Below are 144,179 nucleotides of genomic sequence, written 5' to 3'. Positions count from 1 at the left end.
CTCAGAGTTGTCAAATCAGCACAGAGAGAGCAGCATCACATGCTCACTGTATTTTGACCAAAAAAATAAAAGTCACATCAATGACAAATGGCAGTGACTTAAAACAACCAGATAAGGGAAATTTCAGGATCCATTGCAGCAGCATTATTTGGTTACAGTGTTAGGCAGCGTCATTTCCATCAGGAAACATTATTTTAGTGATGTGCAGTTGAAAACACATCCAGGAGCCAAGGCCAAAATTAAATTACATCACTGTTTTTTTTAGATGTAAATAGCGGAGCATGGTTTCATATCCCCCTTTTTTTGTATATATATTTCCAGCTTAATTAAAAGCCATGAACACTCGTGGCTTATCTACTCAAGTATTTACTCTGTTGTGCCTGATTACACCTCTTCTCAGGACTGTGTGGGTGTTTACTGACTGAGCTTGATTGCTATTTCATTTCTCATACTCTGTTCGCTCTGGTTTTAGAACAATGAGGTAGTTGGCTTGACTTAATTTCCTTCATAACTCCTTTTAGCGTCAACCTGAGCAGAAGTCACAGTGCATAGGTAATTATAGCATGACTGGAACTAATGCATTTTTCCATTATTTATTAGCCCATATAATACATTAATTTTGATTGGTTTATTTTTTTTTTTGTTTTGTCCATAAAATGTTAAATTAACTTTCTGCTGTTCAACTCACTGATTGATGGACAAACTGTCTAAATTACTTTCAATTCGTCATCGTGGCCTCAAGCCAGAGTTTTCAGCAAAGATTAGTCAAACAGCAGGAAATTGTGCATTTGTCGGAGGCTATTTTGTAGTGAAGTTTAAGTGGAAATAAATTATGGTGTGTGTAATATGGACAACAATGCAGCTCTATGGCACAGAGCAGGAAGACATATGAGATTTTAGATACACAGATAACAATAGGAGAATCAGATGACAGTCTATACAATATACAATTTGTAATGGATGCTTTTTAACCTTATTATGGTCAGTGTCTGGGCCCTTTCTGTCATGGTTTAGAATTGATAAATGTAAACACTGTTAAACTCTGGCAAGCTGTGCACCTGCTTTTGGGTAAATCTGAATAATTCATACACAGTCCACATGGACTGTTGCTTGTATCTGGTCCTTGTCAGAGCAGAATGATAGAGATGGCACATAAAGTCAGTGGTGTGTGAAGAAATAAACCAACAGCCTGCCAGAAGGCAAAAAAACCCCATGAGTGTCCAGGGTAACGCTTTCATCAAGTCCTGCTCATAAAAGACGATTTACGGCCATCTGGGGCTTTGACCAAGGCTGAGGTGTGTTTGTGTGCATATGGTTGTCTGCGTGTAGTTGTGTTCATAGGCGTGTGATCATAACTCACCCGGACGAGAGAAAAAGTGAGAAGAGAACCTGGTAAAAACACATTAGCGTGTTTCAGCACCTGAATGGATTTTAACATAGTGACCAATGTGTCTTGTAAAATCAAAATTGATTTGTTAGGTTGTCAACAGCCTACGTACACACACACACACACACACACACACACACACACACACACACACACACACACAAACACACAAATACATAGCCCCAGTACCTTGTTAATATCTTTCTGTTCTTACAAGTAACATGTACAAACCTCCTGAATGTTAAGAAAAATAAAACCTGTTTCCACACTTTGACAATGGACCAGAAATCAGCTCCTTGCAATCACAGTGTATTAAATATTAAAAATGATGGCAGTATTTCCTCCAGGCCACAAATTCAGCATCTCAATGAGACATTCATCCTGCAAAATGGGGTTTCATGTTGTTCTGTAGCAGGTACGCAGACATGATTATAGAAAAACAAGCATTGCAGTTCTTTGTTTCTTGTATCACTTTGTGTTTCTTGTGCATTAGCTTCACTTAAATGCTGCTTTCACTTGGAGAGTAGATCTGGTATCTTATTAGAAGCATATGAGCACACAAAGTACATCACAGGTTAACAAGACTGGGTTTGTTTTCGTCATAATGTTAAGACCAATAGTAACTGAATTAACTGTCAGGCCTCCTAATTGCTTTCTTGCATTTATCACTCCCTTCAATGGATTTTGTAATTCATTGGTATTATTGCTCGTTAGCAAAAACATCAAATACATACATAGCTCACAACTTTAATGCCTCTGTATCCTGTTATTACCACTTGTGGTTGCAGAGGCTATTTAGCACTGCTCACTAAAAGTTAGTCTAGACAATATGTCAGCAATATCCAGTTTCTTTCACTCTGGATGGCAAAAGACGATACTGGAACGTATCCTTTGTCTAAAACATCTTTCAGATACATCTGGTGAGTGGGCAGTGTTGGAATATAGGAAATTCCCCATCATACACTGGTTATTTTCCACACCTCCCTCACAAGTTTCTTCAGCAACTTCAAAAAGCTATCCAGCTTACACAGGTGTATGGTGTTTGGCTGATTAGGTTCTAAGAAAAGCTGTGCTGGTGAAGCTCAGCTTGACTGTGTGGTGTGGTATTGTTAGTTTTTTTTTTTTTTTTTTTTTTTTCCACTCTAGTTAGAAGCATCCAGACTCTACCAGGTGATTTCAGTGATATAGCAGCTTTTGGTGTAGAAGAGATGAACACACGTGTGAATTCACCGGATGTTTCATCTGGATGTTTAGCTGTAAACTTTATATTTTTTTCATTTTCAGCTAGTTTCCAAACTAGTCTTTCTACACTCCCTCACAGCATGTGGTGTTACAGTAGGATTGGGAGACATATCCTGTGCAGTCAACTGGTAATAATTTATATTTTTTCAAATTAGTTGAGTTACTCAGTATAGCAGTAGCCTCTAGGGTACACATATGCCTGACTGGGGATCACTGGCCTATGGTAACAATGATAGCAAAGGGAAGTCCCAGAAAAGTGCTGTAAGTTGTGCTAAATATCACAAACAGTGCGAAACCATCACAAATCAACTCTGAGTGAAGGTGAAAGCATATTGAACCAGGCATTTGGGATTAGATGAGGCTCCTGTGGGAAACCACGTTGATGCATCATTTTGTAATGAAACAAAGGCAACAAAAACATAATAGCCATCGATAGAAAGTGGAAGAGTAGAACATATGCAACCTACAGAACGCAGTTTACACATAATGTAGAAGTTCTTCTTCTTTCTCCAAATGCAAATAGGAGTGACTGCATTTGCATCACACCTGTCTAAACAAGCAGGAATTAGCAGAGACAATCAGAACACATGAGGAGTGAGAGATGAGATGTGAACAGCACCTCTCCCCAGGCTGATAAATAATACAACACAGTGCAATAGACTACAAAGCCATTCAGATACATATACACAGAGAGCAAAAGAGACTTGATCACAGGGTGAAAACCAGCTGAGATCCTGACAGATATTTATTCATTATGTTAAAACAGCAATGACACAGGAAGCAAACCACAAAACAAAACATTCTCTCACAGCAGGTTTTCTGATGGGAAACCACGTCGCATTATGATATATTTCATATAACTTGACAAGATCCAAATTCCCTGCAGAAGTCATCACGGTTTCATAATGTAAAGTTAAAAGTCTGTGTAGTAAACTGTTTTACTAACATGCTTACATTTCTAATCCGAAGTCTTCAAAATGTTGCTGTCCATGGTGCTGAAGATTAGCGCGACGTGCTCAGTGGTTTGTAGGCTGTGTTGGGTTAGGCTGTAGCTGCATACAAATGTAACTGCACATTACTGCAACAAATGTGTTTGGTTAACTCAGTCCAGAAAATTCACCATCCTTCTGCCTCAGTCAGTTCAATGATCATATAAACCGTTTCCTCCAACATCTTCTCGCTTTTCTGCATTGGAGCTTTTCTCCAACATAAGCTGCTCAGTTCCACTTGCCACTGTTTTTAGTACACCTACACCAAAAAGCTCAAGACTGTGGCGCAGAAACCCCCTATACTGCCAGTATAGTCTGAATATGACTAGTTATTTAACAGTGAAATGTAGACGTTGGCCATCAGTCTGAAAGCTTTTACAGGGTAGACTGGATATCTAAAATTAATAACAAAGATGGCACCCCTCCAGCTGATGACACCCTTCGATGGCCTTACAGCTCATTTATGCTTAGAAATGAAGTCAAAACAATGAACCAGTAGCATAAACTGTTTTTATCAACATTTTCCATGCTAATTCTGCTGTTAGCCAGGGAAGTGGGTGACCATGTGCTTTTCCCAACAGTCACCAGCTGCTTTTGTTCACCTGCCAGCTGGGACCGTCAGTGTAAGGGAATCTGTTAGAAAGTTGAGGACTGAATTGAATCTGAACCTGAATTAGCCAGTATTTGTGATACTACCTTGTGAGCTACAGTTTAGCTACCCAGGTATACTATACTGTAACCTGCTTAGCAAGAGACCGATCCTGACTCTAATTTAAAATGGTGATCAAATACTCCTGTACACAGCCATTGGTTTATTGCTGAATGTCACTTTACAACCATGCTGACCTAGATAAAGCCTTGGAGAGAAAGTGCACTGCACCTTCAGACTAAAGCCATGTTTCAGTTTTAATTAGAGAAGAGAACTTTATCTCCCTCTCAGCCCTTCTCTCCCTCACTCACTTCCCCTCAGCCACCTGGCCGAAGCAGCAGCAGAATGTAAATTGGGTTCTGGGCTTTAATTGGATACTGTACATGCTGGGAAGGACCTACACACATCAACCATACACACACATAAACCCTCTGTCTCACACTGAAAGGTTGAGCTGGAGAGAGGAGCTGGACAAAGAAGGCTTTGTAAATTTAAGCAAGTTGGCACAGAAACTTCAATATACTGGTCTTTGAATTGCAGTATCACCATAATGAGGACAATACACTGCTTGGAAAACTGACCAAATTAGATATGTTGGACATGAAGTCAGCACTTTGAGGATAACTGTGAATCGAAAATACAAAATAACTGGCTCTTCAAAAAAAAAAAAAAAAAAAAAAAATATACAGTGGGTACGGAAAGTATTCAGACCCCTTTAAATTTTTCACTCTTTGTGTCATTTCAGCCATTTGCCAAAATCAAAAAAGTTCATTTTATTTCTCATTAATGTACACTCAGCACCCCATCTTGACAGAAAAAACCAGAAATGTAGAAATTTTTGCAAATTTATTAAAAAATCAAAACTGAAATATCACATGGTCATAAGTATTCAGACCCTGTGCTCAGTATTGAGTAGAAGCACCCTTTTGAGCTAGTACAGCCATGAGTCTTCTTGGGAATGATGCAACAAGTTTTTCACACCTGGATTTGGGGATCCTCTGCCATTCTTCCTTGCAGATCCTCTCCAGTTCTGTCAGGTTGGATGGCGAACGTTGGTGGACAGCCATTTTCAGGTCTCTCCAGAGATGCTCAATTGGGTTTAGGTCAGGGCTCTGGCTGGGCCAGTCAAGAACGGTCACAGAGTTGTTCCGAAGCCACTCCTTTGTTATTTTAGCTGTGTGCTTAGGGTCATTGTCCTGTTGAAAGGTGAACCTTCGGCCCAGTCTGAGGTCCTGAGCACTCTGGAAGAGGTTTTCTTCCAGGATATCTCTGTACTTGGCCGCATTCATCTTTCCTTCAATTGCAACCAGTTGTCCTGTCCCTGCAGCTGAAAAACACCCCCACAACATGATGCTCCCATCACCATGTATCACTGTAGGGATTGTATTGGGCAGGTGATGAGCAGTGCCTGGTTTTCTCCACACATACCGCTTAGAATTAACGCCAAAAAGTTCAATCTTGGTCTCATCAGACCAGAGAATCTTATTTCTCATAGTCTGGGAGTCCTTCATGTGTTTTTTGGCAAACTCTATGCAGGCTTTCATGTGTCTTGCACTGAGGAGAGGCTTCCATCGGGCCACTCTGCCATAAAGCCCCGACTGGTGGAGGGCTGTAGTGATAGTTGACTTTGTGGAACTTTCTCCCATCTCCCTACTGCATCTCTGGAGCTCAGCCACAGTGATCTTTGGGTTCTTCTTTACCTCTCACCAAGGCTCCTCTCCCACGATTGCTCAGTTTGGCTGGACGGCCAGGTCTAGGAAGAGTTCTGGTCATCTCAAACTTTTTCCATTTGAGGATTATGGAGGCCACTGTGCTCTTAGGAACCTTGAGTGCTGCAGAAATTCTTTTGTAACCTTGGCCAGATCTGTGCCTTGCCACAATTCTGTCTCTGAGCTCCTTGGGCAGTTCCTTCGACCTCATGATTCTCATTTGCTCTGACATGCACCGTGAGCTGTAAGGTCTTATATAGACAGGTGTGTGCCTTTTCTAATCAAGTCCAATCAGTTTAATTAAACACAGCTGGACTCCAATGAAGGAGCAGAACCATCTCAAGGAGGATCAGAAGAAATGGACAGCATGTGAGTTAAATATGAGTGTCACTGCAAAGGGTCTGAATACTTATGACCATGTGATATTTCAGTTTTTCTTTTTTAATAAATTTGCAAAAATTTCTACATTTCTGTTTTTTTCTGTCAAGATGGGGTGCTGAGTGTACATTAATGAGAAATAAAATGAACTTTTTTGATTTTGGCAAATGGCTGAAATGACACAAAGAGTGAAAAATATAAAGGGGTCTGAATACTTTCCGTACCCACTGTATATATATATATATATCTGAAAAAAGTGCTTCATTGGCACAGTATACACTGACATCTAGTATAAGGCACATGCACAGCATAAAGACTAAAGCTGCAATTTCCCAACAATCTTTATTTAATTCTCCTGAGTAATGTTTGGTTCGTCAAACAACAAAAAACTGAGATAATCAGTCATCTGTAATTGAAGGTGAATTTCACAAATTGCCCTTCTTCCAATTAAAAGTACACACCCCAGAGGTATTCAGGTTGTAACGACACAGAAAGACAGAAAAAAATCCTCCTTTGTTAATTAACACAGTTGCCAGGCAAATAATAGAGACTCCAGGAAGTCACTGCTCCCGCCAACAAATAGTACATAACTCCCCGTAAAACTGTGAATAGTTGTTCTGATGGTTCAGGCTTCGGTCTGACTAAAGAAATGATGTATAACATGTTAGTAAGGATGTAATGATCATTCTTTGACGTGAGACTGGTTCACCCAAGGATAACTTATCCACAGGTGTGAATAAAATAAAACATTCATTGGAAAACTCTTATTAGGGCCTATTACCTTCCAGAGTGCAAAGAAAACCAAATTACAGATAATAAATTCTTATAATAAATGCCAATGGAGGAATAATAATTACACATAAGAATTAGGTAGCGATTAATGACTTTATTTAAACCCATACAGACGAGATTATGGATTTGGAAAAGCACCAGGGGACAAATGTGAGCTGGCTTCGGTGAAGTGGCTGTGATGCGACTGCTACATTGGCCCAAGTTTCAGAAATTAAAGCTAATTTTGAAAGTCAGTGCTAGTTATCAACTCTCAGGCCCATATCTTTGGCTGATTCTGGCGCGTCATTAATCACAAGTCTGTCTCGTGATTTAGACCAGTGTTTTGGACATGTCATTTCAGCTAATTGGATGAAATGACGTGACTCAAAGAAGTGGTTTGTCTGAGATACAGAAACCAGTTAAGAACCTCTCAAAATGCCAGTGTTCAGTATCAGTGTTTGCGTGTGCATGTGTGTGATCTTTTTTGGAAACTTTTACCTGTGAGGGGCCAGCTGCCTTTGTGAATTTAGCCATTGACAGTGACAAACTGTTGTTTATTCTGCGTTTGTGGATGCTGTGTGTGTGTTGTTGTTCTACCGTGGCTTATCCACGCACGCACACCAGGAGGCACACACACCCACTGGGAGATGCTTCAAAGCGTGGCATCGCTGTCGGCTGTATTGTTTCATGTGTCCTCTATTTTTCCACACAACACCCCCCCTCCTCCACCATTCTTTATTAATGGCCCAGATGTGTTGGTGGCACACAGGGAGCTCATTACACCGAAGACAACACAAAGCAGCATTTTGGGAGGAGGTGCTTTCATGTAATATGTAACCAAACCTATGTTCAGCTCCTAAAACTAACAGTGGTGCTTGTTCTGCAGTTTCCGCTCTGTGTTTTATTAGGTGAAAAGGAGGAAGAGGAGGAGGAAAAGTTCATGCATTATGTAACTGTATGTAGCTTTGGCTTCTGCAAGAGTTTCAGCTTTTGTTTATCAGGAAGGAAAGGAGGAAGAAGGCATAAGGAAAGGTCATAGAGTAAGGGTGGAGGAAGTAAGGAGGAAGAGATAAAAGTGAGGAGAGGATGCAAGGAAAAGGCTAGTGGTTGAGAAGTTAAAGGTAAACTGGCTGAGAAAAAGAGAGAAGTGTGGAAAATAAGAAGAGGGAGAACAATGTGTAGGAAAGAGAGAGTAAGAGGTGTGGGAAATGCAGTAATAGAATAAAACAGAAAAGAAGAGCGAAATGGAGGGAGGGTGACAAAATTGGTGAAGGAGGTTGAAAAGATAAGTAATGATGGGGACTAGTATGTTGAAGGAGAGGGAGGAGATGGAGGAGGAGTGGCAGTAAAGTGAGCAAGGGGAGGAGAGAGACTAGAGGTAATTCGAGAGGAGGAGGTGATGTGGAGGGTGTGAGACAAAAGATGAGGAACTGAAAAAGAGGAGCCGGGTGGTGGAGGAGATGAGGAGGAAGGGGTCAGGGAGGGTGACATGAGGGGGAAGAGATAGGTGAGAGACTGGAAGAAAGTATGGAGCAGGGTGCAGTAAGGACAGTGAGAGAAAGGAAAAAAAGAAAAGAGGATAGAGTGGGATGTGGTGAGGAAAAGGAGAAAAGGTTAGAAGAATGGTAGAGAGGCAGTGGAGAAGATGAGGAGGGGTGGACATGAAGAGTAGGAGTTAGGAAGAGAAGATGGATGTAGGACTACGATGATGATGAGGGAGAAGGAGAAGAGGATATGGAGGAGTGGCAGAAAAAGGAACAAGAAGGAGGTGAGGAACGAAGCAGAGGGGACCTAAAAGGAGGGGTAGTAGGAAGATGAGGAAGCAAGCAGCGAAGGAGGTGAGGAGGGTGAGGTGCGGGGGAGAAATAGGGGTAGGTCCCTGCAACGAAGAGGTAGAAGGGTGGTGAAGGAGAAAAAAAGTGAAGAATAACGTGTGGGACAGAGTGAGGAAGAGGAGGAGGAGGAAGTGAGGAAAAGGAGGTGAGGAGGAGGTGGGCGTCAGGAGTCAGAGTCACTTTCGTCACAGAAATTTGGTGTGTTGATCGGAGGTGTGAAGGCAGCAAATCTGACAAATCTCTCTCACAAACCCATCCAAAAAACGAGGTGACTGTGTGTGTTCCACTCTAGGGGACAGTCAACCTTTCCAGTGAACAGTCTTTATCAGCCTCCTGTTTGGGCTCATATCTCCTCCACATGATCTGCTGCTATTCACCTCCTCAGAAACATGATGCTGCCACTACAGAGACAGTAGCTCATCGAAAAGAAGCACTGAAAAATGTGCACATCCATATGGGTTTTTAACCATTTTTATTAAACAGTGATGATGTTGCAAACTTTAATTGCAACACGCACCTTTCAGCATTCAGCAATAAATGAAATTAGAGTGATATGGCTGCATGTTCTTATTGTTTCTTATTTTTAATTCAATTAATAAGCACAGTGAAACACAGACCACACACATATTGGTTTCTGTGTAAATTTGATTTTAGCCCTGCTTTTTGTCTCCACTCATCCACACGTTCGTTCTTGTTCCACAAAGTTGTAAATAAACAGTTTCTAATGCCATCGTATAGATGGATTACCAGCTGCAGCGTTTTCTGTGAACCCCTTATGCCACTTATTGCCTGGAATTCCTTATTTTGAATCCTGGGCAGTAATGGAGAAGTCCAGCACTAAAATCTACAAAATGTAATTATACTGTTCGACTATCGCAGAAAACGTTGACTATAAATGGTTTCAGAAACGGGGTTTAAGTTTACGTTAAAATGTTTATAGGTTTAAACCTTAACAACAACAGCAACTAGTGACTTGTAATTTTGAGCTGTGCTTTTTGAGGGTGTGTAAATTGCAGCAGAGCTTTGCACTTGCGTCATTATAAGTGCTATGTTCCCAAGGCACATCTAATCTTTTTCTTTGCCTGCATGTTTATTTTAGCCTGATGTGTTGTAGTGAGAGGTGAAGCGCAGCAGGGGGAATGTCTGCGGCAATAACTCACCGTGTTTGTGCCGTCTGCTGCCCAGCGTTTTGGATCAGATCAACAGTGAGTAGAGCTCCGCAGGCAGTCAGGTTACATGGTGCCACTCCAATTTGAACCTCCTCAAAAAAAAATCACTCGTATCACTGTCTGCTTGTAAGTTTTCAAGTTTCTTAATATTCTTTAATCCGCAGTCATCTGAATGAGAAAAATGTTCAGTTTTACCTTCTTCTAGCTTTTTTATGTAAAAGTTCACATTATCCTCCTCCTTTGGTTTTGCCTCGATTCAGTGATTTCACCTTCTAGGACTTTGTGAATCTGGCCGTGTGTGTTCTTGTGTGAACCTGTGTTCAAAAATGTGTGTGTGTATACTGAGTTACTGAGGTATTATGAGCTGCTCAGCGGATGCTGCTGTATTATCAGCAGATATGAGCCAAGCAGACCTGCTTGTTTGTCCAATCTGTGGCTCCACTGCTTCAAATCAAATAGTCTGTAATTAGCTTCGTCATGGGTTCACGTTCAGGGTTTTCTCAGTGGGCTGCATGTGTGTGTAATCAGAGAATAACCATCCTCTCAGTCCAGCTCAGAGTGCCAGAGGACTATTGGTGATTTGGGAGGCTGTGTGCAGAGATTATAGCTGTGCTTATACCACATCCACATCATGATGGATGGAAGGTAGAAATAGGAAAGGATCCCATTTACATCTTGATAGATGTGTGTTTGCACAGTTGGTTGTGAAGGGGTTAAATACTGTGCATGCTCAGTGTAGATGTGCTGTAGTATTTTCTGCAGCATAGTATAGATGATGCTGATGAAAAGCATGAGGAACATTGTCTTCTCATTATCCCGAGGCTTATCTGTGAAGACTGCTGCTGCTGTTCTGGGTTCCTGCACTAGTGCAGCTTTCTGGAGAACTGTGGCCCCTTCAGTTTGATCACAACAGGATAAAAAAAACACACACTACTCCATTTTCTTCTGTGAGACCACCTCCAGCGTATCTCCTTCCATCTTTTCAGGAGTAGCACAGCTGTGATATAAACCAGAATTTTCTGACTCTTGGCCTAAATTTGTAACACCTAGAGAGAATCTGCATTTTTCCACATCCACATGCATCTTTCCTTTGAAATATTGTTGCTGTTTTTGCCTAAAAGGTGCAAACCTCTGAACACACCTTTACACTGCAGGCACACAAAGAGATAGATAGACTTTTGACTCTGCAAAGTGATGTTGACAAATGATGCTGCTGTCCTCCACAGTCCTGTGAGATGTTTGATTTATTATTATTAATTTTTTTTTTGGATAATTATTGTGGTATTATTTTTTTAAGTTTTCTTCTCGACTCCATCTTCCAGACATTCTGATGTTTTCCACGTTTTTCTAAAAGCTTTTATGAATGTCTGGAGGACTGCATTGCTATGCTTGCTGTATCAAATCACCTTTTTATTTGGTGTATGACAGGCTATTTATTGATGTAGAAAATGAGCCTTCACAAAAAAGTGTTGGAAACAACAGAAAGTTGGCTTTTAATCTTTCTGCTACACAGAAAACGACGCCATATATGAGAGTTTGAGAAAAACCCATTCCTCATTCGCACTGCAATGAGACTGACGCTTCAGATGCTTCCACTCTGAGAAGCATTTCCAGCTGCCATTAGCGTGGATGAAAGGCCAGAATGGAGAGAGAAAAGATGCAATTTCTAATTTATCCACATTAGCGTAGACAAAACCTCAAAGACAGAAGGACAAGAGGAAGGAAATCAGACAATGAAGTGCAGAAATCTCCCTGGAGACAGATACAGAGAAATGCCAAACATTTCCACTTATTTCTCCTCATCTGACCCTTCCTTCACCCCTCTGTCTCGCTATCCCTGTGTGTATCCGTCTCCCCTGTCTCTGTCTTTCATTGCTGCATACACACATATGTAGCGTCCACACGCTGGCATGCAGGCACACATAGCCTACAGCATTCTGGGTAAATAAATGACAGACACACAATAGAAACTGAGCATGAGGATGCACATGCGCACACACATTCAGTTTTATTAGTGATTGTTTGTGCATGTTTGGATGCTGTTGTTGGGTTGCCAGCTGGTGTTGCTGGTCGCCAGGTTTCATGCCAGCCAGGCTTGTTTACAGCTGCAACCCACACCAGTGCTGCCGGCTATTCTGGCCTTCATGGAGTAGGTCACAGGAGCTTGCACCTGCAGTACCTCCCAAATCCCAACAAAATTTAACATCTGCAACATGGACTGGTCCAACTCCTATTGGGAACTCCTATGTAAGAGAAAAATCTATTGTCTTGAAATATTTGTGTTCATATTTGCCTACCTGCAGCTCGCTCCTGCCTTAAACTTCTGTATGGTCTGTTCATACCAAATCAGTGTAAAGAAGTGTGTACATGGACCAATGCCGGCTTAAGTCAAGCACACATCTTAACAAATAAAACATGCTTCACCTTAAGTGAAGATTTGTGCTTTTCACAAAGCTGTTTGACTCCACTTCATACAAATCCATAAAAATTTCGACATTTCATCAGGGAACAACAGCGTGATGGGGGCACGAACACTGAAAACGTTTGGTGAATAATGTATGGTAAAGTGGAGAGAGCTGCGCGACATGTTTTCATTTGATGCACTCACTGTCTGCACCCCGCCACACTTGACTGCACTTCATAAAGCAACGACACACGTGGCTCTTTGTGTTAACTAAACACTGCACAAAAACAACAGTACAATAAGCAAGAAGGCAAATGTAAGAATCATCTTCTGTCTGATTATAGTGATACCGTTCACTCATCCATCTCTTAGTCGGTCGCTCAGAGTGAACCGTAGTGTTTTAGTGATCCGCCATATTTCCATCTGTACACATGACATTTCAAAAACACAGACAGACCTGAAATTCACTAAACTGTGTGTTCCCCAAGAGGTGAACAATTTGTTTTGACTTTGACTGAACTCTTTCTGTTATTTCCCTCCAGTAACTTTCTTCATCTCTCTCATCTTCTTATTTTTTGAATCAAATTGTTAAAGCCCTGGAATGTGTGCAAACATTTTTACTCAAGCTGAAACTCTTTCATCAGTGTGTGCTAACCTTGGTTATTTTGCATCAAGTCACTTCTTTCCTTTGAAAGTAGTAGCATCCCAGAATTTGTGTTCTTTCCTTTGGCAATGCAGCACTTTAGAATTATGGGATGTAATGAACATTAAAGCTTGTAAGAAAGTGCTTGTTTTAACCCAAAACTTTATCTTTTCCTATACCTACCAAGTAGTTTTTGTGTCTAAACCTGGTTCTATATCCATAACTGGGTGTAATGGTTGTTTTAGATGACAATGGTGTAGTACGCCTGTTGCTGGATTGGTCCTTTGGGTCATATTCAAACGTAGGGGGACAAATGATGTGTATTGTGGTTTAGGTTGGAGGACCTGGGTTGTTGAAACCACAATGATTCACTGTGAGTCAGTGTGGCTTCTCTGCTGGACCAGAGTCCTGTATTGTGGTCTTCATGAGTCACAGAGGAATCCGAGCAGTTTAGGTCAAATGCTTTGCTCAAGACTCAATCCATTTTCTACACTTGCACTTTCCCAGATGTTTGGGAGTTTATATTTTTCTATCTTTCTCCATCCTTTCCTCTCTTTCCCTGTTTCTCCTACCATCCATTCACTACCCCTCCACTCTCCTTGACCGTGATATCAAATAAAGATGAAGGTGTCGCTCTAATCGACATTGTTGCCAATGAATCATTTAGCAGTGTTAGTCTAACATCCCAGATTCCAGGTCAGTGCATTTCACTACACATCTCACTGCCAGCAGGGCTTAGCCTGGTTTGGCCTGTCTGCTGCAGACTGGCAGCGCTGTGTCTCTTCTGCTGCTGTTGCCAACCAGTAAACGCCAAATGCTTTTTCCGCCCAGGCCATCCCTCAGGCGCCCAGCCCCGATGTGTGCAGGCATTTCCCTGCTGGAGAAGAGAAATGCTGAGGGGTTGGTGTCTTAGAGAGAAGGACACAGTTACCCCTCAGCTTGGCTTGGGTTGGATTAAGGCTTTTGTTTAAATCTGATATTCAGAATTTGGTTTCAGACACTAGAAAAATTAGATTCTGTTGCTGTGTTTCTGTTTTCATGTGCAGGGAATAAGCTGCAGTACACTATTCTGCACCACTTTTTTGTGAAGCTCTTTATCTTTTGTTTCACTGGCATTTAGTTTGTAGGCGTCTGCATGAATAAGAGATATTTGAGAAGTATGACCAGAATGTCACATTGGCCTTAAAGTGAATGGAGAGTTGATGCTTCTAAATCTACCACAGTATTGCCTTGTTGGGACTATTTGTCAGTTTTTGTTTGTTTTTTCTATTTGTGTAATTATTGAGCATCCAGATAAATTTGCCCAAATGATTTTGAGCATATCAGGTGTACACTCTGCTGTGCATGTTACACCTGTATTTTCAAGACAAGACATTTCTTCATAGCAGAACCCAAGTTCTGCATGGTGCTAGTTCTCCTCCAGCAGAACAGCAGGTGGTAGAAGGTTAAATGAAAACAAAAACAACATTTATAATTCCTGCATACTCATGAATGCATTTTGCTTGCTTGCAACTTCATATCTACATAAGCTGATTTGCATGAATAATTTTACATACAGAATACATCACTTGCAGTGTTAATATACATGCACAGCACATTCACAAGACTGCCAGTAGGACACAAAAACTGTGCACAACCTAAAGCTAGAACATTATGAAATAATGTTTTTAACAGAGCTTCATACCTGTCTGGGTTTTCGTCAGTCTGAAAGTTTTTTGTGTGTTTCTGTGTGAGAGAAAAAAATAGTCTTGAATGACCATACTTGCATCTGTGTAATATTTCTATTGTTGTGGATAAAGTTATTTTGTGTGTTTGAGTCTTGGTGTTTGTGTGTATGACTGTATGGATCTCAGTGTGTGTTGGTAAGTGTGTGGCAGTGTATCAGCCAGTAAAAATAGGTCAGGAGAGAAGGGCTCCCTAGAAGACGATGTGAACTTGTCACCTTGAATTGTGTTAGAAGCTGCTGAGGGAAGGGAGAGGGAGAGACAGATGAGAGGAGGAGGAGGAGGAGGAGGAGGTTCAGAATGGACAGGGAGGAGTGATGGGGACAAACAGGAAAAATGAATGGGAAGTGAAGAAGTAAAAAAGCTTCCTGACTGTGCAAGTGTGCATGTGTCCTCAATAGCTTGATTTAGTTTGGGTTATATCATAGAGTGCACCCCTAATAAAGAAACATCACAAACCCCCAAATCTACATGATGTTATGTTTTTACAACCAGAAAATGTTTACAATGAAGTCAAAACAGAAAGTCATGTGTTGATGGAAAAGGCTAAGCTATTGTACGCTCTGTGCATTTTCATCAATGCATACTGTTTATTTCTGCGAGTTGGACTATAACAAATGTGCTAAATGCAATTTATTCCACATGAAATGTTTGAAAACTTTGGTTTCTTTGTTTCTCTTTGTTAGAGTTGCATTCTTTACATGTAGATCTGTGTGTGCTAGCTAGTAGTCTTCTTTCCCATCGTTTGCTGGTGCAGTGCTGTGTTCTTGGCTCATTATCTTATGAAACTCATGTAGGCTCAGGTTTGTATCAGCACAACTTTACAAAAACACAAAACTGCTTTCTGCACATTACAAAGTTGTAGGGTGCTTGTGAATTGAAAGACTATGTATTGTGAAAATATCCCTCATAGTGTCAGACCCACTGAGAATGAAACAGGTTCTGCACCTTTTAGCCTGTTTTAGCTCATTGTTTTTGGCTTTAAGGGATACAGGGATAACAGGGCAACTAGTACAGTGATATTCTGGACTGGTGATCCTCATGGGTGCATGTGAAAAAATCAGTAAAAGACAAGAAAAATGAACAAGTGATGGCATTAGACACTGTTAGTTTGCCACTATTTGAAGCCTAAGTGTATGTGTTTGTGGTAAAATAATGAATGTGAAAGGCAGAAAAGATGTGATATAGAGAGCTGAGGAATCAAAATGTCCCTGACCACTATAGTTCAAACAGAAACACAGACTTCACTTAGTTTTCTGATCTATAAAGGTGAGACATACCAGCTGTCTCTTTTCATTACTGTTCTGCACTCATTGCCTTTCCCTCTACCTCGGTCCCTGTCACTTCAAAAACACCCTCAGTCAAGGAGTCAAAGCACAACAAATAATGGAAGATGGGAAAATAAGAACGTGAGATCGTAGATGACATCTGTGCAGCACTTGATAGTCCATAATAGTGCTGACGACAGATGTACAAGGAGAAAACAGAAACAGATCGGGCGATAAAGATGATGTGCAATGATGGGAAGATGCTCATCTGGTCTCAAACACAAACGCGCTGATGGTAGGTTGAACTTTTCTGTGAGGGAATGTTTCTTGTAAATAGTGAGCAACAGGAGTCACTCAGTCCCTCTGCATAGCTGACTGTTATTTTCATCTGGCTATGAACATGGTAAATCCATTACCAATGAAGGTCACTGGGTAATGGACATGATGTATGTGTAGCAGAAACTATGCACCTGTTCTCAGTAGACATCTAAGAGAAAAAAAAAATATATTCTGTGAGATTCAGCTGGTGAGCAACAGAGCCGTGGCATCATCATATAGGAAACGTGTTACACTATTAATAAAAATAATGTACATAATGTACAGTATTGCGATGAGGGGTAAAACTTTTTGTATAAAACACACAAAATTATTTCAAATCAGAAAAGTTTGAGCTGCCATAAACAAGGCTTACACCAAATGCACTTTGTTTAACTTGGGGGCTCCGTAAACACTTGGACTACTGGTTTCTGAGACGTGTCAAAGCAGTCACAACAGGGAGGGGGTCAAGGTGGATGGACTGATCCCTTATCACTTGTTTGGGTCATCCATTTTGGTTTGTGTTTCAATTCCCACCACTTCCTGTTCATGTGCCAAAGGTCTTTAAGCAGGACCCTGTAAAAATCCAAAGCCTGGACAACATTTTGTCCTGCTGCTGTTGGCAGCTACGCCGCCATCACTGGGTAAGTGAGTGTGGGTGAATGGGAGACACATTGTGAAGCATTTTGAGATGAAAGCACACTATAAATGAGGTGCAGTTACAGCTCACACAATCATACGTGCAACACAAAAAAGTAAAATGGATGCACAAGGACTGGACACGACTATTCCCTCCGTTTCCATGGTGATTAGTTACATTTGTGCTGCTCACGTTCATGTCGAAATCATCACAATCACAAGACCTCGCTGAATTAACCGACTCTGCACACAAACACTGAAGAGGACGCAGGAGTGCTTCTCTGCTGGATTTAGAAATTTGCAGTCTGGGATGAGAGTCTGGACTAAATCCTGGATTAGTGAGGCTAATGAAGAGAGAGCTAAACCCATTCAACCGGCTCAGCTGAAAACATGATCAAGTCAAATTTAGTGACGTTAGAGAAAAAGAAAGGCAGGAATGAAAAAGGAATGAAAAGATAAAGCGGGAGAAGGAGGGATAATTCAGATAGAAGGAAAAAAAGTGAGCAGTGAATTATTCTTGTGTAGCTTTTTTCAGTGTTTGTCTCAATCCTGCCTGTCAGTCACAGCGTAACTCAGCTCCAAACCTGAGATTCAGATCAGACCTGCATGTCTTAGAAAATTAAAGCGACGCTCTGTGTGGTGAATCACATGAATATCATTATTAGACATGAAGCTAGGACATAACGAGTCATAGTGTTTCTTCCAGTACTTAAAAATGTAAGTAAAACATAAAGGAAATGTCACAAATCTATCCACAAAGTTGATGCTTGACATTTCAGGAATTGTGATAATCAAAATATATTTATTCCTACTAATGAAAATAAATACAATAGTGATTAATGTCTTGACTGAACAACAAAATCCATCGAAAAAAAAGAAAATAGATAAAAATAATATACCAGACTGAGCTCAGGGTTAATTTGAACAATATTCACCTCCAGTTGTTGGTTCTAGAAAGTAAAGGTCAGTACAGGCTGAAGACGCCACCATTCATTGATCTTCACTTATGAGCTATGATGACACTGTGTGATAAAACATATTTCCTCTTCATAAAAGAGTAAACCTATAACACACATAATAAGACCTTACAGCTACATCACAGGAAAAATAATGTCAGCTGTCATATTTCAGTTTTGTTGTTTTTTAAGCAACAGGCAATTGCAAACATGGAAATAACAATAAAACAAAAAACAAACAATACACAATAGAATTTGTGTGTCCATGACATGCATGAACACACAGAATCCATCCTCTATCAGCAGGAATGAGCTGCTGTTTTGTCGTACAGCCCTACATGCAATCACTGTGTTGTGGCATGATGGAACAGAAAATGACAGCAATTCAGGTAATGAGAAAGTTTGGAAGACAGAGGCTTAGATGTTCCTAAAACTCTGTCCACAGTAAAAACTTCTAAAAAGGGAAAGAAAAAGTGAAAGATGGGAGCAGTGAAGGAAGAAAAGAAGAAAGTAGGACAGAAAGAAAAGATGTGTCCAGTATTGAGAAGTTGTCAAACAAGATCTGAGTTGATTTTTGTTTTCCTGACCGGGATGTTTCAGGTCTGGCTGCTCTGAGGAAACATGAAAGATGGTGAAGCTGCTGTCTGAACATTTTCATCAAATAATATGACAAGACCATCTCAGTCAGTCAGTGACACAGGAAAACAGATGAGGAAGCAGCAGATGGTCTGGGTGCTAAGTGGTTATTAAAACTTCTGAGTAAAATGTCCACTTGTACACAAATCACTGTCATAATACACCTAAAATCACTGAGGTCATGTTTTAAAACATGTATTTGATTTGTACATTCAATTTTTAGTTTGACTTGTGTCCCGATGCTAACAGGGGTTATGACCTAGACTGCAAACAGCCGCCAGGGAGCAGCTCGTGGTGACTTCCATTCTGGAGAGCATGGATAAATAAGGAGAACCGGGTACAGGATGGGCAGCAAGGTCTGGGTTTGAATCCCATTTGACACTCGGGTCTTTCTGTGGGGAGTTTGCATGTCCTTAGCCTGTCTACTTGGGCTTTCTCTGGGTACTCCGGCTTCCTGCCACAGTCCAAAGGTGACTTCCAATGGCCTGTAGGTGTAAATGTGGCTGCCATTCTAGTTGACTCCTTTCCCACATGAATAGGATAAAATAGAAATATCCAACTTTATGAGACTTTCCAAATGGTACTGGACCCAATGGATCAAATTCAGATCACTGGTTTTGTGAAGCTTAGAAACTGTATTCACTGTTATTCAGCTGCTCCTTTTCCAATGATTCTCTAGGAAAAGAAAAACAATTTGAGCCAGTGAGTCACATAATGAACACAAAACTTGTAATAAAGTCATACAGCTACCAAAGTTTGTTTAAATATGAAACCTTAGAAGAATTAAACATTAAAGATAATGTGACAGCCAGTCTGATCAAAGTCTGAGGGGATGCTGTACATACTGTACTGTATGTTGTTGCAGTCAGGACCAATCACCTCTGCTTACTCCTTCCAGTCAGTTCCTTGACCACCAGAGAGCACTGGTCTTGAATACAGAGATGTTTGACTTCAAGGAATGAAAACTAGAGCTATGTTCCTGCTGAGAATATTGTGGTAAAGCTCCTCACTGTCTAAAAGTCGCTTCAGAAAAGTTCCTGCGGTTGAAAAGGCCTTGAAGGAGCCTGTTTATATGATGTTTATGTGCAGAAAACATCCACATATCCTTGTTCCATGTGTCTGAGCACTGAATTTCCTTGGTGGAGACAGTTCAGGCATTCAGCAGAATTTCTTTTCTCTGGTCCAGGAAGCATTGAGAGTTATCTGAATCAATAGGACAGAGCCTGTTACTCCCCATTAATGATGCTGTGTATGTGTGAGCAGTAATTAGCCTCCATTACCTTGGATAAGAGCTGCAGAGAGAGGAGCGCATCAAAATTTAATGAGCCTCTTGTAGCCGCTCTGAATATTTGCTGTGTTGCAAAGTGCTGCATCTAACTCTCTCTTACTGTCTCCTCACACAAGCACAGTGGTGTTGATACAAGTGATATTAGGTCAAGGGAAAACATCATGTCCACTTAAAAAGGGCAGCTTGTTTCTGGCTGTGAGCCACTTGTAAGATACATTTACTTATAGAAACCCAGCAGATGTTGCTGTGATGGGGTGTAAATGAGGGATGGTGGGTTGGTGTTCACGAGTAGAAAGACCCTCAGCTGATCTTTTTTTAGCTCTATTTTCACACTTGTAGGTGAGAGATTGTGGTGAAAGAAGGAGTCAGAGAAAAATAAATTCCACAGTCACTTTAGATGCTATTATTGTTCTTTGTTTTTCATTCCTGTTGAGAATTAATAAGCAACAATTCAGTTTTTTTTGTGTCATTTGTGCAATGCAGGTTTTGGTACAGAACCAATGAATGAGATCCAAAACGTAAGTTATGTAGCTTGTATAGGATGATTTTGCTACTGCACCTTTGGACGGAGCCAGGCGAGCTCTTTCTAATCTCTATGCTAATCACCATGCTAAACTATGTTAGTCAGCTAAAGGCTGTAAAGCTTTATATTTGTGTGTACAGAGAAGAGATTGGTATCAATTTTCTCATCCAACTTTTGGTGAGACAGCAAAGGGAAAACAAGTTATTGATTTGTTTTTCTAAAAAGAGCCTAAGGTGACATTTTCAAATGTCTCGTTTTGTCAGACCAGCAGTCAGATGCTTCTTTACAGGGATGCACAACAGAAAGAAGCAGACTGCAGCTAGTGTTTTAGGTTTTGCCTGATAAACTGATTAAGTAAAAATGAACATGTGTTTGATTAATTGGTTAATCACTTCGGTGTGAGATACTGATATTTTCTTTTTAGTTATTTGATTAAAAAAAAAATCAGAAAATAGCTCATGATTGATTTCCTCAGATATCATTCTCACTAGATGCCATTGCCCTCCCTACAATGATGGCGTCTTAACAGGGTTTCACAGATTTTCAGGGTATGAGTAATTTATTCTAACCCAGTTATGACACTTACAAATATTGACCTAAACTCAGGTTACTTTAAATCGCCTCTCAAAAAGTCTATCATAATTGTGACATTTTCAATATGAGGCCTGTGCTGTGGGGGATTCTGCAGTGTTTGATGAGTATCTGATAAACCTTCATACAGACCCACACACACTTCAGACAGACAGAGCGTCTGCCTCCTGAGCCACTAATGGACACAGAGAGCAGCAGAGATCAATACTACCAGACACACAGCTGCCTCAGAGAGAGGGCGAGAGGAAGTGGTCTAACAGGAACACATTAATGGACCTTGATGGTGGCTTTAGTTTGTATTGCAAGTTGTGTCCTCAGCTCAAAAGTTAAATTAGGCGTGGGTGTGTATTGTCTGTGTGTATGCCTGAGTGCATGCATGTTAACTTGTAAATTATTACACCATTGATATTTTTAGTACCATTTAATGTAATGTGCTTTCCTTCTGTAACAGCAGCTGGAGATAGGAGTATAGTTATTAATTAACTCATATGTAGGAAACATGAAAAGCAACCTCGTGGTTTCAGCACGAAAGAGAGAGTTTATTAGGCTACTGCTGCTTCATATTTCTAGAAAATATTAAAAAGAGAGAAAAAGCTGATGTCTCTTAGTGGGAACTTTAGGCCTGATTAAACCAATCAGTCATCGTGTGGAATGATCGACTTTAGCACCAGACAGTTGCAGCTTCTTACATCCAGACTCTGAAGCTTAGCCAAATCGATGAGAGTGTGGTGAACTGAATGTGCATTTAATGTAAAGTCATCTGGGCTTGTGCTTATTGCTCATGTTGGCAGGATGTGGCAGCAGAGTGGAGTGAGCAGGGGATGTCCATACCTGTCAGATAAAATCTTTACTGCCTGGTAGCTAACACTGCATGGACTGTAACTGAGTCGAAGTCCTGTAGCTGTTCAAAGGTACAGGAGTGTATCCATAACAATGTGAGGAGGGACATCAAATCCCGAGACATGCCCCAGCATCAAACTAAAGAAAGACTAAGGAATTTTGGAAAAGTCTTTTTCATCTTACTGAGAGCTCAATGGGAATATTGATATCGGCTTCATTACAGAGATAGTGCTCAGCTCTGCTTCAGCCTCAGCACTAGTTTTTGCAGCACAGAATAAGAGCAGAGTGGAGCGGCACAGTGTGTGAAAATTTTGGACTCAAACGTTGGTTTCACCCCAGGCATTTTATCATTCCCAGCAGGCGGCAGGCATCTGTGAAGATAAAGCCACAGCTAAAATTCATGCTAAACTAGCATTAAAATGTAATCAGTTTTACTTTTCTCTTTGTGATTCATAAATGTCATTATCATTAGCATGAGCCTTGACTTCTGTCTGACAGAAGATCCATCTCTTCATACATCGTCATGATCAATATAGTGTCTTTGCAGTGACACAACTACTGGCAACTGAAAATGTCTGACAGTGCAATGTTTAATTTCAAACATTAGATTATTTACAAAATGTCCATTGGCTTATGAAAGACTGTCATGATTTCTTTTTCTGATTACTCTTGAAAACACTGATGTGATGTTCTGCTTTACATGTTAGGCTTTTTGTACATTAATGACTGACTGCAGTGGATTTAAAATTTCAAAACTTTAAAAAAGTATCGTAGCTGAAAGCAAATCTTCTAGTTTTGAGAATAGTGTTAATAAACATATACATAAATACAAGACTTCCTCCTCTAGGTAACACACAAGGAGATGAAGTTGTGCCCTTTGTAATTTAAAAAAAAAATGATTATGGCAGGATTTACTGGCATGGCTCACTTACACATGTTGTGAATGTTACTAGACTGTACTATATTCAATTTCCCCTGTTTGTATTTTTGGCAATGATGTAAACTTTACATTACTGCTGAACTTTAAGAAACCTAAAACTTGTGCATGTAATCCATCAGTGGAAAAAAGAGAAACTCTTAGATTACCTTTTTAATAGCTTGCTAACTCCCTAATTTAATTTGTTTTGGGAGGACACAGTGGTTTGTAGGAGAGCTGAGATGACACATACAGTTCAGCAGGACTTTTTGACCAGTACACTATTTTCTAGGGGGACATTAATTACCTTCATATGCCAGTGTCCCCTCCTGTTTGCCTTATCTATTACTATCAGTGAAATGGATGAAAGTCATTACACTGAATGATGAGCTTGTGTTCGGCTGGTTTACACAGGAGTTCAATTACAGCGTATAGATCTACTTTCAGCTAATGTTTTCTGAAGACAAACAAACCTCCAACTTAATGAGCAGCTCGCTAGAACAAATTTGGACTAAATTGAATTAGACCTCGTGCTGATGCTGCCCATGCTGAGTATTCTGCACTCGGTCATTTGTCAGTGCCAGAGAAGTGATGATGTTAACGTGACTTAAAAACAAATCTCACTGTGTAACGAGCTCAGGACCTGGTTATGAAATGCACGATGTAATTACAAGTCATTTTAAGTCTCATAGCAATTATTGTTAGCTATTATCAGCCACACAAAGCAGCAGCCACATCACTGCTGAACTGGAGACTGCTTCCATTTGTCTCTGTCTCACACACACACAAAAGAAAATACATACTACTGCGTGCATACAAATACAGAGATATACACAACTCCAAGATTAGATACAAGGCTTCATGCACAAACACACACAATTTAAATTATTTTTTAAAGAACAATAGATAATAACACAACAACTTCATAGTAGTCATGGTTTGGGGCCAGGTGTCAAGTGCCGGTCCTTGAGGGCCACTGTCCTGCTTGTTTTCCATCTATCCCTGCTCTACCCACTGTTGATTACCTGGATCAGGTGTGTTCAGCCTATCAGAAGTTGGAAGGGCAGGGATAGTTGAAAAAACAAGCAGGACAGTGGCCCTCAAGGACCAGAGTTTGACACCTCTGTAGCTTGTTCCATCTCTTTGGCTCATACTGACAAATCTAAACAAGCTTGGTTCCACATGTTGATCAACATTTGAATTTGTCCAGTAATTTGTTTAAAAGCTAAATACCTGCCCATTAGTCCTACCTTGTCTTTTGTTCTGCCTTCCAAACATGTGCATGTAAACATGCTAAACCAAGATGGTTAATATAACCAACAAAATCTAATCTGAAATAAAATAAATTATTCTTGCTAAACACCTTGTTATGCTAGCACTAGCATATGAACACTTTAGCAGGTTAGCATTTTTACAGCCTCTATTATCTCTACACCCTTAGTCTTGTTGGACTTTCATGTGTAGTTAAATATAGTCTAGTTATTTTGGTTTTTATTTAACAATGCTTTAATAAAACAAAGCGCTGTTGCTATGGTTACCTGTAGTTTAATATACCTTGCTCAATTAGCTGTTGAAATGGTTCTGGTGTGGGGCTCATTATGTAACCTGTGAATAGGAAGCATCCTCCCATGGAGGATACGTAGCTAGTTACTTAGCTATGTAGGCTACGTCCTTAAATAAAGTGGGAAAATGGCAGTTCAGTCTAATTAGTGCTTTGTTTGAGTTTTATGTTGTTTTTTAATTATAGTTGCAGCTGTTATAATTGCAATATATTTTGATATCCTTTCAGTTACAGACAACTGCAGTGAGGCTACAGTTTGTTCTTAATAAGACAAAGAAATCTGAAAAAACTATTCATGTGTAAAAATGACTGAAACGCACCACCAGAAGAAAAATGTCTGAAACTCTTCCTCCTCATGTTTCAGTCAGTTAAAAGGGACAGACTCTGGTTACCTTGCTGAGAAACCTCATCTCTGTTCTGTGCCTGTTATAACCTACAGTGTCTTTTTAAATGCAGCCATTTGTACATTTTTCTGTGACTGTTGTCAGACAGCTGGATGGAAAGGAAGCTGTGTGCACTAACTCCTGCTTTGCTGCAGTGGCACATAAATCAGATCACTATTTTATGATCACACGTTGCCTGACAAACTACACCTATGGTGCAAGAGACTTGAGTTTGACCTCCTGGTGGTCTGGATCAAACCCTTTCTCTGGGTGTTTCCTCACTGCCTCTGGTCTTGTGTTTCATCTCAGCCCTGAGCTGCCTCTTCCTAATCAAAAGGAAACATTTAGTACAAATTATGAGCAAAGATAATTTGTTTCCTGATGATGTCAATATGAGCTTTTTTTTGTGGAGGGTTCACAAATTGACACACACACAAAAAGCCTCATAGTCATTTGTAACTGCATCCATGGATACCGTTGGCTAGGTAACAAGGAAAATGCTTTATTACGTTACTGTATTGTACATTACAGACAAGGGACACGCAAACACACTGGAAATGAATTGGGTAATAGCTTTTAGGCTGAGCTACACTGAAAAAAGCATCTATTTGAGGTTGTCTTGTCTTATATTCAGTATTCAAGACTCATTTTGTGAAACCAAAAATAAGCTCTGCCAGTTTGTCACATTATTGCAGTGGTTATTGGTTTCAGCTTCAGTTCAGTTTCAGGATTTGCCATGAATTGTGCGTGCCAGTGTCATGGAATAAGAAAGGATGTTTTTTAAGTAAAAAAAAAAAAAGACAAACAAAATTTTTTTTTACCTTTTTTACTGACCATTTCCTTGACCTGGTTTTCATTGTTGCATCTCTACTGCATCTCATTAAAGCTAAAAAAGAAACATCCCAAACATCTCTAAACACACACACACACACACACACACACACATACAGTGGACTGTTGGACTGTCAACCAAATGTGGATTATGATTTCTAATCATTTTGAACAGCCAAAAAAATGTGTTATATATTGTGTATTCAGTGTGTACTAGCAGCTGTGAACGTAGCAGGCTACAACAGTATGGCTATGGCTGTTCTAGTTTGTGTTTTATTATACTGCATTTACAAAAGTCTTCCAACATCTTTGACAACTTTGACTTTCAGTAAAATCTTAGCATGTATGGTTTTCTATCCCCAAATCTAATCCTGCTGTGTGTGTGAGATGGTGGTGGAGGTTGTTAAAAAGCCTTTGAGTGTTTACGTTAGGTGCTGGACTTCATAATTCAGTGCAGGGCCTGAGGATTGAAGCAAAGACTAAAACTTTACAGAGTGAGAGTGACCCTCTCACACCTCAAGCTATTTGACCAGACATTCTTGTGCTGCATTTCTTGGAGCCTTTGACCCCTAATTTTGGACACTGTACTTCAAAATTTAGGAACCATTACAATGATCGAATCCTTAACCTCAAGCAACCTCAACCTTCTCAGCAGTCCTCTGACATGTGGCGTCATTTGGTCAGGACCAATTGAGCAGTATCAACAGTATTTAGCCCTGAACCATGTGGCCAGACACTCTTTTTTTTTTTTTTTTTTTTTTTTGGAGCCTTTGAGAATTTAAAATCCACTGAGCCTCATAAAGATCACATCTTCCAAGCAAAGGAAAAGGTTTTGGAGAACCCAGACCACAGAAGTTTTGGGTGTGAGGTTGTGGGTTTCATCCCCAGGACTTGCAGTGAATTTTGAATACTAAAAAACAAGCAGTAATTGTCTGATGAAATAGTTCGTATGTTGCTTCTGTTTGAAGTTATGAGGTTGATACTTGGTGACATGGTGGGTTTGCTCCTGACTGTAAAATAGTGGTGTCTGGGTTAAGTCCCGCGTGTTGTCAGTGTTTGAAGATTAAAATCAGTCCTGCTACACTAGTATTTTTTTTTTTTTTTTACCAAAATATATTTTAGATCCTTAATGCAAATATAAAGCGTATGATTCTTTCATTAAGTGATGCAAAATTACAAATGCTGTGCAGACTGTGTGTTCCCAAGTCTATAAAGCATAGTTCTGTTTTGCTTATTGACAGACCCCCAGTCCACATCCCCTTGAAAGAAAAATATGCATGGTTCCTAAATTAGTCCCAGCAACTACAACAACCGTTGCATTTCAAGAGAGCTGTCGTTAAGTAGAGTACTATTGATATATAACATGGTTCATGGTTTGTGTGCTGCAGGGAAGGTTGTATGTATTAGTCAGATAGCTGCTGAAGTCTCTTTAAATCAGCCTATTTGGATTAGGATCATGTGCTGTTAACAATAGTTCAGTTCATCAATTTCCACCTTGCATGACTGGAGCCTCTTTCTCTCACTTTTTGCACTTATGAGCTGCAATCGTTTAGTCATATGTTTATAAAATACAAAACTACTCATAATCATAATGCAAACGTGGTTGCCATAAAGACTTCGGCTTCTGAAACACTTCCAGTGTCGGTCTGAACTGTGATGCAGATGAAGAAGCAACCAAAGCGCAACGCAACACTAAGCCTGTAAAATTTTATTTTCAGTTGGCAATTTAGATGTTTTTCTGCATGGCAAAAAACAAAGTGATCTGAGTACCTCTGGGCCTAACTATACTTGCACTGTTTTGGTGTCTTGTCATCTTTGTCCCTTGACATGCTTTTTCTTCTCTGACAGTAAAGCTCTCCCTGTCTCTGGGTTGTTATTTTGGTTTGGTTTCTCCCCTTAGGCCAAGCTTATCAGACAGACCCTGAAGTATTGACGCCAAAATCCCAGTCTAGTTTTTATGCACTGCTCAGCAGGTGGCTGCGCACACACGCGCACACACACACGGACACACGCACACATGCACACACACACACACACACAGACACACACACACAAACGCACACGCACACAGATTTCAATGGTAAAGTCCTGAGGGAAAACAGTGAAGGAAAAAATAAAAAAATAATACTACTCCTGCCTTGGCTCATATGGAATTAAAGAGCTTTCAGTCTCCTGTTTCAGATTCTTCTTTAACCTCCAGCCATCCTTCCAACAAGACAGATTTTGTAGCCTGTGGTTCATCACAGCAGGCACACACACACACATACACACACACAGATATCTAATAAATGAATCCTTGGCTACCAAACACTGCAGATGTCACCGCTGGGCTGATCAATGTTCAGTCTGCCAGCTTATACAGTTACTCACGTATAATTACATTCACTGTGGTGATGCAACCAGATGTTGTTAAGGGTGTTGTAAGATTTCTGAAGTCAAAGCTGCTTTAAAATAGCAAGACGGCAATGACTGTGTTGCTGTTCAGGCTCCATCGCTGACTAAAGTAGTCAGGGCTTGAAGGCAAGTCTAGGATGTATAAACTTATATAGGATTACAAACTATAGGCATCTACACATATGTATATATAGAGATGCATCATTTCAAAGACAACTGATGGTGCATTAAGGCTCTTGACTTAAAGACGCAGTGTGTAAAATGTGAAAGATTCAGCAGCATCTATTGGTAAGATTTCAGAATTCCTCTTTTTGAGGACCCCTCACTTCCCCGCCTGTTTCCACAAGGCAGTGGCTGTTACCTTTAAAACTATTCCATAGAGCCAGTGTTTGGTTTGTCCTATATAAAAGGAGACCCACTCCCTATAAATCTGCTGATTGCCCACTACTAACAACATATTTATGAATACTATATTCCACTTGTGCTAATAGTTTGCTCTAAATATTATGTATTTAATCTTTAAGGTGATTTATATAAAGTCACAAAAAGTAAAGCTCACCAATAGAGAGGAATGGGTTTTAAAATCTGGTAAAACATAATGGTAAATCTCATTAACTCTAGTAATTAGACACTAATTAATTAGAGAATTGGCAAAAAACTGTAATGTATTATTGGTGAGTATAATCATATAATGTGCACATCAGGTTTGATTAAAATGTCCAAACTGCTAACAGGAGTAATCTTTTCCTTTGTTTTACATTGGATCAGTCCAAGTGAATCATGAACACTTGCAGACAAAAAGCCTCTGAGAATGGACAGGTGTGGTTGACCTGTGCTGATCTATTTGATCTTTAAAGTGGACACTTTGAGGGAGGCAACACTTGAAGTTGCAGAATCTACTGAACCAAGAGACAACATGAGACAATCCCTGCAAATAAAGCTAAGTCATTAACTCATGGATGACTTAACGTGTAATTATCCAGGTGTAATGTTATCAGGAAGTCAAGGGCAGACTTGCTATTTTAGTCTTGAAGATGTTTCACCACTCATCCAAGAGGCTTAATCAATTCCACTGACTGGTCTTAGTCCTGGTTGTTAGTAACTGTGAAATTAATTGTAAGAAAATGAAGCAGTGCCACCACTGTACATGCAATGAACTGTGTGATGTACGCGTGTGTGAAGAGCAGCAGATGGCCCTTTTATGTTTTCAGAGTGTCTTCCTCAGAGCATTCAGACATGAAGACAAAATCCAAAAGACCTGTGGCAGATATTCAGGCAGAGATATAAAAAATACAAGCTAACTACCTGTGGTATTTATTCAAATGAACAACAGATGGTGCAGAGCAGATAGAGGAGCAGCTGAGGGGAGAGATAAGGAAAGTGCCATGTAGAGTCTGTGTGGTGTCCTGATCTAAACACCTCAGAGTTTTGGTGGACAGCTCAGAGGATGTGGGTTTTCAGTAATGGTTCACTGTAGAGCAAAGCGTGTTTATAGATGGATTTCACTGCAAATAAAAAATATATATATACATGTATTCTGATGTTTTGCTTTATTTGGAATGCATTATATAAGTGGTAACTGGAAGGTTTATTGACACTCATTATGTTTGGCTGTGATACTATGAGCAGTTTGCATGGCTGGGACAAAGATAACCTGTAAAGCTGATTATTTTACCTTTCTGGTCTGTTATGTCACTCTTGCTGTCACCATCACTCTGTGCCAACAACCAGTGAGGCTGCCAAAACCATTTGTTAGCGTTTTCAAAAACAGCGCCTCAGTGTTTTTTGTTTTTCTGTTTTAAAGTTAAGGAGCAATGAGCGGATGTGATTTGTCTGGGAGCTGCCAGATCTAGACAAAGATGTACTGAACCCCTATGCTGATGTAGTTTAAGATTAGACGCTATATAGAGGTTCATGTCATCAGTTGTTTTACAGGTGCACAGAGAAGCCACCAGAACTTATTACATGACAACCGAAACATATCTCTTGGAAGACAAGTGGCCAAAATAGGCCGTTTAAATGGTTCTGATATACTATGCTGCCATACTGTGTGCTATTACACATCATCAGTCATGTGTAATCTTGGAGTCATTCGTTGTTTCGGGTTTCTCGACATAAGACACTCTTACCCAAGTGACTCAGTAAGGGTTGATTAAAATCTGACTTGTGTCCCAGCAGCTCTGCCACACATATCAGCTCTTTTCTTGCAGCAGCTCTGATGTGGCCCTGATGGCTCTCCTCTTCCATTTCATGATACCCAGCGGTGTGTGGTTAGCAAAGCCTCGACTTCCCATGTCCCTGCAGCAATCTCTCTATTCCTCTTTGTGATCCTGCTCTGCTCCGTCCTATATATTTATCCCTCTTTCTCTTATGGGCCTTTTTGATCAAACCTTCCATCTTTCTTCCTTCTACATTTACTAAATGCAGACACACTAAAAGGCCACAAAAGAGCTTTCTGCGAGTTTTTATTGCCAAGACATCCTCTCATGCCAGCACCACATTCGCAGATATGAAGAAAGAGCAGGACAGATGAGGGATGGATGGATTGAATGATGGATGGGAAGATGGAAAGATAGATGGAGATGGAGACAGGAGGTGAGGAGGCGGAAAACAGTTTGGGAACTTTTCCGACTGCACAGTGGAGAGTTTCAGAGGAGCAACTGGGCATGTGTGGTTATGTTGTGTCTATCCATGTGGGAAGCTCATAGCTAGTGTGTGAGCGTGTGTGTTTGTATGTGTGTGGGTGGATAGAGTATGTGCGATAAGGTTTATGGTTCACAGAAGTTTGGAGAAAATCACCAGAAGCACAGACTCAAAAACTAGTTTAGATCATTTTAAAAAAATGTTTTTCACAAGCACATACTCACTTATGTCAGCCTGGCCCCTGTTTCACGTGACCTTCGTTGACTAGGGAAGCAAAATCTTTGAGTAGCATGATGTCATCTCTGAATAAAACATGCTAGAGTAGAGCAAGAGTTCTTTTGTTGGGGGAATGAGCTCATCATTTTACAGGAAAAATCATCTCCTGAGCACAAAATGATTTAAATGCCAGTGTCATCACACCATATCACATCAGATCTAAAAATATACTGTGGCTTCACTTTAATGGAAGGGTTTAAACACACACACACACACGCACATGCACATGTACACATTTTATACACACACTTGCACAATAAATGACTCATAATCCATCATTTCATCTTAAAGATACACTCCCTGATTTTGTCGGTCAATAGCTGTACCAAATCCTCACACTTGTGAAGTTTTAATCTGGCCAGGTAATCTGTTTTCCACTGCTACTGTCTTTATGCTAAGCTAAGAAAAGCTAACAATCTCCAGGCTCCAATGTGTAAATGTTGAACAGTTCCTTTAAAGCACAGTTTCATCTTGCCTGACTTCTAAAGCAGCATGAGCTTTCTTTCATGGTTTGAAATGATCTGTAATTAGCTGAGAGGAAATCTGAGTATATTATTATTAACCCTTAACACCCCAGTGGTCCCAGTACAGCGCTGAGGCAGTATCTGTTATTAAAATGCCACCTGCTGCTGCCTTTTTGAGAAGGTCGCCAAGCATGTCGCCAAGGCATACATCCAAAGCTTACCATATGGCTAAAATGAACGATTGTTATACTTCATTTATGCTGAATCAAATTTAGAGGAGTTACAGTTCAGAATTTTTAGAACAGGTTCAGTAAGATCAGTGCTGACATTTTCTACTCTGACTTAGAATTTTGATTACATGGAAGTAAAAATGTTCATTCTTGCTTGAGTTTTTCAAATCCAAAGAGCACAATGTCTCTCATTTTGGCTTTACAGTTGTGGCCCTATTACTGATTGAATATGGGCATGCTTTTTCAGGCATAAATTCCCAAAAATATTGCCTAGTGTCTGGCACAGTCCAAGTAGTTTTGAATGCAATGTAAAAACAGTTTTAAACAGCATTGTGTGTGTGTGTGTGTGTGTGTGTGTGTTGGTGCCCTCAGAAAAATGCAATGACCATGGCAGCATGCTGTGCAGCCAGCTCAATCATAACAATAGTACCATAAAATTAACTGGGGAAAAAAGTAATATCACATTGAAGACCAAGCTGTGCTGGTGCAAAAGGACTAAAATGCTAACAGTGTCTTATCAAAACAATCAAAAAGGTAAAGAAATATAGAAAAAAACAGACAAAAACCAATCAAACCAGGGAAATGAACACCTAAGCCTGTTAAATCAATTTTACTGCTGGTGATTTTAGTCGAGCAATCAAACTAATGAGAGCAAAGAGTAGAAATTGAACATGCAGTAATTACTGGAGAACATCACGACCTCCTGCTTACACACCCCGGGCACAGGAAGTGACACGTGAGAGCAGGCAGTGGTTAATTACTATTGGCCCTCCACTGCTGTCCCATCGGGCGTCAGCCTCAGTCACTCCCTAAGCTAAAATAATTAATGCTGTTGCCGTCATCCCTGGTCCCTGTAGCCATGGTGATGAGAAGATTTTCCCGCCGGGTCCCCCACGGTTGTCAAGCAGCAGTTAGCCAATGAGGAGAGTCTGTGTGTGTGTGTGTGTGTGTGTGTGTGTGTGTGTGTGTGTGTGTGTGTGTGTGAATACACAGTTCAGCAATGATTGTTCTGAATGATTTAAGGTATGGCTGTAATCTGCAAGTACCAGGCCTCAGTCAGGTTAGGTTATCGAGCTTTCAGATGGTACATTTCCTGTGAAATAATGTAGAATAGACAACATCTTATCAGCTCAGAAGCAACTTGGAAAACAAAAAGAAAAGTCCTGCAGGTTGGTTTGACTCAGGGGGATCCAACACTCATGATAAGAGCAGTTCAGATGTTAACTCCGATAGAATAAAGGTGCACCTCACAGCGTGACATAACATGCCAGAGTTTACAAAAATGTGCTTGTCCTTCTAGATTTTTAGTGTAGGTATTAACCCATTTGGCAATGGACTGTGGTATTTAAACTGCACCATCAGAACATGCGAAACAATTCACTGCATCTTAAAAGAGAGAGAGGAGCTAAAACTGTAAAATCAGAGTATTTTCATTTTCTTAATCTTAGAATGAGCCTTTTAAATCTACATAGGGAGCAGGATCCCTTTCACAGAGGCAGCCATGTTGTTGTTTCTACAGTAGCTGAGAACAGACAAAGCAAACACTGACTCTAGACAGGAAATCACATATTGTTTCAAATGTGATAGGCCACCATACCCTCCCTCATGCCTGTTAAATGGGGGATGGAGTGTGAGGTTGCACCCTGCAATCTCATTATTAGAAGCTGCTAAATCTTTCACATTTTACACATTGCACCTTTGAAGTAAATACACCCCCTTTTTTGTTCTTTACGTTTCCAAAATGAAAAAAAGTCAGTTTAGTTGTTTACGTGGTAACTCAAAATGTAAACATGCTTATTAGCAAATATTTTAGGGGAACAAATAAATGTCAGTAAAAATTTTGCAGGCATGATCAGTATAAACAACATTATGTTGATAATAAACTTTGACATTTCAGAGCTTTCAAAATGTACAGGATACAGAGTTGAAGAACAAAATCTGATGGTAAATTTAAGTGGAAAAGAAAAGTGTGTCATTCCCCCCATGTGTGTTGTCCTCCACAGAGTCAGATAACTGAATTTGACTGTTACATCCACAAATGTGTTTGTGCACCATGAATGCATTAAGTGCCACTCAGCACAATTAGGTTTAAAGCTGCTGTGTGTCTTTCTTTTCTAAGTGGCTGCAGTTACTGTGAAGACCCTGAAGCAGCAGTTGTGTCACTACTGAACAACTCCAGATGAAGCTGAAGTTACAGTGCAGAGATCATAAATAGAATCAGATACCCCACAGAGCCCTCTGCTTTGTTTCCAGCAGTTGATCAATAGTTGCTATAAAATCACCCAAAATCAATAACACTCCCTGACATTTTGGGAAATTTGGTTACACAGAGTCAGATGAAAGGATTTATTTAATCTGAGCCCTCAGCGTTTTCTGCACAAAGAGAATATTCCACAAGTAAAACAACAGTTTGCTGCAGCAGTTTGTTGCTTACAGGCTCCAGCAAGCGAGTTCCTTTGTTGGTGGTGGGGGATGCTCCTGTTTAGCCACAGGAGCATCAGCGATGTCCAGCACTGATGTTGGGTGATGATGTTCAGGATCAGTTCATCTCAAAGGCTTTGAAAGCAGTTGAGGTCAGGACTCTGCTGACCAGTCACCATCTTACACACTAACATGGAAAATCAATGTCTTTAAAGACTTTGTGCTTGGGAGCTTTATGTTGACACAGTAAAGTGTTCAACACAGGCTGTTAACACAAAGCTGCAGGAACACTATTATTGAAAACATCAGTGTATGCCTTTGCTTCACTGGAACTAAAGCCACTCAAACAAACCAAGAACAACATCCACTGGTTGCAGGTAGCTGGCCACTGGTGCCTACGTCGGAGTGGGGGCATTTCAATAGCTTCTTAGTAGAGAATCTTCAGTTTCATGGGCCACATTAGCAGCACTTGTTCTGCCTGTGATAATCTTGCACCATTTCAGGTCACATTGATTTTTTTATTTTTGTTCTCCACAGTAATCTCTTCCATTCTCCCCATGTGTGTTGTCCTCTTCCTCCTCTGCTTTCATATCTGTCAGCCACACTGCACTTTCATAGATTGAATTGCAGTGAATACGGGGACAAACACTTTGTGACAATACACTTGAAAAGGATTATGGGATATTTGACATTTGTATGTGTGTGTATGTGCGCGTGCCCATGTGCATCAGAAGGTGTCCTGGTGGTCCTCTGTTTTCTGCTGGACCCGCTAATCCTTTTAAATCAGCCTTGTTAATCCCACTTTCTTCTCACAGCTGCTGTGGCTTCATGCAGGCACATGACACGACACCACTGTGTGTACAGGCTGCGGTTTCTCCCCGCTTCAAAAGAACACTGACATTTTGCAAAATATGCTTGTTTTCTTGTTTACAAAGACAGAGTAAGATTAGAAAATCAATATCAGTTTCCTCTTGGTGCATCCAGTACAGAGCTAGGTCCAGATACATTAAGGCCATTAACATTGGCACACTAATGGTTTACAAAGGAAAACACAAGAGGGAAAGTGAATATGATGGCAATAAATGAAGATTAACAAAATGAATTCAGCCCAGTATTTTTGTAAAGTGAGAAGCTAAGTTTAAATGTGTTTGTGTCACTCTCTTCCTCTTCAGTGATTAGGAGCTGTGTTTGAAACCTGCCCAGCTCTTCAGCCGTGCTGCTTCCAGCTGCAGCAGCATCATTTGCATCAATGCAAAAACTATCTAACCATGTCATGGCCTTGAGCAAACTGCTTGCAGAAGCAGGTAGATGTCATCATTAAAAACACAGAGCGTGTTTTGTTTGCCTTCTAGTTGTTTGATTTTTATTAATATTGAAAGACATTTCTTGATTTAAGTTGAATGTGCCAAGTATATAGTTTGTTAAATGGATTTGTTTGAATTTTGACTTGTTTTAGTTCATTTAAACTTAGATTTTTTTTGTCTATTATTTATTTTGTAGTAAATTTCTTAAATGTGAAAGTCATTACTAGTCAGATGGGGGAAACAACAGAAATAGAGATAAGAGAAGGATAACTGAAAGTGCAATACAAAAGCAACACAGTCTGTGCTCCTACTGGGATTTCTTTTTTTGTTTTGCAACTTTGCCCTTTTTCTCCTTCACATAATCTCTCTCAAATATTCTCTCCAAATCTCCCACCACCCCCTTTCCCAAAGATCTGTTTATGGAGGCAGAGTCTTTGAACTCCAGCGGTCTTTATAGTTCAGAGGCTGTGAGGTGGCAGCTGCTAATGTCAATGCTAATTACATTTCCCCGCTCTGAAAAAACACCTCTGCAGTGCCAGTTCACAGAGACCGAGATGCCAGCGTTCTCATTTTGGAAAAGTCAGGTGTAGTGAAGGTTTGTGAGTGTTTTTTTTTTTTTTTTTTTTTTTTTTGTTCAAACTGCGAGCCGTCATGAATGTATTCATAGAAAACAAAGATATGGAGAACAAGACAAACAGCCTAAAGTTGCTAAGCTTTCGGGTTGTTGCAGAAGTGACTAGAGAGGCTCCGTTCTTCAGCTTGCGTGTCAACACATCGCAGCTGGAAGCCCTAGGGACAGAAACCCTGGGAAGCCCCTCTTTTCCCCTGCCTAAGGAAACCTGGATGGAAACAAAGCTACAGACACACTTCGTAATGAAAACTGTTGTTATACAGTGTCTGCAGCTGTGTCCCGTCTCAGGCTACTCCTTCAGACGGGTGAAGGTCAGTGGGCTGGGCCTGTTCATTCTCCCAAATTAAACAGTCTGCTGAGGATTCAGCATCATCATGTCTTGGGCCCTCTAGACATAATCAGCATTATGAGCAGTGCTCACCACAGGGTGTGGCACAGAGCAGGGGTAAGGTGTAGAGTAGGTTTTATGTCACTGCTGTGCTCTTAGTTGAAAGAAAACACCACTGTTTGCTGTGCGTCTAATCCCGAAGCCTGCAGCCCTGGATGACTGCTATAATTTAAACACTTAAACTTCCCATAAAGCTCGCGGTATGATGTTAAAGGGTTTCTGCACAGTTCTCAGAACTCTACAAAAACAGAGCTTTTTGTTTATGTTTGGCGTATATCACTTCTACACTGAATTGTCACCTACAAACATTGTTGTGTAAAGTCTGAGTGGCCTGCAAAGCCCAAGGTGGCGTCTCTATAGGAAAACAACGGATTACAGCACAAAGCCATTCTGATCGTAGAGTGCCTCGTGCTGCTGTCACAGCACAGGTAGGCCTGGTGAAATGATTTGCTGTGATGTCTGAGGGGATTCAATTACCACTAAACCTTCCAGCTATGCCTGCTATTATCAAGACACAGCATATACAGAATACCTCGGTTGCCATCATCACATGCAATGTTGTCTCCCCGGACTGTGTAGTTGTGCCAGCCCGGCAAACAAATATGGATGAATCACCTCAGCCAGAGACGAGCTCCTAACTCTACCACTGAATCTGAAGGTAATGCTGGTCCTATACGGCTCCAATTTTGGTTGTTGAGTGGCTAAAAGGCAGCTTATATTAAATCCAGCCATCTTCATTACACAGTACAGGCACAGTATGATATACATTTACCTGTTGTCGCACACTTGTGTCATACTTTTCCCTCCTTACCCTGTATGCTGCTGTATCTGCCTTGTCTTCACTCGCTGCTTTGTTCAGGTTCTTGTCTTATGAAGGGAATCGCTCTTCAGCTGACTCATAATGATCTGAGATCTGGAGTCTTCCTTTTAAACCTTTCAGATGCCACTGAATAGCTGGTATTTACTCATTTTTGAATCCAACTCAACCGCCTTCCCTGCATTTCAGAGTCATATTTATCTTCAGTCAATTTATGCCGTGATTTAACCTAGTTTTCTATTCCCCTGTTAGCTCTGCTGTTCTTCACAATTAGCGTCCAACACTAACTGGCTCTTAGTTAGCAATTAGTGTCCTCTCCCACAATAAAACACTCCAGTAATAACTGCTGGTCTCTTCCCTCTCTCCCATCTGAAAAATACATAAACACATCAAAGCAATTCAATTAGAAGCACACAAAACACAAAACAGAGATTATAATATTAAGCAAACGAGGATGCAATGAGAAACTGAGCTAAGATGAGTTAATTAGAAACAATCTGGATTTGCATATAGATCTGCCAGGAGAGGGCACTGACTTCAAATTGTGCGTGCCTCGTTGCTTTAAAAAGACAAATATACCATACAGTGCTCTTCTGATTTCATCCGTCTTAGATTTTGACAGTAGCAGCTTCAAAGTTGACCAGACACGGTGGCGACACTGCGATCAGATCAAGTTTTTAGCCTCAAAACAGTTTGTACTCTACAGCTACTCTGGGCATTCACACAGTCAGTGTATATGGTTCCTGTGTTCAGACTGGTTTGTTTCCAAGCAGGGTGGGAAGGCTTTGCTCATGAAGGATGTTTCCTAATGGTTAGGGGTTCAGACATGTTTTGCAGAAGGGCCTGACTTATTGCAATGTTTCCTGCATGAAAATGTGTCAAACAAAAAATTCACACTATGTTTAAAGAAACTGTTAACTTCAGATTGCAGTGTCTTTACTGTATGTGTGCATGTCATGATTGATATTTGATGATGACTGATTTATGATTAAGAATAAAATCACAAAAAAAAAGAAAAAATCTGTATAATTATTAATTAAATGTTAAAAGGGACAGAGACTGACTGCAGAGACAGGGATTTAAACATGAAAAAAAAATGAAGTTATGGGTTATAATAGTGTAGAAAGGCTGGTTAACCAAGAAGAAAATGTCAACAGATTCACAGCCTCAGGGCAGAAACACAAATCAAGGGCCACTGTCTTTCATCTTCCAGTGCAAAACTCGAGCACTGAAGCAGTTGGCAGTTGCATAGCAATTAAAGCCAGGATAAATCAATACCTCCCAGGATATGACACAGTGAAAAGGCTCCCTTTGATACAAGCAGTGAAGTATAAAGGTTGGTAAAAAAAATATTTATAAAGTGATGGGAAATTGAAAAGAGATGGGAGCTTTGGTTTGTTTATCGTGTGCTACAGTGAACAGTGTTAATGCACTGAGCTGCAGCAGGGAGCTGTTTCTGTTGTGGCTGGGAAAACAAATATGTGCAGGTAACATGTTTGATACGGCAGACTGAGGTTTACATCCTCTGTCAGAACTTTTCTGCCTTTTAAAAAAAATATTTAACTATAATGACGGCCTTTGAATGTTAACCTAGTCATTTTAGTTCCTCACCTTAAACAGATCTCACCCTTGGTGGAGTTGCAGTGTTTGGTTTTCTTGTACTACTGAACTCTTTTCCAGATTCAGTCATGGCTGCAAACTAATCCCAGGCTGGATTATGTTGAGAATCAATGAGAATCAATGTTTTTTTTTTTTAATGAATCAATGCAGTGCTGCGTTTGTTAGCAGCAGCTGAGTCAACAGGAGGTGGTTGGGGTGAATGTCAGTCGTAGTTGGGTTGTATTTACATCCACAGTACCATCTGTTAGGTTTCAGCAACAAAAATGCTTTGACTGAAGTTATGGAAAGATTGTAATGTTTGATTGAATTGATGAATAAATACTATGTGTCTGAAGACACTGTATCTGTATTAAACTAGACCGCTATCTTTCCCTAACGTTCTGGTAGTCACTACTAGCTGATAGTGTACTATAATATCCCACAATTTAGGCAGAAAACAAATATGTTTCCTGTGAACATTGTACTGATCTGTTCAGTATCCATATGCAGTATGTGCAATCTGCCAAATAAGTAATTTAAAACTATCATATTAACACATCTGGTCTCATTTGCTTCGAGATATATTTGCTGTTACTAAATTAGTTGTACTAACACCCAGTGGCTTCAAAGGCTTCATTAAACTGTACATATATTGTAATAATCCTGATTCGTTTATGAAATCTAAGTAGTTGGAACGAATAATGTCCCATTCCAACTGAAGTATCTAAAGGTTTATAATTCGTTTTTACAAAATTTACTGTAGCATCATTAAAAACATGACAAAACTTTTTTTTTACTTAATGTAAGTAAAGTGATTCAGCACAGTTTGACTGCACTGACTGTTTCTTTCTCCACTGTTTACTTACTGTTTTCCTCTATGATCACTGGGGGCGATCACTCCAAGCCACAGCTTTGAAGCAAGCTGCACATTCCATCCTGATTTTGTCTAATTGTTGTGCATAATGACACAATCCTAGTAGAAAAAACGCTGCAATAAAAGTAAAGCTTGTTTGCCTCATTATGTGTTTTCTGCTGAGTTTACAACAAGTCTTTTTCTGTGCTACAATTAGGACTCAACAGAGTCAAATCCTGCACATATGGCTTCAAAACATACTGTAAAGTTGGTGAGCCACCCCAGCAGAAACTCATTGAGTCGATTAAACCCGCTGCTGCTGTGATATACGACCTGCAGCCTTTGATACCAAGCAGCTTTTTTTTTACACAGTTGACCCAAACACACACACATGCAACGATAAACAGTGAAGACACTTGCAGCACGCATATGTGGGAAGATCTTGGGAGCAAACCCAGGAACAATAACTAATTAATTTAACTATGTGCAGTGCAGTAGCAGCTGTTGCAGACTGACCTGCTTTTCATATTTTAATTAACTTAAATGAAAGAGTACATGTTTATTTTTGTCCTCACTTTCCTGATTTGATACACTTAAATTCCCTAATTTGTACAAACACTAATTCATTTTATACAGTGTATTATCTTATTTCTTGTAATTAGTTAATGTTTTCCATCACTTGCACTTGCATTTGTTCCATTTAATTAGTCTGATAGTGTAGATAGAGTGGATAGAGAGGGTTTCCTTTGAGTTAACAGTTTGGGATTCTTTCTAAAGGCATCACCCACTGAAATCAAATGCATGTTGTTTCAATGAAGCTGCAGTTTGTGGTGTGGTTGAACTGTAAAACATAAGACTCACTGGTGTTTCTATTGTGAATAACACAAACACTGGCTCTGCAGTACAGTTCCACAGCAGCATAAACGACAACAGAAACTGAACATAATTGAAAAACTCTGATTTATTGAAGCATATCTGAGCCAAAGCATCACACAAGGTTCCTACAGTGCGATCAACATGGCCACTGCATTTTCTTCTGAGTCAGTTCTGCATCTTAACATTGAGTCTCTGGACAGTAGCTCTGTGTCAAGATGACTCAAATCACTGAGCATGCTCAGGTATGTCATCCACATATTACTTCATAGCTTAAAGACTGTAACACTAAAATCTCCTGTAGGCTTTGACTGTACAGACAACTCCTGTGCTTTTAGGGTTTAGCAACACTCAGACCAACTATAATGATGAAATCCCAGGGAGATGTTACTATGGGTCAGTTAACATACTGAAAGGAGCTGTTTTTCACTTTTACACTGATACTTAAAATTACATGTTGATGCTAAAACTGTAAAGATTGAACAGATTTTTACTTGCAAGGTCAGATTTTTACATTGTGATGCCGTTTTGAGTCAAGTAAAGGATCAAGGTTTGCTCAGCCTCTGGAAACAGTTTTTATATACAGGTGATGTACGCAGCAAAGGTCTGAAAATAATGATCATCCTCTCAATATAGGCCACATTAGCATCACATTAACCTTTGGGAAGTGTATGTGTGTGTGAGCGAGACAGAGAGAGTGATAAAGTCGGGGTTAGAGGAGAAAAGGGTCAAATCCTGTTGCTCCTTCCTCCTCCATTTTTTCTTCTTCATCCCAGTAATTGAAGTGAATGTTATGTGTCCTATTCTTCCTTTACCTCTCCATCTCTTTTCTTAATCTGTCTGTCTTCTAGTGTTTATCTGTCCTGGCACAAAAAGCCAATGCAACACTGAACATAAAATTTAGTAAGAGTTTTTTTTTTTTTTTTTTTTAACTGCTCTTTTTCAGGCTCAAGGTTATTGTTTTGGTCCTCCAGCTGCATATTCTGTGCGGTTAAATCCCTTCTGGTCTAACTTAATGGCTTCAATAAAGCTAGGGAGCTGTCTTTAGAAGACAAGCCCTCATAAACCTACTGTACACCACTTTGACAAGAGAAGAGTGTAGGGGCCAAACCAGAGCCAAAAAGTGACTGGATATTGCCTTGCATTCGTAAAGTGGACAGAAACAAGCAAATGTTTTTGTTGGATGTTCAAGAAGGCAATTTTTGCTAACATCAACAACAACAATGAGACGATTATAAATGAACATTTTATGGGTGTTTGTCAAAAAGGTTTCCCTCAAATATTTGTATCTTGCTCCATTGTTGAGAACAACACCCCAATAGACAGTATGGATTCATTCACAGTTGCAGTGGATTCCAGTGTTGTGAGACCACCCATGGAAACACAGCATCTATTTAGAGCTACCACTGTCATTCATGACCACATTAAAGGTGCAATATGTAAAATATGAAATATTTAGTGCTAACCTATGGGAACATCTCACACCCCATCCCTAGTTTCCAGGCATGAGGGAGGGTATGGTTTGCAAAACAAAGGTTTAAATATATCTTGTTTCTGCTTTTTCCTACATCTCACCTCACTCAGTCTGAAGTACTGATTACTCCTCCATCCTCTCCATTAAACTCAGACTAAAGTAACACCCCGGTCTCCTACATGTTCACACACAGACACCCAGTCAGCAGGGGATGTCAGTGTGTTTCTGACGGTGTGATAAACTGTCCTTGTCTGTCTGACTGACAGCTTCCTCGCTGTCAGTAAATACAGACAGCGCAGTAACTGACCTGCACTGCAGTATAACATATATATATTTTTATGTGGCTCCCTATATTACGAGTGTTATGGAACAATGCAGGCTGACTGGATTACAACCAGCTATGGGTGATTAGAAAGCAGGGGGAGGCAGTGTCTGTCAGTTGCAGCATTTAGAGGAACATGCCAGCAAATCTGAGGAAAAGGTTTAGCTTTGTCTTCGCCAGAGTCACTTGAGAATATGGATATAAATTTAATCTCTTTAGTCCAGAGCAGTCCAGAATGTATTTGTCCAAGCTTAGTATTAAAAGCATTTGATTTTTTTTTTACCAAATTAAGACTAATACAATAAATGTGTGTACTTCTGTCATTCAACCATACATTTATTTGGCTACAAATTAAGATGAACTCTACAAATACTAGTTTTGCTCTTTGGCTTTGATTAATTACAGTACATGAATCACATTAGTTTAACATTTACAGTAGTTATGGAGTTATTTTACTTGGTTTATATACTATATTCCTCAAATACACTTCAGTTTTTGAGTGCTTGTTGGTTATGTGTAAGTTGAGTCTTGGTTTGTATCTTGTTTTCTTGTAATATCTAATGTTCACTTAGCATTTCCATTCCAAAGTCTTGAGATGCATTTCTTTGAATACCGTACACTATTTCTGTACAATATTTGTCATCCCTGGTGCATGAGCTCAGTCTTTGTTGTCACTTGCTGTTAGTGAATTAGTTGCATTAATACTGTCCATCGCTGTTGTGCTTAGTGCAGTTTAAGATAAATTGTTAGATAAAGCAGAAACACACACAAAGCTGTACAGCTCCACTGCAGCAAAGTCCCATTGCCCCAATGTCATTTTTGCTCTGTGCAAGTAGAATTTAAAAAATGTGTTTTAAAGGGGTGGGTGTGTGTGTGTGTGTGTGTGTCCGTCCATCTTAGGACGAGCATGTTACAGTAACACGCCATGCTTTACTAGAGAACAGCAGGGACACGCTTGTGCATGCAAAAATTCACTAAAATGCACCAAAATACAAAGCATATACACGCAGATGAATTCTCAGGAAAACAATAACAACTGGGTTCCATAATAGGCAACTTGCAAACACTAAACACACCCTCACACACATCCCAGTAGAGTACACCACCATAGCAACAGCCTGCAAACAGCTAATCTATTCAGTGATGCAGCAGTCGTCTCTCAGTGTGAGCAGAGCCTCCAATTATACCTTCATTTGTTTGCCAGTTGTTTTGAAGTTGACATGAAAACCAGCAGCTCTGCAGTTTACAGTGTAGAACCTCAGCACCACTTTTCAGACTTCATACAACACAGTTTTATTCTTCGGAACAAAATGCTTCGGGGTATAGAGCAGTATTAAGTCTCAAATGTTGAACGGGAAAGCTTAAAGCGCCCTTAGAGTGTGCAGTAATAGTGATCTTGCAGGTTTATTGCATGCATGCCACACTGCAAGAAAGTCTTGGCCACACACTGTGCAATTACAGACTGGAACAAATGCCTGGTGAATTGTAGTGCTGTGTCCAGTCTTGCAGTACGATATCCACTTGTACTGACTATATGACTATGGGTATGTTTAGGCAGTCAAAGCATTTGGTTAAGGTTAGGGTTACTAATATATGAACAACTCATTACCTTATTCACTTTTCTCAGTCTGATACACTTTGACATTTGGAGACAACCATGTGATCGGTGGCTATTCTACACCCCATGTCTTGTGTTTCTCTTTCTTTTAGAATTGATAAGATTAACATTTTTGTCCCATGTAATTTGTATTTATTATTGGACTCCTGGAAAACTAGCTGGCACCTTTGGGGAATCTAATTGGGATCTTATAGTCAGTGAGCAGCAAATTATAAACTACACAGGCTCAGCTGGCATCCTAAGTAACATTTTCACACAAGAATCCAGTAATCAACACAGCCACACATTCTGTAATAGTTCTCATGGTTAAAATGTTTATTAATTTGATAAGGGTGCCTTTGTGTTGCAGTTTCAGGTGGTTGGATTGTTAATTAGAGCTTACGTCGAGCCAATGTTCTCCTTCCTGTGCATATTGTCTGGGTGTAATAATTATTTAAAAAGCAAACAGAAACTTGATATAATTTCATCTATAGGCATCAATTTGGTACAACATGGTAGGACATGAGTCCTTTCTGTCTGTGGTTCTAGCTTTGACCACAGGGTTTCAAATCCAAGGGAGCAGGGGATCCGAGGATGTGAAAAAGGAAGGAGGCTTTCAGAGACACAGCAGTGTGTTAACAGGAGCCAAGCATGGTAAATTGGACTGAATTTTCTGCCTGAGCGATTTCAATACACAAACGCTTGCGTACATAACCATGGTTAATAAGTGGCGGGCTAATACATTGTATAATCTGCTAAATTAATATGTTAGATACAATTGCCCTGTAATTAATTCCTGTCACAGCATTGCCAAATGAGAAGATTTATTCGGATCTGTCAATCATAAAACCATGCAACCCGAGACACATTATTGCCCAGTGTGATATGGTAATGTGTGGTGGTATATGTCTGGCATGTTTAAACATCCATTACCCCAGCCTTTAAAGAGCCAGTGACAACGGCCGGTCATCAAACGAAGGTCATTGTGATGACGCGATGAAGGGAAAGGCAGCAGCCTTTTGTTTTATGGCTTCATAAAGAACATAATGTCTCCACAGGCTCTTCAGCCATCCAACATCCACTCACCATTCAGTTTCATGGCTTTTCCTTTCCCACCCTTGCCTTTATCCCTTATTGTTTTTCAGTATTCCCTTAAGGTGAAACTGCAGCTACAAACCACACAAAGACTAGCATGAAGAGCCAGTTTTTTCTTTCTGGAATTGAGGTCTTAAATGACTCGTACCCTGTAGCAGCAATAAGGGTACAATGGTGAATAATGACTGGAGTTTACACAGCTACTGTGGTAATTTGTGAGATGTTATGTTACACTAATAAGTGCAGTTTTAAAATATACTGTGTGTAAATTTCTTAGCACATTACTATTAACTTGGCCTTTGGTCTCCCAGATGCAAACTACAGTGGATGTGTGATCCCTATTGAACGTGCTGTTTCAATCAGTAACAATAAGTAAAAAACACTTTGTTTAAAGAAAATCAGTATTGCCCATTGACTGCATTGGATGATGTTCAAACATTAGTTTGCAAAAGCACAGATTTTTTTATTGTTGTGGTTGTGAGAATATCTGACTGTAAACAGTTGTTCCCAACCTGTGGATCAGGCCCAACCAATGTCAAGCTGCAAGACCAAGAACAATATGTGTCCACAAGAAATGACTGACACCATTGGAAGGGCCACTAATGGACAGGCAGTGATAGGTCAGAAATAGGCATTGCTTCACTTTAATGAAGGATTACAAGCCCAATTTTTTAAAAACGAAGTTACTGCTGAGGTTTTATCCCAAGCCTGATCCACCATGACGTGTTCAGATCTATAAGATCCCAGATTTAATGCTGAAACAATGTCCATGTCTTTTCCCTCTCTCACACATATTCATAGTCTCACAATGGTTCAAAGTTTATTCTTGCATTTGTGGTTAATGCGTTTGTCCAACACAAAGAATAAAACAGCTAATGTTAGCAGTGGTAGCCTCAATGAAGCAAGTTATGCATCCAGCTCATGGAGGGATAGTGCTGCATGTACCGTAAGAAAATAACAATTGTGGTTAATTAATTAATTGTGGTTCTATGGATTAATTTATATGTTGATCAAAGCTTCAGTTCATTGGATTCAAATGTTTCAGCTTCTTAAATGGGATTTTCTATTTTTTACCTCACGTTTGTCATTGTTAAATGAATTTGAATGGGCTTTAGACTGTTATTTGACTGTAACAACACAAGTACAATTGCAATATAGTTGGTGCCTATTTAACACTAACACTAACCCTGTGTAGATAACTGATATGGCTAGAAACTGATCATCAGTCTTATCCACACACACACTCTCATTCCTCATGGGGACTTTACAGTGACTACCAGTGACCCTCTCGCTCTCTTTAAACCAAGTCGTCACTAACATTCAATGATTTAGCTGGAATTGTGCATTCACACACACACACACACACACACACACTAATACACAGTCAGGGGTGTCTGGGCCCACAGAGCCAAAAGGTATTTCACTTTTCAACTGTTTGTTCACACCTCTTTCTGGTTTGAAAACACACACACACACACACGGGCCTGTAGGCGTGTGGTTTTTCTTTATTAAAAACCAGAAAGTGCAATTAGCTGCAGAATATGCTTAACCCTGTATCGCTCCCTCAGCTCGAGGATATATTGCTTCTTCCTTTCTGTTATTAAAAATATCACAGGCATGAGAGGAGGAGGGGAGCAGACAGGAAATATCATAGCTACATGTTTAGCAAGTGGAGGTTGGGAAATGTTTTCTGTTTAGTGGTAGGAAGGCATGCAGAACACATCTTTGTCTCTGTGCTGTGTGCTTTTGGGGAGGTTTGACATTATTTAGTAATAACAATAACAAGACTTATTGTTGGACTGGAGAGATGGTGTGAACTGTGATAATGTCTGTTTCTCTGACTGACTGTGTTGGAGTTTGCATGTTCTCCCTGCACCTGTGTGGATTTTCTCTCAATATTTCAGCTTTCTCCCTCTAAATAGCCTGTAGGTGTAAATGTGAGTGTGAGTGTTTGTCTGTTGCTATGTGTCAGTCTTTTGTTAGACTCGCGATATGTACAGGGTGTACTCCACCTCTCACCCATTGTCAGCTGGGATTGGCTCCAGGCCCCTGCGACCCTGGATGTGCCAGGATTAGCAGATGATAATGGTACATGGATTATTTAGAAATTTGGATAAAATTTGTGCTTCTAAAACTTGGATTCAAACATATTTGTGGGCTAAATTAATTGTCAAAATACAGTATAGAAGATAAGTTGTGGATTTGAAGAACATTTTTCCAAAATAAACAAACATTCAACAGTGGTCTCTACAAAACTGTGAGTGGGATGTGTGCTGATAATGCCAAACTGCTTCAGTGCCCTACACAGTAAAGGCTAGCTAGATTTACCCAATGATAGTAAGTGAAAACAAACTTTTACACCTCATCAACAGCTTGTCAGAGTGCATTATGCAGGCAAGGAGTTTCCTGTTATAACCGGCTGACTGTACACTTTGTGTTGTTTTTCAGGGCTGCTGTTGTTCTGTATGTAAACTTGTTCCTGAGGCCTTTGGCTTTGTCATGTTCCTAATGGTTCATAGCTTGTGGTTTCAACTCTGGTTTCTCTGTAGCAGAGAGAAATGCTCCTCTGCATCTTGATGTCCAGTTCAATAACCCAGCTGTGACTGTCTTAGCAGAACATGGTGTTTGTGTCCCCTCCCTCAGTCAGGTATCTCCACCTAGTTTTGATCTTACATGAACTCCACTCTGCATGGAGTAAGTCTTCGTGTTTGTGGTGCCTCAGGGTCCCACTCAGCTTTCTGGCTCCAATTTTTATGTCCTGAGAAGATGAGCTTCTTCAGGCCGGCTCTGACTTAAACTGTGATCAGCATTTTCTTGTTATTGAGCGCATTTATATGCATACAATACCCCAAGCCTGCAGGAGCAATTCTGTGTTGTTCAAAGGTTTTGGCAAAGTGGGCAAAGTCTGAACTATTGTGTTCTATCAGTCACTGGGAGCTACAAAAAAAAAATCAGCCAAAGAACTAGAATTTAATGTAGTAAAACACATAATGACTGTTGGTTCATTTAAATAGGATTTGAGCTTCACAACTGACCTGATGAAGACTAAGACAGTCTTGGTCAGCTGTGGTTGACACTTGGCAAATAACATTATACAGTGTGTGGTTTAGAAGTATTCAAATAATTTATCAGTCATATAATCCAGTCAGGGCACCATGGTGTTCTCCCTGTGCTTGTGTGGGTTTTCTCCAGGTACTCTGGTTTCCTCCCACAGTCCAAAAACATGTATGTCAGGTTGATTGGTGACTCTAAATTGCCCATAGGAGTGAGTGTGAGTGTGTGAGGTTGTCTGTCTCTATGTGGCCCTGTGATGGACTGGTGGCCTGTCCAGGGTGGACCCCTGCCTTTCACCCAGAGAGAGCTGGGATAGGCTCCAGCAGATCCCTGGGAGCCTGGTTAGGACTAAGCCAGTATTAGATAGCTGACAGCTGACATTGGAAGAGAGGTGGGGTACACCGTGGACAGATCTATCATGGGGCTGACAGAAAGACACAGACAAACACTCATATTCACACATATGGGCAATTTAAAGTCATCAATTAGTCTAACCCCAACCTGCGTGTGTTTGGACTGTGGGAGAAAACCAAAGTACTCAGAGAAACTCCACACGGTCACAGGGAGAACATGCAAACTCCACACTGAAAGACTTGAACCCATAACCTTTTTGCTGTGAGGTAATAGTGCTATCCACTGCACTACTGTACCATGTTGTAGTTTCCATAGATTTCAGTACAGCTCACCTGAAGTTCTTTGTATTCACCTGCCTCCAGCTCTCTGCAGAGTTTCACTCTCTCATTGCCCATGTCTGCATCCACTTCACCTTTTGCATGTGAATTGCCTCATAAATTAGTGAGGCACTAACAAACACTTTTTGCTGGAGGTTTCTCTGTTTTTGTACAGAAATGTATGTTCTCATGGGATTTCAGGGGTTGCCTAGCAACTTGACACTACCTCTTGTCCGATGTTGTCCTCAGTCAGTTAAAATGTGCTCCTTTCTGACTAGACTATCAGTGAATATTGATGGAAACAGTCTTTATGTGTGGGGTGTCTGGGTTTTATTCGTCTAAAGGTGTATACCTAGCAGACTCCATTCAGCTCCCTGACGTTAGAGTAGAGCACGGAGCTGCTTTGAATTATTATCCTGAACCTGCCGCTTGATTGATTCATTACCTAACACACAGAACGTCTCAGATCTATTCAGTCAGCTTCTCACATATTGTTTCCAAAGGCCCCTCGCACAACTGCTGGTTTTCTCAAGATAGAAATAATTAAAATAGAGTGTGAGGTTTGTAAATGAAACATTCACAAACCCTGTGGCTCTGCACCAGCCAGCAGAGCTGAAGGAGATTAAAAAACTGATTGTAGTTGCGCCTGCACATATACTGCAGCAGACACTGATCAGAAACCTGGATAAGATGTTTACATGCCACACTGTCCCTGTTCCTGAGTAACTGAGCACACATATTTGTTGGAACTGGAGAAAGGGTTTTTCTGAGATTACATATGCAAAGATAAATGGTATACTCTAAACACCTCATCAGAACCAGGACGATTTTAAGAGTTTATGGGGGTAGCAGGAGCCCAACCATTCATCCTGTGTGATTGTTTTACATTTATATGGTCTTATTCCTCTGTGTCGGCTTTATACAATGTCATTTCCTTGCCACCAAGAAGGTCTTATTTTTCTTAGTTTTTAGATTTAAATGGACTCAACTGAATCTTGATTAGTACAGTAATAACTAGAAATTTCATCCTAATTTCTGTTTTACTATCCTAACGTTCCAGCCCTGATTAGATTATGGAAACACGGTGATAAAATTCTTTTCCTCTCCTCTAGCCATTTTCCTTCTCCTCCACCCCCTTCAATTCATCCCTGAGCCAAAACAATACAACACAATAATAAGATTACAACAAGTATGTGTGGAGCTGGGCAGTGATGCCCAGATTTAAAAGGTTGTGTGGTAGAGAGAAATGCAGCCCACACACACACACACACACACACACACACAGACAGACAGACACACACACACACACACACACACACACACACACACACATAGAGCTTTTGAAATTTCTCCTCTTATGGTGTTTGGTGGCTTTAGCCAGAAACTGAAAACATGGAATTACACTGGAGATCCATTTTACCGTGAAATTCTTTCTCTCTCTGGCGCTCCTTTTTCTGTTTTCTCTTAATCCTCCCTGTGTCTTTTTAATAATTTCTCTCCTTTTTTCTTGCTTTCCACTTCATTTGCAACAATGGAGAAGACAAAGAAAGAAAAAAGATAGAAATGAGGGTAAAAGAAAAACAAGAAGAGTAGTATAAAAACGTTACTTAAAGAGGGACATGGGTCAGTTTAAATACTAGTGGTACTAACAGGAGCTGCAATAATAGTAGAATACAATTTATGTAGTAGAATTATAGCAGAATTATTGCAGTAATTCTACTTGTCTGTGTTTGTAATTGTAATAGTAGCTAAGGGTAAAAGTAGTAGTAGTGGAGTAGTAATTGTTATTATTTTGGTAGCATTAGTATGTGTAGCAGTACTGTAGTAGTAGTAGTACTAAGGAAGGTACAGTAGGACTACTCTAAGTAATAGGAGTAGTAGGAGGAGGAGGATGGGTAGTATGACTGCTAATGGTGGCAGTAGTAGCAGAAGGACAGGGACTAGTAGTAGTAGTAGTAGAAGTAATGCTTGACTATCACTAGTAATTATGATACTAGTAGGAGAAATGTACTACTGGAGGTGATGGCAGAATAGCGAAGTCGGCAGAGGAATAATAGTAGTGTCAGTAATAGCAGTGTTGGATAAATGATACTGGCTGGTAATTGAGCTATTGATAGTTATTGCTGAAAGTACTAGTGGAAGTTGTTAATATAAAATAGGTTCAGCAATAGTACGAGGAACTGTAGAGGTACTACAATAGATAAAAGTAGTAATAGTGATGGGAAGGTTGTTGCACGTGAATCTGTTAAGGGCCTTATAGGCAGTTAGTAGTAGTATTGATCCCTGCGCCTCCTTCCTTCCTCTGTTCCTCCGGTGGCAGGCTGAGCTGTAAAAATCAATGGGGAAAAGGTCCTGAAACAGCCAATCTAGAAGCCATCTGGCCCTTGTAGTCCTCAGAGACTGGTAGTCTGTCCCCGAGGGATGAGACACTGTTGAAGAAGCCGAGAAAGACAGCGAGAAGAAGCACATGCACACAACAACACAAAGCAAGTGTGAACTCACGTAAATCCTCAGCATGGCTTACACATCATGTGGCTGTTACATAAGAGAGAGATGATTGGAAGCATCAACAAAACTTCATTCTCCAGGTTCTAACCCCAGGAATAGTCTCCCTGTAACTGTAATCAAACCTGGACCAGAGGTGGGACGCTAAGATAAAATTTTGACCTTTAATAAAACCACCTCCATCAGTAGCGAAGCTTTGTTTAATACTGAAACAAAGTGCCAGAATGCATTACCCTCCAAATTTGATCAAAATGAGACTGGTGTTGTCTGAGACATCACATTTGAGTTTCAAATTCTGACCTTTAATTATTGCACCCTCATTAAATCAATTAATGTAATTTGTAAGAGTAGCTGGATGCCTGCTGCAGTTTGTGTCTGTCACAATAATGGTGTCGGAGAAGGACACTAATGTCAGTGGTAGATGAATGTTTCCGAAAATGAGGTGCAAGCTTTGAAAGTAGAAAGTTACTGATGACAAAATAAAAGTGCAGGAAGCTGAACCGTAGAGACGAGGAAAAGAACGAAATAAAGAAAAACTGATGAGAAAATGAAGGTAAATTTTAGAAACAAGAAAAAATAAAATAACACAAAGGTGAATGTTAAAGAGATGATGAAAGGGAAAGAAAGAGGGATGATAGGATTAAAAAAGAAAAAATATGGACAATAGAAAAAAATGTGAAGAAAGGAAAGAGATGGGTGTGCAACACAGAAGCTACAGACCCAATCATCTTGTAAGAACCCACCAGTTTATTGGTTTAATACAAGCGAGCAGCCCATCAAACATTTTGAGAGGCTATTGGAAATGATTTCTGCCATCTGATCCTTTAAAAGGGTTTATGGTTCCCTTTACAGCAAGAATTACGGCCAATTCAGGGTACTTTATTGTCTATCACATGGTGACAGAAATTTGTCTTTTACATGGCTCAGACACCACAAGACAAACGCACCGTTATATATACAGGTTGAGACGCCATTTAACCTTCGCAAGTTCCATGTCTGCAGTTTTAGACCTTCATTTCAATTCATTATGTTTTCACTACCTGACAAATTTGTGCACTCTCATCATTAGCACTAAGTACATGAGGCCTACATATGTGTAGTAGTATTGTGAAAGCCTGTAATTATCAATGGTTTTACTCAGGTAGAGGAGCGCCACTGCTTGTTAGTACAAGTATTCTACATCTGGGCACATTGTGATTTCATCAGGAGGATGTTTATTTATGGTGAGGCCACAAAAATGCTGATGAGTGTGGATTTATTTGTAGTCCTGGAGAAAGGGGGGTAAACTCTTGCAGACTGGACAGGTGGGCGGATCGAGCTGAACTCTTCTCTCCAGTGCAGCTCCGTGCACACATCACCACATGGAAACCACATGGAGGAGGTTCTGTAGTGAATCTGTCAGAAAAACAAGTGCATTTTATATCCAGCGTCACCACTGCTGATTCTGACGCCCATCTGCTTCTTTCTGCAGACTCACTCCACTGTTTACTGCGGTTTTGTCGTTGTTTTCTCACAGCAGCGGCAGCAGCAGCAGCGCCCATGGTTTCTCTCCTCTGCCTGTGCAGCCTGTAATGACTGAGACAGGAATGCTGCTGGTTTTATATAGGCCTCTAAAAATAACTCACCCCTCACTGCCATCTAGGGCTGGACTGACAGCCCCCTGCAGCCAATAGCATCTCTGCATCCCGGAAAACTCCACCCACTCCCTCAGTCTCAACACCTCCTTAATTGGACGCCAGTGACATCATCAACCCTATTTACCTTATTAGGTCACGCATGAAATTGATTGACAGGTGGCTCCTCCCCTGCCTCCCTCCCCTCTCTCACCGGTCGCCTGGATTGCAGCGGGGTCCAGTCTGTTGCTGAAGGAGCGAACCTGGCAACCTGGCAGCTTGTACGGAGACCTATTGGCAATCTGGCAATGCGGAAATAGATCTGGCACCCCCGAGCCAGAACTGAGGAGAGAGGCGTGACACAGCGAGCAGAGAGGAGACGGGATTGCTTTGATAAAGATAAAATAACCAACTCTTTCTTTCTTATTAACGTTTTTCTTTTTTTACTAAAGTGCTAAGGTGCGCTCATCTGCACCAGCTGGGGGGTTTCCAGCATTTGTTTTTTTATTTGACAAGTCAGAGAAGAGGAAAGAAGTGCGTTTCAGTCGCTTGGATTCCGGACTTCTTTGCTGAGTTTTCCTTGAATCAAGCATGGATGTGTTGGCGAATTACAGTATTTTCCAGGAACTCCAACTCGTTCATGACACTGGTTATTTCTCCGCGATGCCTTCCCTGGAGGAGAACTGGCAGCAGGTCAGAAATTACACCTTTTCACTTCTTTTCCGGGAAACTAACGGGGTTAGAAAACGGGCTGAAATACCAAACGTGCGCTGGTTGATGTTTTCTGCGTGTGTTTCTAGTGGTTTTGCATCACTAGAGCGCTCCGGAGTGGCAGCACCAGCAGCCCCGTGTAGTTGCGTCTTTTTTTTTTTTTTCGCTCACATGGAGCACGGCGAGGTCCGCTGACAGGAGAAAACACACAGACCCACACACGCACACACACAGGGGGGAGAGGGGGGAGGAGGGGGTGAGGGGCAGGACGGAACAGACAGAGAGCTTTACCCACTAATGGTTCAAATGGACAAAAAGCATTTTTAAAATGCGTAACAAATCCTAGCCATCTCCACATTTACGCACACGCCCCTCACTATACACGAATGGTCCGCACAGTGTATCTTAAACATATCTCCGTGTAATGCTTAATTAAACTCCTTAATCGTTCAGCTAAGAGCAGTTGCATGACGCTGTGGTTTCCCCCAACATGATGTCCAGGCTTTAACTAAAACCTAAAAAGGATGAACTGAGGGGGGAAAACTACTGGAGGCTTTTAAAACAGGGCTGGAAAAACTCCAAACGCAGGTAGTCGGGCTGCTTTTGATCATAGCTTTCCCGGAAAGGTTTTGTTTTGAAGATAAGAGAATTTCCTCTTCACAGATGAGGAAACTATGAATTCAGATGTTTTACCTTTTTATTTTTCCTCATGCACGTTTAGCAAAACGCAGGTGGTCAAGCTGAAAATACTGTTTCCCTCAGAGTTTTTCTTCAACCTTGACAATTAAGGTTCCGCGTTGATCTGGACCAAATTCTGCCGTTTAATCCTCTTTAAGTTATTTATTTTCCGCATATCGTGTTTTCATCAGTGGATTTCCTGTAACTTTCCACCAGGCTTTGGGTGGTTTTGTCTCCCCGCTGTAGTGCATTAATGCACTTTGTGCTGTGGTCCTGTTTAATTGTTGAGACTGCGAGTGAGAGTTCACTGAAGGTGAAAGTACAGTGATGGGTTCAGTCTGAGCTGATGATGGAGAATTTGAGTATTTGAATCCTGGAGCTGTTTTTTTTTAGTGACTGATCTGATCAATAGGCGAGTCTGTCAGCCTGATATGTTTGGATTATCTCACACACACACACACACACACACACACACACACACACACACACACACACACACACACACACAGGCAATGGAAGATGGGCATATGCCTAATAGCTAGTGACTTGTACTTAAATAATATATCCACATCTGCCACTGTTTGTTTGCAGATAATTCTGCTGAATTATGCATTGACATCCACTATAGAACATAGTGTCTCCATGAAAGCCCTCACACTCTTTTCAAATCTGTCTGACATGTGAAGCCTCATTTTATTGGCACTGTATAGCTGCAGATAAACGGGCGATTACTGTGATTTTCTGTGTACTGACCACATACAATAACACTGGAATTTTTTTGTGGCCTGTGGTGGGGAAAACCCTTTTTCTTACCCATTTTCTGATTTGAGAATTTGAAAACAGGTTTTAAAATCCAATTAACACATTTTAGACTCACAATAGATCAGATACCTGTTTGAATTTAATACTGGACCATTTTTATCCAGTAAGTTCCAGCACAGGGCAAAATCTTTTGAGATGATGCTGGGTCAGTCCATTGTGTGTATGGGGGGTGGCATGTGTTTGTCCTATAGCTTGGTCCTGAATGAAGATTGTATCTTTCCTCTCTGGCTGTCTTGCCAAACCAAAAATATAGTTTCATCCCCTGTTACCTGTTTTTTCTCCAGTAGTCATGTTGTTAATTGATTGAAATTTTGATTTTCATTTCCACAGAATGGCAGGAAAAACACTGGCGCCTAAAGAAAGGATTTTAATGCATCCAGCAGAAAACTGATTTACATATTTAGGCTTGTACAAATAGGCCAACTGTTTAACCACAGTGCAACAGCAATGCCAACGTGGCACCAAAACATCACAAGGGAATGACAGAACCCGTTTTTTTTTTTTTTTTTTTTTTTATGTGAGTAGTTAAGATGATAAATGTGCAATTTCACAAAAGCTTCTTGGATAGCAACAGGAAGCTTTTCAGCCTCTTTTAGCCTGTAGTTTTGGTTTTGACAGGCCAGTTACTGTGTGGCTCAGTCTGTGTTTCCAGCAGCAGTGAGAAGCTGTTTTCAGATAGATGAGTCCTGATGTCTCCACTGTAAACCACCTGCCCAGAAACAAACAGCAGCAGAGGTAGCAAATAGCAGGTGAAGAACATCCAGCAGCTAAAGAGACAGTCAGGAGACAAAAGCAGAGCTATTAGGAGAGTGAATATTTACATTGATCCCGTGGAGAGAAGAATGACTACTAATGAGTACTAATGCTGCTTCAGGCCCGTTGTAGACACCAGTTACCTAATAATCTACCAAAGAGCTCTTCTTGAGGAGTTCTTTTGCCCCTCATGGCCAAAGGAATGAATCAAGACTCTGGCTTTAAGGAGTAGCTAGCTTAGTTAACTGTTTCTTGATCAAAAACAGTGAGGACTCTCAAATCCCAGGCTGTTTCTGGATCTACTGCTCGCTGTTGTCTGCTGACTAACAAGATGTGACATGGAACAAAGACAACTGGTGAAACTTAGCAGTTTTCTTCTGTTTGCAGCATTTGTGATAAGCTAGGCTAACACCATGCAGGACACACACACACACACACACACACACACACACACGAAACTGATCCCAATTTTCTCCTCCGATGCCTGCTCAGACATTAAAGCAGCATCCGATAAGTCCGAATATTCTTTTAATGCTTCTGCTTTGTGAACATATCCCATCATGTTTATGAATATTGTAATACAAACTGCTAGATGAGGTTTTCACATTCACAGACAAAGTGTTTTGGATATGAGCAGAGGTTTTCAGGGTGGAAAACACTGGATTATTGGGGAGAGGAAAAGATGCGTTTCCTCAAATTTATCTGCACCAGTCGGGACACAGTCTGAGACATGAGACACACACACACACACACACACACACACACACACACACACACACACACACACACACACACACACACACTGAGACCAGGCACACCCACGTTTTTTTCCAACTCTTGTTCCTTCTGTCTCCCTCTATCCCCTCATACACTTCATCACGCACACACACACACACACACACACGCTTGGCTGGCATGCACTAATGGAAAGCTATGGTCTGGCAGGACTCATCCTGCCACTTTCGACAGTAATTGGCCGTTTGCTGTCAGACGAACAGAGAAACACACACATACACATACACACACAAACAAACAACCAGATTTGTGTGTATCGTGCATCTTTCCTGTCTGTCCCTGCATCATGCTCCTGCTCTTGTTTCCTCATCCAGGCTTTTTTTTTTTTTTATCAGCTGCTTTGCATCACAGCTAAATATGTGGAAAACACTTTCTTTCTCTTTCTCTCGCCTGTCAGTCTTGTTGCCTGTGACAGTATGAGCCCATGTTGTGTGTGTAATTGCTCCATCTTTGTAGGTTTGGAGTGATGTGATGGGCTTTGGGGATTTGTGCATATGGAAAGTCCAAGGATAAAATGGCAAACCCAGACTTCCTAATTAGATGTAATCCATTTATTTCAAAGCAGAGCCATGCCAAAGTCTGTTGAGCGAGAGGGAAACATAGAGAGGGAAACAGGGGATTGACAGAGGTGGCAACTGAAAAATGACGCAGACATGTCATGTTGTTGTTATGAATGCAGATGTGCATTTACTGGCTGATACACGGATGCTGTGTGCAGCTAACCAGCCTCATTGAAAAAAAAAAAGCAGCAGTGCTTTAACCTGGCGGACTCATCTCATCTCTTACCTTACATGCTCTGGGTGTCTGTAGTTCTTTTCAGGCTGATGGATTTACTTGCTGTGGTGTCATTATAGCACCAGCTCTGTGTTACTGATACAGTGTCTCCATTAGGCCTGGCAATCCTGCAGCCTTTTTACAGTAGCTTCTGCAGTTTATGTTTGCAGTATTTCATTCATTTCAACCATTCTGAGCGGATAAGTCCTCAGTGTTTCTACAAAAGAAATGCTCACATAATCACACAATGCTTAAGAAGTAAAATTTCAGATGAAATCATACAGTTACAATGAATAGGTCATATGCAACCCAAACATAGACAGTACTTTCTTCCCCTGAAGGCGTCTTGTCAGGTGGAGCTCAAGCTCAGGTTTTGTTACAACTTAACAATCTGCATCAAGACAAATCTCCAGTCCACTCTACCTGAATAATCAGCAATAACACAGTAAATCAATGTAAACATTACCGCACAGCCTGGAAGGAAGTACAGCCATATAGATTAAATTCATGTCCAAAAATCCTCTTGAGTATTGTTTTATACAGGTCTTGTTTACTCTCATTGGTGATTCTTATTAATATCAGTGAAATCTTTATTCATCCACATTGGATGAATTTGTTTTGTTTTTTTGCAATAATGTGTCTGGCACCTCAATTAAAAATTTCAAAAGGAGACCCAGTGTCACTCGATACATAATATACGAACCACTTGTCATGCGCATGTGAATTGTTTTCCCTCTCTTCCCTTTGGTAACCTGTTAACCTGCTGCATGGACCATTTTTGTGTATGTATCTTTCTGGCTCTGCCCCTCTCTGTTTTTTTTTTTTTTTGTTTTGTTTTGTTTTTTTTGTCTCTCTCTTGCTGTGGCTTGAGGCTGGCCCAGCAAAGTTTGACAAGATAATGAATTGCCATGCATGCTGCAGTTTTTCACATTTCACAGCCCAGTAACTCTGTATGTAGGGATGAAGGGAAGGACAGAGGGGTAGTTGGGGGGAAGAGTGGAAGAAGAGATGTGAGAGAAAGAAAACACCAGTAGACACAATATATGAAGTAAAATGAATAAATGCAGGTGAAAGTTAGTCCGGAAAGGAGAGGACATTTTCCTGCCTTTTTTCACTCAGTCATTACTATTGGTCTTGTATTACCCCACACACACACACACACACACACACACACACAGAGTTATGTAATTGTCTGTGGATCGCAGCTGCTTCCTCAATCATAGCAAACGAAAAGAGAGACAACAGAAAAGCAAGAGAGCAACACAAAAAAAGACGGATGTCGAGAATGTGGAGCGAAACTGCTGATTATGTAATGATGAATCCAAACATCAGAAATTGGAAAGTGACTTCAACCATAGTTCATTGTGTTTCGTCAATGCTGGAATCTTTTCTAGCTTATAATTTGTATGGCAGCATTACAGCTGGCACAACCAACCAATTAAAAGAAAATGACATATAAATTTGTTTGACCTTCTTCATTCTTGGGTGGTGATGTCTATACCGAACTCAGGGCTAGAGTGAAATATCTAGTGTACTATTGTATCAGATACTATGAAGTTCACTGTGTTCCTAAACTATCCACTTTATTGAATCAGGTTATCTTATAATTTTCAGAATTTCCACTTGTCATATACTACAGACTTATTTCTGCATTGTCTGCAGACACAGAAACACTTTTCCTGTTAATTGAGATATTCAGGCCTTATTCCAAGATAGTTGCTCCCCTTTCATGTCTTAGGGTTGAATCATCTCAATGGTGACAAAGGCTAAGGTAGAAGATTTTAGCAGCTATAACGCAGCTTCTTAACTCTGATAATGTTAAAATCACAGTTCACTTACAGTAAATGAAACTGAAAACACTGGTGGTTTTGCAGTGACTTTCCCAGTGGTTTGTTGATACTTGTGGAGTTTTGTTTGGGCAGTGGCAGGTAAGCAGCTCATCAAACGTCATCATTCATCTATATTAACAATATGGAATTACAACTAGGAGGCTGATGTGGGTTTTCTGCTCAGGTGCTTGTAATTTCATTGTGAACTGAATGTGCCAAGCTCAGGTCTTTGTGTCAGCCATGTGATTGACTGATAGTTGGTCCAGGGTGACCTGACTCATGGTGGGACTGACAGCAGCCCACTGTGATCCTGAATGAGAAATGTTTTATAGAAAACGGTTGGATGAATGTCTAAAATGGAATTTTTAAGACCATAATTATGGGCCATTATTGTAACGTTTGATTGTTGTTTGATTTAGTTACAGTCCTTTGAAAACCACAAATCATTCCTTAAAGCTGGAAAAACAGAAGCTGTGGGTTATAAACATGATTCTTCACTTCTACCAGTGTGGAAACCAGTGCCAACATTCTCAATATGAGTCGCTCTAATCAGTGCATTCATTCATTTTCCTTTTTATCGTGCTCCCAAACACACAGTTATTGTCTTTTCCTCATAATTTGAAATCACTCGAGTCACACACATACACTCACCCGAGAAGCCATAATTCAGTAAGTGAATAAGGCATTCAGTCCACGGTGGCAGAGATTAGATAAGAAAGTGAGCAGTCAGGCTGCCACGGCAGGAAAGCAGAACAAATGAAGTGCACTCGTGATGGAGAGAGCTTATACTGTGAAAGCCATAGCCCTGATCTTTCAAGATGAGTGGTTTTCTATGGAGGGCATCTCTCCAGCACTATTCACCATGAAGCCCGATTACTACAGTTTAAAAGGAAATTTACCCATTCATCTCTTTATGCTCCAAGCACTCTAAGGGTATCTGATATTGTGCAGTGAATTATCCTATTGTACACCATGTGTTGCATATATAAATATTGACTCTTCTTTATTAAAGGATAAGTTAGACATTTCAGGAGGCGTGCTTGTTTGGTATGTTACCTGCTGTCAGGTGACTCTGAGGCTTCGGTGTTTAGCACAAGGACTAGAAGCAAGAGGAACAGTGCTGAGCTCCATCAGAAGAAACGAGAAGCAGAGCTGTCTAATTTACAAGATGCATCTTCCCAGCTAGCACCAAAACATCTAAAAGTCAGTTACATGGGTTTGCAGTTATCATCTCCTAATTCTACTGCTGATCTTTTCTTATTTACAAAGATGGCCTGTTGCGTCTTGAACCAGTTAATTCAATTAAGAATTGAATTACAGCAACTTTCAGTCTTATTAGTGTTTGACAGGTTGTCACTGCACCAGGCATCCGAACCCTGGTGTGTGTTGCAAACATTGTGCTGTGTCCCTTTGTTGTGTGACTGCACACTTGGAGAAATTGCTGCATGTTATGGCACAATTTTGGCACATTTTTAAAAAAAATACCAATAAAACATATTTGCATACAGAAAATCCTTTAAGTGGGCAAACACTGGACAGCAACAAACTACACTATAGTTTTTAGAATGACCGGCCCAATCGGTACTTTGACTTCCATAGGCTATTTGGAGGTGTGTTTCCACATCATGGATTTCATGTGTTCATGTAACTCAACTCTTCTGTTATGAGATATGATTTTCTGGTCAAACACAGTCATATTTAGGACGTTAATTCAAAATGGAACAGCTGAGAGTCTTTGTTTTGTTTGGTTTTTTTCCTTTTTTCATTAAAAGAAATCATCTTGGTGATCAGAGGCTGAGCTTTGTTTGACACCAACACATTCACACTCACAGGTGTGTTCGTGTGTGTGTGTTTGTGTCTACATCCTGCTGAGCCAGTGTTTGCAGACTGATTGGCTCAAGGATAAAGCCCTGTGACCTGGCATCAATCCAACCCTCCCATTCTCTACTCACCCAGCTCTGTCTGTCTCTTTGCTCCCTCCTCCGCTCTTCCTCCCCCCCGTTCTCTCCTTTTGAATTTGCACACATAAAAAAGAAAAACATAATAATTATAGGAATTTGAAAAAATGGCTAAATTTAGAAGAGTTTTCCTTTGGTCTGAGGTGGAAAAGTTGACGTGTCAGCAGAGTAGATGCAATAAAAGCTGATGGAAACATCACATTTAAATAAACAATGTCATTGTGAGGCCTACTTCCTCTTTCTTTTCCCCCTTCTTTATCACAGCTAGACAAGAAAACTGTCAGAAAAAAGGGAAGGCTGACAAAACCACTGTGCAATTTTGCCAAAGGAAACAAAACAATTCATGCAAAAAATATAAATACCAACAGCATTGTAATTCCTCGATGCACCAGAAGAGTTACTGCATCTCTTTTGTCTCATTATTATCTCCTGGGAATATTCCCACAGCTCTCGTCAACCCATTCCTATTTTACTTTGCAAACTTGCTTTGTTTGTTTGTTTAGTAGGTGCACATCTGGCAGGAAACGCCCTCTTCCTCTCTTTAGTTTGTGCTGTGGCTCGTGGACTGAACAGTCATCAGGGCACTCACATGTACAGTGTGTGTGTTTTGGTAATGACATCATTCATAGTGCAGAGGATGTTGACAGTGGCAGAGGAAGTATTTGTCTCTGTGTGCTAACTTGCCAGGTCCTACTGTTGGCAGTACACTACCCAGGATGCACACACTTGCTGCTGGTTTTCCAAAGCTCAAGTAGACCCAGTGTGCAAAGTTGGACCTTGCTTAGTTTTGCTCTTAGGCTAAAGTCAGACATCTACACAAATGAATTCTGTCACCACCCAGGCTACGTAGTTTATTATCATTAGAACAGTGGTAGTTATGTTTCTTTTTATAGTATTACTGCTTCACTCATCACAATGTCCTTATCACTGACACTGTAGCTGTGTTCCACTTGTGCCTTCTGAAATTGTTTCTAAAAGCACAACTTCTGTGCTGGAGCAAACAGAGCTGAGCAGCTGGAACCTGCCTTTAAATGGAAATAATGTTTTTAACATGCAAGGTCAAGTACACAGTATCCTTGCCATTTAACTTTAGGAAAAACACTGAATTCATTTTCTGTTTTTGTCTTCCTAGGAAGGAGGGGAATGGTAGACAAAATAATTCATGTTCTAAATATCAGTATTCGTGAACTCTGGGGTAGCAGAGATCCACTTATGCAGTCACATGTATGACATCACTAGGTTGTTTTAATGGGCTCCCCTTATGAACATGGTAAACATGACCCCACTTGAAAGCACCATCCATCAGCCACTGTAGGGTGTAATTTACCCCACGTTCTTATCTGCTCCTGCTCAGTGAAAAGATGATGAACAAAGACCTGACATCTGCTGGTTGGATCATGGCTACGGTTGCAGAATGGAACTGAAATCATCCATATATTATATACAACACAGACAATGCATATAACTATAAATGTACTTCTACTGAAATTAACTTAACAACTCTGTAGCTGTACATGAGATAAAAGCTTTCATGTGTCTGAAACTAATTTAGTTTTGTTTTTGAATACAGCTTCCATGGAAAAAATCATTTAAATAAGAACAATTAGCAGGTTTTTAACAAAATATCATCATGTCACACAGTGTGTGTGGCTGTGTGGGACAGGCCCTGCTGAAGAGTTTCTTTAGGGGTGTCACATTGTTTCAAGGCATTGAGCATAATATACAGTGTGTGCGTGTGCGTGTGCGTGTGCATGTGCGTGCGTGCGTGCGAGACTGATGTCTGAACAAGAGACAAGAGATGCAGTGAGGACAGAGTGTGCCAGCGTTCCAGTACGCCTTTATGCATGCATGATTGGTGTGTGTGTGTGTGTGTGTGTGTGTGTGTGTTCAGAGTGGGACACAGTAAATGGGTCAGATGCAGTGGAGGAGGATGACCTTGGGAATTTGTCCTGTTTTTCTTCAAGACTCTGCCGACACATTTCTTTGTCTCAGACAGAGAGAGAGAGGTAGAGAGACAATGGTGGAGAATGATCAACAGATCTACACAGAGCTTGATTCATTGTTAGGAAATAAGTCTTCCATAAACCATTGCTGCAAAGTTGGAAGCACGTTGCAGTCTAAAATATTATCTGTTTGCTGTGACCTTAAGAAACAAGAAAACAACCCCAGACCAAAAAGCAAACAGGAGCTTATTGACATATTTGCTCATATTCATATTTTTTCATATTTCCTGTCACCGTCTTTGACGTTATTGCAAGTGTGTGACAAGTTGAACATCAGCCAGTTCTCCCTCCACCAGCTTCCCTCATACTTAGTTTAAAAACAACCTTTGTGCACATGATTTCAAAATTGTTATTGTTCTAATTGATGCTTTGCAGTCTCAGCTTCACTGGCTCCTGCTTTCATGTTTCCTCCAGCTCTCGTTGGCAGGATCCAAGTGATCTGATCACTGGATACTTCAAAAACAGGAAAACAGCTGCAGGGCCAGTGAAGTTTAAATGTCTGAGTCACTAACTGAAACCACGTTATGTCATTATCTCGACTCTCTTTCCTATTTCAGCTTCAAGTGATCTGACTAAGTGTGTTGGTCGAGACTATAGTTGGGAACTTATCTGATCATTCATTTTTAAAAAGTTCCCTTTGCTCAGTTAATGTCATTTAGTGTCAGTGTGTTCAAATATCTCTTCCTTGACTTTCCAGTATGTTTTTCAGACAATAGATAAAAGTAAAAGCCATTAATGTTTGAGATGTGGCTTATCAGGTCACTATTTTTCAGTACTAGTCGTGACTGCATGTTGTACAAGTATGTATATCTAAAATCAGGCCAGCTGTGTACTGCTACATGTGGACAAATGGTTGTGGTGTCTGGCCCAGCGGTGCCAGTGCCATCCCTGCTATACTGGGATAAGTGGGTCGCCAGCTATTTTAATCCAACATGTTGCCGGGAATACCTGAGGGACTGAGGCAATAGACAAGTGCTGCAGTAAGTGTGTGTGCGCGTGTGTGTGTAAATGTAGGCCTTCTCCCAGTCCATATGTACATGTGCAAAGACATGAACAGGGAGCAAGTAGAGAAAGACGGAGTGTTTCTGAGAGAAAGAAAGGAAATTAGATGATGTGTCAACAATATTGAAAATGAATTTGACAACGTTGCTCACTGATAGGGTTCTGTCACTCTCTAAAAGAAAAGAAAACTGATAAATATTTTATTTTTCCTCTTTTTATAAGTGACTACACCCTCCCTAAAGCCCCTCACCTGTTATATACTATAAATGGTTCATGTTTCAAACCTTAAACTCTGCTTGGTTTTAGCATTAAAATCCCCTGCGGCTGCTTCTACCTGACCAACAGTACAGGTGCTGGCATAAACATACTGTACATTCTGTTGTTTTTAATGGTAGTTAACTGCACAAATGAAAAACAAAGGTAGAGTGAGGGTCATAAATGCTACCAGCATCTTTGCTGTGTGACCAGATGTATTGGCATATAGATTGAGCAATTACAGAGTTGTTAAAGGTAGCGGTGAGTGGTGATCTGTGCAAACATCCATGTATTTAAAGCTATGCTCTGAATAAGGGATGCAAATGAAACAATTCACTGATTATTCCAGCCACAGAAGACGAATTAGCAACTAAGACTTAATTGATTCATAGTTGTAGTCATTTTTTCAGGCAGCAGTGCTACAGATAATCTGAGTTCACTTTATCAGATATGCAGATTTGCTGCTTTTCTGTCTTGTGCATCATTGTGAGCTTAATATATTTGAGCGCTACTTTAAATCACAGCTTTCTGTGTTGTGTGTTGGATCTTTTTCTCTGGCCACACTACAACATGAGACCAATGGGTCTTGGGTCTGCTCTATAGAGAACCAGAGAAAGTTGCTTGGAGCACAGAGCAAAGACAAAGATGCATTTTCAGATTTGTGCACATTAATGTGGACATGGCCTTCATTTCCAGCTGGATGAAAAGCAAACTTCACTTTGATGCCAGTTGTAGACACTGTGTGTGTGTGTGTGTGTGTGTGTGTGTGTGTGTGTGTGTGCGCGCGTGTGTGTGTGTGCTGTGTGTGTGTGTGTGTGTGTGTTGTGTGTGTGTGTGTTTCGGGGAAGCGGGGAGACATTTGAATTATTTAAGGATGAACTGCAGGACACAGCAAAACTGGAGAAATAGAGGGTGTTTCTCTTTTACCCCCAAGACAACTTTCTAATTCAGATCGCAGCCTCATCAGGCTGCTCTGAAAACACACACACACCCACAGAGGCATGCATGAGTCATGTGTCCACCCGCTTTGCTTTCCAGCAAGACCAATGAGATCAGTGGCCTGCTCAAAATACAAAGACCTCTGGAGGTAAAGGAGAGAGAGAGAGGGAGAGGGAGAGACCCTGGTGGAAAAAAAAAGGTGTGATGACAGTAAAGGCCTCCCTGGAGTCATGCAGACACACTCACACACACAATCTTGTAGATCTATCCTTTTAACAGCTTTCCACTGACTGCAGTAAATCCCTGTCACATAAACTCGTAGCTAAATATTAACCTGCGGTGATTCCAAGTTGCTCTTGAAGTTTTATGTAGTGTCTTCTGTTTAATAACATACATAAACAGATGATCATGGCTTGAGTTACATCAGGAACTTTTAAAAGGACGGATCATTTTTGTTACTGAAACTACGTTTTGACTTTTTGAACCCATTAGCTCAGGCCTGCTTGTACAGTATTAATGCAATCACCATAAATTTGCGTATCATGAAGCACTTGAATAAAGATCAACACATTATCAGGCAAACAGGCGAAAGTACTTTCTCTAAAACAGCAATGCCAAAAATAAATAAATAAAAAGCAGTTGCAGATTCTTACATTGAATAATTTTGTGTAAATCGCACACACAAGCACAGTTTCTGAAATAGTTATACATTGTTCAGAACATAATGACTCATTGATCATCCTGATATAATTTGTCTCTCTTTGATAAATTCACATTTCGCATAATGAAGTGAATGAATTAAACGTGTGGAACATAAAGGAAGGGATCAGCTGCTGCTCTCTCTTAATGGATTGACCCTTTCTGTATATGAGGGCGTGTGTGTGTGTGTGTGTGTGTGTGTGTGTGTGTGGGTGGGGGGTGGGGGGGTGGAGGAGGGATGATGTGAAACATGAGGTCATTGTGAAGTGTGAGCATGCGTGACTCTTTGTGTGTTTGTGTAACAAAGGCGGTTGGGATTGTCTGTAGAAGTGATGACTTCACTTGTTACGAATTCATTTGATCGATGTTGCATCTCGAGCTGTGTGTGTCAAAAAAGAGACTCAAAATTATTTTGGACTTTTGCAGCAAAGACATAAAACTCTAAACATTCAGAGCATAAAGTGAGTATGTACTAAAAAAGGTACAGTCCAAATGGGAAATCCTCACCAAAGGCAAACACATGGAAACTGCTACTGAAAGTAACTCCAGTATGTGGCTTCATTCACATCAGTCTATACTCCCACAGCCAGCAGAGGCCAGACTTGTAAGAAGCAGACAGTAAAAAGCCAAATGAACCCCAACAGTTAGAAGTCTGCCAGTGAACAAATGAGAAAAGTGCTTACAATTTGCACAATTCTTGCTCACTCAGTCAAATACAAACATGTTGGAGCTTCACTAAAACATGTTGATCAGACATCAGAAAAACTCATCAGCAAGAGAAGAAATATTTCCTGAACATTTCAGCTGTCAGTGTCAGCAGTGCTGTAAAACTAAAAGAAATCATTTCTAGCCCAGACAGAACTGATATTGTACCGAAATGTTTAGGTTTGTTTCACATTTTTATCAACATACACCTACGAGAAACCTCACGGTCTGTTTTTCTCTTATGAAGCATCTAGCAGCAGCAGCATGTGTCTGCCAGGTGATGTTGTGTAATGAGCCCAGGTCTGACTCAAGACACAGATGTGCGCACAGATGTGCATTGCTGAACGAAAATAAGTGACAGTTTTGCATAAAATGGTAAAAATTTCCACAAACTGAAGTGGTTTGGCTTCTACGTTTTGTTCCGCTTGTGGAAACGTCTGACACTCGTTTTCCTTTCAATTATAAACTGAACTGGAAACAGTCAAATGGTTCATGAGACACAGGACTATGTTCAAAATGCATTCACTTAGATTCCCAGCTTAGCCATAAACTACTTGGCTTGAGTGTTGATTTAAAGCTCCACTCTGCTCCTCTCTGATCTGTACACAGTTCACCAAGCAGCATCGTCGGCCAGTCAACAGTGTTGTTGACTCTCTGGCTTTGATACACATCAGCAGACCCTCTACACACTCTCCCTGTTAGCTGTGCTTTTTTTAAGTGGAAAAAGCTTCAGCACACAATCACAGCAAAATAAAACTAGTTTGGGGCCTCCTGTTTGCCTCAGAAAATAGAGGTTTCCACTGGTGCACTGGCTGAGAAGAGGTTGCGCACAGAACCACGATGATTCAGGAACCCTCCCACTTTTTCAAATGAATAATTGAGCAACACCAGGATAGAGGATTTGTTTAGGATCAACTGAGGACAAACAGTTTTTCATTTCACTTGATTAAAATCACCTGCATTTCATTGGGGCTATGGCCTAAGCTTTTTTTTTTGGTTTTTTTTTTGTCTGCTGTTGTGCTGAGATACAAAAACCCAGCATGTTTCCTGAAATTCCAAAACAGTTGATGATTCTTGTAGATGAATGTGTTTTATTGTAGATGGTTGTGCATGAATCTGTACAGATGGCACGCTGAAGTCTTAAGTTGTTTAAGTTTCATCTGACTTTGACTTGAGTCCCACTGACATGTTGCTAGGATGTTTACCTGCACTCATATTTTTATTTATTTACTTGACTAGTGAGCAACAAAGTGGATCTTTTACTTGGGCACCATTCTGACCTTTAGAATAACAGTTTTTATCAGGGCTACATGCTGTGGGTCAGTTTGGAGTCATTCTTTCAGTGAGATATTTTCTATAGTGTGAGCTCTAAGTTATGATGTTTTATGTTCTGACAGTGCATATAACACTTCAGGGAGAGACACACACGCACACAGAGTTAGAGATATGACCTCACATAGGGAAAGGGTGCCAATCCTCTGCTTCTACACTTTTATGGTTGGCTGACTGCATCAGCCTGTTATTTTCTGTGTCTCTTTTCTTTTGTTTTGCCATCTTTTTCTCTCCTCCCATCTCTTGTCATGTCTTTGTCATCGCTCTGGGCAGTGGAGATTACTTTAGCACGTACCCACACACACACACACACACACACAGAGCTTCTTATAACAAGCTGTTAACCCCCCGTTTGTAAGTGTGCCCTTTGAATCAGCTTGGTAAAAGGAAGTGTAATCCCTGCCGGACGATTTAATGGTAATCTCCATATCATGATTAGATTACATGCAAACAGACACTGCAACACTCCGAGAGAATTGAAAGCTTTTTCTTTTAACCCACCATATATTTATGTCTGTGTTTCTGGTTTATTTACAGTTTGATGTAGGCATGTTTTTTTTTTAACATCTATTTTATCACGACAACCAAAAATTGATCAACTGCAGAACAACTTTTTGATTAAACACATTTTAATGATATGTCTGAACTTAAACGTAAACCCAAATCATTTTTTCACTGAAGTTTTAAAAAGGAACGTCAATGGTTAATAAACAGTGACGTTAGGGTTTGCTAAACACACTGTGAGTGCAGCAGGTAGTGAGGGAGTATTTTAATAACTATAAATAAGCAAAAACACAAGTTTCAGTAAGTGTTAAGTTAAATTTTAGCTTGTGAAAGAAACGATTCCAAGTCCTGCGAGAACAGATGGCTTTTGTTCTATGGTGAGATTTCATCTGTTGCTTGTCCTGGTACTTTATTTTTTACAGATATTTTCTGCTAATTTTTGCAAAGCTGCCAGACGTACACTCATACCACAGGAGAAGTGAAAAAAACAGTCTTACCTCCACATTCACTGTTCAACTGAACTGAAGAGCAACATCTAAAATGTTAATTGTAGGGTCAAGAAAACAGATGGGTTATTATTGTTTTAATGTATTTATCTGCTGTGTTTATTAGGCTCAGTCTATTCCATCTGTTCTCAGTAAAATATATGATCATAAAAGTCAATTCAATTTCTTTTGCTGTGACCTCCACACTTGGACCTATTGACTCTAGAGAGCAGTGAGGATGCTGCCGGTACACATCCAGTTAGCCAGCTGCTGACACACACACACACACACACACACACACACACACACAAACACACACACTGAGCAACAATTAAATGAACATACTCTTCAGACTGAAGCTGTCAGCAATATACCAGCAATACATCAGGGAGTCAAAGTCAGCATGGGTGCTGTAGTATGCAGTCTGTCCTTACACACAAACACACAGACAGACAAACACAGCACCATGCTGCTGACATTATATACAAACACCATCATCATCATGCAGATAAAATCAGGCTTGTTCAGAGTAACAGCCATTTAAACTAAATGATCGTCACCAACAATAACCTCATTTAACTGGATGAGAAATGGGAGATGAGCGACAGTTCACCAAATAACTGCTGGGTGAGCTAATGAGCTGCCTGCCACTGTGGGGATGAAAATGGAAATTTGGAGCTACTTAGAAAAGAAGGATTAATAATATGTTTCTGTGTTATTTACTTATTGAGTGATTTATGTGGATTCTCTTGGTTGAAAAGCCTGTATGTAATTGTGCACAGCTGCATTGGGTGAGTAAAGGTCTTTGTCTACATTAATGGATGAAAACTGGATTTTAAAAATTGGCCAAATGTAGATTGCATGTAGCAAAAAAAATGTTTTATTTTAAAAGACGCTGTGAATATTCATGAGTGTCTGGCGACCTTTGCTTCCATCACCCCATCAAATTACTCCTCCTGCCCTTGGTCCATGACAAGTCCTAACACCAACAAATGGATTTTCTTGATGTTTACAGAGAAAATTCATCACCCTCCAGAGGTTAAACCCTCTGTCTTAGACACTGTGACCTTTACTGTAGCATCACCATCAGAGCAAACACATTTTCAGTCCTATGATATGTTAGATTGTTAGAAAATCAAAATCATCCAATATCTTTCCATACTTTCTGTGGAACATTATTATTATTTTAGCTGCAGTCAGTCAGTTGAATATTGTAATGCAACATTGCAGATATACACACAATCAAGTTCATTTTCATTGTGCAAACTTTCATTCAGATCTTACAGTGTAGTGTTTAAATCATTTAAAACCTGATGTACTGTGGATTTTACATCTGCAGTTACTGCGTCGTACACATTCTTACTGCACTTTAAGGTGTTTTAAGGTAATCAATAATTCAGTCAAGGTTAAGTTCTGTACAAGCTCGTCCAGAGTATAGTCATTGGAAAATGTAAATATATATTCTGGCGATAAATTACAAAAGCAGGCCATTATTTGAAAGAGGTTTATAATAAAGACAGGCCTTTATTGCAGATTTATTGTTGATGCCAAACCACATGCGTTAGTACATATAAATCCAATCCCCCTCAATATTTTTTCACCTGACTTTTATTAGCAACTGCCCCCCATTCTTGTTTTAGTGCTCACTATTATGTGAAACCATTATTAGCACGTCAGAGTTTAGTTCTGTTGTAGAAGCCACACTGATGTCTTTCATGAACAGAGAAACAAAACATTTGATGTTAGTCACACCTGATGTGCTTTAGAGAAAATCTACTGTGAATCTACTGTTTCCACACTATCATTTATAACTATTTAGCTTTTCTAAAAACTGTTTTATCAGCTTCTACAAAGTTTCCGTGTTATTAGCACGGGGTGAGCTCTCTAACAAACTTTGTTGATGTGAACTCTCACCTCTGGAACCTGCATGTTTTTTGTTATTTTCTCTAACCCAATCCAGTGGATACCAGAGTCATAACAAGCTTATATACCTGAACCTGACATCCACAAAGTAATAACCTGGAGGGCAGCAGGTGATGTGCAGGGTTACAGCGTTAGACTTTGTTAAATGTAGCTTTAGTTCTGCCCTCCAGCAGTGTCTGCAGGCCTCAGGTGGCGCAGCCTTCACGTCTTTTCTGTGACACCTACACAACGTAAAAAATGTCAGTGAACTCAGTCTCACAATGCAGGCTGCCCTCTACGACCCTCCACAGGATAGTAAAGGCCACGTTCAACTCAGCTTGACTGACCTTAAGCAGGTTTCTACTACACACACACACACACATACACACACACGTTCAGTTAGAGATGGGTTGTCATTTTGTCACACACTGTCGAAAATGCAGCAGTAATATCAGCATTTTCCAAAGCAAGATTCAGAGCAGTGCTGCCTGCTGACAGCAGCTGATACTGAAGTAAAACTCACCTCACTTCACAAAGCACAAGTATAAAAGTAATCAAATATAAATTTACATACTTATCATGATTGGACCAGCTGCCGTGCATGCACCACAGTATGTCTTTCATACACCGAAATAAAGGCAGAAACCCCTTGTGGGTTTGGATTGGAGATATACTGTGTGAGTGTGAAGTGTGTGTGTTTGTGTGCATGTACGTTCACATGCATGCCACCCCCTCTCTAGCTAGTTGGCAAGAATGCAGTCTCATATCTCACCATTAACATAATGTCCTCCTTCAGTGGGTTCATTGAGTTCAGTGCAGTTCTGTTCAGTAGGGCTGGTGGAAGCAGAAATGACCTCGGTAGAACACTGTAATTTTTCTCTGTTAATGTTGAATTGTAGATAATCTACGCATGGTGTGTACTGTGGTAATACTAATTAACTTAGAAAAAATGACTACAGTGTTTTTGTTACAGGAATACAGCTTATTGTATAAGCTTTGCCTTAACTTTTTACATTTAAAGACCTTCCATGATGTAGCTGTTGTCAGATTCAACTGCTGGTCTTGATATTTGCTATTCATTAATAGAATAAGCTATTTTAAACTTCCTACACTTATTTACGGTGGTTTTACCCCCTCAAACCCTGGTTCCTGCCTTAGATTTCCACTCTAGCTGTGTCGTATGTTTATTGTATCTGCTGTCAATCAAAAATGGCATATGCAGTTTAGTCCCTATACATACAAGGACACAACCAGAACGATCATATTCTGTATCATCTTGAAGTGCTATGCTCTTTACATTCAGAGTTTGTATGGCTGTGGCATGGCATCATATGGGTATACTGTAGCTGTCTTTTACATTATTTTCTATCATATTTTCCACGGTGTCTCATGGGATTAAAAAGTATAGACTACTGTATTGTGCTGTACTCGCAGTTTGTACAATAAGAACATGTTTCTTATTGTTTAAACCAATCATCTGTCAGTCTCAGTTCTGATTGCAGATCTTTTTAAAAAATGGCAGCACTGGGTTTAATTGTGCTCAGTCCAAGTCCAAGGAAGGGGAATCTATAGGGGGAAGCTTTTACCTTCTATCTTTACTATTCTGTCTCAACGACTGTTCATAGATGATTTGTCAGAGATCACCCATAAAACTTTAGAAATACAATAATTTTTTGGTACTATATTCAGCTGAGTTCAGGAGGGAAAACAACATGGAAACTGTTAGCTAGTACCTGGACAGGTAGTCAGGCCAGTATAGATGAAAGACGACGGAAGATGGTTTCCATTTTGTGCTTCACCAATAATTTGGTTGGCTCTACGAAGTGATAATGCCGAACCAGTTAGCAAACAGTTGAGCAGCCCTGATTGATCCGGACCAAAGAAGAGCCACAGGGCAGATTTCAGACCTGGTCTCAGAAAGTCTCTGCCCTAACGGACAGGGGAGGGGACAAATGAGACAGTGTCAATATTGAAACAGGCTAATGGGCTAATGAATGTTGAGAGTTCTGCCTAATGTTCCCAACAGAGCTCCAAGCAAAACCATTAAAGCACTTTTATATGACTAGACAGGCACAATGCAGTAACTCGATTTATGGGGTACTTTCATGGTCAATTAGGAAGGGAGAGGGAGAAGAGGGGCCTGATAGGAGAGGTTAGCCTGTGTGTGTGAGTGATATGAGCTTATTAACTTTAGGGTTGCGCCTGTTTTTGTTGATTTCATCCTGAGCTAGACTACTTTGATCGTGTTATTGGGATCAGCATGTAGACAGGCTGAACAACTTATACAATAAATCTGCTGTCAATTAAACATTATGTCTAACTTATAAGAAGTGGACATAAGTGACTGACTGGACAGTGACTAATAGTATTTGAAATAGTCACCTGGGAATCCTCCAGACCTCAGTATGTCAGACTGAATAATAAAGTTTGACATTATTTTATGAAAGCAGACGCTCCCTATGGAACCATCTTATCACCTTCTTTATTACCTTTTACACAGCTGACTGCAGGTGTGGCCAAATGTCCTTTCATCTTTAAAAATTTCCAGATGACTCTGCCCTTGGGGGTCTTATATGAAATGACAAAGATCAGATCTTAAGAGATGAATTTGGACACTTGAATGTCAGCATAAGTAAATCCAAGGTCTTAATTAAAGTGCTGAACTCAAGTGAACTTCTTGCTGTTTTTGACAAGTCATACTTTCTTACTGAGGTATTTTAAACCTGCTGTGTTTAGCCCACTTGGATTGGACTGTCTTTCTGCAATTAACTGGGACAGATCTGAAACCAGTAAACATACTCGGGTGTAACCCAAAGCAACTATGCCAAGGCCCAATTGAGTTACACATTGTTCTGGAGCAGTGTGTTTGTGGTGGGAATGTGATCTGAGTTCCATTTAACCCAACTACAAGAAGCACTACTTTGTTGCTAAATGGACCAGGAGCAAAGTATGCTCCCTCTTGATGGGTGGAAATACACTGCCTTCTTCCGATTTTTCTTCCTGTGCTCACTTTCTCCTTCCCACCTCAGTTTTAGTGGATTTAGCAAACACTGGTACAACAAAATACCTTTGTAACTGTACAGACAGTATATTAATGCTTGACCCTGCAGTGAAGGGATCTAGTGATTCTGTTTTGTTGTGGGGTCTTTTTGTGAGCATGGTCTTGGTCCACTTGTCCCCTTAGAGGCAAATCAGTGAAGAAACACCTTTATCCTATGATGAAACATGTCTATCCTGAAGGGAGCGGTCCCTTCTAGGATGCCCTCACCCGTAGGACACAAGGGGTCACCGAATGGTTTTATGATTATGACAGTGATGTGAATCATATGCTGTTTCCTTTGTAGCCACCAAATCTCAACTCAGTTGAACACTTATGGGTGATTTTAGACGATGCTCTCGACCATCAAAATGAGGAAATATGGTTTGTAAAGATGGTGTTTCATTTCTCCAGTAAAGCTCAGAGACTTGTAGAACCAGTGCCAGGGTGTACTGACTGCTCTGGTGACCCATGGTGGCCCAACACTTTAGTAAGACACTTTATGTTAGTTTTTCCTTTAATTTGTTGTCTGTCTGTAGATAAATCAATGGAATGTATTTGTACTTTCCACTCCTGTCTGACGCTTGACTGCAGACCGTATCGCATCTCTTTTGTTTAGCAGGCCATGGCAGGGTTATATAAATTAGATACTGAGACACAGGTCATTGTTGCCCCAACAGCTTCCAGCTGTTCACAAACCACTGATCACACAACACAAATGAACTGAGTGAAGTGAGTGACCCTCAGTTGTGAGTTGTGTGATTGAAATATGAAATTGGATGTTTTGACATTAAAATCTAAGCTGTGTTTTTAGGATACAGATATTATTTTTAGACATGCTAACCTTGGCTCTGTATCCAAACATCTGTCAATGGCATTGAGGGTTTCAACCATTAACAGGACCAGTGTACAAAAAAAATTACGATTTGCCAAAGTCAGACGATCTAACCCCTGTCTCCTTGAAATTATGTTCATATACATTAATACCAGATTTCCCAATTATGCTGTGAGTCACTGGCTGGATTTTATTCCGAGGCAACATCTAAGTCGACAATATCCAGAAACACAGAACAGAGGACACACACCTTTCTCTCACTAATTGTAGTCATACAGCAGCTGCACATATAGACGCTCTGCCTCTCTTCTCTCTGTGCTGGAGAGCGGCTGCAGCAAAGTCATTTTAGTTTGCAAAAAGCATCTAGCTCCTATAGCATAGTAGGATAATATTTCGTGTTGAGCGTTTAATTCTTAAAATGCTGAGAAATTTCAGCAAAAATGCTTTTAAGGCTAATGTTATGTGGACTACTTGTCATTCTTTAATAAAGCCTAATTTTGATAGTTTTGATAGGGAGTGTTGTATCACCAATACTTGATGTTGGGGCAGATGAAAATGCTGTGGTTCGAGCCTAAAGAGTCATTTTCTTGTACTACAGAAAACAATTTCTATGATGGATGGGCCTGCCATGACAGTGTGCAAAGAAAAAGCTAGTTTCATAAAGTCTCTGCGTTTTCACGTTATACATTAGGCCAGTTCAGTTCTTTAGTGGTTTTCAGGGAACTTGGATTGTGATGATACATTCACTTCTTGATAGTCTCTTGTCTAAATTTATGATTCCATGAAAATACATATAAACAACAAAAAGAGACTGTAGTCTGGGTCCCAGTGTATAGAAAACACTGAAGTATATTTGGTATATGAAGAAATATTATTTCACCGACCAGCTGATTTTTATTGGAGCGATGTAAAGAAAAATGCAGTTGTAAGACTCATTGTCTGCGGGTGGCACAAGTTGTGCAGCTCGTATTTTGTTTGCCTGTAGATGGTGACATCAGCTTCTGTGTTCATCACTATAGATGCTAAAGCATAAAGCATCGATCTTACTGCTTATTGAGAAAAGGTTTCTGAACATAATCATGTGTGCATGTCATTCTTTGTCCTCTACCTCGCTTTTATCAAACCACTAGGCAGAAGTGTCTCTTTACCTCTCACATTAACTCTCATTTAGGTTTCAGAGTCAATAGTTTGCCTAAAGTCAAGTGTTTAATGTTCACTTTTAGTCTGTGGCTCTCAAACTGTGGTGTGAATGGAAGTGAACAAAGCACTTAGAGAAGACCCACTCAGCGCTTCAAGTATCTGATACACTTTTGCTGATAAAAAACGTATTTACACGATAGGAAAAAACTCTGAGATTCATTCAGTGTTTTATTCTTAAATTTGATGACAAGATTTAATGATCCCTGTGGGGGAATATAAATAAAAATGAAGTTTGGTGGAGAATTTAATCCTATTACATCAAAATACACATTAAAAAAACATACAAGAACATGCTAACATTTGTCATAACAGTAGCTGCATAATAATAATTATAATAATTTCATTTAAACATAGAGAGTTTTAATTATTAAATTACCACAAAACCCCAAACATTTCAAGTGCAAAAGTTGCTTGAGAAATTAGCTAAATTCATTCTAATGTATCAGCACAGCAATACATTCTGCCTTTGGTTATTATCTTCACTTTTTGTTCAGGTTCAACCATTGAGAGTTGATGTGTAGCCATAATAGACACAGAAGAAAATAACTTGGACATATAAGATTTATTGGGGCCAAAAATGTTTTTCTTTTTCAGTAATTGCAAATATGTAAAAATAACAGGAAATGTCAAAAACACAAAGGCACTCTAGCATTCATAGACAGATTCATTCATGTACAATTTAACTAAAAGGTTAGACGTTGTCTCGCTGTGTCTCAATGTGTATGCAGTGTCTGGATATGATGTGTGGACAAGCCCATCATTTTTCCAGCCTAGACAAATGCCTCATGGTGGAGGACAGGCCGTCCGACATGACAAATGACCTGCAGACGGAGAGAGAGAGATACAGACAGAGAGTAGCTTCATTAACAGAAAGCACAACAGACAGAGGAACAGATGATTCTGTCACAGATTTCAATCCCTCCATCTCAGCCAATTAATGAAATAGCCAGGACACACACGCACACACACGCACACACACACACAGAGCAAGAGGGACAAAGAGAAAGAGAATGGCCATAAGCCTTGTTAAACAGTATTAAATTATTCCTATTCCTCAAATTAAAAGGCCATACCTGCCTTGTCCTTTTTGAGCATCCTGTGTGTGTTGTGTGTGTGTGGGTGTGTGTGCGCTCGTGTGTGCACGAGTGATTAAGCTGTTAATTAATTTTATGCCCTTGTATTTAATAACCGTGGACAGTGAAAACTGTGTGTGTGTGTGTGTGTGTGTGTGTGTGTGTTACAGAGAGAAAGGATGAGTTACTCTAGTGAGTTCTGGCTGATGTCTCTCTTGTGACAGTTTTGTCTGAGGAGGGGAAACTCTGTACTGACACATTTTCTGAAGCTTTTCTACATTGATCTGCACAATACTGCAGTGTTACTATTTACTGACTTTAAGTGAACAAGTAGCAGGGTGACAGTCTGTGTAGACTGGATGGATGATCTGTTGTTTAAACCGTATATTTTATCAAAGGCGGTTCCATAATTTATATAGTTGTTAGATGCAAACATCCACATGAGATGCTTTTTGGCTTATTTTGCTTGCTTTTATAAATTGTGCATTAATTTAATTTTCATATCAAAGTGACTGGTCATTCTGAGAGCAGACAAAACGTGCATGCAAAACCAGTAACTGAAATGAAATCTCTGCAAATCTGAGTCAGTTCTATTAAATCCTAATCTATATTCTATTAATATTGAATTATCACTGTTTGTTTTTTAAAATTAGTTATGAAAAAATGATTTTCCATTAGACAATAAAATGGTTTTTCTAGTTGACCATGATGAAATGATGATGAAATCAGCTGAAATGAACCGAGAGGAAATGAAGGCTGGAAAGAAGAAGTGGAGGAGGTAAAGTGGAAGAAACAGTGAATGAAAAAGAGAAGGAAAAGAGGACCAGGTGACCTTTGCTTTGTGAATGAAGGAAGAGGAGGAAGTGAAATGTGTGCGATGAAGAGAAAAGAGGAGGGAGGAGGTGTTTGTTGAGGTGGGGGAGGAGGTGCGGGGAGAGGGCTCCTCAAAGGCATGAAAAGATGGAGAGAACAGAGAAAAGCTGGAAAGAGAGTGAGAGAGCAGTTACACAGCAGGAGAGTCTGAGTGCTCTCCTCCATCAGAGACTGTTGATTAAAATTTCATTGGCTGAGGCTGGAGGTCGGAGGTGACTCTGTGTGTGTGTGTGTGTGTGTGTGTGTGTGTGTTAGAGAGAGAGAGAGAGAGAGACAGCTCTAGCATGAGCGATAAAAGCATGAACCCAGTCTCTCCTGTACTCTCACTCTCATTGGCTAATCATCTATCTTTGTCGTTCCTTCGTGAGCTGCAACGTGTTTTCTACTCTGTTCTCCCAAGTGTCAAACTGGTCCCTACCTCTTAGTAGCTGTCTTATTTTAAGAGTTAAAACACTGGTCTGCTTGCTTTTGATTATTAATTACTGCTCTCCAGTTTAGTTAGCATGTGTCTAATGGCTATTCTGTATTTTTGCTTCACTTCACGACGCACATTGTGCACATTTTTAGAAATTAACACTGTATCTCTGACATCCAATTAGACGAACAGCAAATATTTGTGATGTTTATAGACATTTCTTTGAGCTGCATTCACTCACAAGTTGCCATTGTTTTTCATGTTTCATGAGCTTTATGATTCATTTTAAAAAATCACAGTTTTAATTAGTTATTGATGAAAATTTTGTGCCAGCCACAGACTGAGCTTTGTTCAGTTTTTTTCCAGACAAACCCTCTCGCATATCAAAGTCTGAGACAATGCCGCCTCCTTCTCCCATCAGGTCTCGTCTCCATTAACCTCTTTTATTGAAGTCTCCTCCTGCTTTTCAAATCAGAGCCCACAGGACTCCCCTCCGTTTGTCCTGCTGCTTTTTCAATTAAAGGCTGAGCGAGAGGATACCTGAACACACTGACAGCGCACGCAGGTGTTCACACAAACACAGTGTCAGCTCTGTCAGTGTTGTGTCAGCTTCTTTATCACTGCTCTGGGTTCCATACAAAAGTGACTGGCTGTTGCTGTGTCTTTATTGTGTGTGCATGGTAAGGTCAACCCGGACTGGATTTTGGATTTAGTATTTATTTTGTGCCGCGTCTATTTGTTATATGAGGTTTGATTAGAGGTGTGTGGCATCGTATTGCACTCTTCATTAGGGGAAATATGTTTGAGGAACTAATATGCCCCTCAACCAGGAACAACATCTTTTGCATACTGTGTTTCTAGGCAACTATTTAGTATTAGCATAAAACATTTTAAAGTCAGCAAATAAGCTGCTCAGATTCTGTATCAGCTTTTCCAGGTTTCATCATTTACATGTTTCTCTTCAGAACCAGTACAGCTCCGGGGATTTTCATTGCACATTAATAGTCAGAATCATTGCACAAGACATGAACAGTTTAAAGTCTAGGCTGCAGTTTGGGTCCACCAGTGCTTGTTCTTTTGCTGTGGTCCACTGTAGTTGGTTGTTTTCACTCCATCCAAATGCCAAACAGCAGGTCATTTCAGTCGTTTATATCTTCTGAAGCACCGTGAGGGAAGAACATCGTCCCTGTAGCTTCTGTTTAGGTTTGTAATTTAGTGCTATTTCCTACTGAGTTTAAGGGGTTTTCAAAAAAAGGAATGATAATAGAGGTAATAGAGGCAGGAACAGGTCGAAATGATCACCAGCAGAAGGGTCTTGACCTGAAGCAAACAAAGGTTTGTGGTGAGCTGGAACGCAGCCTACAAGCCAGACCTTACCACCCGAAGGTGCAAATCCTGGTTCCCACAGTCTTAAATCTGGTAGAAATGTGAAAAGAGAAGGGAAACGTTTTGAGTGTCAGATTATTGCTCATGGTTTTGAAATATTAAACAGTCACATAGTTGGTGCTTCGTGTATTTCATGTTTAGAATTATAAGTAAAGAAACACTGCTTTTCCCCATTGAAAAGGTGGCGCATATCGACCAAATTGCACATTTTCCAGGCTTTTCATTTTTTGCACTCACAGAAATATGCAATGCCACTGCAAGCATTCACAGATTCATGCAGACATCTTAACTCATTAAAGTAAAATTCAAAAGAAACATTTTTATTCTCCATGAAATTATGCGGCGATAAAAACATTTTTGAAACGAGAGGTGGCAACATTTTTCATGACCTTAAATGTGCATAATATCTGGGTTTCACGTTTTAAATGTGAGCTAAAAATGATCTGGTGACTTTGACGCCAGATCCAGGAGGAAAAAAAAAATAATTGTAGTGTAAATTAGACGAGTGCTAACGCTCCCAGTTTCGAGCTATTTTGATCAGATTCCAGGACGTGCAGTTTGTAAATCAGTGTGATTACATGCAGACATTGCTGTAGTAACCGCAGCATCTCCACAGTCATCTTCATACAAACTGCACTTCAGTCTAACAAAGCACACACTCACTCTGCAGCACTGACGCTTGCTCACACATAAAGGAAACAGTGGTACCCGTTTGATATGGTACACAGTCCCGAGCATGAGGCATTACATATTCACACACATCAGTTAAAAGTCATTATGCTCTTCTCACTCTTACAAACACACATATCTGTCATGTACACAGCCACATCAGCAACATCAGCAAATTAGCTGAATAAAGAGCCTCTTTTTGGCTTTTCTTTTGAGTGGCTAATTAGCCATCAGAGCCTGCTGTGTGGAGAGAGCGAGATCCATCAAGAGGTAGAGCTTCAAAGAGCAGTTTACAGAAGCCAAAGAGCTTTAATTAGGATCTCTTTGTATGAGAAAGCGAAGAGAAAAACATCATTTGAAGCCAAAAGCTGTGTAATGTGGAGTGAAAATAAACATACTCTAATGCGCACACAGATAAAGAGCGACAGGAACAAACTAAAAGGATTAGACTTACACGATGAGATTCCTCACAAGGAGGCTTTGTACAGCAGCGTGAGGGGAAACTGAGTCGTCATAGTCGTAGGTTTACGTGAAAGCAGCCGTGGCACAAGTATATTTAAGATGAATGAAAAAAAAAATGAGGCAGCGCAGAACCTGCACTGAACTGTTGTGCTCTTCATTTATGTGATTGAATTGCAGTAACAGGTAGAAGAATGTGGAAGCATGAGGTGTGACAAAACATAAGCCATCATTAAAACCAGCACCTTATTGCCCACACTCTGCATGTGCACGCACGCTGTTACACAGCGGCCAGTTGGCTTTATTTATTTATTATTGGTTTATATAATTGTGTTCAACTAGTGGTTTGTTTCACACCTGACATCTCACTGTTCATGCTGCACATCATAAAGCTGCAGATGCTGATGTCAGCATTGGAATTAAGCAAAAACAAGATCCAGCGGTTATTTGTAGGCGTGGACGCGGTGCAGGAGCCAGAATCATTTTCAAGTGTTTGCCGTAAATCGTTTTCCTCTGTTTCCAGATCTTTGTGTAGGAGTGTCAGGAGTCTGAATGACAGTTTTGCTGAATTCTGTGGTTTCGATGCCACGAACAGATGATCAAGTTATGGTGAAATATTTTACTGAAGTGCAACCTACTGATATTAATACTCACACGTGTGGTTGATTTGTTACTACATTATGACAGTTGGAGGCACGTGTATATGTGACGACCATGAATTAGACAAATATCACTTCAGCTGATTGTTGCTTGTGAACATTATTATGAAAATCTATCTGAAAATCTTATTCATGCTAATCCTAGTTTTAATAAGTGATTAAGTTGAGTCCCAGTTTATTTTGTTGTAAGCTGTTGAAATTTCTTGTGCCATTTATTTAACTCTAACATCTTTAGTGTTCATGTGAAGCAGATCATTGCAGATATTGTCACTTTGCAGAATCACATAAATGGCCTATTTTCACCACCATCCTAATGGAAATGCTGGGAAGATCCACATAACTGTGCACATGTAAACACAGACAGGGCACGTCCTGCTGAATCCTCTTCAGACTGTTTGCTGAGCTCTGTCCTCAGTGATCCTTTGTCTGTCAAAAGCTCTTAGTGCTTCCATCCAGAGCCCTGTGCATTCTTTATTAATGAACCTCAGCAGGCTGAAAACACACATACACACAGACGTGAACATTACTGGTAGCTGTTTTAAATGAGATATTAAATCAAATGCCTAAATAGAGACATTTATTGAGCGAACAGTGGACACAGGAATAAAAGCTGGAGGTTTTCTCTTCTGTGTGTGAAAGTGTAGCTGATCACATGTAAAATATCCACATACTCACACAAAAGGTTGATGTTACAAGAAAACACAGTAAAATCCTTATTCATCAAAGACATTTAAAGCTTTCAAATGAAGTACAGTATGCTCTGGTCAACCACAGCTCCTCTTCACGTTGACCTTGACCTCTGATGATAATGATAACTAATTAAATCAAGTAACACACTAAATGAACACTGTCCATGAAATATGGAGCAGTGAGTACATTGACCGTAAACTGATGTATCAGGTTTGCTGGTTGGTTAACAAATGTAATTTTATTTTTAAAAAATCTACCTAATGTGTGTTGAATGGCCATTTATTAAATCTGCCTCCTAGAAATTTAAAGAAATGTGTTTCGTAGGAAACGTGCAAAGAGCAAAATCAGATTGTTGCCATTTATGTGACATGACTGGAGCCAGTAATAGACTTAGATTTATAGATGCTGATAATAGATTTATTTCATTCAGAGTCTAAAGATATTTTAACATTTATTGAAATAAGTTCTGCAAAGCTCAAGAGAACCTTTCTGATTGGCTGTTTTCTTATTACAGCGGTCTAATGGGCGCTAGTTACTGTCTGTCCAAAAACTGTTATATTCACAATCTTGTACCTTTGACTTTTGTCAGTGAAGCAGATTTTCTTCAGCTCAGCATCTCATTGTTTGAACTGATGATTCAACAGGGAGAGTTTCTCCAACAGACGGCCACAAAATATTTTTTATGGGAAATGAAAAGGAGTGTTTCTGGCTGCGTGTGTGTGTGCGTGTGCGTGTGTGTGTGTGTGTGTGTGTGTGTGTTATCCGATGTGACCTTTCTCCATATGGTGTGGGACTGAGCAGGGGGACAGGAGGTGAGCCCTACACATGCTATCAGTCTGAGCTGTTAGCCAGCAGCCTCTGACACACACACACACACACACATTCATGCTGCAGGCCTTACATGTCATTGTTACCTGATATTCGTGGTGTGTAGGAGAAACAGACCAAGGAGAAGGTCATATGTGTGATGTCAGAGGCGGTGCGTTCACTGCTGGTCGTGGGTTTGAGTGCCGCTCACTTCTCTTTCACAGCCTTGGGCTCTCTCTACCCTCTGTCCTCCCCGCCCACCTCCCACAATCCCCAGCATCAGTCCAGCCCTGCCAGGAGACACACAGACCTTTCTATTTTGGATTTCTAGTCCAAGTGAAAACAATGCTGCAGAAAGCCCTCAGAAATCACAGACTATATTTACTGTATCAAAGAGGGCTATTATTCATGCTCATGTAGCTGTGTCTGATGAATAATGTATATAACATATGCAGTACAACAGAAAAATATAAATCTGTATCCAGTGGAAAGGAAAAGGGAAAAAAAAATTAGGAGAAAAATAATCTTATTTTGCAGTTTCTTGGAAAACATTCCTTTTATCTTTAGAAATATTTTGCTTGTGTCCTGGAAGCAGCAGCAGCCTGAATCCTTCAGGATAAAAGCATAATCTAACATTCATTAAAGAGTAACATTAATTCACCAGAAAACAGGGGCAAAAACTCTTATGACATTTTCATCCTCAACATTGCTCTTTCCAGGATAGTAACGTTTCCCTGATCTGAATGGGCTTTATATTTACATTCTTTGGGCTTTTATGGGAGAATTTAGTTTTAGTGCTCAGGATTAAATTACCAGCATTTTCTGGGTTTTGTTTTTAACTGTGTCCAACTAGTTTCTTTAGCAAATTAAAACCTGTATAAGACATGTGATAACAATTGTTTGTATATCAAAAGGTCCAGAAGATGCTCTGAGTGTACCTTAAGTTCAGAATATTTTATCACAGAATTTTATTTATTTATTTTTTGTTCCCAAGGGTGGGAATGATTTTCTTTGCACATCTATTGTTGCTATTGTTAGACTAAATTTTATAGCTTGTAACAGTGTGTACCTGCTAACCAAGCAGAAACAAGTGCGTCTGTGAGTATGATATCATTTAAACCACTGATGGGGAAGAAAATGAGACTTTTAAAATCATTAGCTGAACTTAATGACCATTAGGTCCTGGGATTTGCTTCTTTATTGAAACACTGTTTAATCCAGGTGGAAAATTGGAATACTTACTTTTTTTGTATTAACTTCAAGATTGTTATTTATATTACCCCCATTTGTTTAAAAGTCTAATTGCCTAATATGACTGGTTTTCCATCATAATTATCATAATCAATAAAAACGATGACCTAAACCATGACATCATATAATTCAATGTCTCTCTCTTCCACTAGTTGAACCAGCAACATTGATAATTATGTTAATGCAACATTCAAAGATTCCTGTTTTAAATAATGTAAAGTGACTAGCATGTAATTGAATTTAATACTGTTTTATCATTCAGCGCAGATGGAGCTGCACATCGCTATGAGTAATCAATGAACAATATACTCTCCAACCCATGTAGCTCTGTTCCATCCCAGATAATCTCGTGGCTGTTTGTTAATCTCCAGTATTGGTTTCCAGATACATTAGCAGTGACTGATCTAATTTAACAAGACATATAATAGCCCCCTTTACCATGGTTAACTAGATACTGCATTACACACAGCAATTACTGAAAGAAATATGAATGCTAACAAATCATAGCGACAATCTGAACAAAAGGCTAAGCAGAAGGTTTTCCTCTGAGCACTATCAGCTTTACAAGTGCATTGTTTCTGGGCATCATCTTTGTGTCTTTACATACATGCTTATCATTTTCAAGTTTCCTTATGAAGCAGCGTAACCTCCCGAAGAAACGTTTCTGCTTTATATTCATATGCAAATGAGCATATGAAGGACATTTTCTAAAAGGAAAAAGAGAAGGAGGAAAAGAAGAAGAGGGAAATTTAGCTTATCACCACTCAGCAGACTGAATGTGTTGGTTTGTCTTTCTCGTCACTGAGGCCGCGCAGAGTAAAGCTCCTGTGCAGGCCTATCTAAATGAACCAAGTTAACCAGCTGCAGCTAAGAAAAAACATTTGTGTAGTGACTGTAATTTGCTCCAATGACAGAGGGAAAGAGCCAGAGGATCAGGATGAAGTCCTTCCGTCAAACAGACGAGCTTCCATTTTCCAAGTAGGTGTAGTTGAGGGACTATGCTACAGGAGCCAGGTACCGTAGAAAAGTGCAGAGTGGTGGACTGGGCTGATGTCTTTTGACAAAAACAGACATCACAAAAACACAAAAAGTAGTACCATGCACATCTGTTGAAGGAGCAGCAGCAGGAGTAGCACTGTTTCTGACAGTTTGTTGCAACATTAGCATGTTTAGCTTCACTAATATAAAATAAACATGTATTCTCCATCCTGTTAATTGGATTGAGCCACTTGTTGAACCGCCTGCATAGTTTTGATTACCAATTATTTCACACTTGTCCAAAAATACATTGCCATGTAACTGCACTGCAAGCTCGACGTGTTATTGAAGGAAAGCTACAGCTGTAAGTTTGATCCAACTGGATTATTGTGGTAATGACACTAAAATAATCTTAATTACAGGAACACACTGGCACATCCACACATTTAAAATCCACCTGACAGGTATTCTTCCAGGAAACGAGAGACAGCTTCACCGTTGGACTGTTGGTCAGTCCAGTGATCAGCATTGTCACTGCAGAAAGTGTTTTTATAGGGTTGATGATGGATACGACTCTGCCGGATGAACACGTTGTTGTGCATATGTTCAAACAGTTTCATTCTGTAAATACTAACACTGCTACACTGTGCACTCCTCTGTGCAAACATCGAGTGAGAGGGAGCAGGACTTACAGAAAACATAAAGTTTAGAGGGGAGAGGTGTAGCTTTGAGGTTAGGAAAGTAGGTCAGTGACCGGCAGGTTTCTGGCTCAAATCCCTCGAGGCAGGGATGCAGGTGCCCTTGACCAAAGCACTGAAGCTGGCAGAGCAACAGCTGTGGTGGTGCTGCTCTGCCGCCAAAATCTGGAGCTGTATAGATGTTGAAAAGAGGCACAGATGTCTCTGTTATCTCTGGATAAAGGTTGAATAAACAAGTCTAGAAATACTCACTTGGTTCTCTCTTATCTCTCTTCCTTGTCTTTTGTTTCTTTGTTTGACTTTCCCTCTGTCACTTTGCTCTCCTTCCTTCCTCTGTCTTACGAAATAACTTCCATGGCTGGTTGATTTGAGTGAGCAGAGGGAAACAGGCAAGGCTTCCACAGTTCAGAGCTCCAGAGAGCTCAACCAGGCAGCAGCAATCAATCACAAACTAAATCTCTCCTCTCTCAGGATTGCTGTGTGCCAGGTGACATGGTCAACAGCTGCAGAGAAATATAAAGCCTACAGTGGGTTCTTGAATTAAAATAGCCTAGTGAACTCTGTCTCTGAAAGAAAGACCGCATTGGTTGTTCGTTCATACGGTTATCCAGTCTATGTTGAGATTTTCTCAATAATGTTTCACTCATATCGATGATGATTGTCCTCACTCAGTACCAACGATGAAAACAGTCAGATCTTGTTGTGTGTATCAGGCGTGAGATGTGAGAGGCTGCTGTTCTTGTCCAGACCCTAACTAAAACTGTCTTCACCAAATAGTTTTAATTGTCTCAACTGAACTGAATTCTAACCATGGGACAGAATTCACAGAATTCAGAAATAGCTGTGTATCTGAGGATTAAATGATGTGAATGGTAAGGCTAAGAATACCACAACACGAGGATGATGTTTATGGATTTTGTGCACCTGTTTGACTATGATTGGATGTTATCTGGTGCATCAATGACCCGTGTTTGCTGAAGCATGAATGAAAAGCTGATAGCAAGACAGGTAGTCAGCCTGAAATAATGTACTGTGTATGAGAGCTTTGTAAAACCTATGGATGAAAGGACAGTGAAACCTCAAACACAGCATCCTGCACGTGTAGGTGGTGTGACTGGAGTTGTAAGAAGCACTGGACTAACAGGTGTGAAGTATATTTATGTCTGACTCTGAGTGTGTTTTTTTGTTTTGTTTTTGCAGACATGTCTAGAGTTGGAGCGGTATCTACAGACAGAGCCTAAACGACTCTCAGAGCTCTTTGATGAGGAGCTGGACTGTCTCTTAACGCCAGCCTTCATGCAGGGTGGTGACAGTGATGAGGACCTGATGGATCCCCTTCTCCCCAGCCTCCCTGACCAGCCCAGCCCACCGCCACTACTGGTCTCTATCCCCAAGGTCCAGGCCAAGATCCTCCAGGTGCCCAACCCCAGCAAGACCCAAGCAGAAGCAGGGACTGAAACCCTCACAACCAAGGAGCAGGTTCTTGGAGGAGTCAGTGCTGCACAGCTTAGCGCCGCTGTTACATCCCTAACACCGCCGTCATCACCAGAGCTTGGCCGCCATCTCATCAAACCCACACAAACGCTCACTGCGACAGCAGACGGTACATTAACACTCAAACTGGTGACAAAGAAAGTGGGATTAGGGGCAGCTAAGCTGGTGGCAGCACGAGCATTACCGTCCCCGCCGAGCCGAGGAGCAGCCCTCAGTGACAGCGAGCAGGGAGGAGGAGGAAGTCTGGGAGGAGATGTACCCGAGAACAAGAAGAGAGTCCACCGATGCCAGTTTAATGGCTGCAGGAAGGTTTACACTAAGAGCTCCCATCTGAAGGCACATCAGAGGACCCACACAGGTCAGAACCTATTATATTCCCTGCATTGGTATGATTAGTCCACATGCAGATACTAACATTTTAAATTATTTCAGGACTTAATTGAAACAGAGGCTATGAGATTATAGTGTGGACATTCAGCTATAATTTAAAGGTATTCACTTGGGTGAAGACTGTGGGACTGTAGAACCTCTTTTATGCCAAGGCCCTGCAGGAAACCTATTGGGCTTTCAAATCTACCTACAGTTTGCAAACTGCATTCATCTGATTTGCAGTGCCACTATTTTTGATTTGTATTTAGGCAGCGCTCACAAATTGCTTGTGTGAAATGGACCCCAGGCTCCACAATTTTAGAAGAGTGCGGATATGGCAACCGAGAAGTTTTATGGCCAGACATTACAACGTTCTTGATTTTCCAAGTGAGGACACATGACCTCAGTCCAGATGATCATGTGTTTCACTGCTGAAGACAGACTGAATGCAAAAAGCCCTGAAACAAGAATAGTCTGAAAGAGCGTGCCTGGTAGGGAAAATGTGACGTCAGTGAGTTGGAGATTTCAGAGTTCTCACCAAATATTGAAAATAATGACTTTTTTCAAGCTCATACAGTTTTTCCAGTTACTTTCTTGTCCCCTGAATTTAGACTATAAAATCCCTGTGTGCCAGGTTCAGACCAACATAATCAGACCTGAAAGAATTACCAGCATAATCATTATAACAAGATGTTGTATCTTCACTAATGCTCTTAAACCTGGAGCTTTGGTCAAGACTAAGCACATACCCTTGCACATGTACATATCCTCAAAGCATTACTGCACTTTGTGAATTTGCTGAGATTCTGGGAAAATCTGCAAAGAAAACATCTGATATTTGAGTTTTTAAAAAGAAAATATGACCTCTCCTCTTCCTCGGCTTCATAGATGATGCTCTAGATTTATTAATTTCCTCTTGATACCAGCTCAGTGCCAAAAGGCTCTGCCTCAGTAATTGCCTGATGATTGATAGACTGGTAGTAAATGACTTTGCGAATTCAGCTGTGTCCAAATGGGTCTGACATGCAGCTTTAGCTGCTAACTACAGCTGCCCTGCCAGTGACCCTCAGACAGAGCACACACCAGGCTAATGTGTCCAGGGGCTAGTAACTGTGGGCTTTGTATAGTGTTGGAGACGGGATTTGGATTGAAGAGGCAGATACATGAACAAAGATAGATTTGATTGATTATGATGACACAATCAGGAAACTCTACATTCATCATGGTAATGAGTAAGGAACAGTTACTGCTTATAACACAGGGAAACAAAACCTTTCGTATCAGTTTTAGAATTTAGGCCTTTGGACCAAGCAGAAGAAAATCTCTATGTAAAGTCCTGGGTCAAATTGTAATTATTACATAACCTCAAGGCCATAATCAGTGGAAAACACCATGATCTACAAGTTTATGAATTGTCTCTTTCGAAAATGTGTTTGAGCAAGTTTTCATTTTGACATCTGTTTATATTTATGATGCTTAGAGCCACGTTGAAATGAATGAAAGTGTGGTGCAGATATATTCATTCTGTTTTCAAGTTAAAATGCCTCCAGGATTGGACATCCTTGAGCCTGCAACGGAGGTTGAATCCATCGCTTATCTGCAGCATGAGGCTGTGCAGAGTTGTACCACCTGAAGCTAGTATTATTCAACTTTAGCTTTAACCACAGCATCATTTACAGTATCTGGAGCAGTTCATGGCCTCCACTTGTCATCTTCCACTGTTAGCAGTTTGCTTGGTGTTTACTAGGATTACAGGACATAGCCTGCAGACCTCCAGTGTATTAATACTGGCAACCTTGGCATCATTTATCCAGCGTGTTACAGGCTTATGTGATCCCAGCGACTATCGTATGGACTTAAATGCAGCATTACTTTCCAGGGCAGCACCTAGCATGGCTGGGGGAAACTGTAGCGTTACTATGGCTAATCCAGAATGAAGCAGTTAGTTTTCTGGTGGCGTTACAGCTAACTCCAGTATCTTTAATCTGATGACGACTCTGTAGTCTAGTCATGCTAAACAACGATGAGCTTTCAAAGACAGAATCATTGACTGAGAAAAAAGAAGGCACCCTGAAGACACTGCAGCCTCTTCGCTCTGTGTGTGTGTGTGTGTGTGTGGTATAAATGTGGGGGTGGTGTATTCCCTCCCGATGTGTTCATTACCAGTGCAGTGCTGTGGTTTAATTAGCTTAATCCTCTTTTTGGGTTATTATGACCATAAATCATTGAACATACATGTAGGGAGGGATTAACATAGCAGAGACTACAGGGAGGAGCAGCTGCAGAAAGCCTGCACAGCATCAGTACACTTATTGTCACATAGTGCACACCAGAGGCCATTAGAAACATCATTATAGTGTGGTCTGCCAGAAGTTTACTGTACATGTGCTGCAATTAAACATTATACGCCTCTGTTCATATTCAATACATTTTTCTGAGCTGCAGTTACAGTATGTGAAGTCAGGTTTATTTTCTTAAATGAAAATGTTCAATTAGGGATGAGTTGTAACATTAATAGATATACAAATTAATTCAGTAAATCTCTTGAGTACTTGGGCAAAGCTGTTCTGAGTCAGAGCCAGTTTCTGGTTCTCTTAATGTTTTTTTTTTTTTTTTTTTTTTTTTACTTTCTTGGATGGATCTGAAAAACAGGAGATGGTTAATAATTGTACCATCCTTGTTTTTTAAGCAGTAGTCCAAAAAAATATACTTTAGTACATACTTGGCTCCTGTGAGAGCAAAATAGATGAGCGCTTTAGGAATGAGTGTAAAAGTGTCTGTTTCTTAAAAGTCGGACAGTTTTTGAAGGTGGAGCCACTTTCTTCTACAACTACAGACAGACCTGATTACAATATCTGCATGTGCACATATTAGATTACAGCTCATGAGAATATTTTCAGCAATTTAGGAAAAATGTACCAAGCTGCTGTTATGAGATGATGTGCCACTGCCTACATTATACAAATCGAAAAACTAGATAACCACAGGCTGGAGGCAAAGGGAAACTCCAATCTAGATCCCTCCATCCATCCATCATCTATACCCCCTTATCCCTAACCAGGGTCACAGGGATCTGCTGGAGCCTATCCCAGCTCTCTTTGGGTGAAAGGCAGGGGTCCACCCTGGACAGGTCACCAGTCCATCACAGGGCCACATAGAGACAAACAACCTCACACACTCACACTCACTCCTATGGGCAATTTAGAGTCACCAATCAACCTGACACACATGTTTTTGGACTGTGGGAGGAAACCAGAGTACCTGGAGAAAACCCACACAAGCACAGGGAGAACATGTAAACTCCACACAGAAAGGTCCTTGACGGATTGTAAACCCGGGACCTTGTTGCTGTGAGGCAATGGTGCTAACCAAGTCTAGATCCATTTAAAGTAAAAATATACATGTATGTCCACCCTCTAATAGATCCTAAGTTGTCTGGCTTGCAAGTCTTTAAGCTGAATGTTATTTATTGCATGCAAATGTACTGTAGATCGACTGCATATTCAAATGAAAAGGTTGCACTGCATCATCTCACAAGGTTCACGTTAATTGCAATGTTGATGTAACTGAAACAAGTTTCAAAAATGTGCTAATTGATTTTTAAAAACCGACAGACTTAGGAAACAAAACAAATAAGCAGTGGAAATGCAAAATGTTGAGTTATCTATAATTATGTGATAAGCAGTACACAGGTTAAAACACTGGCATGGTCAGAGAGCTTCCAACACCTCAGTCCCCCCTGCGCCCCCACCCCTCAGTGGTCCCTTCACAGCTTCATGTGGATTCAGCTGAAGTTACCCCAGACCTCCACACACACGTAGCCCTGTACTCCTCTACCCCCACTGAATCCAACCTCCAACCTGTGCTTTCTCTCTCTCCTCTCTCCTCTCTCTCTCTCTCTCTCTCTCTCTCTCTCTCTCTCTCTCTCTCTCTCTCTCTCTTCGTCTTGTTCATTCAGTTTGGGTTGCCAAGCAACTGCATCACACTCTTCCATAATTGGCTGGTGGCTGGTGGATTGTCCATGCCTGTTAATCTCTCTCTCACACATACACTCTCTCTCACCCACCACCCTTCACCCACCCCCTTTCTCTCAGTTGCTAGGTGACTTTATCACGCATCCTTGCCTTGCCGTGCTATAATTGGCTGGCGTCATGGTTGCTGTGGCGTCAGGCCCGAGCTGGCCTTGCTTCATTCCTCTAAGTGTGTGCATGTGTGTGTTTGAGGGGGGTCCTATTGAAGGAAGATGGGGTGCTCTGGCCAATTACAGAAGACGGGTGTGAAACAGCCGCCTGTCTGGCACCTGCGGCCCCCACTCGTACCCCATATCAAACACACACACACGTAGGTTGACAGTGTAGCATTTCTCCAACAGGCCTGGAGGATAAGCTGCCAAGTGGTTTGCTATTGTGTGTTGAAAATATTGGTCCTGTATTCAGTCCTGAGTGAGGAGGACTCTGTGGAGTGAGTAGGAGGATTCACACATACTGATACTACCCCTGCACATTCAACATGCATGTAATATTTTTGGTCCTTTACAGGACTAGAAGTGATCTGGTTTAGAACTACAGGCTGTCACATTTTTCACAGCTATACCACAGGATTGCCAGCTATTACAAAGACGGAGAACTTGCAAGAGTCGGGTCAATATTTTTATTTTCAGTTGTCTTTTTTATGAATATTCCTGATTAACTGTCTTAGTCTCTCAAAGTTCAACTCAGCTGTTTTCATTATAATTGGTGGGGGGAGTTAAAATTAAGAGCAATTGAGACATAACAACTACATCTTGAATCTTGACCATCCAACCAATACACCAGCAGGCCAATGTGATCAATATGTACTGGCCTATTATAGGTACACTGGCATTAGTGAATATGCGGTATAAGCAGATATGAAAAATCAAATTACACAGCAGTAGACTCCCTCAGGGTTTCTCCCAAAGAGAGGCAGCCTCACTTGGTGTCTGAACCACCTCAGCTGGTTTTCCTTAATGCACAGAAGGACTTCTTGAATGTAGAGCAGAGCCAGCCAGCCAGCCTGCAGGGGAAGAAACCTCATCTGCCTGACTGCTATCTGTCTTCTCTTACTTTCAGTCATCACCCAATCACCCAAATCTCATGGCCATATGGGACAAGTATTATTTCTTCATCACCAGGGCACCTAAGTGACAGTCAGGTTCACAATCTTTTGGAACAAAATACAGCTAAAATCAGTCTGTCTTTTTTTTGTTATTCCAAAAATTCTCCTTTCATGCTGAAATGTGTTGTTTTTATTGCCAATTACTACAGAATGTAACTCACCTGCAGATCATTCTCTTACCGAGTTAGGTTGTGCTAGTAGTAGTTAATATAGTCTCAAGCGGGGATAAGGAGATGAGGGCTGCAAAGGTCTTGTAGGCACTTTAATGCAACCTTTCATCAAAATTCACAAAAAAAATGTAAAAAAACAAAGAAAAACATCCCTGTGATTATTTTGACATGATGAACAACTTTAAAATCGGACAAAATGCAACAAACTACAGAAGCTACAGTGGCTAGGAGAGGTGCGACTTCATTTCCATATAACCCCAGGACCCTCTGTACAGGACCATGAACAGTTCAGAACCTTAGACCCCATATCTCCAAAAATGTACAATGACAAAACCCAGGTCCCTGATATGGAAATCAGCAACTGACTGCATGAGATTTGGCTGTTGAATTTGAATATACAAATCCAGAAGAGCACAGCTTGTGATCTGGAATTCATTTAGTCTGAGAACAACTGCGTCACCCTGGAACCATGTTGTGTCTGTGGATGAAAGATGATTCCGATCAAAGAGACACAGGAACTGGAGGGAAATACAGGGGAAGAGGGCTTCATTCACAGTTGGATGTTCCGGCAGCACATCATCTTTTACTTGTCGTTGCATCACTTTGCTCTCGGAGCTGCTTTGCACCTCAGATATCAGTCCTTGTGAAGGTGTATTTCACAAGGTGCTTGGTTATTCTGGCATGAAGGTTCAACATGGTGAATTAAAGCAATTATATTTCTGAAAATCAATCTCACATTTACTGCTCCTGTTGATGTGATGGAGAATTTACAGGATGCCCTGTAATGTGGCTAAGGAGCTATAGGTAGAGAAGGTGAAAATCAAAATAGAAAGTTGTATCTATAGATTTGTCTGCTGTGGCATTTTTATTCCAAAAATAAGTGTTTCAGTCTCCTAGTGCGTTTTGACACTTAAAGAAAGTAAAATAAGATCATGCAATAACCAATCCGATAGTCAGGATAGTCATTTCACTATTATTTGTCTAAAATTTGTTTTTGCTTTTTTGCTGGTGGACGACAACAATAGATTTTTCCCGTAATCGACGGAGGTATTACTTTTGCAGGTCCACATCCTTTTCAGCTGCATCAGTTTTAAACACATTTGTCACAATCTTTCTGCCACCACTTTCCTGCTCTGGCACAAGAAAATTATGGAGACTCTGTTACTGTATTTGCAGCAGCAATTCTTTGATCAGCTCGGTTGTTTTTCCAGTTGGGAAAACAGCTGTCAATGAGCACAACACCAAAATATCTGTATTGCTTTAATACTTTAAGTGAGATCTGCATGTCAATATAGAGGTACATGAAAATTTTTCCCTTTTTTTTTTTTTTTTAGCTGCCTATTTATATTTCAATTTAGTTTTTTCCACTTTTTAAAACAATTTGCATTGCATGAATTCATTTGACAACATTAAAATTGCAGAACAAAACTCTGAGGAAATGACCTTGACAGATAAAATAAAGACAAATAAATTTCATTCTGTTTTTGAGTGTGTAAATTAGAAATGCCCACAAACATTAACACACTTGGCCACACATCCATTAATATGTTTCCACCATATTGTGAAATGCTTCAGTTTTCATATTAGCTCCTCTTTGCTCTGGATGGGTGTGTTTGTGTTTTGTCTCCTTATGAAGATTGGTGTGTGCTGTGATGGGAGTGGAGGGGCTGCTGGGACATCTGGCTAACTGACTGTAAGCTGCTGTATTACTCCCCATTAAGAGTCATTAAGACCCCAATTATAGTTACCACCCTCCAGTTCACACACACACACGACACAGTGGCACACACTAGGGGTCTACAATTAGATTTGGCCAGTTTTTTAACACAGTGTGTTTAGTGGAGAAAAGCTTGTGTTTTAAAAAGTGTTTGTTCTCTATCAGTATTTGAATATTTGAAAACAGAACTGATTTAAATAACAGGGTAGCATTTTACCACTTTGTCAAAAACCCCACCTTCATCGAAATAATCCCAGGCAGAAAAGAAAGAACGAAACAAGCAGACTCAACTTTTACCACAACATAATGAAGCGTCAACCAGCAGCACACTGTGCTGGTCCGTCAAATATATGCCAACACCCATTCCTGGCAGATTACTTTTCAACAGCAGAGTACAGGTTTCTGTCACTTACCAAGGTGCATGGGGAAGAGAGAAAGTCTGAAGAGATCCAAACTTCAGCAACACTTGTAGAACAACATTTCTGTTGGTCTGTATCCGGATCACGATGTGTTTTTTTTACATTACAAGTGTTTCTGCAGTGGAGCTAAAGTGCTGTAGTCTCCCTTCTCCAGGTTTGCAACCAAATATAAATAAAGTGACAAACCCTAAATAAAATTAACCACAGCAGCTAAACACACAAACAGGGTCAGTCCAGAAAATAAACCTGTCACAGTTTCCTGTAAAACACTGAGGAAAAACCTTGAGCAGCAGGCGTTTGCATTCAGTACAAATGAAAAATAGAAAGTAAGAAAGTTTTCCTACCACACAGAACAGAGCCACAGACGGAAAGCTGTGCATGGACTTGTACATGAAAAACGTAATGTTACTGCATTGTGATGTATGAGCCAAAAATTACTTGCATTGTGTGTTCTTATTGAGTAAGTACCCATACAATGACACTTAGTACAATGTTACATAGTACATGATACGTTAAAATGTGTTTTTGTGTACATTTGCAAATTCCCTACTGCACAATTGACTGATTGAAGGTGAAAAGTAGCTTTGTGAAAGAAAATCTACTTTAGTTGTAGTGTTCATTAGGGGCAGTGTGTTTAGTAAAAGGCCAGATTTGGCACTTTAGCTGCTGATTTCACATATACAGTATATTCACACCCAGAGTGAGAAACGCACTGTCCTCATACAGGCATTTACACAGACATCAAGTCCCATCTGCAGACAGTCTGTGCCGCCCCACACACACACTCACACAGCTGGAAGGCTTTCTATCATGGAGCTTTCTATCATGGAGAGATAACTACAGGTTGAGAACAATAGACCATCTCTTCTCCCATCTGGTGAACTGGGGGATGAAACTTCATTTACATTTCAGATCCCACCACCTCAGGGTGTGTATGTGTGTGTGTGTGTGTGTGTGTGTGTGTGTAGTTGGTGGGGGGAGATCAGGGTGGTAGGTGATGTACTGTAGTGAACAAAACAAGATTCATTTCAGGGTGAATTTGGGATTATGAATTAACACGCCGCAGTGCTGAAAGACTTCATTTACAGCTAATTGAGTGTATTGGCTCATTGAAATGGAGGTTGTGTCTGTCTGGCTGCCTGGCCCCTGGGCTGTGTGTGTAGGTGGGAGGGTGGGTGTGTTTCGGTTTTGGTTTGGAAAAAGCCAGAGGTGGTAACCTCTATATTAGTGACCAGCTGTAGTTGTGATGTGTGAAATTAGGTGTAGAAATTATAATAAAATGTGACACCTCCTCTTTCTGTCTCTCAGGTGAGAAGCCTTATAAGTGCTCATGGGAAGGCTGCGAATGGCGTTTTGCCCGCAGTGACGAGCTGACACGACACTACCGCAAACATACCGGAGCGAAGCCATTCAAGTGCAACCACTGCGACAGGTAAACACACACACAAATACCCACAGAGTGTAAGAGAAAGCATTTACATACAGCACTGCATCTATGTTGGGCAACGATGCTCTTTTTTAGGGGTGATTTCCAAAGAAGCAGGGTGCCCAAGGGGTGTCCAGGGGTTATTAATCACATACCACATAACCACATCCACAGTTTCCCAGTAACTGGACACTGTTTTCTACCTAAAATACCAAAAGAAAAAAAATCTACTTGCCAAGTCATTACTTTGGTTTTTATCTTCATGACTGCAACATTGTCAGGTAACATACTTTGAATCAGTTAAATCTTTAAGATGATTCATGATTTTCAAAAATATTCACTTTTTCTTTATGTCCCAAAAATGCATGATTTTTTAAAAAGAACAGAGATGTGACTAATCTTTGCATGACTTGTGGATAAAACTTTTTTTTTTAATTTAAATATCAAAAACTGATTTATTTATTGTCAGCATTACACCAGATACTGACAGTTAATCAAATATTCCAAATTTTAGGAAATTTGGACACAGTCTGGTAAGAGATCCGTCTTGATGCACAGACTCTTCAGTGTGAGAGTTCCAGCTTATCTGAAAACAGAAGGAAACTGTTTTCTAAGCTGTGTTGGACAGCGTTTAAGCTGTATAAATACTTAAAAGAAATCTCTATCACTGTGGGAAATGGAATAGTTAAATTACTTAACTGGGGGTTAGACGAGAAGACTAAACCTAATGTGTCCAATGAGTAAACAGGTTCAGGACTTAGCCTAGCTTAGCATGAAGATTACACACAGGGGGAAGCTGCTAGCCTGTCTCAGAAGAGGAATCTGCCCAAAAAGTGTCTGTGTGCAAGAATCAACTAAATTCCAGAGTTAAAAAACTGTGCAAAGCAGACATCTTGTGTCAACATCACTGAATTTGTGCAAAGTGCTTGAATGAGTTAACTGCTCATTAACCACAGTGTTTAATTTTCTGCTATTTCAGTAAATGTGTAAAATACAGTAGATTATTTGGGCATCTTGGATAGAGCCAGGTAGTTTTCTTATGCTTACACACTTTGAGCTCAGCTAAATACACCACAGAGCTACCACTCCACTGAGCCTAGAGAAATGTAACAGTGATCCAAATAATATCTGGCAAGACAATAGTCATGCTTGTAAATGAGTTTTCTTTGCATAGCACTTTTCCTTCATGCTTCTCCTTTAAATCTATAGTGATGGGAACAATTGGCTATTATATCACTGTATAACAAATGTTTTTTTTTTTTTTTTCTACCAAATTGCCTCTGTACATTGCTCTTTACTGCATCCAAAACAGTAGGGAGTCAGTCAGAGGTGCTGACATATAAATAAAACATTTTTCATCCAGGCTTGCTGTACGTGCTTCTCATGTAGAATTCACAGTGTAATACTCAACAAATTTCACATTACTTTTCCTATGCACAAGGAAATCAAATCCCTTAAATAAACACTTCAGAAACACAACACTGCAAATGAGTCTAGAAGCTGAGAAGGGACATGAGCGTTTTCCTAAAGATGTTTCTCTCCTCCAGCAGCTGTGTACAGGAAGGGCTCAGGTGATTGCTGATCTGGGAGCATGAGAGGTTCAGGACTGTAGTTAATTTAATGATAAGGAATGTTAGTATCTTAAATTAAGTTAGTTTCTAATGGATTCCCATTATGTGGCAGCCTCAGGAACGCATGTAAGAAAAACATTCTGTTTCTGTGCAGAAGTGGATTGAGAAATGATTTGCTTTCAAGTCCTGTTATCTGGATAGTAGCAGAAGATTTTACTCATTGATCCTGCGTCAAAGCAATATTTCGCTGACTCAGTCTGACGCAGTCTGACGCAGTTTAACCTTACTGGAAAACAAAGGTAGAAGGAAGATGGGGGGAAGGGTCTATTTCAAACTAAAATCAAACTACATCTCCCAGCAGACAAAAGCCAGAGATGGCTTTGTGAGTCTGCTGAGAGTCACACCATCTCTGCTTGGCATTTGGTCCTCAAGATAGAGAGAGAGAGAGAGAATGTGCATGCGTGTGTGTGTGTGTGCGTGCACTTACTCATACCCCTGTGCTGGCAGTTAAATGGATTCTGGCTATTGGCAGACTGGTCGCAGCTAATTGAGTGGCACCAGATGCCAGCTCCACTTTAACATAGACTGCGTGTGTGTGTGTGTGTGTGTGTGTGTGTGTGTGTGTGTGTGTGTGTGTGTGTGCGCGCGCGCGCGCGTGCGCCCACGTGCACCCACGTGCACGTGTCTGCACTACCTTTCTGATTAACCACTGAAACAAACACACACACACACACACACACACACACACACACTCTTCTGCCCTAGAGACAGTGTAATTGGCTGTTGTTGGTTCCCTCTAGTTTGGGTTTTAGACATAAAACCCTCCAGAAACCTGCTGGAAGCTTCTAATCCTGGCTGAGATTTGGGACTGTATTAGCTCCTTTCTGGCACACACATATGCACAAATAGAGTATGTAGAGATGAAACACACACATGCACACAAACTGAAAAGTGTTTCGATGCAAAGTCACACTGACTCACATGGACATTTAAAAGTCCAGACGTTAAAGAAGACACAACACACAATGACGCAGATATAAACTGTGTCACAGCCGAGGCCTTGCATACTTCAAAGTCTGCATTGAAGTGTGAGGAGTTATTTTAGGTGTACAGGCGTTCTGAGTTCAGACAGTCTTGTTCAGGCCGTGTTAAGGCTGGCAGTTGGAGCGCTTCAAAACTTGGATGGGCATGAAACTCTTCTGATTGAGTCATCACTAAAAAGTACGAACATCTGTGTTAGAAAATATCTGCTTTGATTAAAAGTCAAAGGTTTAAACCAGTGAACATACAGACGTAAAGAGAACTGCAACTCCCAAAGGGCATTTCAGAGAGAAACCTCAGTCAAAGAAGCCTAAATCCTACTATGCACACAAATGCATCTTTGCTTTGCACTTACCATGAAATCTAGTGCAGACATTTAGAGTTTTTGTGAACTTTACTGTTCATACAGTTTGGCCTTCTGTACACTGAGAATTACAGCACGGCAGTACACTCTTCTAACCTTGTTTCCACATTTCCAGTGTTTCCATTTATGCTGTTTGCTGATCACAATAAAAGGTGGATGGAAACATGGTTAACAAAGCTAGGACTCACCTCGATCCTTACAGTAGTACACAAACACACACATCTGTGATGGGTGGAGCCCACTAAATATTACCATGAGAATAGCAAAAAGTGGCAGCCACGGTTAACATTAACATCAGATTGACTGTTCAATGTGACACAATTTCTCCTGGGGAAACACACACACGCACACACACACACACGCACGCACACACACACACACACACACACACACACACACACACAGCAATCTGTCATTAATCCTGCCTAATCAAGCGGGGACCCCCTGATGTTTCCATGGAGCTGGAAAGAAGAGGAGTGATGAGGAGGAGGAGGAGGGCGAAAAGGAGAGAGGTGGAGTAGGGAGAGTTTAGAGGAGATGAAGAGGAAAATGGGAAGGAAGGGTGTGTGTGTGTGTGTGGGTGGGTGTGTGTATTTGGGGGGCGTAGTGGGGACCAGCTGGTCTGGCTGCTCCGCCCCCCAACAGTGACACAGTAACTGGCATGGCCATCTGTCCAGCCACACACACAGACACACACATACAGAGTGGTGAAGGTGTACAGTAGGTACAACATGGGCAGCTAAAGGTTGAAGCTAAGGGTTGAGGATGATGAGATGAGAGTAAAGTTCAACTTTCACTCACACTCTTCACAGTAACGTACATGAATTAACCCTTTACTCACACATGCCTCATCCTCATATATCCTTAGATTTTATTGGTATAAACAGTTTTGAGAAACAAATATCACAGAAAAAGCAATTCCATGATTTGATAAGGCTGCACCCAGGGAAAAACAGCAATTTATTACCTTTCCCTCGACTGTCAAATGAAATTCTTACTGTACAGCCATCAGCTGTACCCCATTAGATTGGCAGACACACATATTTTCATCTATGATCAAATCCATAACACCACTGTTGCTCACATTACAGGTCTCCAGTGTGTTGCTTCTCTGGTTTCAGATGTTTGAGGTTCCAGTTTTTAACCATTTTGTTGTATTTTCATTTGATTTAATGTAAAATGTTTACCTAAAATATCAGTAGCACCAGTTAAGGTGATGAACATTGGTTTGTATGACTGAACATTAACACACAGAAAATATATCTACCCATAACATTAAGGACTTTAGTCTGTCCTTTTCAGAGTTCAGCTTACAGCTTACTGACTGATTTCAGTTACATCTGAGGATGGTTTCTCGATTTCCCCGATTGTGCGGTTGCAGCATAAATACTTAACTTTGAATGAAGTTTCCTGCAGGATCTAAAGCCTGAAATTAAGAGAATGCAGCTCAAAAATAAAACTTTCCATTATACTTTTGAGTGTTAATCTGCATAGAACAACAGGCTGTCTAAGCGCACACACACGAAGAATAGCCTTGACTAATTAATAATGAATAAAGCCTCTGGCAAAATGAATTTTTAATTTCTCTTATTATTCTCTCCCACATTTTGTTTTGCATGTCCTTTAGTCATAGGCTATCATTTGTGATTCATTTTATTGTGCATGTTCAGCTTTAATGTCTTAACAATGGTGCGATAAAATTAAAATACTCGTGACATTGTGAATCTTATATTTTACATCACCAGCACCTGGTTTTATGTTTCTCTCACACCAGGTGCAATCACTGCTGAGTTAAATGGCCCGGCATCAGAAAGCACTGGCAGCCTGTCTGCATTAGTGTCCGTGTTCACAATGCATATCCAATTAGTTTCTACAATAGTATTTTACTCTGCAGAGCTCTGGAGGTCGGGCTGTGATTTATGGCGGTGTTTGAGTCGTATTTAGGAAATCACTGAGCTTATATTGGCCTGTATTCATCTTTATGTCTGCGTTTCACTGGTGTGGCATAATGAAGTAAGACTACTGAAATTCATTGTAGTTTTAAAATGAAGTGGTTGAAAATCTCTGTAGGTCTGTACATTACTAAAATTATGTTTTAAACCTTGAGCGCTGTCTCATTCTGACTCTCGTGGTTTGACTTTATACAGAGACGATGTGTAGAGTAGAGGGGCTGACAGTGTGGAGCATCTCCAGGAAATACATTCACAGTGCCGGTGGGAAGTTCAAGGGGCATGGGATTATGGAGCGTTCCCAAGAAATACAAAGAGTCAGTGGGTATTTATGGTGGGCTTGGAGTGTGGCTGCTAAAATACAGAGCCTGTGGCACTGATCGGCAACACTTGTCAATCTGATAGAGCTATAAATGTTTAATTTGTGCAAGTCTCCAATAGAATGGATCTAACTGTAGCTCTGCATGTCTTTTCAATGTAAGTACGCATAGCTTATATAACTTATTTTTTCTTGTATTCTAATTAAAGTTTTGTCCTGTTTTCTGTGTTGTTGCAGGGACTTTGTTTCTGTGCATTAACATTTCATCCTATGTCTCATTCCTTCTGTTTTCTGTCCATGTTTTAGGCAAATGCGGGATGTACGATGAATATTCTTGACCTGACTGCTGTGTTTCTCTCTGCAGGTGTTTCTCTCGGTCAGACCACCTGGCCCTGCACATGAAGAGGCACATCTGAGGGCAAAACGAAAAGGAGAAGAAGGGGAAGGGGAAGAAGCAAGAGGAGGATTAGGAGAAGAGATGGGAGGAGAGAGGGATGGGCAGTCGAGCTACCACCCGCCCACCTCATTCACCCTGTCCAAAAACCAGTCGGCGGCCGTGACACTTGCAGGGCAGCATATCCATCTGAGAGGGCCACAAAGATTGAACAGACAGACGGCCTTCCCATCAGAGACAGGGATTGGAGGAAAATGAGGAGTAGCTAGATTGTTGTTTTTCTTTAAAGTTACGCACACACACACACACATACACACACTTGCAATATAGTAAACAGACCACACACCTGTCTTTGAATGCATCATCCCGGTGAACCCTGGCTGCTTCCATGCAGTCTTGGGGTCTTGGACACTGCCAAACCAACATATTCTTAACTCGCTTGATGAAACATTACACCGCCTTTCTTTATTCTTTGTATTGAGTGTGTTTAAACCATAAGGTCACTTTGGGTGAGGAGGTAGTTCAGTGGGAAAACTTTTAATATCCGTATAGTCAGTTGTTAGTGCTTTACCGGCTTTTGATATCAAATACTCGATTTTTTTCTTTACTTTTTTTATGTTTCTCATACATGGAACATAAGAAACCATCACCTGCAGCAGTCAGCTTCAGTAACCTGTGTGAAGAAAACAACAATGCCAAATCTGCAGGAGAGAGAGTGTGTGGATTGACTTCTAGCATGGCTGACAATCGAACCCAGGGCTCGGACACTGGGTGTTTCAGTGCACCCTGGGACCTCGGTTAGCGGGTGCTGCTGCAGCTCTCAGGCTCTCCTTCAGTGGGTGTTTGCATCTCTCACCTTCACTGAGACGCCTGCCGCCTCCGCAGGCCATCTGACAGAAATGCGCAGCGACACTTTCTTCCCTTTTTTTCTACTTAAAGGATGATAATTCTTCTTATTGTTATTACAAAGAATGACACTTTGTTCTTTTCTCTCTCAGAGAAAATGTCTTAAACTCACTGAATTGTGTTAAAGTAAAAAACTGAAAATTTAAGATGACTTCAGCAGAATGTGTGGGAGGAGGAGAGTGTTGTTAGTCTTTTAATCCCCATGTGCACGCACTCGGCCTCTGCGGTCTGCAAGCAACCAGTGGATGAACAAAAAACAGAAGCTTACCAACTTTCAGAAAAGGGATTTGTATTTTTTTGGACGAATATAAAAGCAGACAGCAGAGAGGTCTTCTTGCGCTACTTTTTCTGCCCTGCGATTTGCTCCAGCTGAAAAACAAAACCCTGGCATGGCTCGCACTCTGGCAGAGTTGGGCAGAGGATGTGCTAAAAACTGGAAACCTATGTGTTTTTGGGTTTTTTTTCTGTTTAGGTTTTTGTTGATTCTGAAAGTCATCCTGGAGTGCTTTCACAGACTCTGAGATATCATCTCCCCGGCAGCATTGCAGGGCAGGAAAGCAAGAGCTGCTTTTTGGTTGTTCACGAGGGACTAAAGACACCAACCAACCTGCGTGGTGGTGCCGAACAGACACGGTCACATTGGCCTGCTCAAATTTGCCTGTTTCGTATCCATTGACTGCACTGACTTTTTTTCAATGTTATCTGTGCTTTTTTTTCTACAACAAAAAATAATGAAAAATGGAACGTAAAGAAAAAAAAATCAAAAAAAGACTTTGAAAAATACAACACAAAAACAATGCTGTCTCGCTATACATATTGCATACAGAACAAGCACACATACTCAGTCAACACACACACACACACACACAGTTTCTTTGCTCACGGCTCTACTTGAGATAAGACTAATAAGATTTAGAAAAATAATTATTAAACTAATGAACAGAGTTGGAAAACAAAACACTGCATGGCAGGCTTTATTGCAAACACACACATCAGCTCAAGAACACACACACACACACACTCTTCCTGGAATTTATATGTTCTGCTCCCAAATCTTTTTTCACAGTAGGAATTTAGCAACTGTTGTTTAGTAGAAGAGTATCTTAGCTCTCGGCTGGAGGTAACAAACGATTCCAAATCCTTTGAAGTGAGAAATCAGCTTGTACCCAGTTCCAACAATCACCCACATACCCCTCGCAACAGTTTGTGCCTCTCATTTAATCAGCGTTTTTACTTCTGAGTCTCTAGTTACATTGTTGATTACAACTGAGTGTATGAGCCACGTTTCTGCTCAAAAACAAAAAGAAGTAAAACAATTGCAGCAGGTCTTTTGGCAAAACTTACAGCACAGTTAAAGACGTGCTGATAATCCTCAAAGACTCTTCTCTTCTGCTTCTGATGTCAAGTGAGTTTAAATGTTTTCATGAAGATGGAAGCCAGAAACATTGTCAAGTCCAGTTACTTAAGAACCTGGTGTAGTAAGTAAGTAAAAAAAAAATCCCAAATTGAGTGAAACGCTGGTTAAAGTGGTGTTTTAACCTGAAAAGCACGAACATGTACTGTACTGTACATGTTGCCATTCCTACAGATGGTTTTGTGCCGTCCAACTAATCAGCAGTAAGCAGTGGTCGCTACAAAAAGCAACAAAGGCAAGGAAAGTAAATTGATGTTTTGTTTTGTGTTGAATTCAATTTAAACTGAATGGACACAATTAAACTTCAATCATGGTAGTGCAGCCGCACTCTGCATAACTTTTGTACTAAATTAAAGTTTTGGCATAATCAATAGCAAAATAAATAAATTAGTAATTACATTTTAATACCAAAGGCCTGTGCATGGTTTGCCCACAGTCATTTGCAGGATCAGTAGCTAATAATGCAGCTAGGGAGCTGGCTAGCTCATGGCACTGCAGCAGCACATGAAGGAATGTAACTTTACAGAGTCTTTAGAGAATTATGGGCATGTGTTCAAAGTTGTGCTTAATGTTTGATTAAAAATAAAGACATATTTCTGTGACCTGAGTCATTAACATAGAGATCTCTAATATAAGAAGTGACACAGGAGAGGTGCAAACTGGTGCAAGCGTGCATCCACAACGCCGGCTTCCTTTGCTTGATGGTTGCAGAAATAATAAACCCACCTTGCAGTCAGGGCATTACCGAGGCTGTCAACACCAACACCGACACCACTGCTCCATCCGCCCACCACCACCTGTATGCCCTGTAGCACACCAGTCTAATACTCACTGCTCCCGACTTGTGCAGCTGGGTGAGCGTGCAAGGTTCCTGAAGCTAGCGGGGTATTGCACATCCCATTGTGCCCAGTCATCGTGCCAGTCAGCCTTGCCAGCCTTCATTAGGTGAAACAGTGAAAACATGCCCCTTCAGGGGGGTTTATGGTGCAGCTTCGAACAATCGATACCAAAAACCTCCAGCATGGAACTGCCCTTTAGCCACGGGCATAGTCTCCCTGGCCAGGAGAGATCAGCAGGAGACCGCCTCCATATGAGGCCTCTGTATCCAGCGGCAGCTTTCTCTACTAACTCTCTTTCTGCTAAATATGACATAAACCCACATTTGAGATGAATCCAATGTTTCAATTTTAATTTCATTTCATGATACTGGTTTCCGTTACAAAAGCTGTATTGATGGTTGTTTTCTTCGGCTTGGATGATGCAAAGTCATGCCAAAATGGTGAGACATGCAAAGGGATATAAAAAGAGCCCTCCTATACAGGACGTACAATCATAGAGGGATGGGGATTGTAGCACTTTTGTGAGGCTTTTGATGGCATGATTGTGTATTTGTGTGTGTATGTGTCCCATTGAGCATACTGTGAGGGAAGAAGTGATTCAGCAGAGTGGTTGATAAGATTTTTAACTGCTGAACATGTGTGCACCCATGTGAGAGAAATGTTGGTTGATACATTTATTGTTGGATAATGTTTTTAATATAAGCAATGGCTGATGTGTTTATTAGGATTTCATTTAGACCCTTCATTCATTCATACATGGTCATGGAGCTTGACAAATAAAAGAGTTAAATGAAAGAGATGCATTTCACAGCCAGACTCTGTGCCAGATTAGTTTCTGCTCAGTTTTCAGAGGACACTTGAGGCTCATTATTCATATATTTGTTTAAAAAAATCAAAGGTTCTCAGTGTTTATTCTGATTATTAGAAAAAAAAAACAAATGGATTTAAATAATGAAATGAATAAATGTAGGAGGAAATCAGAATTTAAAAACACAATTTTGTTCACAAACATTGCAAAACCAGCAGCTCATTTTTGTTCCCATTTGTCCTGTCACTTTATGTTACTGGACTCACTTCCTGAACTCCCAGTTCCACATGGGCACCTAATTTACAGAAAGTGAGGACACTAATGTCTTAGAAACAAACTTCTGCATCCAAAACACGTTTAAATTGAAACAGAAAATTAGTTTAAATTGATCTGCTCCTTTAAAACAAACAGCATTTTTAGGTGAAAATAGAGGAACAGATGAAAATGGTGAGCCTGAAGTGCTCTCTAAAAGGAATGCGTCACTTTCAGCTTGTTTCTGTGGTTTTGGGGGATAACTCAGTGAACTGTTGAGCCTCAAACCACACGGACCAAGCTGCTGATGATTTCATTAACCATGCCACGGTGTACATTTTAAAAGGCACAGTCGAAACCACAGTACCGGCCAGCATGCATCCAATGCAACTCACACTGTAGTTGTCTTCTCTTTAATCAAGATCCCTCTTGACATGCTTGATATCTCGAAGTGACTTTAGATACAATTTCACATTTCGCTTCCTTCATGTCTCTCAGTCTGTTGAAGCAGGTTTTCTGTCTCAGTGTCGCTCTGGGTCTCCTGCCGTCTCTCTGGCTCCTCCAGCCTGGCTAGCTTCCGTCCCATAGCTCTGATTAGCATTCGCACTCCCGGGTCCTCTTCTCTAACAGCAGTTCAGCTAATGAGATAGCTTTGAGTCACAGGGAAACTGAGGGGTCTGGAGAAAAAAACAACAGGGACTTTGAGACGGGCCGATTCCAGTGGTCTGTACCCAGTGGACAGAGTTGATGCAGAACAAACAGAAGTTCCCGTTAGCACAGAGAAATGCCAGGAGACAGTGTGATATTTGTCAAAGACTCTACACTTTGATGAAAAAGGATTTTAAAAAATCATTTACCCACATGGAAATCCAAATCATTAAATCAGTTCTTACATTTTATCTCATGGATTACAGATAAAATGAATTACCATTTATCTGCAAAGTCCCCTCAGATATTTAATCCATTTCATGTCCCCTAACCCTCCCCCTCTTCCTTCACAGTTAAAGTGCCATTCTTGTCTTCCCCCAACCCTCCATCCTCGCCCCATTTCTCCCTCTCTGTCCACAGCAGTTGCCCATGCACATCAGCTGCAGGAATGCTAAATGCACACTTTACAAATTTTCCCCAAAGATTTGCATATTTGCAAGTTAACTGCTGTGAATGTAATAGATGTAGAGGAACAAGCCGAGAGGCAGAGATGCAGAAAAGGAGTGATGGATGGAAGGTGGGAGGAGAGGGACTGTTTTTCTTACGGGATCGTCCCATTAAATTTTAATTACCTGTATGCTCCAACTCTTCATGCTTCATAGCATTCTCAGTCTCTCGGCTACTGTCAGCTGGAGCCGAACTCATTGTTCTCAAATGTAAAATAATGTTTTCATGGTCTTATAGGGTGCCTGGTGTAGTGGCGCTAGCAGCTTAAGCTGGAGTGAAGTAGCTTTAGTTTCAGTTAGCTTCTTAGCACTCTGCACATAGCACTAAGTCTCAGATTTCAAAGTGAAAGGTGGGGAACCGATATTTACATCACCAAGGTTTAACATTCCCATAGATCAAATGATGGTCAGAATTTAGAGCAAATCAAGATGAAGCTTTCAACTTCAGGGGTTTTCACACGTGCTGGTTGGAACAGTTCACCTAAATATGAACGCCTTTTCCATTTGAGGATCCACAATCAGTTCCACATTGTGTGGTTTACATGCATTAAGATGTTTGTACCCAACAAAGAGATATATTTGTATATCTTGCCAATGGTTTCACTGGAATTACAGGCCAATTGAACTCACATTGGATCTTAAACCAACCACACGATGTGAAAACAGCCTTTAGACATCTTCTTGGACCACAGGCAGTCCATACAGGACACTGTCATTTTAGGGACCAGGCTTCAGTTTCCACAGTTTTCCACCATATCAGTCTGCAGAAGAAGAATTGTCACCTCTGGCAGCTTTTGTAAATAGCATGAGATCTTAAATACAGACCACTCTTTGTGACAGTAATCATGTGCAGCAACAGCACCGTCTCAGACATTTCAGCATTTCTATAGATCTGCTTTAGTTCTCGCAAACATTGCACTACATGATCATACTTAGCTATTGCACACTCCATGTGCGCGCACTGCTAGCATAGTCTGTTGGAGCACTCCGTCAAATATCCACTTAACATTTGTTACACGTCCAGGATGCACTTTGCCACCAAGAACCATTTATTACAGGTCCACAGGTGATAGATCCGACTGACAAATCAGCTTAACCCTCCAGCGAAATGCCTTTTCATCAGCATTACTCTGGGAGGTTATGTTGTTTCTTTATCAATACTCAGTCACGACTTGATTAAACTTTCTTGGTATCACTGGCATCCTGGAGTGTCTGTCTGTAACTACTGTGTTTGTCCATGCTTGATGTGTCAGTATATGAGATTCACAGATCTTTACCCCTCTCCTTGTGTCTGTGTGTTTCACCTCACCCAGTCCGTACCCTCTCTACCAGAAACACAACCCTCAGAGCCTTCTGGGCCCCGACATGTACGTAGTCTTCAGATATCCAGCTGCAGTAGGAAGTATTCTTAAGGCCTATGCAGCTTGGGACCTCCAAGCAGTTCGTGAGACTGCAATAACTTTTCCACCTTGCCAGCTAAATGTCCCCGGTCAGTAAAGTTGGTTTAACTCCACTCGACCCATCCTTGTAGTTGATTCTTTGCCAGTTTATCTGCTCAGTTAGCTGATGCCTGATGCTTTAGTGTAAAATTCTTCAGTTTGGCCTGTTGCTTCATCTCTGTGAATGTGAAAAGAGGATTGCTACCAAAAAATTCTTTTTTTATCTATGGTGTATCGCTCAGTCATACAGCACAGTACAGTATCTGAAGAAATTTTAGCTGTGAATGTGCAGTATTTGGTTATTAAATTGTCTCAATTCCTGTGAAACAGACAGCTACACTAAACCTGCATTTCAAAATGTGTAATCTATTTCAAATGTTACAATTCTCTACAAGTCTGATAAATATCAGCTGTGTCGCAAACTACAGAAAATGAGCTGCAGTCCAATTACTGAATGCTATGACTTCATGTACGCACAGACAAAGATTTACTTCTGTTTCTTTGTTTTTTTTTTACAAAAAAGCTCTTAAATGCTATAAATTCATATGACTGTGCAGAAACCAAAGAATCCCTTTGGTAGTTGATCAGTAAAGGTTGTGGTCGTCAGCCTTTCATACATGATCAACTGTGGACAGGATTCTTTAGTTTCTTAATAAACTGATACTTAAATTACTGTGTTTCTGCAGCGAGGATTTCATTTTCATAATTTTGACAGTTATTCCTGATGGTTATGGCAACATGTTGCTGTTCTTCGGAGATATTTGATATGATATTTGACATGAGGCGATTTAAAAAATGTCCTTCAGTTCATGTGCCAAACAAAAGTTTTATGTATTTTGGCTAAAATTGAGGTTTTCTAATGTTTTAGTTTCACAAAGTTAAATTTGAGTTTAAGGCATGATGCACAGCATGCTTGCCCGAGTGGACGTTTTTGTGAATCTGTATTAAATGGAGAACCACTGAATAACATATTATGGTAATTACCAGTAATGATAGCAAAAGAAGACAAGAAATTTACATAATAATAAAAAATTCAAAATAATTAGCATTAGCACCCACACAAACTCTAACAGAGCTGTGGAGGACACACAAATGATTTTGGTGCCAATCCTCATCATACGTGTTGGGAAATGTGACAAATCTGGTGTCACCATTTAGTGAAAGCTGGTATTTTAGCACCTTTATGACATTTAGTGTGAGTCTACACAGTAAACTCAAATCACACCTGTTAAGGAATCATAACTACACGTTTTCTAGGATGAATGGACATGTAGAAAAGTGAAGAAGACAGCAGTTGTGTTTTCCAACATGCCCACAGGGGCTCTGTAACTCCGATTCCTTTCATATCAACCTTTGATCCATAAACCTTCACTTCACATCCGCCTTCCTCTCCTCTGTCACCATCACTTCTGAGTTTTCTTATTTTTATTAAGTTGTCTTACAATTTTTTGCTGTACAAAGTGTTTAAAATATTATTTGTATTATATGATGTTAGTATGGTAATGTTCTTTATTAAGGACGAAGAAAATTTATTTTTGTTACTGGTCTGTTTCATAATTCTTTTCTAAATTGGTATTGTAAGATATCTATGCAAGAACTGTTAAGTGGAGCATTTTTATTTAAGAATGTAATATGTGTAATAAATGGTAGAATCTGCTCAGGACTCTGGTATTTTTGTTCCACTGAAGTTCATTTAAAAACCAGAATGTTTTGCCGTTTTCTGACTTGAATGATCGTCCAGACAGTTGTTAAAATTATTTAAACTCTAGTGATGTTGCGTTTGAACCATTTGAACAGAAATCAGAATATAACCTTCTAGAAAATGAGAGACCTCAGCCCTGTATGGACACCCAGATGACTTTAATTATGACTAACATGGTAGCACATTATTCTTTTGTAAAGGCTGTTAAAGGCAGATGGACACATCTTGTCCAGCCGCTGGCAAGAGCATAGACATACAGAGAGCCGCTGTCACATAACTACAACAAAACGGCTTAATATTCTCAACACTGGTGGTAATTTTGGCCTTTATTACAAATTAAAACAATCTCATGAATATCTATGGCTCTCCCCTGCCTGTAAATGGATTCTCCGAGGCAGCTGAGACTGTCCTGGTCTTTAATTAGAGCTAACTTGTCATTGACTGAACTGACATATAAACCAATGACATGCAGACTAAATGAGGTAATCAAATAATTAATGGCTAATTGGGGATCAATTAAGTGGAAGAAAGGGGACTCATATACAGCATATCTACTCTGTAAGTTTGTCCTCTTACATAGAAATTGCTAATTAACTAATTAAAAGGGACCAAATTGTGACTGTATTTCTCTGGAAGGACAGACTTGATGTTCATTCCTCTGATTTAAATCATCTTAACTTGTCTCACTTGCGTCTTGGCTTTCCTGTAAATACAGACCTTGCATTTCCACATATACTTATGTTTTCTTTGCTTACAGGGCGCTTATGATGCTGGATGAAGACATTTCAGCAAAGCCAGCGCAGAGGATTATTATCGTTTCTCAGCAATGGGCTGTGTTGGCCAGAAAATGGGACTTCACAATGCTGATTAGTGTGGGCATGCTGAAGTTTTGCAAGCTTATTCACTTCTTGTCAGAGGTGGAGAAAGGAGGCGAGTGAGCTGTTTATAATCTTATTCAGCAGCATTAGTCTGTGTAGTGTTGGTAAGTGTTTACAGAAACAGCAACCATCAGCTTTCCTTAGCAGGAGAAATAAACAGAAATGTGGTGAATTGCAGCAGAGAATAGGCTGTACTTATCTCCCAGAAGGACTCTGTCAGCTCAGTTGAGTGACTCTTCGACCACACCGTCCACCACCATCTATCCCAGATAATGCTTTGTACTAACGGGAAAAATATCAGCTGTGCACAGAACAACAACCGCTCTAAAATTATTCATGCTGACTGAAAAGGGGCCAGTAGAAATGTGAATCCACATAATGCAAATCAAAAAAAAACTAAATGATCTCTTGTATTGAGAGCAGCAACGTTTACACTTTTCTGAAAATGTAGTTTCAACTATATTTTGTGCTGCAGTAACTCTCAGTACAACTTCAAAGGATCGATTTTGTCACAGGATGATCATATCAATATCTGACTCTTCATTAAACCTGTAGATTACTTCAATAAGTAATATGTTCCAATATATTTCAGCTGTCAGTCCCAGTCTTATTCAAATTCTCACTTTATTCAAAATCTGCACATGGTTAAGTTGATGCTATAATAACTATAATGTTTAAACTATTGTAAGATTAAAAAAAATACCTGTTGGTATTTATTACTTGCATTTTTCCACTTGGACTGTTAATAAGTTTGTGGCCACTCCCCATCTCATCTGATTTGTTTAACTTTCATGTACATCCTATTGTTACTGGTTTGTTGAGACCAGGTGGACAATTTCAAATTGTGTCCTATTGTTTCTCTCTGAAAGGTCTTCCATGTGTGTTACTTTTCCCAGACAATCACAGTTTCTGGTTAACCTCTACAGCCACCTGCATCCAGAAAGTGAAAAAAGAAGACTGTCCACCCTAAAGGTAAAACAATGAATGAGGCTTAAACTCAATTCCAATCAGTGTTGGTGGAATTTAGAGACCTGCTTCTAATTTTCTTTATTATCAAGTGTGTGAGATCTTTGTTTTTTGTCTTTGTTAGGACACACATTGTTATCAGCCTCCACAGTTCCTTCCAAACACACTAATTAGGTCCAGTCCTAAAATATGACTACATGCACGAATATGACTTTCTTCTTTCGTCTTGTGCATGTCCTATGAGACAGGAGTCGTGTCTTTCTGATCCACTTACTTGCTTCTCCTTCTAAATATTATTTTAACTGAAACTTACAATCTTCCTACTTTTAAAGTTAAGCAGGCTTAAGCATATTAAGCAGCCTTTTGCCTTAGCAGACTGGGTGTAGGTGAACACTGTGGGATAAGCGTAACAGTTTTCATTTGTTCATACACAGCAGAGGAAACTTGTAAATTTTAATTTTATTTTGAAGGATAGGCTACAAAATTGTTTGTCCCATCTGACCAAGAATTGCACGAGAGGAAATGAATTTTATTTTTGTGTGTTCAGTCCAGAGGTCCAAGATGTTTTTAGATTAGCTTAAAAAAACAACTGCAGATCTGTCTTATTTGCCTGACACATCTTGCTGAATGCAAGTCAGGTATCAGGCTTTGCTCAGTGTTTGGAAGGAGTCCAAACCTGACAGCCTCATTACAGAAACAGGACTTCTAGATGTTTCCTGCTGTCGTTGCATTGAGCAGCTAATGGTCAACAAAAAGCTCTAGTGCTATAGTTTGATTTAAACTTTAGGGGTTAACAGATATATGAAGATGAACATTAGTTCAGGTGGTAATGATGGCAAACAGGCTTGGCAAAGGCTTTGGTTGGTGTGTGCTCCTGAAGAAGAGGAAGAGAATAACTCTCCCTTTCTTCAGCTTGTTTTATAATGTCTTCACTTTCATATATTCTCTATAGATTTTGTTCCACTTAATGTTGAAACCAAAGGGGGAGACACGCACATACACTCACCACCACAGAAGAAGAATCACACGATGTTGAATATTGGTACCTGTGCAGCAGATAATTTAGGCTAGATAAACATTTATTCACAAAATCTTATTTATTTGGCCATAAAAGCAACTGTGCCAGAAATTATTTGACATTTAGATTTTTTTAATTTTGTCTTCCAGTGGGTTCTAACTTGTCACTAAAAACAATCAAATAATAATAACTATGACTAGATAAACAATTAGAAGGCAGAATAAATAAATTACAAAAGAAAACATTTGGATTTCTGAGGCCTTTGGACGAGATAAGGTCAGGGACCAGTTTCATTTGAATATTGTTGATTATTCTTGATTTTGGTCAATTTTGGTTAATCAGAATTACTAATGACTCCTTATTTGTTTATGTAAATCAGAGGCCTACAGAGAAGGCTGTTTTGGTGCATTTGTGATGAGTTTGTGATGAATAATGGAACTGTGTTGCTCTTGGACAGGTGTGTTTCTCTGCTGTTGGTTTCCTAGTGTTCTGGGTCATTTCAGTCTGCCAAATTCAATACAGCTCCTGCCAGGTTCTGGAGGTGGGAGCTCTGATTAGTTGTGACTCTGTCTTCCTGAGTTTCAAACACCAGCTTTAAGATTGAGTTGGTGTTGATAATGTTTACCTACTTCTCTCCTGAGCCGAGGTTTGTTCCAGTCTTCTGTTTACCAAGAAATAGCTCTGTAGATTTGTGCAGCATCATTTTTGCATGTATGTGTCTGCAGCTTCCGTGTGTAGAGTTGTGGTGTTAACTGAGTGGGATAAAGGCAAAAAACTTTTCTGAAGCCCCAGTGGCTTAGTCTGTAGAGGTCAAAGGTCAGGAGGGGCCATTGCTGCAGCAGAGGGAAGTGGTCTGTGTAACTGCCTTTACATGTTCAGATAGATGAACTAATTACAGCGAGTGTCCACAGAGGTCCACAGACAATCAAGCCTTTAGCTTATCTGCTGCTTACAGCCACTCAGGAGGTCAAACACACATTAGCCTCCTATCACTGCTAATCTCTGTCTCCCTGTCAGTCTCTGCTTGTTTCTTACTTCACTTCAATAGCTCTATCTGTCCTCACTGGCACAGCACATGCAGAGGTACCTATGTAACCAGGTTATTGACAGCTTTTTGCAGTAAACTGATTTCTTAAATGTCATGTAAACAACAGAATTAGTTTCCTTCAATTATATCCAAAGATTAGAAAACCTCTGTCAACGCAGGTGGATTTCTGCCTAATTTCTCACCATAGAGAAACCTAATCATGTTTTTAATGTTTTTAATCAATGCACAGCTAAGGGAAACCAACACAGCTGTGGCATTATTGGAATGAAAATACAATTATCATTACTCTTTTCCCAAATATTTTATTCATTTTGATCCAAAGGCTGACTAAAGTTAAAGGTTCAGAAAGGTTTGCTCAGCTAAATACAAAAGTATTTAGTACAGTTATGATATACTGACAAAGTAAGAATAGCCTGTGGGTCCAGATGCTCCCACCAAAAATGACTTAGTCTTAATGTATATTTATGATCTCCCAGAATTAGAATTAGTCTTATTTATAGGTGATCCAGACGACCACACTGGAAGGCAATGTGAAAAGTAGCATAATTGAAAATTTTCTCTCACTTACTTCCACTATTTTTTATTACTGGCCTTGTTAAACTCTAGCTGCATTAAAATTTCAAGACTAGCGTTAAAAGTGTTTGTGTCATTTAGCATTTTTATATTTATAGCATTATATTACTGTCCTTATTACTGCCAAATTTCACAGGAGGAACACCCACACGTAGGCACACAGCTCAAACTAACTAAAGCATCAGCCTTCCTGAATGACAATGTAGGATTGGGATGTAATCAGGTAACATTACATCTCTATCTAGAACAGTAATCTAGGAAAAAGCTCTGCATGTTCTTCTTATCACAGAGAGTCAAATATCCAGCAGTGATGTTTCTACCATCGTCTCCCTTCGTCTCAGTCAGAGCTTCTGTCATTTGGTTGACTTTATCACCGGCTGTACTGTAAAGCTTTAAATTATTCAGTGCATGCACAGACCGAGAGAGGGAGAAATGGGGAAGAGACATTATCTTCTACAGCAGCCTCTATTTTTCTCTTCTTGCCTCTTGCAGTTCAGACAATATTTAGCAGACTCTATTCTCCTTCCTTGTTTCTGCTGTTTGTAGATGGTTTCTCATTCCTTGATTTTCTCTAGAGTTAAGTGTTAAGTTGGCTTGGCAGCTGTGGATCCAATAGGATGTGTCTGTGGAGCATATTATCCTCGAGAAATTGAGCCACCACTCTGCCTTGATTTAAGTATTTTTTATTATCATTAGAGTCTCTTGAGTGTTGTTATATAGTTTCCAAATGTGTCACTGTATATTGTCCTATAATACTGTATGTTTCTGTATAGACTGCTGTAGCTTCCTGCCATGTGTTAGTGTTCTTTTTAAGGATTCATAATTTGGCACTAATTCTGTAGTAAAGCTTGAGATACTGTTTAATTGGTGCATTTAAAATTAAAATTATTTTCAGTTAATTGTTAGCATTAACCTAGAGAGTCTTTTAATCAGTGCACAGCAAGTAAGCTTAAACATGCAGAATTGTGAATTTTGTCTTCAGGCAACCATAATGAATTCACATTTACTGGGATTCAAGTGGAACATTTCTTTCAAGGACATTTTTGTTTTCAGTTATTTCCAGGAGTATGAACCAGTGTCCTACGATGACACTTGATTAATGTCTTTAGTTTATTCATGCTTTTTGTGTTACGTCATCTCAACTGAGATCTATTTAATAAGGCATGTGAGTAAAAACACTTGTTCCATCATAGAAGGTAAAGTCATAGTCTTATATGCACGTTAAGAGCTGTTTGTATTTGACCTAGTGCTATAAGCACTGTCAGCACCAGTAGTCAGAGTGCACATTTCATGGATTTTAAGATGGAGATAGAGAAACAACAGACAAATGAATACATTTGATTAGTTTGCACCTTCCAGCTGGTCTAGTTCAATGGCAAGAAACATGTTTGAGGTCTGGGTTTATTTAAAAGTGTCTTATGTTACTGCTCTAGCACTGTTCCTACATCTGTAGAGGTTAGTGAACAAAATGTTGTCCTCACCCGAAGGAAAAATGGCCAAACTAACAAAATCTGACTGTGACTGTTGTAAAGAAAAACATGAATTTTCCTTTAATCAAAAAACTATTGACTTTTCTCAGATGTGAGATTGTAATGGTCCTCTTGCCTTTGATAAAAGATCTGAATGAGCATCATGGATTCCTTGTGTCCATGCAGCTAAAAGCCTGGAGCTCTTTGTGTCCCCTCCGCCAGCCTATAATCATCAAACATGAAACAGTATAAAAAGAGTGAACTGCAGAGATGAACAGACAGAAGCAGCATTTAAGAGAGAACAATGAGACACTGTCCTCATCGAGCCTCTAGACAGACAGAGATGTATGGCCACAGATATTTTAGACAAATTAATGATATATTTCTTCATAACAAGGCTGTTTTTTAAGATGTGTACATGATAATATTGCCATTTAATATACGGTATAAACTATAGGTTTCCTTGTTTGAAGAAACTTGTGGAGCCACAGATGATTAGAAAGTTTGATCGATATTCTTGCTGAATCCTGTTTTGTATATCCCTCAGTTTTCTGTGTGTGGGGAAAGAGCATGTTTTCTGCACCTGGTCCATCCTGCAGCAGCTGACTGTGGAAGAGGAAGAGGAAGAGGAAGAGGAAGCCTGAACTAACACACACATGGCCCATTCACACCCCTACACAATCAGTTTCTTCTGAGTCAAGGTCTCACGTCATCGTTCGAGGATCTGCTGATAGAACTAGAACAAAGAGCACAACAACACCACTCCCCACACAACACACAGCCACATTCAGACATTCCACACAGTGTCTGTAATGACTGTTTTCTCACAGTAAATAGCCTGTGTGTGGTTCGTAATCATGAACTCAAAATGCCTCGGGTAAGGTTGAACATATATAACCTAAATGTTGATTATACAATACAGATAATGGTTGATTTTCTGGATTGTTCAGCTCATTTCCTGGACATTTTCTCTAAATTAGTTGGTATTTAGTTGTTAATTACTAGGATATTTCACTTTATTTTACAGGTCCAGTCCTAACAACTACAAGTAGGCATGTAATATGTGGTAGTAACTTGAATATGTATCTATGAGATAATGATGGTATATATTACATGGCAGGGGAAAGTTATGGAAAATTAAAATTACAAATTTGTAAGAAATCCTGGTGTATTTTGACATATCTACTGCATCAGCTCTTTTTTTCTTTAAAAGAACCAGAAGCAGAAACTACAATTACAAATTCTTCATTTTGCTCATATTACCAACTTGAATTGAGCTTTCCTGGAAATGCTAACTAATTTATAGAAAATTAGGAGAATATGGGATCCGGAAAATAAAGTGTTACTGCAATATAGGCTGTTATACATGAGAAAGGAAAACACAGTATTTTCTCCCTTAACTGTCTGCATTGTCTTTCAATAAAGTAAGATCAGTTATTTATTGGAGAAACAAGCCCAAAGGCGTGTTTGGACACAATACAAAGCAGGCAGCTTGTACACATTCCACATAATTAGAAGATGCAAGTGGACTCAAACAGATGCTGATTGTCTCTAGGTGGCACAAACCCAAACAAAGACCCTATTTACATTTAGTCTTTTCATGCATCTTGGTCAGATCAGACAACTGATGCATAAATAATCTCTACTACTCCTCTAGTGTAACAATATCAATAAACAGTGACTAATAAAGGCTGACTGCAAAACTAAGTTTGCATGAAAAGTTAGGCACTTGCCTTGTGTTGTCTTTGAACCAGTTTTAATAACATGCTAAAAGTGGTGAAATGCTTAAACTTGCAGAGTTTGATTTTGGTTCTCAGGAGTTTTATGTTCTACAAATCAGAGTTACAGACTCGAATGAGATTAAAGACACAGATGTGAAGACTTGTCTTTATCTACACTCCTCTGAGATTATGTGAAACTTAACAAAAGATTTTGTTCACAGTTTTTCAAATCTATTATTAAACAACACCTACATGCCGATGTGTGCACTGAAAGCAGTACACTTGTTCCTGGCTATGAAGAGATCAATAACAAATATGATTTCAAAGTGATGAGGGACAAAATCCACAGTTTCTATTTTTGTTACAATGAATACTAAAGTTTAGCTGAAGCTAAACTACTGTTACCAAACTACTCATTTTATCTCACTCTAGTGCTGAGGCCTCATTAACTTTAACAACATTTTGGGATGTATTTTTGTGCAGAGCAACGACTGATCTTACCCTCCATCAGCCACACTGAGGTTTTGTTTGTAAGCGATCTTTCAACACCCAAACAGCAATGCCTTCAGTGTACAACTGTGCATGAGTGTTTTTTAAGACATCTTCTGTTTTTGCAGATGCACTTGAGACACGGCTTGGATTTGCCTCAAAACAGAGCTCAGCAGCAGCCCTATCACATTCCAGTAAGTCATTTGATTCAGTCAGTGTGTCAAAAACAATCACTTAATAGAGCTTCAGCTTTCAAAATAAAAACTCAGATAAATTCCTATGTTAGTATGTGTCATGTTGGCATATGTGTGCATGCGTGTCTGTGTCTGTGTGTGTGTGTGTGTGAATGTGCACTGTCAGTCTGTCCTTGCTGTGTCCAGCAGTGACAGCAGAAGCTTTGGTCCTGTCACTGCTCATTGCTGCTTCACATCCACAGCGCTCACAACGTGTCAGCGTTTCTGTTCCACATGGAGGCCAGTGGGGCATCATTACCATCTGGCTATAAGGCTATACTGATGTCAAATATAGGCCATTGAACACGTACACACACACTTACGCCGTGATCGTCCACACAGTGTGCTGTTAGCACTTGGAGAGCAACAGGGGGAAGGAGGCGACGTGAACATGAGGCAAACCGCTGTGACAGTCCGTCCAAATTGACCGCCAGCGCTCTGGTGGCAGTTGGCCTGGTTCCTTCCCACTGCACTGTGACATTCCCTCAATCAGCAATGTAACACACACTCACACACACACGCTCACGCATGCAGAGCGATATCCTCCAGCGGCCCTCATTGTCTCACTAGACTATCCATATGAGTCATTCTTCCCCCGACTGCAGCTTCCAGTAAAAGCACACACACACACACACACACACACACACACACACACACACACATACACACGTGCAATAAACAGGCCAATTTGTCCCTTTTTATTCAGCAACAATAAAGATCAACACGTGGCCTTTGGGACAATAAAAGGGCAGCGATTCAGGAAAAGGGGGTCTTCATTTTTGAAAATCCAGAGTATATTTTTGTAACTAAATAAAGGTGCATAATTGTCACTGTGATGAGCAACCGTGCCCTCTCACTTTTCAAAATCCTATTTTACAGTTTCTGTTTGCGTCATTCACTAAAAGACCTTAATGGTACTGATACAACCACACAAATTCTGTCAGTCACACCTGGCTTTTAAATAAGATGTTCCATTTACATCAGCAGCTACTGTACCCACTACATTTGTCTGCTGTAAGTAAGTTACCATGACTTGGTTAATCAGAGTTTCTTTGCTCTAAACAGCTGATTGCAGCTGTTGGAAATAGGGTTTATGAGTGTGAACCAAACAGTAAAAATGCCATTTACCAAACACTATGCACTGAAAGAGACTGGGAAAACTGCAAAATTATCTGACTTTTCTGTGGGTCATCACTGAGAGCAGGTCGTTCCATTTTATATGCAGTCATTTGATTTTCTGAAAGATACTGATTATTGGATCTGTCAAGTAAGACAGCATTTGCATATTTTCTGTCCTTTAAATATTCCAGTCAGCCATTTATGAAGTTCAATGTATTTTATTTTAGAGTTGCTGACTGAGGAAGGATCATTTACTGTCTGAAAGGATAGCTACTGAATTCTAAGTAAGTTAAAAAGTAATGGATGACGTGCATGTTTATAATACAGTAATTGTTTTCGCATCACACCCAGTTGAAAATAGATGAATCTACAGAGCTTACCCCTGGTGAGTTTCAGCTTGCCCAACAGTCTTCTGAGATCTGTTGGTCTCATTAATCTCTTGTTTTCTCTCCCCTGCCAGCTTTCCTTTCTTTTTTTTCCCTTCCCTCATCCTTTGCTCCTCCTCTCTCCTTTCCAGACAATGATCCAATTAGCTGCTAGCTGCCATGGCACCAGTTGCCTGCAGATGTCAAGTGTCTATGTGTGTGTGTGTGTGTGTGTGTGTGTGTGTGTGTGTGTGTGTGTGTTTGTGTTTGTGGAACTGCCTCAGTAATTACCAGTCTGATACTTCTCCATCTTAGTAAACCTGTTCTGAGTTCTGACTCCGTGCCTCATGCTGCTGGTGTGTACCGCTGTTTAAAGGCTGCATAAAGCTGTGCACATGTGCAGTTTGAATCAGCTGCATTGCCGTAGAAGTCATAGATGAGCTCACGTGTTGGCCCAACCACAGGCATGTACGAGGTCCACACTAATGTGGTTATAGTTGAATGCACAGTTTTTGTGTTTCTTAAAGCTCACCTGAAATTAAATAGATTAAAAATGTCCAAATCTGTAAGGAAGAAAAGATGACAGGCAGCTTAGATGTTGGTCTGTGCATGGGTGAGTGGTAAAAGAGCTTTCACTGGTTGTGTTTTAGAGCGTAAATCATTACAACAAGAAGCCTGAGGAGGTTATAACTTAAAATATATCTGCCAGAATGAGAGGATTTATGATGGGCACTATAGTCCCCACATTGGACCATAATGACATTTGTAGCTGTAAAACCTTTTTATAATGTTGACTGGATCTTCATTAATGACATTGTTGTTACAATGTCATGTCATTGCTTTTCCTCAGCTCCCTATAGCCACGGGGATGTGTGGGTGATAATTCACCATCCTTCAATAGTAATTTCTTTAACAAAAGCAGCCTTTAGTTCTCTGTTACTTAAGAAGACTTCTGTATATCTAATTGATTTGTGTTTGTATTATCAGTGAACAGTATATATGTATGACAGTACATTATTGATTTATCTGGTGTCAGCAATCACATTTTTTCTCATACACCAGTAGTCAGTGTTTGCTTTTGGTTTGCAGTGATTTAACTTTTGCATTGAGCTGAAGGTTTACAACCTTTTTCTCTGTCCGCAATGAAAAGCAAGGTCTGGGCTTTAATATATTCATTGTGAAGAGCATTTCTTTGAAAAGCTTGGGGGTGGAATCTGCTGGCTGAGTGTGGATTGAAGGCCAAACTGAGGAAAAAAAGAATAATTTTAAAATGTGTCTGCATTATTATGCACATGGTTATAATGTGTGCAGGAGCAGAGAAAGGTGTGCTGAATTTTTATGAGTTTGAAGGTGCATTACTGATTTATTGTCCATCAGTCTCTTCTCCCTTCCCTACCCTTCCTTTGTTATCCTTTTTTTCTGTCCATCCTCTGAGCCTCTTTCATCAAGGTCCTCGGGTCAAAGGGAGCAGCAGCTGCTTGAAGCTTTTTAGGATCACAAAGGTTTGACCTCTGACCTTTATGTTGCAGCCCTATGTCACCCATTTATCCTCAATTTAACACAGCAATATGAGCGAAAGCAGAGCAGGCAGGATCAATGAAAGCATGCCGGGAATTCAGCAGCAGGGGTTCATGTTTGTACAATGAGGAGAGGCGACATGGATGTGACTTTTTTTTTTTTTTTTTAATCCCATAACAGTTTCATGTTTGCGAATGAAAGTTCTCAATATCAATAGATTTCCTATTATTTAATGTTTAATTCAGTGTTTTCATAAAGCCATATCTCAAACAGGGAAATCACAAGAGATCAACTCATGAGATGCACCTGCTCTGAATGTTATCACCTATTTCAGTGGGCAATATCTGTTGTTAGGTCCATAGATGTGGGAGAGTAGGTCCCTGCTTCACCTTCTCATCAGCTCAATAGGCTGTTATCACCTGCCTTCCCTTTGTTGTGACGATTAAAATAATAAACATTATTTTTATTTATTTATTATTATTACCAGTTTAGGCACAAAAGTACTTACTTAGGTCTAGAAAAAGTTTGTGGCTTTTCGTGTTAAAATAACTTATTAAAGAATATCTGCTAATAACCAAACAGTTTTTTATTAGTTCTTAGAGGGTTGAAGACGTCAAACTTTCCAATTTCTCACAAGAAAAAAAGGAGATTAGAGAAGGTTTTATGATATTTTAAGTTAGTTAAAGTGTTCTTCTTCTTCTTTCCTGTCTTATTAATCATCTCAAAACACTGCATATTTGTCTCATGAGCCCTCATGGAGTCCCAACCCCCACACTGGGAACCACTACCTGAAGTATATATGCCTCAGGCTATAGTTTATATTTGGCTATATTACACACCTTATCAGGGCCCAGACCTCCATCACGTATTGATTTATTTCACAGTAAATCTCTCTGCAATGCCTTGAGATGTCAATATTAAGGCAGCAGCTTGAGAAATGTATTCAAAGACGAATCAAGTACCTCTTAGAACCTGAGGAGATAAAAATCATATCAGCCACATTCAATATATAAGCGAAACCGGATTTTGGGAATGGTGAAAGGTTAAAGTGATGTTTTTGTCGAGCTCATATATTTTTTGTCACGTTGCAGTTGCTGAAATGGGCAGAGAATTGTGTCTGTGTAGGTGAAGATGGACTGGTGCAGACTCTGTTAGAAGTTTTCTGATACAGTCTTAAAGCTGTTTGACATTTTGTCATCTGAGTGAGGTTTTGGCTCTGTCGCCTGTAAACTAATGATTATTCTCATTGTCCACTAGTCTGCAGTGTATCTTCTTGGTTAATCTCTTAGTCCTCATCAGAAAATAGTGAAATATGGCCTTCACCAATTCCCAGAGCCCTGGTGACATAAATGACTTATTCTATTTGACTATCGACCAAAACAGTTGCCAATTTTCTATTGATTGTCTTATATATTGATCGCTAATGGTTGCACCTCTAGCTTCTCTAGTTTGTGTGACCTTCCTTGGTTCTCCTTTTCTTTCTATCCTCCCAGCCTCTTGAAGGATGGAGACAGTTTGTTTGTTCGTGCAGGTGCATTCCCTCATACATGCTGTGAGTGTGTGTTTGTACTTATATGGTTACACACTGTCAGAGTGAGTTTCAGTTTTCTATCATGGGAGCGAGCTCATGCCTCTTATATACTGCCTATTCAGTACCTCTTGTGAACATGCAAAGAGGAAGAAATAGGGGTTGGGGGCAGACAAATAAAGACAGCGACACATCATTGTGTAGCATTGTGTTATTGACCCACGTGTCACATCAGACAGAATAAACACACGTAGCAATTTGCCAGCTTTTTTTTTGTTTTTGTTTAGTATAAATCAGAAAAGCCAAGGAAGGGCAGTTTGCTACAATCTCTGAATAAAAATGGCTTCACACACCTTCAAAGGCCTTTTAGAGGGGTAAGACCTGGGTTATGGTAAGGGGGCTAGGAAATGCATCATGATTGTCCTCACAAAGTAGCTGTATACGTGGGTGGGTGAGTGGGTGGTCACCAGGTGTGGATCATGCAGAGACACAAGAAACACACAAATATGCACAGATGGCCAAAATCTCTAGAGTCTTTCATCTGCAGATGTGTAACCAGACATGCTGCACCAGGAATAGCAACTGTCTAAAAAATACAGAAAAAATGAACTGAAAGCTGCTCTGCTTCAGCCTTTCTTAGTTCTGCTCAGTTGAGTAATAAATAGTGTAACCAAGCACCAGCATGGGTTGGTTTCAGAGTTTTTAATACTGTTATATTTGGTCAGCTGCAGGTTCATCATCATCATCATCATCATACTGTAACCAAGGATACAACACTAACATCGGGCAGTCTGCTTTCTTAATAAATATTGTATAATACAATTATTGTACTGTGCAGAGCTTTTCAAGTAATAATGTATGAACTATGATGAATTCACAATTTAGAGGCTAATAAAACAAAGGTAAGAAGGGTTTTCTTATATAGACAGTGTTATTCTTTTGTTTCCACTCAGCACTAAAACATGCATTATAGTATAGCTTTAGGATGATGCATTCTTTAATTAAAGGTGTGTATTAGTATTAACACCACTCTGCTTCCTCACCCCCACTTTGTCTGTTAATGTCTCGTCTATATTTGGGCACAGTCATACTTCATAGCTTTTTATGTACTTGTGTAATTAAGAATACTGTTCATGTGACTCGACACAGTGCTCTTGTAATGGAGAATTCAGTTTGCTAAAGTTAACCAGTTAGATCAGCAGTCAGACTTGACTTCACCACTGATCAACAGTTCATCATAAGCAGACCTGTAACCTCGATGATGAGTGCTGATGGGCTCTCACTGCTGTGGTCTAAAGTCTTTAATTAACATATCTGTGTGACAGTGGAACGTGTGTGTATCTGTGTGTATGTGTTTGCTGGCAGACGAGTGTGAAATTGGCTAATTAACGTGACCTCCCTTTGATCCAGGGAGAATACACATATGACATCTGAATTGGAGTGAGCCGGAGGGATGGGAGCGTTCCTGGAAATCTGTAAAAATGTGTGTGCATGTGTGTGTGTGTGTGTGTGTGTGTGTGTGTGTGTGTGTGTGTGTGTGTGTGTGTGTGTGTGTGTGTGTGCGTTTCCAAGCTTGCCACAGCTTTGAAAACTTGATTTAACCCTACATTAACCCTCAAGCTCCAAAACCCAGAAAAGAACAGCGAGGCAGGCTGTGTTTTGCTGCATGTGTTCAAGGTTAATTCTCACTCTTATTAAGCTGTTATGGAAACCTTGAGGTTAAGCAAAACATGCCACAAAAGGTAAAAATATTGTCTTTGAATGTACAAACATCCAATTTGGTAGATGCTTGTAATTATAACTAGCTAAGGCAGCCATTCTCTCAGCAACCATGTTCTCCTATGACATGTTGACAAATATTGTATTATAGCATTGACTTAGGTTATTTAAACAAAAAGTACTGCTTATGAGTATTCCATAAAATAATCTGTTGCGGCAATGAAAATCTAAACTAATCAGGACTGTATGTGAACCCAGAGCCAAGAGTCGATTATTGTCCTCATAGTAAAAATAAACATTTTTGGTGTTAACATATTACCATTGCTGGGAGACGTAGTGAGGCAAGACTGATTCAGAGCAAACAATGATTTAGCTGTTTTCCACTGTAGCTGCACCAGATGGAGGGAGTTAAAGAGAAAACAGAAGGACAGTGACCTGCGTCATCACAGCAATATGTAAGAATCATATTTACTTCAATGTGTTTCTTTCACCAGTGATGTTATTGGTCTGCAGAGCCCAGCACCAGAGAAAACACTCTCCGTATTATTATCATCTAATTTCTATTAGAGATGGTGCATTTTTTAAAACCTACCACGGCCAGTTAAGCAGACATTACGGGACACTAACTGGCTGGTACTGTCAGCAAGAAAAATTGTAGCTGCAGCTCTTTTGCGTTTTTACAGTAGCTGAGTGTCTGAAAATGGCAAAAGCATCAAAGTGGATGAAAGGAATCAATATATTCTTTGCTTTGATTGTTTTATCTGGTTCTTTCTTATGCTTCTGTTGTTAGTGAAAGGTGACAAACATTTCAAACATTTCATAATCCGTCCATTGGCTCATAATTGTGAGGCAGACTAATTGTAACTGTCTTTCAGCTTCTTTACATAAAGTCCAATAAGAGACAAGAGAAAAGAGAGAACAGTTTACTTGTTGGAAAGATAAAATGGTTTGTAACAATAGAATAACAAAATAATTTTTACATATATTAAATTTCAACATGTATACACTTATTGTCCGCGAGGACCAGAATTTCCGGCTTTCTGTCATTTAATTGAGGCCCTGCTACATTTAAGTAGCATTTAAGTTTTAGCTCCTTAACCAGTGTTTTTGCCTAAATATCACTAGGGATGGGACTATAGATGTGAACTCCAGTATCTGCTGGTAAGAAATGTAGTGCTTCATTCATTCAAATGAAACTAGGACTGTGCTTTTTAATGATTTGCCTTTTTAATCACTATTTGTATACACCGTATTTTAATTAGGCTAACTGTAAAATAACAAGTTGCAGTTTTTTAGTTGTACTTTATGTTCACCTTCAGTTTAACTCACACTTCACAGCTCAGTCTGTCCAAACACTGGACTTGCTACATTCATCTAGTTTTTAGTTTTCACTCCAACAGACTGTGGTGCCTCTTCATTTATTTTAGAACTGCTCACATTTCTTTCATCCTCGTCACTTTCACCTTCCGTCATAATTCCTCTTTGACTTGTCCTTTCCCTCACCATCCACATCTCAGTCTGTCCATCCTCACCCTGTCTCTGTGTCTCTGTCACATCAAGTTTTTTCTGCAGTCTCTCAATGTCTCTTTCTGGTTGCTTCACCTGCGACTCTGTCAAATTGAGTTCTCTGCTCTTTCTGTTTCTTTCCATTTGCTGTTTATCACTGCTGCTTTCCATCTCCTTCTTTCTTTCCCTCCACTCTTTCTTCCTCCTCCTTCTCCTTCATCCCGCTCTCTGTTGCCCTCCATCATCTCATGGGTAATGACAGGGGGGACAGGTGGAGACCAGACCATCACTACCACCAGTCTGTGTGTGTGTGTGTGTATGTGTGTGTGTTTATGTGAATGACACAGACACACACACATACACAGACACACACACACACACACACACAGATGGTGGACAGGGGCCCCTGCCGGCCAGCCTGTCTGGTGATGGGGGTGTTGTTGTTGTTGAGTGCACTCAGCCACACATGATTAGCTAGACAAACACACACACACACACACACACACACACACACACACACACACACACACACACACATATATTCCATTCTACGTTGCACATATGGGGCTCAGCACCAAAACAAGTCACCTGCTATTCCAGTCACACACACACACACAGACACAACAGACTAAGGATCAGAGGGCTGTGGGGCTGTCAGTACTGATTATGCACAATTTTTGTGTGTCTGCTTTATGTAACATTATCAGTATAACCTACTATTATTACAAAAAGATATGTGCCTTACATATGACCCCCTGAAATACATCAGAAATTGTTAACACTAGTTCTAATTTATATCAGGACTAATTAGACATTTGATTTGTTTGGTGCCTATGTTGGCTGTCTATTGAAGCCAACATTCATTGTGTGTAGTTCAAACTGGATCCAGTTTCATGCACTGTGGAAATGTGAATGTGGGTAGGGCCTGATCAGACAGATATAAGTTAGGTAGCCTATGTAAATCAGTGTATTTACATGCACTTACTGGGTTATAGCCAGCTTTCTCCAGTAAGCTCACTTTTTAAATATCATATGAACAAGAAACCAGAGTTGCAGATTTCCTCAGCTATGTATAAAGGGTAACCAAGTCCTTAATTGGCATTTATAAGTACATGTGCAAGACATAAGCATTCAGGCAGGGAACGTAACAGTAGAACCACTGGATGAAAGAAGTGATAATTATATCAAGTAATGTAATTTCCAGATTTAAATTAACTCTATCCAAATACTACCAATAATCCAATATTTCAAATCATAGATTTGCCTCAATGAACTGAGATCCTTAAACTCTTTTTTTTTATAAAAGGGAGTAAATAAAAGAAACCTCAGGAAGAGCAACATAGGAGGGATCTCTCTTCCTGATCAGACCCACATTCAATACCAGCCGTGTGTACGTATTAATCAGTCTCATAGATCTAAATAAGTTTGTTTCCACTGCTGAGCAGATGTCTATTTATTAAATTCAGATAGCTTCACACGATGATGTTCAATAAGTCATCTCACCATTTTGATCCATCACATTTTCCTATTCAGTAGCAACGACGCAGTCATGGCTGAGCATGTGCAGGTGCACAATGTGCAGCAACGTGTATCACCTTGGTGTCAAAACTGTTGTCACATCAGACGACATGTTTTCTTTTCAGTGATGTCTTAAATGTTGCGGTGAGGTGAAAGTGCAGGGAATTCCCCAGACAGCCATGATGAAGAAGTTAGACTGGGAAGGATGTAGCTTGAATTCTAACTTAAGTTTAAAAAGAAAAAAATGAGTCTTTTTAATCTTTTATCATAATTTCCCTTCTGAGCATCACTGTAAAGAAAAATGTCGCCAATCGTTCCATGAAATAATTACTCCTCAGTTAAAATAGGCAAATAGAAATAATGACAGAAAAATGTTAAAAACAATTCAGTATAGAGAATAAAAAGTATAAGATAACAGAAGTATAATTACATAGATAGAAACAGTACAAAGAATAGAAACAGTTTTTAAAAAAAATATTACAGTGATGTAAAAGATGTCACTCAGCCTCAGGTCCTCAAGCAGAGAGTTCCTGATGTGAAGGGCTCTAGCAAAAAACAAACAAAAAAAAAAAGCCCAATCCCTTCTCTCTTGAGCCAGGCCTTATGAACAGCCAGAAGGGCTCTGCTCATAGGGAGGCAGTAATTCAGACGTATGACTGCGAGCAGCGCTTTAAATGTAAAGGGCAAAATTTTAAACTCAGTTCTAAAACTGACTGGTAGCTAGTGAAGAGAGGCTAAATCTGGACTGATATGATCTTGTCTCTTTGAATTAGTTAAAAGTCGTGCAGCTGTATTTTCTACTAGCTGCAGGCGAGAGATTGTCAGCTTAGTCCTGAATGTAGTGAATTGCTATAGTCTATATAAAGGCATGTATAACCTTCTGAAGGTCACTAAAGAGAAAAATTTCGAGATGTTCTGCAACTGAAGGAAGCTTGAGTGAACAGCATGTGTGACCTTCTTTCTCAAATTTAAGGTCACTATTGAGAACTGAACTATAAGTTGGTAGCTGATGTTGGAGGTCCAAGTTTTGGATTCATTTCTGAATGCAGGGACAAGCCCATCCTTGACTTCAGAGACAAAACAAATGAGCTTATTGAAAGTGATGTAAGCTCCTGTTTATTAGAGAAACACAGATCTGTGTGTCATCCACATAGCAATGGTAATATTATTATTGATGTATATGATGTACATGGAATCAACAGGAAGAATGTATGTAGAAAACAACAGGGCCCAAGGATGGAGCCTTGGGGCCACTAAAGATGAACCACTGCCAACAAAAAGAGAACAGGTTCTGTTTGACTGGTACAGTGTGAACCGGTTTTAAGTGGCATCTCAAGACGATCTACTGTATGAAGGTGAGCTAAGTACAGGTAAAATTAATGCTGAACAATGACCAGCAGCAACACTTTTTATTTTAATAGGTAAGGTGGTCTCAGTACTATAAAGGGAGCAGGAGCCTGAGTTTCAAATATATCATCATTATTTATAAAAGAGAGTAACTTTTCATAAACATGGTTACGGCTGGGTTTTTGACTACTGCATGTTTAGATCAGTAGAAAATAACCAGTAGTAAGCAAACTATTTAGTTTAAATTAAGGGACCAACACTGTCAAATACATCCTTGAATAATTTTGCAGGTAAAATATCAGATGGAGTTGAGGAAGGCTTTAAGGTGTATATTGAGACAACCTTTGGGAAGACAAGTTGGTTAGTTTTCTGATCGGCAGAAATGATGCCATTCATAAGTTTGAATGATGTCTGCAACTTGTCCTTTCTGCTTGTGGGCATTTTCTCTTTGACTGAATTGATATGGTGCATTGTAAAACACTACGTCTTGTCTTTGTAATAATAGTAAAATTATTCACAATAACTATATATATCTAATAGATGTTTAAAAACTTGAGGTACAACTTGGAAATCAAATTTTATCATATGATCAGAAATCACTTATTTGTGACATTTCAAAGTGTATTTACAAATTCCATATTATATGTATATGTCTATCATTGAATTCTGGTTTGAGTATCACCTGCAGCAATTAACCACATTGTATTACTATTATTATTGTGTCTTGAGACACAGGGAGTGCTACAATAGGACTGATGGTATGTGTGTGTGTGTTTGTGTGTGTGTTTGTGTGTGTGTGTGTGTGTGTGTGTGTGTGTGTGTGTGTGTGTGTGCGTGTGCGCACGCATGTGCATGTGCCTATCTCTTCTCACCACAGTACATCGTCAGGAGCTGTCAGATCAGCATCAGTCCTTGCCAGTCAGATTGAGGATGTTACAGCAGCAGCATCCTGTCCAGCAGCCGAGTGGCTGTAGATAGATTACACACACACTCTGTTTATCTCTCCTCTGTCTCTGCATCAGTTGCTGTCTCTACATCTTCTGTGTCTCTGCAGGACGCTGCTGCTCTCTCGGCTCAGGTCCCAGGGTCGAATGGAGGTGAGCTGAGCTGAGTGGAGACGTGAAGGGACAGGTGGCACAACGCCACGGTTTCACCGCGGCCACCAATGAATCATAAGTAATGAAAAGTCCCATTACAGCATAAAATAAATTCATAACTCTGTGCCAGCTGGAGCACGAGGGAAGGACTAGTGGGAAGTGGTGAAGAGGAATTTGACAAGGTGGAAAGGTAAAAGCGTATTTTACTGGTTTATTACCAATCATAAAATCCTGTTAATGCCTCATTTAGCTGGGATTAATTAACTACTTACTCTTGTCCAGACTGGCAGCTCCATCTTCCATCCAAAATGGTTCAAACTACACATTAGGCTGAGTATGGGGATGATGTTTCTAAAATGACAATATAACAATAATAATGATAATGACAATATTTCCATTTATTGTAATGACATGACCATAAACACACAGACACAAGCTGGTAGCAGATGATCAAGGTTGTGTTGAGCTATTGTCTTTGCACTTCAGAAAAAGGTGTACCACGGTTTCAACAGCAGGATAATTTCATGTATTTTTGTACATTTTATATTATTTCAGGGCTCTTAAGGACCTTATTGTGATTTTTTTTTTGAGAAAAACACATTTAATCTAGTCTCATTAACTAAAGACTCATTTGCTACAGCCCATCTGTTTTTACTGTTGAACAGAAAAGTTAACGTGTGTTTTCAGATTCAATCTTTTCTTCCTTATTTTCCATGGAAAACATTTCAAAAACTCTTGTATACTAAAATCAATCTTTAGAACCTCAATTTCCTGCAAATATATAAAGTATATTAATAGTTATGCTCTGGTGTATTTCTTTTAACAACCCAAGTTCAAAGTTGTTGCTCTTCTTAAGAACTATTTGCACATTTAGTGTACCCAAGTCTCTTCCAGAATCTTTCACATCTGTGCTGATCTTTAATTAATATCACTACTTCATATTAAAGGCACAATGAATTGAATAAAAGTAACAGATTTGGGAAATATGCTAATTCACTTTATTGCCAAGAGTCTGAATAAAAAATCAATGCTACTTTTATGTATGTGATGCTAGAGCCAACACCACACTAACATAGTTTAGCATAAAAATTGGCAATTGGGGCCAACATCTGGCCTGGTTTTGTCCAAATGTTACACAGTTGTCCTACTGGTACTATAGCTCTGTAGTACAGATAATACAGTATCTGCCATGTCTGTACTGTACTTTGTTTATTTTCATGGCACCCTGGAGTCTTTAATTGATTTAATACATCACATAAGCAGGGAGACCTTTTACAACACAAACTCACAAGCTAAACCTCACTGTCATGAGTGTGTAAGCCTTCAGTGTGTAACATAACACCGCTGTTGTGATTCTTACAGCTCCTTCTTACAGGAAACATGATATTGGTGCCAGTCTAAACGAGCGAGCAGAGGGCTGGAAGCTGTGGACAGTTACAGCACTGAGGGTTTTACAGATCATGACATGACCCTGTGAAGGTCAGTCACCCGTGTAAATAATATGGCGTCCATGAACAAACACACACTGACAAACAGGACAGCGATATGAGGACACACAAGGGTATGAGAGTATCAGCCATGAACCCGAATAAATCCATAAACTTGCCCTGAAATATAAGATAACCCAAGAGTTCATGGTCAAAAACACTTTTTGAAATATGTATGAGGTACAAACACACAAAAAAACAATCAACATCCATGCTATATTTCATTGTACTTTAGATTTTTACTAAAAAGTATTTGCAGTAAGAGATACCCAAGTAAAAATCACATTTTAAAGCAATGGACACAAATTAGCTAAATTAGAAATATGCATTGAACTGATATATTAGTTGTATCTATCAAAGGCACTATTTTTAATTGTGTGATGAGACAAGATGACTGTTTGAAGCCCACTGAAGAAGGAAAGAAGAAATGAAGGCATTTTAAAAAAGCTAAGCTAATTAACCATTAAAAATGTACTGTTAGACTAAAACAATGAGCTCGAAGAGGTCAAATTGCTCATAGAGCTTCAGAGCTGGTGACAATTCTCTGATTTTGTCACTGTGAGTGGCCTGTCCTATATTTGATTAGTTGTTAATGTACTGTATGATTAGTGGTGCTTTAATGTATACAGTCAGTGACTAGGGAAAGTATTATATAAGTGAGTCTTCATAACTATAAATGTGTGTGCAGGCTGTGAAAGTTGTTCTGCAGCTGTCGTCCACACTCTTCCACTGGCTCCATGAATAATGCAGAACTCACATTTTCATACCACTTCTTCTTCCCTCCCTCCATCCCGTTTTCTCCTCCCACTCCTCCCTTCCCCTCTCCTATTCCCCCTGTGCTGTAGCAAAAATAGAACCGAAGACCTGCAAGCTTTTGCTCTGGTGTTTACACCACCATGACCCTCCCCTCTGCTCTTGCTCGCTCCCTTTCTCTCTCTCTCGGCAGTAGGGTTATTACTCTCATTCATCTCAGCCTGTTCTCTCTATCCTCACTGGGAGCCACAGAGCAGAAACAGGAGAAGAGGTTGTCAGGCCAGACTGGGAGCAGAGAGAAGGTCCTCAGGTAGCATATAGATGCTTCATCTTCATATCTTTATTATGTGCCTCGTAAAAATAGCCCTGCTAAAGCCTCTTCTACTCGCCTCTTCTCGCCTCCCACTCCTCCTCTGCATGCATTCACTCTCTGCTCAGGGGAAATGAGGAGCTGCCCTGCACAGACATTAAATGTAGAAATTAGAATACACAGACAGAAAAATGAGATGCCTGCTCCTTCTCTGTGGATGCAAAGCAGCAATAAAGTTCCTTGTCATTATGTGAATATAGCAATTATGGATATGAAATGTAGAAAACAAATGCAAACTGACTTTAGCTACATTTCTATTTAGTAAGTGTAGTGTTTGGCTTTTTTAGGGTAATATACACAGATAGGGTTATTTTTCTCATATATTAATATCATAATATTAACATGGTGCTAAAGTTATAATGTTATCATGTATGTTGCCATCAAATATATATTTGGAACCCATTTGCAGGGTTCTCATATTCAAACAAGCAGTGGACAAAGTACTGAAATCCTTGACCTAATGGAGCAATGTGTCATATTTAGAGGGATCTATTAGTAGAACCGAAATATAGTATTCATAAATATTTGGTCATTGGTGTGTAACCACTGGAAAATCCCAACTATTGCATTTTCTTGATCTTAGAATAGGCCTTTAAATCTATATAGGATGTGGATCTCCATGTTGCACCGCCATGTTTCTACAGCAGCCAAGTATAGACAAACCAAACACAGACTCTAAAATGAGGAATCAGTGAATGTTTTGTTTTAAAGGTGACAGCAAAAATTATCACTATGTAGAATGTCTTCAGAGTTTTCACTGTATTTCATTTCTGACAGTAATGAACTTGTTTCAAGATATTTGTAGCAATGAGAATCCCAATGGAAGACAATAACAATAAGTGATAAGTGTGACAGTAACTAAGAGGCAAGGTTTAGCATGTCCACTGGGAAAACGTTTTTCATTCATTCACATATTCCATTCATATTTGCTGCTCCTATCTTCATCGAGTTTTAATATTATAAATGATGAGCTATTTGCATCATGCACGGGCCCTAATAGCTTTTACACAGCAGAGATTACCAGTCTTGTTAGTTAACACAGCAAATTTTATGGGAAACCAACAAAGTGGAAAACTGTAAGATAAGGATACACTCCACTGATAAAGGTCTCTTGCTTTTTCTCATGTCTCCTTTTCCGCTCTTTTAAAGGTCACAAAGGAAACAAGGAAAAGACAAATGAAGGAAACGAGGAACTGGAACATCTTCTACATTGAAAAGGTGTTTGTTTGAAAGATGGGTCTGAAAGAGCAAATGGCGATGTGTGGTGTCTAGGTATGTTGGCACAGATCTTGGAGAGTGTGTCGTGTGTTCTCTGCAGATAGAAGTATGTAAACAGTAAAACCTCTGACAGTCTGCCACTGTTTGAACTCACAAGCCACTTCAGAAAGCAGAGAGAGTGAGGAGTGTGCTCGGAGAGAGTGACAGGCTGATGGCAATCTATGAGCCACAGACCCAAATTTCATGGTTTGGTACCTTTCAAGGTGACAACTTTTTGAAAAGATGTACAGCTTGTCATGAAGGATAATGTGTGGTGTGTTAGGTATTGCTAGGCATTAGTGCTTATGAAGTGAAGTGAACCATGGGGTGCGTCCTAACTTAGGTTTGCTTTTAGAATATTTATGATATATATCTTTGTATTGTTATTGATAACATTGTTATTAATAACATCTTCCTGTGACTTTTGAGCTTGTTTCCATAATTTATATCTTTAGTGTTTAAAAGACCACTGGGAATGTTACAGGCACTGCATAATGCCTACAAGCATGCTTCAGGGCTGTCATCTTTTAAACATCAAGTTCTAATAAATAAGAACTAATGTAATCTATTCAGTTTAGTAGAATTCAAATACCACCCACACAGTCTAATCCTGAGCTATGGTAGCTGAGTCTGTTCAGTCTGTCTCCACTGCCTCGCTGTTTGACATGCTAACAGGTGGCTTCAAAATCTGTTGTCATAAAGGGACTATAAGGTAAATAGCATTTTAAGAGGCAGAAAACAGCCTTAATTTAATCTAAGATTTTGCCATTTATGGTGCTAAATGCAAAACGCTTCCACATGTTACTTCTCAGACCACATGCTGTTTGTTTTATAGCTTAGCCTGATGGCAACAGGAATGAACATCCCCCACTGGACGTTAAGAGATGTGGCCTCTTGCTGTTTTTGAATTGAAACACATTTTTTGCAGCTCAAACACTTGATTTATCCTTGAATTTCAATGACAGTTTGGCCTAATGTGATAATGAATAAAATGAAGTTTCATAATTAGTTTTTATTGCAGGGAAACAAAATTCAAAGATTTCCTTTTGTCTTTTTTCAGGCTTTTACAGTGTTATTAGTGGCACTTTAGGGATTGTCTGCATCGGTTTTGTTTTGCTTTGTTTAAATACTGAAAGAACAGACTAAAATAATGATCATAAACAAAACCAGAAGACATGAGATTACTTGATTGGCAGCTGTGGTGCTATTTTAATCTTCTTCTATCTTTTATCTTAGTTTGACCAGCTTCCAGTGACCAACTGTGACCTGGGAAAAAGGATGCTGCTGTTGTATTTTCTTTCGTCTGTTAAACAAAAGAAATTTACTTACAGCCTTTTTTCTCTGAACCATGTGATTCTTTGAGAGACAATGAGAGTGCTGGAGTGGAAAAGAAAGAGATTTAAATTAAGGCGAGTTAAGTGCACTTCCACCAGTGAGTAAATGGAAAATGTGAAGCAGCAAACATGCTGTGAAGAATCCCCACTGATGGCATTATTTGAAAGGCCAACAGAATAAAATCAAATCATATGAGGGAAAACACAGTCTGTAACGGACTGAAACATGCTGATACAAGTGTTGTGCAGGAATCAAAGCGCTGTTTTCAGACCCTTTATGAATATGAAGCATATCGCAGACAGACTGTCACACCTTCTCTTTGACTGTTTCCCCTGGCAGGTTTTTTAAATTACCCCCTGGACATCCTGCCATCTCCAAAGCTTTTCAAAGAGCTTTTAGTTTGGCATTTGATCCCCTGCTCTATTTTTCTTTAGACGTGTCTGTTTCTTTTTTTCTTTTCTTTTCTTCTCTTTCATGCAGAGCACCTTGGCTGCTGAAAGAGAGTGTTGGAGGAGTTCACATTTATTCATTGTGAAGGGAGATGACATGCAGGGAGAGAACAAGAGAGGAGACGAGACGAGACAAGGAAAAGAGAGGAGAGGAGACAAGACAGGAGGAGAGGACAGGAAGGGACACATATGGGAAAAAAGGAGAGAAGAGGGCAGGAGACAAGGAGGCGAGACAAGTAGAGGCCAAAAGAGGAGGGGAAATGAGACAAAACAAAGAATAGAGACAAGAACAGGAGACAAGGAGATGAGGAGAAGAGGGGACAGGAGAGGGGACAAGGAGAGGACATAAAAAAAGAAACAGAAGAAGTGATAAGTCAAAAGATACAGAGGAGAGGAAAAGATGAAAAGAAAAATGAAAGAGGAGAAGGGCACAGACAAAAGCAGTGGAGGGGAGGACAGAGGAAATAAGGAGGGTAGGGGAAAAGGAGAGAAAATTACATTAGGAGACAATGGGAAATGAGAGGAAATGAAATACCAAAAAAAAAAGAAGGATGAAAAGAAGATGAAACATGAAGAGGAGACAACAAGGAGAAGAGAGGAGAGGATGAAGCGATGTATGGAGGATGAAAGAGGTGAGATGAAGAGAAAGAGGAGAGAACTAAGAACATGACAAGACAGTACACAGGCATGATGAGAAAGGACATAATATAAAGAAGGACAGGAGAGAAAGTAAGATGATGAAATGAAAGAGTGAAGATGAGGAGATGAGGTGAAGTAAGGAAGGAGGTGGGGAAAGCAGGAAAGAAGAAGACTATAAAAAATTAGAAGAGAAAAGATCAGAAGAAGAAAGAAGAGGAGGACCGGCAGAGGATGAGAAGCAAGTCATTCCTTACCCGAGGGGGGGACGACAACGCTGCAGGGGGTGAAAGAGGGGAGGTGGGCTCCTTATATCCCTCTCTCCTCCAACTGAGCCTCCTTCAAGGTCAAACCCATACACACACATGTATACACACACACACACACAGGCAGGTTGGCAGACGTGGTACACAGCAACACACACACACACACACATTTAGTTGAGCTCAAGTAGAAAAGACGCCTTCTGCCTGTTTTGCTTTTTTCTGTCTCTGACTCTCTGTACCAACCAGCCAAGTCTCAGTCAACCATCTGGAGATAAAACACCATTCTTCCCACACACACACACACGTACACATACACACACACACACACACACAGTGTGTGTTTATGATAATAGACCAAATGCCTCTATTGATTCTTTCTCTTTCTGTGTCTGTGTGTGTGCATGTGGAATCAGTTTTATTTCTACATGGAGAATACACTTCCCTCTAACGCTTTAAAATATTCCCTTACACTCCTGTTTTGATCAAAAATGTACTTACTTCTCCATCTTAAGTTATTCACTGTCTGCTACTAAGTCACAGAAATGTTATTCTCATGGTAATTTTCAGTCTGCTTTTATGTTAAACACTAACACAGAAAATTACATGACCATGAAGAAAAACTCGTAACTTCTGAACCACATAAGCACAAACAGGATCTTTCCAGAAAGGTAACCTTTCACAGTTTCTTGTGCGAGTGTCAGAAACACTCCAAGTGTTAGTGAAACTGAGCAGCAGGGGTTTGAATTCAGTGAAAATTGAAAGACTTTGTCTGCCTACAGCGGAGAACACGAACACAGAGAAAGTGTTCATAAAAATGTAAAACATCAGCATACTGTGAAATAGGTTGGCAGTAGAATGCTCACCTGTTTGCTTTTGTATTAGTACCCAGTGTCAACAGGATTTTAAAGCAAGATTCTTTTTATTACTACTACTATATTTGTAACTCTACAAAAGTACCATCTATGCATTTATGAACACTAGTACTGCATTTCCACCTGGTATTAACACCTGATCTGAATCTGAATATTAAAGAGATACTTCAGCAATTTTGCCTTGCACTTCCATAAAATTAAGGGACTTGCCAGAGACTAATTAAACATTTAATGGTAAAACCTGAAGCAGTAGAAGCCACAGTATCCTGAGTTTTGTCTCTATATCCATATTTTAAATACTGCAACTGAATAACATCTTTCATTTGACCCTGATGCAGTCTTCAGGGTTGTTTTTCAGTCTTTGGAAAGCTCTATTTATAACCACAGGAGGCAGATTTCAGTTAACTGTTCGGAAAAATAATTGTTTCATGAAGAATGCATTGCTACAACTGATCTCACAAAACCACTTCGGATTTTTCTGGTTGTTTCTACTATGCCATTCCTATCCTTTATTTGTCTATATTCGTGTTGAATTATTTTATTGTCCCCTGCTTTGTTTGACTGTGTCTTATATACTTACATTTTTCTGACCCTGAGAAATCTTTTGCCTCCCCCTTGTCCCTGACTCCAGCTCCCTCTGTATGGCCATGTCTCCCCAAATACCAATGAGAGCCTGGACATCTTTATTCCAGAGTTCCTAGTCTTCCCTAACACAATGGCAATGAATGCAGCTCAAGAATGTACTGAGTAGTGTTGGTTTACCATAATGATAGAAAACAGCTTTACTGTTTTGTTGCTGTGTTTGGTATCGTGACAATGATAATGAAATGTTTATCAAAATTTCTCATTAACCATTCAGGGCTTACTCATCCTTCTATGTATACAGTAGGCCATATATATTTAATATGTTTCACCATTTATTTTTTATTATTTTTTTTAAATGTGTTTCCTGTTTGAATATTTTACTTATTGTTTTGTGCTACTGCAGTTACTATTGTTTATATATATACATATACAAACATACATATATATATATATCTATATATATAGATATATATATATTAAAATTACAAAATGGCAAGTAAGCAATGAAATTAAAATGCTGCATTCTATGCTTTTTTGTGTGTAACTAAGTGAATGTAGACTAATGGACGACTATCCTGCAAAGCCAGAAAACAGCTAAAAATCACCAGTGTTGAACCCTCTAATGAGACGTGGAGAACAGGCTTCCACCCCCCTCCTGTAAAATATTCCTCCTCTCCTCTTTGGGTCAAAATGGTCTCCCCTCATCCTCTCCTCCTGTTTTTTTATAACTGGCTGCAAATTCACTGCTGTTCATTACCTAGGCAGGGTCAATTCCCCAAACAATGTGTTTGGTGTCACAATAAAAAGGGTGTTTTTTATGGTGTGTAGCAGTAAAATGCTATTAAACAGATAAAACACCGGCAACGAGCATCAGGAGGATTATAAAAGGAATTGCCTTGATAAACTCCACATATCTGCGTGATGACACACCAGCAGCGCTCTTCTCTCTGTCGCTGGGGAGGAGGAGGGGAGGCAGGAACTGAGAAGAACATTAGAGTTCACACAGCACTACAGCGCCACCATCTGGGGAGCTAAAAACCAGGCTGTCCCTGAAACATTTTTTTAAAAAACCTTGTGAGATGTTAAAGAAGGACAAGACAATCAAACAGAAAAAGGAAACAAACAACTTGAGTTCAAATGGGAAAAAAATACTTCAAAATTTGAAGAATTTAATTAAATGGTTCCTGAGTAAGCCTGATGTAAATATCTCTGTGTGGCATTTTGTGCATTGTGTTTTTCCTTGATCTGCTTTCAATGTTTCTAGATCACAGTGACTACAGCTACATCTACATTCTACTGTGAATATGATCATAGCAAATAAACTATTTTAGTACTTGCCTATGTGATTTTGAAGATGTGGACAGTTTAATTTAATGTAGGATGGTATTGGATAGTATTGCAAGGTTTAATTAAGTAGCAAATAAATTAGCAAATACCCGTGACACTGAATAGGAATAAGCAGATATAGATAATGGATGGATGGATGGATGGACCGATGGTTTAATGAAGAATCCTGTCCTGAGATATGTTGGCACTCAAAAGTCTAACTCAGAATTGTTTTCAGTCCCATGTTGGATGTGATAATTTGGCCAATTAAGTCTGAAAGTCCTCACCATTAAGTATTTTTTTATCTTTATATGTGCCTGCCTTTGGTTTATCACTTTAAAACTTTCTAAAATGTTTTTATTGTGTGTTTCTTTATATTCAGGTACTCTCAATTGGCAGTTTAATAATACAATGAATGGATTCTGGTCCTGCAATTAATCCTCTCTTAATGAAAATAATCATCTTTAGCTGTTAATTTACCTGTAGGGTCTTTTTGAAGGATGTACGTTGTGGTACTGTTGAACTGTACTGTTTTATACAGCAGATGTCATTCATTGTCCATCTTATTTATATTAGGAAGGCTAAAATACAGAAGCTCTTAATGCAGTGCAGCCTCCATGCAGTTAAATCACCATAGCTCTCTACTGTCTGCATGGAATTGGTCTTGTGCTCCCCTCTGGTGGTTAAAGTGAGAATGGCTTGGCACTTGTCATGCACTGAAAAGCATATCCATCAATTACTGCTTATCTTTTCAGGGTCACAGAGGGCTGGAGTCAGTCCAAGCTAACGGGCAAGACACTTGCACCTATGGGAAATTTAGGGTCACCAGTAACCCTAACCCCACTCTGTGTCTCTTTGGATTGTGGGAGGAAGGTGCAGTAGCTGGAGAACATGCCAACTCCACTCCTGTTCCTCATGGTTAAGCGGGATTCTAACCCAAAACCATCTAGCTGTTCCACCACACTGACATGTCGTCCATGAAAAACAATAGCCTAATAACATTACCAATGGCTCTGTTCTTCTCAGCTATATTTATTCTCAGCTATGCCTGACAGTGAGCCAGTTTGCACAGTACCAGGACCCTGAATTCAGCCATCATTAATTTTGTAAGTTACACCTGTGATTTTTCTACTGTGACAAATTTAAAATGTCTTTTGTGAAAAAGTACAAGTTATGCACATGAACTAATAGTGCTGAACAGTACAGAGTATCATAAGTGACTGTGTAGAGATTGAGGGAAATATTGTACTTTTATTGCCCCTGTGTTTACAGCTGTAGTTATTAGGTACTTTTCAGGTTTATAAAATATGATAAGCTTAGAAAATGCACATAATTGCTGAAGATTAAATTAGTGGTGTCCAACCTTTTGGACTTATGGCTCCTTAAGAAGATTTGCATCCTCTTTGGAGTCGTTATCACACTAAAGCATTAGCAAGCTAATAATGTCAAATACAGTATCAACCAGATGGGACATTTTAATGCACAATAATTACTTTTACTTTAAAATTTAAAAACATTTTGCTATAAATACTGTAGTGTTTCTATTGTAATATTACACTTGGCGTATTGCTATGGTAGGAGTAATATTTAAAACACAGCAGATATTGTGTAGGCCTACTCTGCAAGTGTCACAGATACTATGATTAAAAATTAAAATGATCAATCCACCCAAAATCATCTATATTTAATCCAACAGTATCATATTCATCTACAAATACAGCTGTTTTAGGTGATTTATTTTTTAGATTTTATTACATAATTTTAAAATAGCTTATAAACTGTGTTTAAAAAAAAAGAAGTAATTTTTAGATGCTTCATGCCCGTGATGTGTTTAAGGAGGGTGTCGGTATGATCCGCTTCTTCTCGGTATTTTCCGTCTGTCTCCGTTCGCGCTTCGTTTATTTCCGGTCAGTGTCGCCATCTGCTTTCTCGTCCTTCTCCAATCTCCGTGTTGTTGTTCCCGGTGACGCGGCGGAGGTGTAGCCTGACGCGGGCTCTTACGTGTCGGCCAGAATAAAAGTGGAGCTCCGGAGGCCCGGGAGTGACGAAGGGAGTCTGTATCGGTAAGGACGAAGCAGTGTCCGGGGCTCAGAGAGACTAGACAAGGCCGTAGAAAGTGTCGGTCTGGTCGGGTTCGGCCCGAAGGAAACAAAGAGATCATGGCGCCGCGGTGTTTTTGTAGCAGGATGGAGGGAGGGGAGGCTGCGGCTGCTGGGGAGAAACGGAGCCGATGTGTGGCTTTGATAGTGAACCAGGAGGGACAGTTTGTGTGTTAGCACATCACAAAATGTGACAGGACCTCAGCGGGTTTAACACGCACAGCTGGCTAGTGAAAACGGTGTAACGCAGAGAGAGTTGTGCTCACAGATTTGCGCTGTTTTCCCCCAGAACGGCGCATTGAAACCGTCACCCGCGATCTTTATTTCTCTAACTTGTTCGACTTAACTTGACGTTTTGGATGTAATAAACATTATTTGAGATTCTACACCTCATGTCACCGCATCGTCGTTAATTATCTTGCTCCTGTTTTCCATTCATTTGATTTGGACAGAAATCGGCCGCTGCAGGCCGTCGAGTTTGGCTGCGGGTTGAGAAACATGAACATGAGGCCCGGAGAAGTAACGCACGTCTTGCATATGTGGGCAGGTGAGGTTTTAGGTGTTGGCTTGTCTCTCGGGGCTGTGGCCCGTGTGCGGTGAGGGGGCGTTGCCCGGCCATGTGGCTCTGCTGTCACACACCGAGCATCCAAGTGATTTTTGAAAAGCAGAGGGAGAAATGTGTAAAGCCAATCATGCGGCGGAGAGAAGCTACGCACAGTGTGAGATCACTGAGCTCAGTGAGATCAACACTCACGCTGCTGAAAGTCACATTGTGGTCATTAGTTTAAAATCATTCACTTCTACACAAGGTTCATAATAAAACAATATTTCAAACTTTCTTTCACTTAAAAAACAAAACAAACAGACCTTTGATTGTGGTGATTGTAAATTAAATGGAGAAATATTCAGATAGCTCTGTATCTTTAAATCCCTCTTTGTCTACATGCAAAGCTTTCTCCTGTTCCTAAGACCTACTAGACCAGATCACTGGGAGGGATACCTCTGTGTCCCCAGAGTCAGCTCTTATCTGCAATTTTTCTTATTCCGCACCCTGGGCTTGGAAATGCTGCCTTAGTATCGAATACTCCAACGCCACATTCAGGGAGCTTTTCTTGAGGAACTGTAAGCTCTCTTGCAAAAGAGGTAATGAGTGTCAAGAGTCTTAAAATAGAAATAGTTCTGCTCTTCACCAGTTTCAGATACCTTCAGATCTGTCTTCAACTTCACAGTATTTTAATTCAAAGTATAGTGTTTAAAATGTATAGCGAAATGGAGGCAACAAGGAATAAATATACATCATGTTTGTTACAACATCCTGTCATAAGTCTGACATTGATGAACCTCACTATGTTTTAGTTTTAGTTGACACTGTCTGAGATGTTGATTCGGTCATTCTGGAGACTGATTTGAGGTGGTGCAACAGTGGACTGACTTTTATTTTGATGTGTGAGTTAATACTGAATACACTGTAGAGTGATATATATATAAAAACAAGTAGAAAATGCACCTTGAAGCTCAAAATGAGGTATTGTGATACTGTGGTCACAGGTTTTTCTGGCACTGAATATTTGTTGATGGTGAGAAGATTTGACTTAAGACAAAAGCCTCCCAGAAACAGAACTGAATTTATAATATCAAGTTGTAGTACAAAACATCCCCATATCATCCACAGACATTGCAATAATCTTTTTTTTTTTTTTTT

The 144,179-nt window shown here is 40.1% G+C and overlaps 2 protein-coding genes across 2 annotated transcripts in view; both read left to right on the top strand.

The window, feature by feature from the left end:
- The first annotated feature begins 53,093 nt into the window (after positions 1-53,093).
- Positions 53,094-110,884, top strand: klf7b (Kruppel like factor 7b). Its single transcript, XM_026295281.2, has 4 exons — positions 53,094-53,564; positions 87,248-87,899; positions 96,661-96,784; positions 102,387-110,884. The coding sequence occupies exons 1-4, from the start codon at positions 53,463-53,465 to the stop codon at positions 102,436-102,438; spliced, it is 930 nt and encodes a 309-aa protein (XP_026151066.1). The 5' UTR covers positions 53,094-53,462; the 3' UTR covers positions 102,439-110,884.
- A 31,411-nt stretch (positions 110,885-142,295) lies between these two features.
- Positions 142,296-144,179, top strand: part of creb1b (cAMP responsive element binding protein 1b) — an 8,342-nt gene continuing 6,458 nt past the window's right edge. The window contains exons 1-2 of the mRNA XM_026295989.1: positions 142,296-142,441; positions 142,930-143,024. Coding sequence (XP_026151774.1) covers positions 142,976-143,024 — 49 coding nt within the window. The 5' untranslated portion in view covers positions 142,296-142,441; positions 142,930-142,975. The remainder of the gene's footprint in view (positions 142,442-142,929; positions 143,025-144,179) is intronic.

This window comes from Mastacembelus armatus, chromosome 21, assembly GCF_900324485.2.
Source record: "Mastacembelus armatus chromosome 21, fMasArm1.2, whole genome shotgun sequence".
In the NCBI taxonomy this organism is placed as follows: Eukaryota; Metazoa; Chordata; class Actinopteri; order Synbranchiformes; family Mastacembelidae; genus Mastacembelus; species Mastacembelus armatus.
The sequence above is the reverse complement of the archived record's forward strand: the minus strand, read 5'-3'. Positions and strand labels throughout refer to the sequence as shown.

Bases quoted from the DNA above. Each gene is read 5' to 3' on its own strand.
- klf7b (XM_026295281.2), top strand. From the start codon at position 53,463: ATGGATGTGTTGGCGAATTACAGTATTTTCCAGGAACTCCAACTCGTT. The intron at 53,565-87,247 runs GTCAGAAATTAC...TTGTTTTTGCAG, and splicing joins TGGAGGAGAACTGGCAGCAG to ACATGTCTAGAGTTGGAGCG. The intron at 96,785-102,386 runs GTAAACACACAC...TTCTCTCTGCAG, and splicing joins AAGTGCAACCACTGCGACAG to GTGTTTCTCTCGGTCAGACC.